Here is a 140,646-nt window from a genome sequence, read left to right as displayed (position 1 = left end):
TATTATTAACATAGGCTTATGAAGTACGGTATTTACTTTTTCAAAATTTGACAGACGCAAATCACGCCAAGAAATACATGTGTATTCTTCAATGCATGCGTCTTTCTAAAACGTGGAGGACTTTACTGTTTTGAAACTGTCCAGTCCTAAGACCTTGACCTTAGCAGGCTGCTAATGTAATGGAACAGGCGATGCAACTGTGTATCTATTTCTCACATCCGTGTGTGTCACTCAACGTTTTCCATAACAACAAAATAGACCCAACAATTCATGTAACATCGTGACACGAAACTCTAAACGGATTCCCAAGCTTAACAAAGTTACACACAATTGAACACGTTGTCTTTTTGCTGTTAAAAAAATTGTCCCTCTTGAAAAGCAATAGGACTCAAAAAGGTAATAACATGCACGAGAACAGGTGGCTTTTTCATTGCAGTGCATAACCGGCAATTTAACTTGGCATAAACCGAAGTTAACATGTTGTATTAGATTATTTAATGTTGTATAAGCCATTCAATTTGATTTTTGACTCGCAAAATTCAGGGTAAAGTTAATTTATTTTGTACTTCCTACGTCAGTTTAGAACTTCTAACTGCAGCTTGAAATAAACGCGTCTAACACAGAGTGAACAAAGGCTGTGTGTTGCCAGTGTATCCCTGTATCGCTGAGTTGCCTGGCCGGAAATAAAGACAGAAATTCTTTTGTTGTCATGTGAGGCATCTGCTAAGTTTATGTTACCACATTCTGGCAGTATATTTATAAATCCTTAGTTATAAAACATTACGTCATTTTTCTTCTTCTGTACTCTTTCTTCTCTGTGGGCTATCCCATAGTTCACATTATTAACGTTTTTCATGTATTGCAACAGAACTAAGTAGAGTAGCTGGCTGCAATAACTTCAGCAAATCCTAATGTACCATACTCATTATGATGAACGCTGTTTAAATAATTTAAAAAGAGTTTCAGACCATGGGAACATCATATGCCCTTGAGCAGTTATTGTTTAATGATCACTCCCAGTGCTACAGCTGTTAGGCCCTCACATGGTAATCAGTTTCATATACCGGTATGTAATACTATACCCTGCTTAGTGCTACCATCCTTTCTTGTGTACTCAGCTTCCACTTTTGCCCTCTAGTCCTCCTGTCTGTACCTTGGGTTAATCTTCTCTGCACCATTGCCTATTATTGTCAGTGTCACCACTGCGTGGTCATGCGTGTTTGTTTAATATGACAGATCTGTCCCAAAGGTTACTCTGCTCCTGATGATATGTTGACAAACTTTGTTGTTTAGATCCTACTGGAGGCTAAACAGCAGGTGATGCTTGCTTTTATTCACAGTTGTAAATCATTCATAAATGAGGTAGATTGGTGGGTTCCATCTGTTTCCAATCAACACATTGTCAATAATGGCAGTGGTGTGTAGTGCGTCATACATTTTCTGTTTAGTTTTTGAGTAACATATTTAACTGTTACTTTAAAAGCCCATCTGAAAGTAATGTCGTTAGGTGTTTCTTGTCAAATGTTAATAGTACCACAAACCCCCCATATGGAGGAGATGACCTTTTCCATTTACCGGTATTTACATCTTGGCTGTACTCACTTGAGTTACAGCAGTAAAAGCATCAAGCCTGTGTTGTTCACAGATTGACAGAGCATCACAGGAAAATGTGTGTCTGCAGCTGCGAATATCTTTATGAGGGGGGTGATGCTGGGACGCCAGAATCACCGTCGAGCCCTCTTGGGGTCATGAGCTAGTCGACGAAACACAGGATGGAAGGTGCCCACTTGAAGACCCCAGAGATGTACCCTACTTAGCCCAATCCAGACGGTTGTCATGCTGATGCGCTGGGGAGACCACACTGTGGTTGATCCCCGGAGCCAGCATCACAGCCATTGTGTGTGCTGATGCACTGGGGAGGCGAAATAAGATGATCCCTGGAGCCAGCATTACACTTCAGCCATCAACACCAGGCAGAAGGATATCTACATCATCATATGGAAGGAAACGCAAATGCATGGAGACGCAGATGGATCACATTAGTTTACTGTAAAGCTACGTCTTAGTTGGTGCTTATCTTGGCGAGAGCCGAGTTCAAATCAGCATGAAGTTTTAACATCTACTCTCATGTAATGGAAATCATTATGGAAAGCCAACAAATTGGTAGAACAAGCAGAATGGAAACTATGGAATAGTGTTGTCCACTGATGTCTTAAAGAGCCATACAACAAAACATGTATTACTAATAGAAGTTTACTTTACTGTTCAAAGGCAATGGTACTGTTTCATAATAACATTTTTTGTAAAATTAAAGTGTCATGAAATGACTATGCCACTTTAAGGTGACAGCTTAAATGGATGTTTTTCACAACTTTATAGATGTGATCTGGAGCTCCAGGCAATTGCCTCGTTGCTAGCCCCTAAAACTGGCTCTGAATATGCTCTGTTAGAATCTAATTATGTAAACAGCTAAGATGTTGTATTTAAAATATGTAGTACTGTTGCTGATGATGTCACAACATACTGTACGATTATTAATTTGCCTCTTTGTAAATTAATCCAGAGATTAACAATGTGAAAGGTCATTGCGCTGTTACTGTGGATATAAATAACATTTATTTAGCATTACAAAGGTGAGTCATAAACAGTATTTTGCAGTCAAGGTGGCCTATTACTGTATATTGATATAAATGGTGGTGAATCTTCATGCCACAGCCGTTTAAATCATTAATAAAGATCCATCCTGGAATTTTACATATACACTGAGACGTTTTATCTTCTAAACTTTGGTACACAAAGGCCCCTTTAATCCTAATACCGTCACTGTTAAGATCAATAGAATAGACCCAGAATGTTACTTGTGCTACGATGGACATATCTATTATGAATGAGAAAGTCTGGAATAAGTGGCTTGTGTTTTTGAAAACCGAGGTAATGCAAAACACTATCCCAAGCAGAGTACACAGTTGAAAATGGTATGTTCTGTTGCCGCCTTAGTTGAACTATTGATTGTTTTGTTGAAGCCTCGCTGTAGTGCAGTGCTTCAGTGAGGCCAGACTGTGAGTGGAAAAGCGGCAGTAACACTGAACAGTTAGATGCCCTGGGTGCTGGGAACAGTGTCAGGGGTGAGGGTACTTCAGCATCCTGAGTGGACAACCAGGCTGGGAAAATCCTTCATTTAGGTTACTTTAGATTATTTAAAGCACCTGGCCGTTATGCCCCTCTTCACTATTATGACCGACTCTCTTTATCTAATATTGAGCCAAAGCTTACCGGGGGACCATCTCCAGAAAAGCCAATGAAAATTGCCAGCCCCTCTACCCAAAATACGTTAACAGATACAGTCAAATCTATAGCTGCAAATTTTAATCTGCCCATATGCATCATCCTCAGGTTGGCAGCCACTGATTTAGATGAAATATGATCTTAAAACTAATATTTTTCTCGAAGGGAAGCTTGATGTCAGAGATAACTGTTATCTACAGCTGTGTGCTCATAACAGGTTGCACATGTCTGCCTGTTACCATTGTATTACAACAGGCTACTGAAAGTGTTTCCTGTTATATGGTTAGCTCCTGTAGCAAATAGTCCTGTCTATCTGTATGTACACTGAAGAGGACCATAGCCATGAGAACATCTTAGAGAAATAAATGAGGCAACACTAGCTTTTCTAGGGTTTTTTAAACACATCCTTCTTTTATTTTTTCTATACAAATGATCTACTAAAATCATTACATTATCAGAAATCAGGGATCAGAAGTGCTGTTAAAAATGACAAATAATATATACCAGGTTTTTTTTTATTATTTTTTTTTATTTTTGGGGCGCACACACATAGCTACAATTTATTATTATTTTTTAAAATCAAATATAACATTACATCTTTATACAACTGATTCCTTAAATCTAAAATGTCTGTTTTGTACATTTCTTTCAAAAAAGTTTGCAAATATTACACAGATTCATTGTAACAGATTAAGTACAATGCAAATATATTAAATATCAATATGACAAACAAAAAAATCCACATGTTAACATACTGCACTTATTTATTATAGCTGAGTTGTGCAAAGTGTAAAGAAAGGGTTATGCGTTGCAATTACAAATATGTATACCAGAGCCTCTAAGAGAAACAACATATTGGGTATGAGATTAATCATACATCATACAAACAAGTATTTAATTTTCGCTAAGTATTTCAATACAAACATATGACTATAGAGTAGTTTAAAATAAATACTGTGGTAGCATGTGAGCCACCTTTAATTATAGTGCAAATGGGTTATTCTCATCATGACACGGCATTACACTTTGTTTTGTTAACTCATACAGTACCTGTCTCATTCATTCTTTTGCACAGTAGAAGAGTGCATCATTCCTGAAAGTGGACCACAAACGTACATCACTACTTGCTTCTGATTGGAGACTGTCTATTATGGATTGATTCTACTGCTAATCACATATCACCGGGAATGCTAGAAATGTAAAGCCTTCGAAATAACACTGAAAGCCCTGTAAGTGGTATAGCAGAGGTTCTTCTAGTCGAAATGTATGCAGTTTGCCAAATATGTTTCTTTCAGTATTTCTAGGTTTACCGCTATTGAGTGTTTAATAGTTGTAATGAGAATCTCTTCCATACTTGCTGAATCAGACAAGAGAACATACATGAACAAATCTTTCAAAATATGGCATTTCTCATAATCAAATATACCACTTGAACAAATTAATGTTTTTAAACAATACCAGTTTAACAGAAAAATAAGCAACAACCTACAGCCCTATTTAACTAAAAACTGACAAATTAAAAAAATGTGACATTTTGAAATCTAACATGAAATACTGTACTACTGTTATGGCATCCAGTAGACTTTGCGCTATAATGTTGTAGTTTCTTTGATCACATGATGTTAAATAAAATATCTAAATTATTTTCATATAGTTTTTTTTAATGATGTATCAATCCTAAATTTCTAGGTGATGCTAAACTTTTTGGCCATAGCTGTACAATAAACCATTAGTCCACCGAGTCCTGAGAAATTCCATGAGTGATGACTACATTTGTGGCCCCAAGATAATGTGTCATTCAGAAGAACATAAGTAACTTGTGTTGCAAAGCAACTCCCTACTACTGTACAACTGAGTTATGGCCTGTAGAAATCTATCAAAACAACTAATCATTTTATCAGCCTTGTGGTTTATGCTTGATGAACTCATATCTCTCTCTCTCTCTCTCTCTCTCTCTCTCTCTCTCTCTCTCTCTCTCTCTCTCTCTCTCTCTCTCTCTCTCAGTCAACTTTTGTTACAGCCTTTTAAAGGAATACCTCATAGTTCCGAAATATTTATTGATATGAATTGGCAAGCATGTGCATGTTTGACTCAGTTGCATAAAAACAAGCAGGTATTAGTCCAAAATGATCGCGATATATTGAGTATCACAATATTACTGGTCCGATTTTGAAGTAATTGCAAAGTTTTCCCCCAATTTTTTTCTGAAATATTATCAATATTATCAATATTATGAGACTATTAAGAAGCAAATGTGTTGCAGGTTGAAGCAATTGGATTATTCTTTTGAGCTGTTCCTTACTCTTTTTACAATCTTAAAATGGTTTTATTCTTTTCAGTAAAATGAGGGCAAACTTTGCACTCGCTTCAAACTAGGGCCCTTAGTGTTTTTAATAAATGAATATCTCTATAAAAACAAACACCTTTTATGGAAATCAGGACTGCCTCAAAATAAAAGCAAGCAGTTCTACTGATATCAGGCATACAAAAATAGGAAACAGAATCATCAATTTGGGTCCGTTTAATTGTTTAAAAAATATACCCACAATTTTATTTTTAAAGTTTATGCTACTAAAATGCCCAAACTAATGTCTTATTCAGCTATTGACAAAGCATCATACGTACAGTACCTACATAGGCCTTAATACCTTTTGTTATTATTATTATTATTATTATTATTATTATTATTATTATTATTATTATTATTATTATTATTATTATTTGACATCACCTGCGAGTGTGTCAGCAGGACTGTTTACCTGTGGGTATTTCTGTGGTCCTGTCTACCATTGCTGGTATTCAGGCCACGGACAACAGCACCCTCTGCGGGCTAAAACAAGCACTTAAATAAAAAACAAACCAAAAGTAATAAACTGGGCACCTGTGCGGTGTTTCAAGTACACCCTTCTGTCTCCCGTGTCAGTGAATACCCACACCCTTCCACAACCCCCCACAAATTAACAAAACAAATATGATATACAGTATTGCTCAGCTGTGCATTGTCTGATCCTTGTGCACCTGAATATTTAAACATTATAGCAAAATAAAATAACCAGTATATTTTGTAGCTATCTGACAGGTTGCTTGCAAAGCCACATAAAGCTTTAAAATGCAAAACAAAAAGAAATCGTAATAGTCTTTCACTCCCATTGGAAGATGCAGTTCCCACTGTTGGATGTATTTTCATTTTTTGCAGCAATTTTTTTTTTTGCAGATTCAGCACACTGGAAAGCAATCCTCATCGCACTCTTTTTGAAGCCAAAAAACGTCCACACTGATTATTTAGTTTTTGTTGCTGGTGTAAATAACTGAGTCTTATCATCCAAATGTGATTCTTGTGCACAGATTGCCAAATTAACAGGCTGGCATTTTTTTGTATTACTTTAGATTTGATTTATTTTGCAGCACTTCTTTGACGTTGCTTTTTCAGGTGTGCTTTTCCATGTGCATCACGTTTCATATCTACACTACATAGGCACGCACGCTTCCACAACGTTCAAATCACGGCCAACAATATGCATTGATGAGGTAAAGTAAAATATTAGCAGTTCAGTCCAAAAATGTATATTTTATTCAAATTTCAAACATTTAGTCATTTAGCTTCAAACATTTTTTTTTCTTTGTTTTTACAGCTGCCCCTGTATTATTATTTTTAAAATCGTCCAAGCAGTGGTGGCTTCGGATATTTTAGTAAATTACATTATTTCACTTGAGTCTAGCAACTGAATTAAGGGCTAATTTTGCAGCTTTTAAATTTCTTTTTAGACCCATTTCAGACTATTCCATGGACAGCGGTTTTATGGCAGTGTAAATCCATAATACAGGTTAAGTTAGAAAACAGCGTGAGTTATAAAATTGAACAGAGCATAATACATACTGTATCTGGTGGAGTTGAGATGCTGCAGATTGCTTAAATCATTATACTGATACCAGCCAAAGCCACAAAGCGAAACTCTATAATTTAAAAAAAAATGACTTTTTTAGTTTTATTTAAACAGTTGTATTTGTTCTAATAAAAAATGTGTGTAAATTATGTTAAAACAATTGTTTCTTTCCCTTATTACTAGTCAAGCCACCTAGCAGTGCAATACGGGTGAATTCTATGTTATTATTATTATTATTATTTATTTCTTAGCAGACGCCCTTATCCAGGGCGACTTACAATCGTAAGCAAAAACATTTCAAGCGTTACAATACAAGTAATACAATAAGAGCAAGAAATACAATAACTTTAGTTCAAGTAAAGTACAAGTTTGACAAACCACAATTCAATAATACAGCAGGTAATAGTGATAGTTACATCAGGATATGATTAAATAGTGATAGTTACATCAGGATGTGATTAAATACAAAGTACTACAGGTTAAAAACTTGGCAGATTACAGTATTCTGAAGTACAGGATTAAATGCAGTAAAATAGGGGCTGATAAGAGCAAAATAAAGCACATTTACATGAAGGGTGATAGTGTCCCAGGATACAAACAGAGGAGTTCTACAGGTGCTCTTTGAAGAGGTGAGTCTTAAGGAGGCGCCGGAATGTGGTCAGGGACTGGGCAGTCCTGACATCTGTAGGAAGGTCATTCCACCACTGCGGAGCAAGGGTGGAGAAGGAGCGGGCTTTGGAGGCAGGGGAGCGTAGCGGTGGTAGAGCTAGTCTTCTAGTGCAGGCGGAGCGGAGAGGTCGAGTGGGGGTGTAGGGAGAGATGAGGGTCTGGAGGTAGCTGGGTGCAGACTGGTCAAGGCATCTGTAGGCTAGTACAAGAGTCTTGAACTGGATGCGAGCGGTGATCGGGAGCCAGTGGAGCGAGCGGAGTAGTGGAGTAGCGTGGGCGAAGCGAGGCAGAGAGAACACTAGGCGGGCAGCAGAGTTCTGGATGAGCTGGAGCGGACGGGTGGCGGACGCAGGGAGGCCAGCCAGGAGGGAGTTGCAGTAGTCTAGGCGGGAGAGTACCAGGGCCTGGACCAGGAGCTGGGTAGCATAGTTGGTGAGGAAGGGTCGGATTCTTCGGATGTTGCTCAGGAAGAATCTGCAAGTGCGTGCCAGAGTGGAGATGTGCTGGGAATAAGAGAGGCAGGGGTCCAGGGTGACTCCAAGGTTCTTAGCTGAGGAAGAGGGAGAGAGTGTGGTAGATTCCAGAGGAACAGAGATGGAGAGATCAGAGGAGGGGGAGGAGGAGGGAAAGAAAAGGAGGTCAGATTTAGAGAGGTTGAGTTTGAGGTGATGCGAGTGCATCCAGGAGGAAATAGCAGACAGACAGGTAGAGATACAGGAGGAGATGGTGGAGTCAGAGGTGGGGAAGGAGAGGAAAATCTGAGCATCATCAGCATAGAAATGGTATGAGAAACCATAGGATGCGATGAGGGGGCCCAGGGAGCGGGTGTAGAGAGAGAACAGGAGAGGACCCAAGACTGACCCTTGGGGGACTCCAGTTAAGAGAGGGTGAGGTGTGGAGGTTGCTCCACGCCAGGTTACCTGGTAAGTGCGGTTGGAGAGGTAGGAGGAGAACCAGGCCAGAGCAGTGCCAGAGATCCCCAGGTCAGCAAGAGAAGATAGTAGAATAGAGTGATCAACAGTGTCAAAGGCAGCAGAGAGGTCGAGGATAATTAGTCTTAGTCTGCCTTATTTACAATACCGTGATCCCACGGTAATCATGATAATATTATTTGCTGTGGTATTAATACCGCGGTGAGTTAATATCGCGGTATACCATCATACTGTGACACCCCTAGAGACAATCAACAAGGCCTTTTACTGACTTGGCGGATCTAAGAGAATGCAAAGTTCATCTGTTTAGACTTTGTGAATGTGAATGAGATACAAAAGAAGAGGTGCACAATCAAGCTTGGTAAATGAAAGTAGCAGCAGAGCTGTTTTCAGTATTAGGGGAAGAGTTCATCCCCCCAAGATGGCATTGCCAGCCTGAATAATCACAGCAAGGCAGTCAGAGGTCAGCGTGGTCGGTAGAGAGAGCAAGGGAACTCCAGTCAGAACATGCCCTTTAGATTTAAAGGCTCGTTTTTATGTTGCACTTGTAAAGCTTGATAAAATGGTCCAAATGTGTAAACACAAAACAAAACAAAACATGCCTTTAGACATGCCGTCACATTCTGAAAAGAATAACACCGTTTTCTATGTATACGCAGGGCAATCACTCAGTAACTGGGAGATCAGTTTGTTACAACAATAGACAGTTGTTTCACCATTAGTCTCGGTCACTAACTTCCCATTAAGCACACTTATCTACTTATATATTTCCAAGGCAGTTCCTAACAAGGGCTTTATTGTCAGTCGTTCTGCTCAATTAATTTACATTTTTGCACAAGTTTGGCTTTCCTCGTACATTCTTATAACGAAGCCCATGGGAGTCCACTGCTGAAGACTGTACATTTGAAATATACATATTATGTACATTAGCCAGAAATACACAACACAATAAAAAGCAATACAACATTTTAAAAAACAGTGAGCAATACTTATAAGAAACAGGGTTTCCCAGTTCCTGATTAGTCATTCCATGTGTGGGGTCTTGGGACCGAGCTGTCGTGTATGGTGATGTCACGGACCAGGAACTAACAGAAACAATGAATGGGTGGGTGAAGCTGAACGCAACGGCGCTCAGCGTTTTATTAAATAAATAAACCAAAAGATTTAAACAAACAACACAGAAACAAAAGGACACGTTGGCTAAACAAATAAACAATAACGAAACAAGTATAGTTTCTATATAGCCTTTCTTTCTTTCTTTCTTTCTTTCTTTCTTTCTTTCTTTCTTTCTTTCGTACTCTCTTCCGTACTCTCCTCTATACACTCTCCCCCTGAGCGCGGACAGCTGGAGGCTTTTATATTCTGGCCGAGGGGTTAACTTGCTGTTAATTATCTTATTTCCCCTCGGCCACCGTCTGCACGAGTTTAGTAATGATGCGTGACTGTCAGCTAGTTAAATAATCAGTAGCTGATCAGTCATGCATACTCACAGGGTTTTTGACAAACTAAGTGGCGCTTCACTGTAATATAAACATAAATCATAATATAAATAAATAATAAACAAAGGGCGGGACACTCCGCCACAGGTCTTCACACCCCTTCACAAGAAATAAGCAAATAGATCATTATTAATTAACAGCCAGTGTTATTGTACAAGTGAAATGTTTTTGAACAGATATAATATACAGCGTGAAGGATTTCTGGTATCTCTCAAAGTTCTGATTATTGGTTACAGGGCATCAAATAATAAGCTGTGTTGAATGTCCCAATTCCACCATAAAGAAATGGGAAATTATTTTTTTCTTCAGTCTGGTGGAATAAAGTTGTTGTTTTCAGTTCTGAAAGATAGAGCCTTTGTTAGACTGTGATCATCGTGTGTTTTTAACCAACCCATCAACACAACAAGACCATGTTTGTTTTCTGCATGCTTGAAATAATATTGTTTCTTCATTAAAAAACATGCCTGTATACTGGGATTACAATGAATGTTGTACCAGTCTTGCCAATTGCCATGCTAGAAACTTATTTTTGAGGTTAAATGAAGCACAAAAATCTCATTAAAATCATTTGTAAAAATGGCAGAAGGGTTTGGTTCTCGGGAGAGAGAGAAGCCAAAAGAGTTTGTTAAATCCAGTAGTACACTTGAAAGAGGGACATCATTAACCAGCGAGGCTCATTGTTTTGGAGGCGTGGGTCACGGCTGACAGTGACTAAATAAATACCTGTAAATGATAAACTGTGAATTCAAGAACTGCAATCTCTGTCTCTGTCTGTCTTCATTCTCACAAAACATTACCCTGGTGTTAGCTGTGGGATTATGGAGCGCACACCTGTGAGAGTGAAGGCAGAGGGGGGCATTTCGTCTGCGGCAGGGACTGGAACAACTTGTTACTGAGCTGAAAAATGTAACCAAGTGATGTGCAAGAGCTGGGCCCAAGATGGTACAAGGGGGAGGAGAGTCAGCGATTCACAAGACCAGATGAGATCAGAGAAGGTGACGTCAACACACAAGGCGGGGTGACATGAGGACGCGGAGGACGCAGAGGACGGTGCGACCGAGGCTGTGACTTCAGTGCAATGTGCGGAAAGACCTGGAAATGTAAACAGTAATGGCGGCACCCATATCCCAACATCAAAACAACCTTGTAAGCCCCAATCGCAGGAGGGTAGAACAGCTAGTGGGAGGTGAAGAGGCTGTGAGGAGGACTAGAACGACAACACGGCCCAGTGATGTGAAGATTCCGGGGTTTGATGGGACAGGCCGTTGGGAGGCCTTTGCCATGCAGCTTACAATATTGGCACAGTTGCATGGCTGGACCGACAGCGAGAAGGTCAGCCGGCTGCGCTGAGGGGTGCGGTGCAGCTTGTCCTCCTGAACCTCTCCCCTGACTGCCTGGGAAGCTGCCAGGCCCTGACTGAAGCACTGGCGAGACAGTTCGACAAGTTATCCGACCCCGAGGGCCTGAAACTCTGATTAGGGCGACTTGTGCCGGAAGGGAGAAAGCCTGGCTAGGTTGGCCTCAGAGCTCGAGAGGGAGCCTACACGTTCTCCACACTTGCTGAACAGGAAGAGCAGGCACGCCTACAATTTGTGGAAGCACTGAGGCCAAGGGAGCTGAAGAAACATCTGAGGCCACTGCGACCCCTGACTCTGCAGGCCGCACTCCGCTTGGCCCAAGCGTGGGAGAAAGTGACGGCTGATGAGGGAGCAGGGGGTACCCTGACCCCAATAATGCCTTGCCCAGCCCCGTGAGGAGGAGACTGAGGCCAGCCAGCTCATCTCTGCCTGGCTCCCAGAGATAGTAGCCCTCATCCAGGCCACGTCAGCACCGTCCCCCCGTGCACCTCAGGCCCGTGCATGCCTGTGTTGGAACTGTGGTCAGCCAGGCCACTTACAGCTGCAGTGCCCCATCACCTCAGCCATCAGGAAATGGAAAAGAGAGAGCGTGGGCCCCCCACTGAGTCTCCAACACCGATACCAACCCGGTTGCGCCGCCAGCCAGAGAAGCCCAACAGCACAACCGGGGGTCCGATCCCACCAGAAGCAGCTGACTCCACCCCACGAGGGCTGGTGTCGTTGTCGGGAGGACCTCGGTTGGGAATTCTGCCACATTCCAGAAAGGACTGAAGGGGTCCCATGCACAGCATTGGTCGACACTGGGTCTACCGTGACACTGGTGCGTCCTAATGTGGTTCCAGAGTGGGTTTGACTGGAGCCCATGTCCGTCCAACTCCGTACAGTTACGTGGGAACTGACGCCCATGAAGGGGAGGGGGACAATGGCAATTCAGGTGGCGGGCCAGATAGTACACCACTCCGCCTGGGTAGCAACAGTCCAGGACCCCTGCAATCTTGGCCTGGACTTCCTGCGCTACACAGGCAGTCAGCTGGATATCCAAACAGGGACATTACACTTACAAGGGGACCTGGCCCTGGTGTTAGCCTACTCCGAGAGGTCTACCCCCGTGACAGCTGGTCCGCAATCAGGACTCCTTCGCTCACCGCATGCAAACAGCCAGTGACGGGGCACCCCTGTAACAATAGCCAATGCTCCTCCTCTGGGGCCAGCGTACTCCAGCACAGAGGCCATTACCTGCACAGCTGTCCTGGGGAAACTCAGCCTTCCCCTGGGGCCAGCGTGCTCTAGCACAGAGGCCATTACCTGCACAGCTGTCCCAGGGAAACTCAGCCCTCCCCTGGGGCCAGCATGCTCTAGCACAGAGGCCATTACCTGCACAGCTGTCCCGGGAAAACTCAGCCCTCCCCTGGGGCCAGCGTGCTCTAGCACAGAGGCCATTACCTGCACAGCTGTCCCTGGGAAACTCAGCCCTCCCCTGGGGCCAGCGTGCACTAGCACAGAGGCCATTACCTGCACAGCTGTCCCGGGGAAACTCAACCCTCCCCTGGGGCCAGCGTGCTCTAGCACGGAGACTGCCACCCCCTAACACAGCCGTCCCGGGTAATCCTAGTGGACATCACCAGTGGTGATGGTGCCCAAGAAAAATGGTGAGTGGAGATTCTGTGTGAACTACATGCAGCTGAACGAGGTAACCAAGAAGGATGAGTCGCTGGACCTGGTAGCCGGATCCACCTGGTTCTCCTCTGGATCTCAAGAGTGGTTACTGTGTTTTTAACAGTAGGCTAAAATATAAAAAATTCTTATTACACAACAGGCTCCTTTATTCACCTCACCTAAATACAGAACATTTCAAAGTAGTAGTCATCCACATCGGTACAAACAGCATTGGAAAGGACAGACCTAGATCTCTGCAAAACAAATTCAGAGAGCTTGGAAGGAAATTAAAAGACAAGACCAAAACTGTGGTATTTTCTGGGATACTGCCAGCACCTTGCAAAGGACCATGCAGACAGCTGGAAATAAATAATCCAAATGCATGGCTGAAATCGTGGTACACACAGGAAGGCTTCACCTTCCTTGAACACTGAACCACATTCTACAACAAGGACTATCTATATAGGCAGGATGGACTGCACTTAAATAAAAAGGGAACCAATCTACTTGGACAAAGGATCCTCAAGGAGGTTCAGAAACATTTAAACTAGAAAGGAAGGGGGGTCAAATCAACAAAAAAACAGAAAGGAAATTACATCAAAACAAGGGCAACAACTCAGGTAAGACAGCCATTAAATGTATTTATCTAAATGCTAGAAGTCTCAAAAACAAAATGTTAGAACTTGAAGCTACTGCACTAACAAGTAACTATGATGTAATAGGTGTTACATAAACTTGGTTATCCAAGAGTGATGGAGACAAATATAATATTAGTGGGTACACACTGTATAGGAAAGACAGGCAGGACAGAAGAGGCGGAGGGGCATTCTTGAAGTCCAGGTGTTAAATTTTGAAGAAAAAAAACAACGCAGAATGGGTCAGAATAATGGACAAAAATTCAAAGGGCATAATAATAGGGGCATGCTATAGACCACCAAATTCAGATACCAAGCAAAATAATCTATTATACAATGACATTAAAAATACGTGTAGCAAAGGAGAAGCCATACTAATGGGGGATTTCAACCTCCCCCATATAAAATGGGAAAACCCGGTGGGGAGTACGACAGTCGAATGACAAGAAATGACAAATGACTGCTTCCTAACGCAATTTGTCAAGGCACCAACTAGAGTAGGGGGGCATGCTTTGATTTAGTCTTTTCAAATAACAAAGACAGAATAACCAAAACAGAGGTCAGAGAACCATTGGCAAGCAAACTCAGATCACAACATGGTCTCATTTGAAGTGCTTTTTAAAACCAAAAAAGTAACAACTAAACCTAAGGTTTACAATTTTAAAAAGGCAAACTATAAAGGAATGAAACAGAGACTAACAGAAGTAGATTGGAGTAAAACAGAAAATATCCACAGAGAAAGGATGGCTATTTTTAAAAAATGTAGTACTACAGGCGTAAAACAAATACATGCCAAAAGTAGACAAATCTAAATCTAAAACAAAATGGCCAAAATGGTTTCATAAATCAATTAAAAAAAATATTCAGAGAAAAAAGGCACTTTACAGAGTGTTTAAAAGGGACCAAGAACAAAGTACACAGAGAGAGTACTTGAAACTGCAAGCGCAAGTCAAAAAGGAAGTTAGAAAGGCCAAGAGAGAGATAGAAATGAACATTGCTAAGGGGGCTAAAACCAATTCCAAAACGTTTTTTCCAATATTATAACAGCAAAAGAACATTGAAGGAGGAAGTAAAATGTCTAAGAGATACAAATAGCAACATCATAGATGAAGAGAAAAAAAATAGCAAATATATTAAATGATTACTTTTCACAAATTTTTACAAAGGAGGATATGGACAACATGCCCCACATGTCGACCTGTTACTATCCAGTTTTAAATAACTTTAGCATAACAGAGGCAGAAGTGTTAAAGGGACTAGGAGCTCTTAAAATAAGCAAATCCCCTGGGCCGGATGAGATCATCCCAATAGTACTCAAAGAAATGAAATAAGTTATTTACAAACTGCTAACCAAGATCATGCAACAAATGACTTTACTTCCAGATAATGCACTAAAGCTATTTTGGTTTAAACCCCTGTGCTTTGTAGGTAGATAAAGAAGCCTGTTGTGTAATACGTTTTTTTAAATATTTTAGCCTAGTGGTAAAAAAAAAAACAGCACTCGTCGGAAAAGTTAACTATCTAGCTATCTATTTTTTATTTTCTTTTTTACCTGATAATAAAAACATCACACAATTATTACATGTTAATACTGTACTAAAATGCATTTGTTGCCTGTCTCCAGTGTTGCCAGATCCTCCCCAAAAAAAACTTTAGATGAAGGCAAGAAAACCTTTAGAGGGCTGAAGGTCTTGTTTTTCTAATTGTGAACACAAACAATTTGGCTGGTGAAGTGTTCAATATCTACTGTATTGAGACACACATTGATAGATGAAATGGGAGACGTATCAGTCCAGAGATGATAGACAAATACAAAGACATGTGATACCTTTTATTGGACTAACTAACAATACTGTATCACAAGCTTGTAAATGTAAATTTGTAAACATCAATCTCTCTTTCGAACTTTCACCTGGAGAAGAGACCTATGAGGTGTTGAAAGCGTGATTCATTTTTGTTTAGTTGGTCCAATAAAAGGTATCACGTCTCCTTCTCTTTGTCTAAAACACTGAAATCCAGCTTTAAATAATTCCAGCAGCACATCATGTTGTCATATTACATTAGATTCTTGTTAAGTATTATTATTATTATTATTTATTTCTTAGCAGATGCCCTTATCCAGGGCGACTTACAATCGTAAGCAAATACATTAAGTGTTACAATACAAGTAATACAATAAGAGCAAGAAATACAATAACTTTTGTTCACGCAAAGTACAAGTGTGACAAACCACAATTCAATAATACAGCAGATAATAGTGATAGTTACATCAGGATATGATTAAATACAAAATACTACAGGTTAAACACTTGGCAGATTACAGTATTCTGAATTACAGGATTAAATGCAGTAAAATACGGGGCAGATAAGAGCAAAATAAAGCACATTTAAATGAAGGGTGATAGTGTCCCAGGATACAAACAGAGGAGTTCTACAGGTGCTGTTTGAAGAGGTGAGTCTTAAGGAGGCACCGGAATGTGGTCAGGGACTGGGCAGTTCTGACATCTGTAGGAAGGTCATTCCACCACTGCGGAGCAAGGGTGGAGAAGGAGCGGGCTCTGGAGGCAGGGGAGCGTAGCGGAGCTCATGTGCCTAATGTAACTGTTTTATGCAATTATCAGTAGCGTATACAGTGTAATACATTTAATTGTTTACCTGATAATTGCATACAATTGTGAAGTACATTTCTTTTGAAAATGCATGCTCCTTATTCTGGTTAAATGAAAATGCATTTGTCTGGCACGTCAACTACCTTATATCGCCCAAGTCCGTCCTGAAATTGGCTGCTGCTCATGCATAATCATGAGCACACTGCCTTGGAGGCGTGGCTTGCTTGTCAAGGGGTGGATGAGATATAATAACGTGATGATGAGACAAGAAATTTGGAGAGGAGAGTAGAGTTCAGTGAGATTACAGATTAGTGATTAGAGTGATAGCGAATTGTTATATTATTAGGCTAGATATAATTTAATCATGTTATATTGTAATTTAATCATGTTATACTGTCACCATCACGATATTCCACTATGTAGATTAAAATCTGAACATGATTTTTTTGGTGTGTGTGTCAAATGAAAACAATGTTTTTGGCTAGGCCTATATATATATATATATATATATATATATATATATATATATATATATATATATATATATATATATATATATAAGAATTATGTAAACCTAACAATATTAGTAATGCACAAATAGGGTGTCCCCTCAAAATAACTCAGTAATTTATAGATATACAAACCAATTTGAAATAACCCTAGCATTAAACTTACATAATATGACAAATATTAAGAAATTAAGACACAGAATAATATAAAATATTCAAATAATCCTTCAGTAATAATAGGAAAATATTGAAAATACAGAGATCTCATCCACCCCTTGACAAGCAAGCCACGCCTCCAAGGCAGTGTGCTCATGATTATGCATGAGCAGCAGCCAATTTCAGGACGGACTTGGGCGATATAAAGTAGTTGACGGGAAAGACAAATGATTTCATCGTATTAATAGTGATATGTAAGTGTCAAGCAGGGGTGTCTCTCTATGAATCAAGTTGAGTCGTGTAAAATATGAAGTCATTTTATCGTGAGACTGCTCAGACTGAGGCAAGCAGCAAGCTTTCACATTCTGTAGCTTGGAAAAACTGCTCTCCGGAACTCCTTATTTCCCACAACCCCGCGCGAGCGAGGACGGAACTACCAATGTTAAAATAGCCGAGTTTACTATCTCGTTCTCTTAATATAACTGGCGATACAGCCAACGATAATGGGTGCGCTCACCGATATAAATTCTGTGCAGAATCTGACCAGCCTAGCCAATGATCTTCTAAGAATGATCTCGGTGAACGCACCCATAATATAATGATGCTGCTTCCGCCCCTTGCGTTCTTCATTTCCAGGTGATCCAGTGTCTGTATTACTGAAAGCTGCTGCTAGGCAAGCGGGTGCTGTTTGGAGTGCTCGTGTCAAGCGACAGTAAAGCAAGTGTTGAGGAGCGTTCACCAGTGTGAAAAGGCAACATGGGCGAAAACAGCCCTAACACTGGCGAAGAAAAGCTGGATCAGGCAATCAAGCAATGGTTGAAACACGATAAGGTGAGCCAAGGCAGGGCTGTCATCATCACACGAGTAACGCGAGCACGATCAAACAAATATAGAACCGTTTGTATTTAATAATAATAATAATAATAATAATAATAATAATAATAATAATAATAATAATAATAATAATAGTAATAATAGTTGTTGTTATAGTTCAGTTTGTACATTTACTCAAAAACGTTGGTCCTTGCTGATGAAGAATTTATCAGAACAATGATTGAGAATTGGGGTTACACTTACACCTGTGTCTTAAAGGCAGCATTACAGAGATGGGATAATACTGCCCATGTCAAATGTGCATATCTTGGTATTTAATGTTAACATTTCCAAAATTGTAATTTATTGAAATCCATATCTATAGTGCATATCAAAGTAGACACAACTGAACCTAGCACCCCTAATTTAGTTTTCATTTTCCTTTTAAGACACGCTTTTTAAACAATTTTTTGCTGCTCAAAACAGCCTGCGTCTTAAATTCAAGTACAGTATAGTGTTGCCAAATTAAAGTTGCCATCAAAAGAATACAAACAGCAATGTGACTGACTGCCAAGAGAACAGAAACGTTACTGCCCGATCTGAATCATCGGTGATGACATACAGCCATTTTCAAAGAAGCGTCATTAGCGTCCTGAGGAATTCAAAGAGAAACTTTTACAATTTCAGCGTTTCTAACAAACAGTACCAGCTTGGACAGATTGGAAATGCAGATCCGACCTCTGTATTTTTCGATATGTCAAATAATACCCCAGTTGACAAACTGGGAGAAAAACAGGTGTGAATAATCACTACTGGAAATGAGAAGCAGCGCATAACTGTACTGCTCTGTCATGGATAGCATACTATCTACTAACTTAATTGAGGTTGTATCTTTGTAAATGTATATTTATTAGATGTTTTATTTTTTTCCTCAAATTGATGGTGGGAAATTTGGGCTGCGTCTTAAGTTCGATGGCTTCTTAAATTCGAAGGAATACGTTTTTATTTTATTTATTTATTTATTTATTCATTTTAAAGAGAGGCATTAAGTATGCCAGTTGTTATTTTGTGATCTACAGTGTAATCTGGTTAAATACATAACACAAAGGTCATTAAATGCTGTACAGCTTTGAAATGAGCATGGAAACTTAGTGCCTGACGTTGCCTGAGCAAGGAATCATTGATCACATCAAGGTCTCTCCAGCGTTGGTGTTGTCTGGCAAGGTGAACCCATACCTGTTCTTTGGAGTTCATGCTTTCTGGAGACCACATTTTCAGAGCCCAAATGTTAAACCCCTTGATGTGTTTGAACTCTGCTCAACAGGTAACTGTCATAAACCAAGGTGTCACACTTAAAACTGCAGGTCAGTACATGGTTCCTTTGGTTGTGTGCAGTCAAGTATACATTTTGTGTAATAAAAATGGAATGTTGACTTTGGCAGTGGCCATATAACTTTTTGGTTTCATTCACTGCCTTCAAATTTGATACACTGATGTATTCTGTGACTGTGTCTGTCTTTGTCATGTTTGACACACAGGTGTATTCTGTGACTGATTTTCTTTGTCATATTTGACACACGGGTGTATTCAGTGACTTTGTCTCTCTTTATCATATTTGACACACAGGTGTATTCTGTTACTGTCTCTTTGTTATGTTTGACACACAGGTGTATTCTGTGACAGATTTTCTTTGTCGTATTTGATACACGGGTGTATTCTGTGACTGTCTCTCTTTGTCATATTTGATACACGGGTGTATTCTGTGACTGACTCGTATTTGTCAATCACTCAGTAAAAGCTGCTGTTGGACATTAAACACCTAAAATCTCAGTACTCATTTGTATGTATTTTAGTGAATTTCTATGTTTTAACACATGATGATGTTCTTTTCGGTGTATTTTTGTATTTCTTCACAAAAACGCCTCATATTTTCTGTTCTGTTGTTGCAGAACCCCAAAACGTCTGAGACAGTTCAGCAGCTGGTGGCTGAGGGCAATGTGGAGGAGCTTCGAGTTTCCTTCGGCTCCCGGATGGAGTTCGGAACTGCAGGCCTCAGGGCAGCCATGGGTGCAGGAACATCCCGAATGAACGACCTGACCATCATCCAGACAACACAGGTACAGTCAGCCTCTTTTTGCTGTTCATGTGGCCCTCGGACATCATTTGTGCTTTGTGATGTCACATTGCGGGTCACTAGAATTTAACAAATTTGGTGATTCTTCAGCTAAGGTTTTTGGATATATATGTACTACAAATTAAAGAAAAACTTTTTTTTTTTAATATGTTAATAGTAGGTTGGTTTTTTGCAACTTGTAAAATATGCCGTTCTTCTTGTAGGGCTTTTGCAGTTACTTGGAGAAGAATTTCCCAGACCTGGAGGAAAGAGGAGTCGTTATTGGATTTGATGCTCGAGCCCACCCTCCAAGTGGAAGCAGCAGCATTAGGTATTTCATTGTTCTTTTACTACCTGACTTATACGCTGGTTTAACAGCATACAATAGAATTACATTGATGGATTCCAAACCACACTTCTGTCTCCCTGAATCATAAATGTAGATTTGTAGTATGCTGTAGCCATTTTTGTATTAACAACACTAAACTTAACTAATTTAACTTAACAAACAGTAAACTTACTTCTTATCCTGTCAATGGTTGAATGTGAAGGCATAATGATAAACTGTTTAGGTTACCAGTTCTGGCTTGGGACACAAGGTGGTTTTAAATTGTCTCCATCCCCAAACCACCACCTCCTTCGCAGTCTAAATATAAAGAGAGGCAAGGTTTGGATGGGCATTGAGACTGGACTGCTTGGGGAGTAAACCACCTCACCTAATCTGAAGGAGTCAGTTTGCACTCCAAGAACAATCAATGTTATTTTTGGCTTGGGTACTGAGGGTTAACATGCTGTGTTGTGCATTGCTTCTCCAGGTTTGCAAAGTTAGCTGCAGCTGTTTTCATCAGCCATGGAGTTCCAGTGTATCTCTTCTCAGACATCACTCCAACTCCATTTGTGGTACTGTATTTGTTTTATTTTACCCTTTGAATGTGTAATTGATGCTTGCCTTTCATTATATAACCAATGTACTCTCATGCAGAGGGTCTTTATAATCGCAAGCCATTTGCAATCAAAGCGCACAGAAAATATGCCAGTATAGTTTTTGAAACCATAAAACACTGGCTTTCTCCTCCAGAATCACATTCCATATCCTCTGGTCCACAACCTGCCTCCCTACACACACATACACACCAACCTGAAGTTCAGAATTGCAGTTAGAAACTGAAATATTTCCTTAATATCTAATGCATGTTGAATACTGGTTAAACATGCGTTAGATATCGTGCTGCTTCTGCTACAGTGTGTGGACTCTGATTCAGACTACATTCCAGTATAAGGTGACCATTGGCAGTAAATAATAATACAGTGGTACCTCATTAGTGATATTAGGTTAAAATATATATACAATTAACAGTTAAGAGAAAATTGGTGACAATTCTGAGTTCTTATTTTCACTCTGTAGAGTGTGACAGACAGATTGACAAGCTCCGTGTATAGTGGTCTACATTCTCTTCAACCACCTCCCTTTAACACCCAGCCACCTGCAGTCAGAACAGAGACTTTTGCATGCATTCTTGCCTCTTGGCTAATGAACGCTGCATCTTTAGAATTGCTTGCTTAAATTTGATTAGCGTTTTCATGAAAAGTTGTTGCAACATGTTATTCTCCATGCTAACTATTTAGTTTACCATGACTCAGAAGACTACACCTTGCAAACTGCTTGGCCAAATTTGTGCTTTGTATGAGCATTTCTTAAAACTAGGTATACCGCTTACTGTGTATGTAGCTCCATGATCACTGGTATTTTTTCACAGTACTAACAGTTGATTGGCTGATCCATGGGAACTCCTGTTGCATTTTACAATGGTACCACAGATTCACTATGGTTGTACAATGGACTGTATGGTTCAATCCTGACAGTGTAATAGCATGCTGTTCCTTTCTTTTAGCCATATACAGTGACTCATCTGAGTCTGTGTGCTGGGATTATGGTGACGGCTTCTCACAATCCAAAACAGGACAATGGCTACAAGGTATTTCTTCTGATGAAAATAACTGGAATACATAGTTGTGAGTCAAACAAACCTCGGTTTCTGTTTGTGCAATATGGTTGATCCATGCCAAGTGGCCATTGAATCTGAAATTCAATCAATCCATTGACTGAAATGTCACACATGTATGATGTTTAAATGAAATTAAAGCTACTATTCAAGACCTCATTGATTTAGAGCTCTCAATCATTCAAGTAAAGGCACTGCCTTTAGTTCACCTGTCATGCTGTGACTTGTTACTTATTATCCAGCACGGTGCCCTCCCGTGGTGAAAGTCATTGTGCATTCTTCTTGCTGCCTTCAAGGTTTATTGGGCCAATGGAGCTCAGATCATCTCTCCACATGACAAAGGGATTGCCAGTGCCATTGAAGAGAACGTGGAGCCCTGGCCTCAGTCCTGGGATGAAACTATCATTAAAGACAGCCCTCTTTTAAAGGATCCTTATGCGGACATCAACAGGGATTATTTTCAGGATATACAGAAACACTGCTTTCACAGGTATGTTTAAATGGATGTGCAGCCCTGCTGTTCTTGATAAAGATGGTGTCAGTGCCTCTTCTATTACCGCAGAGTTTTCAAGCTACCTTACAATCAAGCATGTGATCTGTCCCAGCAGCTGAAAGCAGTTTATGAAGAGTGCTTTCATAAACTGAAACCATAAAATGGTACTTAACGGAATACATGTTTAAATGAAACCTTGGATTCTCTGGAACAAGACATTTTAGTAGTATCTTAGTTCTTTAATATCTGTTTTCTTTTTTATAACTTTGTACTCAAGTGATTTGCACTAGAATTGTACAATGCACAAAATGTTGAGATAGATAGTTGTATTTTAATTAAATATATATTGAATGCATTTAATTTGGGTGAAACACCAACATGTCAAAATAGAATGGAATGATACAAAATGTTCAATTCAAAATACAGTTGAGTATTCACAAAAATGTTCTAGACTGCTGTAGACGGCGTGACTTTTTAAATTTACAATGTTTGCATATTTTGTACTTGCAGGGAAATTAACAAGGCGTCTGAAGTTAAATTTGTCCACACATCTGTGCATGGAGTAGGACACACATTTGTTCAGTCAGCTTTCAAGGCATTTGACTTTGCCCCACCATTGGCAGTTGCAGAGCAGAAAGATCCAGATCCAGAGTTCTCAACTGTGAAGTACCCTAACCCTGAGGAAGGCAAAGACGTGCTGGTAGATTCTACCTTATTCTTCTCTATTGTAGATTCATGGGGCTTAGCCAACAAACGAATACCAGCCAGAGTCTAATTCAAAACATGTACAGTATGTTAGCAAATTCAACAACAGAATTAGTCAGACTGTTCTAAGTGATGCTGCTTTTATATCAAGTATTTCCCTGAATTAAGTGTAGACATACTTTATTTTCCATATATTGTACTTGGTATAGAAGCAGAATACTACATAACATCTTCCATTGAATTAAAAAAAAAAAAAAAACTTTTTTTTTTGTGTGCAGACGTTGTCTTTTGCGTTGGCGGACAAAGAAGGAGCTAAAATTGTTCTGGCAAATGACCCTGATGCTGATCGCCTTGCAGTAGCTGAGAAACAAGACTGGTAACCCTGAATGACTTTCCTGGTTACTACATAACATTGGTGGCACCTGCAGTACAGTACTAGTCAGGGTTGGGTTCAATTCCTGTTTTTCAGTTCCAGTTCCTTTTTAAAATCAATTTCCTTTGAAAGAATTAGAATTGATATTTTAGAGACATAATTGTTGTTATTCTCCCAACTGCTTTCATTTGAAGCCAATTTAACTGACTAACAGTGACTTCAATTAAAGCAATTTGTTGCCATTGTGAGAAGCTCATTTTAACAGAATACTGCTAATTCCAGTTTTGATCAATGATGTGTTGGAATTCATTAAAGTGGAATGGAATTTTAAACAGGAATTAGTCATGGAATTTGGAATTGAAAAACAGGAATGTACCCCAACCCTGGTACTAGTACTTCGTGTGATATCATTGTCACATTCTCAAGTATGTATAATTACTGTATAATTTCTTTGTTATGTATTTAAAGTGGAGAGTGGAAAGTGTTCTCAGGAAATGAGTTAGGTACCTTGTTAGGCTGGTGGATCTTCACCTGTTGGAAAGAGCAGAACACAGACCCTTGTGCTTTAAAGGACGTCTACATGCTGGCCAGCACAGTGTCTTCAAAAATCCTCAGAGCCATTGCGCTGAAAGAGGGATTCCACTTTGAGGTACTGGAGTTCAGCCATTTTCACATATTTACCCTCAAACAAGCTTGTTTAAACAATATTAGAAATGTTGCATTCACTTCCCTTAGCTAACGACTGATATTATTTATTGTGTTTAATTAGGAAACATTGACAGGGTTTAAGTGGATGGGAAACCGAGCGAAGCAGCTCTTGGACCAGAGGAAGACTGTTCTCTTTGCTTTTGAAGAGGCTATAGGTAGTGCAATTCAGTACTTTTTCCTAAAAAGACCATGTGCTACCCTTGTGAAACCTGGCATATTTTAACAGCATTTTGTGCTTTTCTGCTTTTGTGTTCCTACAGGATATATGTGCAGCCCTTCTGTTCTTGATAAAGATGGTGTCAGTGCCGCTGCTGTAACTGCAGAGCTGTCCAGCTATCTTGCAAACAGGAATGTGACCCTGTCCCAGCAGCTGAAAGCAATCTACGAAGAGTAAGTCTTAGTCACACTGCGTGCTTTAAAAACAAGAAGTGTATGTTGCACAATTTAAGCTGCGGTACTTCTCAGAATAGAATTGCTTTATTGTGTGTTAGGGTGGGTTGAAATTGGCACAGTTAATGCAACTAACAACCTTTGAGGTGGTCAGCATTTCGCTGCCTCAGTGCTGAAAGGTTAAAGACTAAGCTTTTAAATCATTCTGATGGGAATTTAAATCCAGGCATAGTCCGGCTGAGGTAATATGGCAAATAATCCCTCCTTGGAAATATTTATACTGCTGTAGTTATTGTTGTTGTCGTCTTGGTAATAATGACAGTTGAGGCTGGGATTGGTCACAGATTTTTGTTGAATTTTGTTGGTGTACGTGATTTGACTCCATCTCAACCAAAATAAAACAAACACTTTTTTCACGGTTGCCCTAATGATGTTGAACTAGCTACGTTGTCTTACTTTGTCTTAATTTAGCCGTTCACACTAATCAATACTTTGCCACATTGCAGAACATTTAAAAAATGAACAAAACAGCAAAGTGTTGACACAGAAAGATCGTTTTCTGCATACAAAAATGTACTCGAGGATGACCGGCCCTCCATAAAGGCATCAAACCTCTCAACGTACAACGTGCTGTATCAGAATAGTACGTAAACAAAGCAACATGTAAAACCTTAAGGTATTTTTAAACTTAAGGTATTACGTTTTTTGTAAATTAGCAAATGTGATATTGCTTTTCTTAATACACCTGACCTGACATTTAAATGCAGCAATCCAGTAAAATAAAAAAAAAATAATAAAACACAATAGTTGCCAAGGTATTATCGGATTAGAAAAAATCGTGTTGTGTAATTTATAACACTTTGTGGTCAAGCGTGTTCTTGTTGTCTTTCGATTTTAGGGTTGCTAACCTATAGGTGTAGTTGTGCAGAAAAATGCACAGACTCTTGTTAATTGTGTCTCAACAGAGTAGTTTTTATTCAGTAGAAATCTTCATAGCTTCAAGAACACTCTGCTATGCAAGTAGCTAATATGCACTCAATAGAATGTTTAAGAACACTACTATACACGTTGAAAAACACACCCCAAGTTCCAGCCCCGAGCAAACTAAACCAATTTCAACTGTCAGTGGAATTGTACCCAGTATACATTGTGTAGCTGACCCGTATACATAACGCATGAGAAGGTGGCTGGCATTGCACATCTTCAGCAATTAAATTAATACAGTAAGTATTATTCCCAATAAAACTTATATCATTATATCTGTGTTTTACTGGCTCAGTTAAATGAAGGCACTCAATGTGTTTGGTTAGTAGCATACTTCCATCCACATCTTTTGATATAATTTGAATCTATTATCTAGACACATACAGTAATTACAGTTTGCCCCATACTACATCCTAGTTTGCTATTTACCATATTTACATATAGTTTTAGATTAAAACACTATATATATATATATATATATATATATATATATATATATAATCATTTATTTCCGTACGTTTCGGACAAAAGCCCATCAGGTGTGTAGGAAGAAAAGTAAACACAGTGCAGTAAACTTGTTATTTTTTTTAAGAATTCTGTGTGTGTGTGTGTATATATATAATTAAAGACAATCTTTTCCCCCTTATCTCTAACAGGTACGGCTACCATATTACCAAGGCCTCCTACTTCATCTGCCACGATTCAAAGACTATCAAACAATTATTTGAAAGGCTGCGAAATTTTGAAGGAGAAAACACATACCCCAGAACATGTGGAGGCTTTGAAGTATGCGGAGTAAGAGATTTAACAACTGGCTATGACAGCAGTCAAGCCAACAAGAAAGCAGTAAGTGCAGTGTTTTGACAGTACTCTACCGTGCAGCATTTAACGAAAACTTTGGCAAGCTGCTCTTTCTTTTCTGCTATCATCTTTCTTGCATTGTGGTTGAAGACCTTCTGTGGTATAATGGATGACTCAAGTTTGTTTCATAAACTTCAGGTATAACACCATTGATCAATGTGTTGGGTGCCCTTGGCCCTGACCTTTAATTAAAAATGGTTAGAAGTAGAATTTATGTATGTTACGATAAGCATCTACGATACAGTCAGGTTAATTATTACATTAGAGCATTGCTTCAAACAACCATTAGTTTGCCTTCATGTACTATGAGGCCGCGTGTTCACAAAAAACATTTTTCTTCTTAAAATGGCATTTGTCAAAGAAGAAAATAGTTTTCTAGTTTGTTATTCCTATGTTTAGTACTGAGCAAACAGAAAATTGAGGTGCCAGTCCAATAAACAGTAATGTGAAGCTTTTCTTTGTCCTAAAATGGATAGTGCTTATGGTCCTTGCATAATCCATTTTCCAATAAAGGACTGTTTTACAAAATTGGATTATTGCTGAATGGAGCTAGACTTAATAGAAAAGAAGTTTGGCATGCCTACCAGAACACGATTTCATTTGGCAGGCAGTGACTTTCAGCGCTTATTTTTATGAGGTGACTGATCCAATTTGCTGCACCAACTTTCACTGACAGTTGAAGACAAATCTTCTCTGTCAAATATGGTTTCATGCCTGTGTAAAATTAAACAAAAACCAAGCAGTTTTTCCAGATTACAGCAACAGTTGTTTAGTTCAGGGGCCAAAAGGGTTAACATTTCCAGAAACTATTGTCAAGTTAATAAAAATACACGCATCAAATTGACTTGGTTTAAATCAGTAATCCCTGTTCCTTTTTTTTTTTTTTTTTTTTAATATATACAGTGGTTTGCAGAAGTATTCACCCCCCTGCAAAGTTTTCACATTTTGTTGGCACCTGAGCGTACTCCACGATGCTTTCAAATTTACATGTAGAATCTACACAAACTACTCCACATTGATAAAGTTAAAAAATGCATATAGAATATAAATAAGATTTACAGAGAAAAACAGATTCATCTCAGTAGCATAAGTATTCAGCCCCTTTGCTACTGCAGCCCTAAATCAGCTCAGGTGCAAATGATTTGTTTGAAAGGTGACAAAATTAGTGAAATGGTTTCAGCCTGTGTGTACTCAAAGTGGTTTAACTTGTAGACAATTTCCCTCAGGTATGTAAAGACTTTCAGGCTGCAACTCATAGTGATCCAACAAAGCAACCATGAAGACCAAGGAGCTTTTGAAATAAGTCAGGTCAGGGATAAAGTGGTAGAGAGGCACAGAGCAGGAGAAGGGTACAAGAATTTCAAAGGCGCTGATTATCCCTCTCAGCACAGTTAAGTCCATCATTAAGAAGTGGAAGATGCATCATACCACCCAGACACTACCCAGATCAGGTCACCCTCCCAAACTGAGCAGCTGGGCAAGCAGGAAACTGGTTCGGGATGTCACTCTGAAGCCAACAATGACCTTGAGAGATCTGCAAAGTTCTGTGTCTGAGATGGGCGTCAGTGTTCATACATCAACAATAAGCCGGTCCCTACACAAAGCTGGCCTATATGGACAGGTGGCAAGAAAGAAGCAATTATTCAAAAAGCCTCATCTTAAAGCACGTATGGAGTTTGCAAAAAAGCATGTAGATGATACTGCAGACATGTGGAAAAAGGTTTTGTGGTCAGACGAGACAAAAATTTAACTTTTCGAAATTCCAAGCGTTACGTCTGGCCTAAGCCCAACACTGCACATCACCCAGTCATCACCATCCCAACTGTCAAGCATGGTGGTGGCAGCATCATGTTATGGGGATGATTCTCTTCAGTAGGGACTGGGAAGCTTGTCAGGACAGAGGGGAGAATGGATGGTGCAAAGTACAGGCGAATCCTTGAGGAAAACCTATTTGAGTCAGCAAAGACTCAGAAACTGGGGTGGAAATTCTCATTTCAGCCGGGCAATGACCCGAAGAACAAAGCCAAACCACACTGGAGAACAAGAAGAGAATTAATGTTCTTGAGTGGCCCAGTCAAAGTCCTGACTTGAATCCAATCAAACATTTATGGCAAGACTTGAAGATTGCAGTCCATCGACTATCCCCAACAAACTTATCAGAACTGGAGCAATTTTCCCATGAAGAATGGGCAAAAATGTATGTGCAAAGCTAGTAGAGACCTATCCAAAAAGACTCATAGCAGTAATTGCTGCAAAAGGTGCTTCTACCAAGTACTGACTTCAGGGGCTGAATACTTAAGCAACCAGTAAATTTCATTTTGTACATTTTCTTTGCAAGTTTTGCTGACATTTAACCTCCTCCTCATATAACAGTGTTCAGTTTAACCACGACAGCTTTGAATAAAAAAAAGTTTGTTTGAAAACTGTGCATACACCACTGTATTATAATAATAATAATAATAATAATAATAATAATAATAATAATAATAATAATATAAACATTGACAGTATTTACTATGAATACCTGAATAGACTTAACTTAATAAATATGTATGCTTTGTTAAATACTACATGAATATGGTGTTGTGCACATGTGTTAATGAGCATGTGTCCTGCATTGTACAGGTGCTCCCTTCCAGTAAGAGCAGTCAGATGATAACATTTACCTTCTCTAATGGTGGAGTAGCTACAATGAGGACCAGTGGAACAGAACCCAAAATCAAGTACTACACTGAGCTCTGTGCACCACCCGGGAACAGGTTAGCCCATAAAACCCATCCCTCGGGACAATGTGTTAGCGTTGAATTATTATAATGTACAGTAAAAGCAGATTGAGTGCTGTAGCCTCGCTCGGCAGTGAAGGGTTAAAGCGTTGATACTTGATAGTAGAGTATTACGGTACATTTGGTATGTCTTTCATGTTAATGTAATTGAATGGCATGCAGCCTGTTTGGAATTAACAAGATAGCTTGTAATGCCACTTTATCAAACATGGACTCACCTTAAACAAATCACAGTCATTATAAGAGGTAGTTCTGAAGGTATTCCATTTTGGAAAAACTGTCAATCAGCATTTTAGCAGAGCTCTGAAGATTCGTTAACTGGTCCTTCTAGGAGCAGGTTCCAGGGTTAGCGTTTGGCTGTTTTGAGAGTTCTCAGGATTGTATTCTTACAAGATGGCTTTCCGTTCTCGTTTAAAGGCCACACTATTGATGGTACACAAGCAGAGATATCCTGATTCCCCCGGGGAAGTGCCTGTCTGTATTCTTTTTTAAATTACTGTACAGTAGTAGTGCTGTCAAGATCCCTAGATGGCGCTAATCTTCAACTAAGAAGGGCAAGATATACAGCTGTGGCCAAATGTTTTGCATCCCCCTATAGATTTAAGCAATTTTGCTTCATAAAGTACAATGAAACCTGTTGAATAATGTTACATTAACATAATGATTTACATAACGCTTTCTAGTATTCCATATACTTAACGAAAATGAAAAATTATGTTCATATGTTTTTTTTATATTTGTATGTCTCAATCCTAAAATTCTAGGTGATGCAAACTTCTGGCCGTAGCTGTACAGTACCATAGCATGTATTCCTGTGCAGCACTTGCACCATGTTTGTCTAAAAGGAAAAACAAACTGGTAATGTAAAATAAGCCAGATATAAAAATGTCTACATAGGCATCCTTGAATGAATACATTTAGGTACTTAGTGGTGTATGTGCAGCACCGGATGTACTATACAGCTGTGCACGTTTGTTCCTACTGTGTAACAAATAGGTTCAATTCATTCCATCAGCATACAATTCAATGATTAACACATATCTCATTTTTGTTTTTATTCACAGTGACCCCGAGCAGCTAAAAGTAGAACTGAACAGCTTGGTGGATGCAATTGTGGAACATTTCTTTCAACCACAAAAGAATAATCTTAAAGCGCAGCCACAGTAGAGTACTGTAATTCTACAGAGAAACGGAGAGCCTTAAACCATTGAGCGTGTAACTGAGAAGTGTAGTATGGCATATATACACAGTAGAGGGCATTTTAAACTTTGAATGCACATTTCAACAGCCTAGAACAAATTGATATACCATAAATATTGTATAATACTGGCACATTTGAGTTGCTGAAGTAACATTTTTGAATTTTTTAACCAGGTATAGATCTTTGAACACAGAACACAAGCAAACGGAAGTCTCCAGGGCAGTTTAAACTTCTGTATGATGTCCTCCAGTCTTTCTCTTTTATGGCAAATCATTATTTTAGCAAACAAGGTATGATAATGAAGTCTTTCAAATCGATTTCTTCCAGCGTATTAGCATGAGCATCTTAAGCAGTGCCTCTCCCTCTCATTGTGATCAAAATCTTTAGGTTATTTTTTACTTTTTCAAGTTAAAACAGATACTGCACTGCTGCCGTTTACATTAAGCACTAACAATGTAGTTGTGAACCTTGGCTCTTCCCAATTTTTGATTTATGTTATTTAACTCGTTTTAATATTATATAATTAATATTATATATTAGTTTGTTTTTTTTTTTAAATGTACTGTACATATTTTTGGTAACAGCATTAGCTTTATGAAAGGTGCAGCTGTTAATATATATACAGTTTACAAATATATATAAACCTTGGATAGCAGGGACAGTCATTTCTGTTCTCAAAACTTGCCTTAATCAGCTTTCTTCATTCCACTTCATTGAACATGACAGAGGTGTCCTGTTCTGAAAAGTTGTAGGTGCAGTATACAGATATTGCCTCGTCGTAATTTATGTACCACTGTCTCACCTAAAGTGTGTTGTTGCTAACATGATTTCACTCTCGTCACAAAAATAAAAAAAGGGTGAAACATGCTTTTTAAGACGTTTTAATTTAAACAGTGTGCTATGTGCTTATACTGGTTAAGTCCAAGTTGTCTCACATGGAAGCCACTGCTAAAAATAAACCCTGTTGAATTTAATCATATTTTTTGCGTCTTTTTTTTGTTTTTCAAACTATGCCTGTATAATCTTTTTCAAAGAATAGAAAACAATTGTAATTTACTGGATGGGTGGATCTGTGTACCTCGTTTTTTCTGTTAAACTTGCTGAAAAGCATAGGCTAATCATTCTTAAACCTTACAAATGTATTTCAATAAAGAGATGGCTTAAACATTACATGACAGTGTTTATCTATTATGTTTTTGAACTAGGCATACATATACCTGCCCACTTGAATGGGGATACACTACAGCTACTTCTAATGATTGTTTGTTAATAATCAAATTTTAGTACCATGCTACAATCGTGGCAAAATATATCATTAACAGCACAGACAATGTTTTCATGTTGAAAAATTATGTTTTATTGACAAATATAAAATAACCACAAGCTTAACATTGTCTAAATGGATTAATAAAAAATAAATAAAAAATATTTCATTAGATTGTGGGGCGAGGTGGTCACCCTGTCAGTATGTGATGCTAAAATAAAAGCTTTCCCTAAATCAGGGCTGCACAACTCCATCCTGGGAGGGACCTATAAAACCTGCTGGGCTGTAGCCCTTCAGGATCTGAGTTGTGCAGCCCTGCCCTAATATCAAGAAATAGTCGTATTTACAATAGAACATGTATGCCCTGTCCAAAAATGTACAGGACCTTCACCTTTGACCTCAGCAAATGTTTGACCGCTTATATCTCCTTACAGACTGCAAATACTCATATTTACTCATATTTGAAAATGTATAGGAAACCAACTAAGACCTTTCCAAACATGTCTTGGATTTGGACCTTTGACCTCTTGTTCATGGTCAAACTGGGCAATACACTGTTTTGATTGTATATATCTCCTTACACAGTGAAGATAGACTCATATTTACTATAGAGCATGTATATGAAACCAACTAAGACCTTTGTAAAAATCTCCTGGAAGGACGGACTGTGGTTTACACCTTAAAACGTATTACTTCGTGCACTTAGATTAATTCTGCACTATGTAAGGTCTTTGCACTGTCACAACAACTTCTACCACACTGTTAATGTGCAAAAGTTACACATTTCACCAACGTATACAAGGGCACTGTACAACGCAGACTAAGTTTCACCTGAAACTTCCATTCTAGTTAAGGTTGTCCAGGGAAGGGTTGCATTTTCTTGTTTACAAAGCATTTTTTTAAATGCATCCTCATCATGTCCTGCTTCCAGCGAGGTATGGTGCCTTTGGTGTAACACAGGGCTGTTGCAGTTGCTGCAGCAAATAAGCCACAGTCACTGCCGCCAACGTTTCGCTGCATTTTAACCCACGCGATGGTCACTGGTCCTCGGTGTTTGCCCATTTTAACAATGTACTTTAAAGAAGCATGCATCTGTAGAAAAAGAAAAAAAAACTAATTTTTAAAGAAATGAGTTGCATTCATAATGTGTAGGGAGGGTACGAATCACACATTTATTAATAATTGCTTTGCATTAAAATTACACTCTTTAAACTGCAATCTGGTGATACAGAACAATCCACCTGTTACAGTAATGAACTAGTTAGTTAGTCAGTGTGCTGTAGCGTAAATCTCCAAGTGAAAAGAAAGACTCATTGAGAACAAATCTCCTTAGTTGAGTTGTTTTTAAAAATACAAAAACAACTAATGAAACTTGCTTTCTTTTCTCCTGGAGAATTACGCAACAGCACACTGACTGACTAACTAGTTAAATACTCTAACAGGTGCATTGTTCTGTATCGCCAGATTGCAGTTTAAAGACGCCTGCATTGTATGCTACAATGCTCACAGATTAAATTAGAATTACCTCCCCGGGACATGTTAAGGCTGTCATACACACTTACCACTCCTAGTTGGCACCCAATGTTTGATGTGCAGACCCAGTGCTGGTTTCTGACATTCAGGACAGCCTGTTCCCCCGTCTTGTAGGCCCTAGGTCATTAGGCTGGTGCATGATATCCCTTTTGCGGGGCACCTCAGAGCTGGTAAACAAGGGAACGCATATTGGCTCGGTTTTATGGGGTAATAATGAAGTGTCGAAATATGTAGCCACATGCCCAGACTGCCAATGAGTAGCGCCAGGTCGAGTGTGCCCCGCCCCTTTGGTTCCACTGCCGATTATTTCCACCCCCTTTGAACGCATTTCAATGGACATAGTCGGCCCTTTGCTACCTTCTGATTCTGGGTATACGCATATATTAGTGGTTGTAGATTATGCGATACCCAGAAGCATTTTCATTGAGGTCCACCAGTGCAGCTGCAATAGCCAAAGAACTAGTGCTGATTATGTCGAGAATAGCAATCATGGAACTAACTTTCTGTCTCAAACGTTATAGCAGGTGTACAAAATATTAAAAATACGTTCCATCCGGACATCTGTTTATCATCCACAGGTTTGGTGGAACGTTTTAATCAAACATTAAAGCAGATACTGAGACGATTTGTGAATCAAGAGCAGAAACATTGGGCAACGCTCCTTCCCTACCTCCTTTTTGCAGTGAGAGGTGCTGCAGAGTTCGACAGGGTTCTCCCCCTTCGAGCTCTTGTACGGCCGACAGCCTCGCGGCATCCTCGATCTGTTGAGAGAGGGGTGGGAAGAGCACAAAGGCTCGTCCAAAAATGTAGTGCAGCATGTGCTCCTACTCCGTGATCGCCTGGATTTGGTCAGCATTTTGGCCCAGGACAATCTAAAATCGGCTCAGCACCAGCAACTGCAGCATTACAACAACATTGCACGTATTCTGACCTTTCGACCAGGAGACAAGGTAATGCTGCTTCTTCCCACATCGGAATCCAAACTGTTTGCTAAATGGCAGGGGCCATATGAGGTACCACAGTTCGAGAGAGACCTTACCAGATCACGGAAAGTCGACGAAGTGGCGTTAGCAAAGAGGTGCAGGCGATGCTCGAACTTGGCGTGATTGAGCCTTCCAGGAGCAAGTGGTGCAGTTCGATTGTAATAGTCGCCAAAAAGGACGACATCAACTGCTTCTGCATTGATTTCAGCAAGGTAAACGCTATTGCCAAGTTCAATGCCTACCCTATGCCTCGGGTCGACGAGCTTCTCAACGGGCTGGGAACAGCAAAGTTCATCTCGACTTTGGATTTGACGAAGGGATACTGGTAGATCCTCTTAACCAGCAGATCACGTGAGAACTGCATTTTCTACCCCTGATGGTCTGTTTCATTTCACAACCATGCCGTTTGGGCTACATAGTGCGCCCGCTACCTTTCAGAGACTAATGGACCAGGTCTTACGCCCACACCGTGAGTATGCGGCAGTGTAGTGATGACTTTCTGCATGAGGTATTAATTATGTTATTAATTATAAGTTTTACATTATGTGTGTGTTTTTCTTTTATAGTTAAGTTATTTTTAATCATTATGTTTAAATTGTGTATGATTGTGTTTTGTTTTTTTATAGTCGTTTTAATGTGCTTACTGATTCAGTTGTTTTAATATGCAGTGTTGTGTAAGTTTCGAGTTCTTTCATTTCCCATTGGCAAGACCAGCTACATGCAGTTTTGCATAGCCTAACACGACTGAAAGTCACAGATAAGTGTCTGAGCTAAACGCCAAAATGCAGGATATTAGCAGAGATAGTGTGAGATGGGGGAGGGGAACTGAAAGACAAGATGGATGCACCCTGCTTGGTACCATGTGGTATGCAACCCCCCTTTTCCCCTGCAGCGGGAATGTGCAATGATAGAGTGGAAACCCCTATCATTGGACAGAAGTAAGACAAATGGGAGGGGAGTCAACAATTGTTTACAAAGGTATAAATATCAAACATTGAAAAGTTTTGTCAGTCTTCATCTATTTCGAATTGACTCTATGGATATCCGTGCTTTCTAATACAAACATATGCACTGAGCTGTACTGAGGCCTTGTCCAAAGTCAGTTTATATCTTGTGCTTATATGATTGTGTTGGAGGTATACCTTTCTTGTATATACAGTGTTTTTTAATCAAAAACCATTTGTCAGCTTAATTTTTTTTTTTCACTACAAGGTCTCTCTTGGGGTTGGCCGGTTATTAAAGCCGATTCACCCCCGAGTACGCTACAGTGGTCAAACCTCTAGTGAACCTCACTAAAAAGAGTGCACCAAATTTAATTACATGGACAGGGGAATGTCAGTGGGAGTTTGATACTATAGCAAAGACTCTGCCAAGCCCTCACCCTTATCACACCAGATTTTGATAAGGAATTCATCCTCCACATCAACGCTTCAGATGTTGGTCTGGGGGCAGTCTTGTCCTAGCAGGTCGACAGAGTAGAACGCCCCATCCTCTATATAAGTAAAAAGATGCTCCCTCGGGAGTGTAACTATTCCGTCATAGAGAAGGAATGTCTGGCCAGTAAATGGGCCACTCAGACCTTACGCTACTACATATTGGGACATTCATTCAATCTTGTCACTGACCATGCCCCACTCAGATGGTTAAGCACGATGAAGGATAGCAACGCCCGGATAACTCAGTGGTATCTGGCGCTGCAACCCTTCATGTATTTTATGACACACCGTGCAGGGAAAGATCATCAAAATGCAGAGGGGGGTGTAATGGGGAAAGTAGATTCAGCTGAGTGTTCCTTCGGATCCTCTCTGAGCAGTGGGATATGTGACTGAGAGCGAATGAATCCTAGTCAACAATCTCCCTCCCGATCTGTGAGGGCGCTGTCTAACAGGAACAGAGTGCCTCGTAAGGGTTGGTCTGGCAGTTCATTCCAGGGTCAGTCGGAAGCCAGCCAGCCAGGAAGGGGGCGGAGTCACAATGCCCGACGTCATCACCATAAAGCGGTACGTGATGTGTCAATCATGGATTGGAGGAGACGTGACTGAACTAGCTATCGCAGGGGGCGTGACTAAGAGTATAACTGGGGATGGGACGATGTAATCTGTTCCTTTTGATGTGGTTATGAGAATGACCGAGAAAGGAAATGGACTATGATAAGCAAATCATGAGTGTTAAGTGTTTTGTTTGTTTGTGAAACTAACTGTCTGTGTTTGTCACTGTTAGACGGCTAACATGAACCAGGAGCTGTCGCTACAGGCCAGCATCAAGCCTGGACTACACTTCACGACTGTCACTATAATTGCCTTGCACTGCACCTGCACTCAGAGGACTCACTGTCGGGAGACGTGATCGTGTCTGTGTTGTGTGTTGTTCTTTGTATTATTATTTCGGGACTGAACCCTGTTGTTTATACCCTGGCAATACATATCGTGTAGAGCCAGCATTACTATTGAATGGTCTCAAGCAGACAAAGAGAAAATAAAGAACTGTTTGAACCGTGAACTTTGTGTCTGTCATTGTTGGAGCGCCTGCATCACCTGTACACCTGAGCACTACAAACCACTTTGCCACAGTGTTAGTGTCTGCACTTGAAGTTATTACGAGGTAAGCTGCATGAAACTGTGAATTTATAAAAATCTTTTCCATAGTCACCTTGTGCAGTGTGCAGGGATAAGCAATCTTCCTACACACTAAAGATTAATTAAGGAAGAAATCAAACCTTTAAATTTGCACACAAAAAAGTCCCCCATTGGCAGAGTTTATATATATATACAAATTTTGGTTTAAATGTATTTTCTAAATGTTTTTATTTAATTTTGTTTTGTTGGTGTTATTTTGAAGAAACATGAAAACCAGACACATTTCTATAATTTTTTAGAGACTAAAACAGCTTCCTGAATATAAAACTCACTGTATTTAAGTAGATTGGGGGGATGGGGGGAACCTTTAGAGCTCTGAGTTGAAGTTAATAGGACCCATTAAATGAGGCCAGATAATTCTCTTGTTACGAAAATTGTCTTTGCTGTGGGCAACCATTTTGTCTACCAAATACGACTTTGATGCACTGTCAGTGTATTGTAATCCTGCAAAACAGCATCAACAAACAAAGAAAACTGCTCTGAAGAGTATACATGGGTTAGAGTCAGCACTGGAATATTTAGTTATTTAATGAACCAAAAATAGTACAGTTTTGACTAGGCATCCAACATCTTTCCAACCCATACAAAAGCATTTGCATCATTGTTTGGCACTAATGTTACATACAGTAGGTGTTTTCTAGTGTCACTACCCTGTGTCCTAATACTTTGTGTAAAAACCCTGCTATGTCCCATTATTGCTGTAGAATGGATTGCAGAGATTTATATTGTCATGTTCACTGCTCTGACGCTCGGAGTTTTCCGTGTATCCCTGGCTAGGAATATATTCACAGGTTTATCTGGATCTCTAAATAAAGGGGATTGTAAAAGAATCCAACAATATGTTCGTCTGTATGTTGTGTAAGTACGTGTACTGTGGAGTTACATTTACAGTAGTAGACATTTCTTGGTCCCTTTGCTCCTTTAGAAGCCCCTAACTTTCTGTGTGGTTAGTGAGACAGGAGACAGCAGGTACTCAGGACTGTATTTATAGAAGCGCATTTGCTTCCTGCACGCAGTGTGTGTTGCTGACTTGTCAGCGTGTGGGGGAGGATTGTGCTGTTTGTGGCATTCAGCTCTGAGTGTCTCAGGGAGGTGACATTCAACACATTGTACTGGCTTTGCAGAGAATCAACCCACAAGATGCTGCATGGAGGCTTTCTCCTGAAATCTTTGGTGTTCAGTACAGAATAAATCGAAGTGCAGAAAAAAAAACGGTGACTTGCTGATGTGGAACATGACCATTCAGTAAATACAAACCACTGTTCCAGATACCTCTTGTTTTACTTTTTTTACATCAGCAGGTGAATTTGGGTTTCATTTCATTTACGGTAAGTACATGATTTCATTGATTTTTGCGTTATGTAATTTTATACGTGTTAAATATTTTTTGTATATTATTTAACATACAACTGCTGCACATACTGCATTTGAAGCACTTCAGCCTTTTATATACACAACTGTTGCACTTTAACCTTCAGTTGCTATGGCAGTGCTTAATGGCTCCATTGTGGAATTAATAACATCTGGTCAATGTTATTTCTTAGCTGGATAATCAGATGTCCTGCACCCAGTCATTTTACTATACCTTGAACTAAAACAATCAGGTGCCGACATTGTGAACAAGCACTTAACATCTGATCTGAATTGACCAGACCATAACAGAACTTAAATTGGTAATTAAGACAGTAATGGACTAATTGAAAACAAAGGCAATCAAGCTGAACATTTCCTTTAACCTAGTATAGTAAACAATATATTTTTACATGTGCTTCTTTTAAACCTGCTTATTTGAAATCTCATTAGCGAGGGAAAGTGTAGGCAAGGTAATATTTATGGAATTATGTTGTTAGCTACTTTAATCTCAAAAGCAATAGGGAAAACATAAATAGCATCGTAACAGTATGGAATCGCTTCCCTATACCCTTTACTATTGTCTGCACAGCTTATACCCTTTCCTTACACCAAGCACTGGGGCTCTCATGGTGTCTCAATACTGTGTTAACACTATGTTGACCCAATACTTGTAAGATTGTGCACATTTCCGCCCAGAGCTTGTAGCAATAGAAGAACACATTTCAAAATGTCTTTAACAACTAACCAGTTGAGGTTGCTATCTGAGGTACAAGCACTGCTAAAGACCCTCTGTAATTCTCAGGAACATCTGCTAGAAGGATCTCCACCAAGATGGATACAGGGGGCTTATCCTTCGAAGCGAGGCAGAGGACAGAGCCATCATCACTGGCAGAACTGAGCTCTGCACATCCCGAGAAAAACTCTCTGTACTACAGGCTGCAGCTGGTGGGCTTCTTACCTGTGCACACCCTGACCACCTTGCCCATGCTGCCTTGGATTGTAGCAGAGATACGGCGCCACAGCAGCCAGGGAGTCAGGTCTGCATTGATACCCCGCTGGGTTAAGCTGTACATCTCCCAGGCAGCGGTGTGCTGTGAAATGGACGCCGGACACAGTCAGCAGTGGGATCCCTTACACTACAATATCATCTTTGAACATCAGCCCCAGCGTGTCTACAAACTCATTCACAACAGCAATGACCCGAGCTACTTTGCCTGTCTCATTAGGGAGCCGGGGCCTGGCCTTCCAGGCAATAAGAGCACCTGTTATGTATTCCGGTCTGCTGATCAAGCCAAGGTAAGTAAAGCATGACACGCACTCTAAAGGTCATTGCCTTTTATCTCTTCCCTGACTCATCTACAAAGGTAAAAGAGCTCTGAATGTTCTAACTGTAGTAGTCTGCACAGACAGGCACCTTGCTGGGTTTAGCTACAGTTTACAGTATTGACAGCTACCTAGATAACCACCTCTTTAGAAAGTATTGTGCAATTATAATCAAAATCCAATTGATGGCCTGGATGCATTGGCAATCTGGTAAAGGGACATACAGTACTGGGTACTGTTAGTCAGGCGTCCAAAACTGACTAGTGTCTAGAGGAATGTTTGCTGATAATTCACGTTTGTTTTCGGGCTGTTTTCTTAAGTCCCTTACAGTAACCCCCTCACTCCCATTCAGATGCAAAACTATGGACAAATAATAGACCCCTAGAAAAACAAAGATTAATTTCAGTTTAGACTATTTTAAGATATTGTAAATTAACACCTCTGTTGCTCTATAATCGTCCATTAGTTTTGTGGAACTGGTGACACGCAACATCACAAGCTATCCACATCTATGATATATGATCCTGGCATCTGGCATCCTGTGTATATAAGGCTGTTCATACACATACACACAACCACTCAAACTAAAGCATTTCTATATAAATGATTTATCTGTCAGTTAGGAGCACATCTGTCATTTATCATTCAAACAGAAATCAAGTAAAACTGGTGTTAAATAGCACCTGTCATAGCCTTCACAATGAATGCAGTCCTATTCTAGGTTGAAAGTAAGATTGTCAACTATAATTATAGCATTTATAAAAATAATACACTTGTAATACACTTGTAAAAATAATATACGTTTTTTTACACACTAATAAAAACACAATTGCTTAAAACATGTTAAAATGTTTCCAGATCAGAAAGACAGAACTATCTGTAACTCGCATACATCAGAATGCCACAACCATGGACACTGTATAGCCACAGCAGACGTGTCAAGAAGCTAATGTGCCCCAAACTAACATGGATTATTGCAGCTGCATACCAGAAAAGCTTACAAGCTGACCTGTCTTAGCTGCTCAGCTATAAAAAGACGAGTTGATCAATGGCCTCATAAGTATTTGTTTTGATATTTAAACAGTTGTGATGCACAGTGATACTCTGCTTGGCATTTATTTTTGGACAAGAGAGGGCATGGTAACCACCGAGGTCAAGAGTAACTCAGCTGCACAAACACGCTTGTATTAGTCTACGGCAGAGAGTTCCTAGAAATTGTTAGTGTGTGTCAAAGGCCAGTGTATTATAATGTGACTGCAGCGAGTCACAAGTTAATTGATAAGGATTTTAAAATGTAAGATGTTATTGTCACAAGTAATGAAGCTATTGCCACAGGCCACTGTGAAGTATTCTAAATACTGCATAATTTTGGTAATTCAAGACAAATATGCAACATTCTTAACAAAATCAAGTGCTGATATATGTAGTTCTGTTTCTGGTTATATATTATAAAAGACCAGGAATAACCTAAACAGAATTTAGATTCATGGACAGTCTGATAATTGTCAAGTCGGCATTTGGAGGGTTGAAGATTGCAGATATATTGAAGAGCAGTAAACCAGAAGACAAGCTGCAGTGCACTATGTAGAGTAAGGGATGCAGCAGAGCATGCCGTGCAGATCTATCACATCTTTCTAAAGTGTTTGGGAAGTAGCGGGAGCTGAAGAGAAAGAGCACACTACTGCAAATAGATTTCCAGGGAGAGGCGAATAACGAATGATTAGCTGTAGCATGAAAGGACATAGAACAACAGATACGTTTCAATGTAGTGCACAGTACTGTATATATTTTAACATCAAGTTATGTTGTGGTCGGTAAGTTTACTTGTTTTGTTTATTGTTCACATACAGACTTTAAATGCTGATATGTGCATCACTTTGCCTAAAGGGTTCCTTGTTTTCATTTGAATTGACGTTGTTAAAGTATTAAAAATAATTACTAACAGTAAGTATAATCTTAAAACTCAATCTTAAATGTGCAATAATATGTATTAACTGAGTGCCTTCATTCACAATGAAGTCATATGAAGGACCAGTTCAGATTATTTCAACAACTTTCAGTTATTAATCAAGAAACAGAACAGAACACATATCCTGATTCTCCATTGTTTGTGGTTGGATGTTTGTTTCAGACCAGCTTTATAAAATAACCTTTATACAGGAAGTGCTGCTTGGTTGCCATGCCAATAGTTTCCTGTGGCTGGTGACATGCAGCTTATGTCAGTAGAGAACTTGTTGGTTATCAGTCAGCATTTCTGTGCATGACTTAATCAAGCATTGTAATATCAAGTACGTAAACAGTGGATTACAATTCTAAATGTCCCATATCCCATAGCAAAATTGGCCAATGTTCTTAACTGCACTACAAGCAATCACTGCAATACTATGCATTACTAATACAATTGATAAATATACCACAAGCCTTAATTAATGATACGTTCCAAACGTAGGCATTGCTGTCCAACTCATATGGTAGCAAACATGGTAAATGTATAAAGACATTTTTAAAATGTTTGAAGTTTCTATATTGGACTAGATCGCTTTGCTAAGGTTGCTGGGAATGTATGTTACAGTTCAAAGTGATTCAAAAGGCATCTACCCATGGGACAATAACTGCTTTCAGGTGTATAATGCTCATTACTTCATATGAATCCAATATGGATCCTGAGCAAGGCACTTAACTTCCTTGTGCTCCATCCATCTGACGAGACAAAACAAACAAGGTCCTATTGGAAGTGCCTCTGTTGTTGATGAAGCATAGTTCACCCGCTAGTCTCTGTAAGTCACTTTGGATAAAAGTGTCTGCTAAATGGCTAATAATAATAATAATAATAATAATAATAATAATAATAATAATAATAATAATAATAATAATAATAATTCAATAGATAACTGACAGGTTAAAAACAACCAATACCATTGGGAAATACTTGATATGTGTGAATGGATGAGGTGGAGAAAATCAAATTGTGTTTAATATTGTGCCATGGCACCGCAGTGGATACTTGCTGTATTCCCAAGGCAGCTGCAGCCCTTTCACCCACCAGTAATAATCTATAACTGCTGCATACTTGAGCTATAGCTGCACATCTACTACTTACTGCAGGAACTTGCATTGTGCTGGACTGTTGTGGCATGCTTGGTACAATGCCATTGATTACTGTATTTGGTTATGTGATGACATTCAGCTGTTGGTGGCTAGGTTGGGTGGTGTAAATATTATTTTCATATTAAAATAGGTCAGGATTTTTAATCGTTGCATTTGGGAGCTGGCAGGTTATTCCTCTTAATTGCAATGTGCAGGTGGTGCATTTCAGAACTGACTCCTTTGAAATAAAACAGTTGGTCGATAACATGCAGCGCAAGAAAAAATAAACCTGTCCAGGTAGATAGTTGAGTTTAACCTTCCATGATGTTAGATAGAAAAGGGGAAACTACGTCGACTCAAACTTTGCTGCAGATTTCAAATCTTGGGTTCTTGCAGGCTCTATTGAGAAATGGTCATGCATCCCTCTCTCTTCATCAAACCAATGCTATCTTAAATTAATCCTCTAGTTTTTTTGCTGATGCAAATGCATGTACTAATCCCTAATCTCATTAATAACTTCTGTGTATTTAACCATGCTTAAGCACTGAAGGACAGTTTAAGAAGTGGACAGATTCAGAGCGTTTACCACAGTGCTTTGCAAAAAAAACAACTACTAATAAATTACTTACAAGGTGGTTTTTGTTTGGAGATTTTTACATGAACACTTAGAAAAATGATATCCCCAGAGCATTTCTTTTGTAAAGAGAAGAAACGGTAGCCATAGTTAATCAATGATTAACGAAATACAGTTAGATACTAAAGTAATTCAAAACAGTGAATATCAAATATCTGACTTCACTTACATCATCAAAACAGACTTTAAAAATATGTTTACAAAAAAGGGATAAACCTTTGTGAATCGGGACAACTGTTTTTCTGTTTTCTTGATTTCATGGTTTTCAATATACAGTGCAAGATACATTCACACAATCATTTTGCAGTTTACAATGCTTTATCATGGTTAACCATCTATTTATCTTTACAATAATGTATGATTTTGCTTACCTGGACTTTAGCACATTTTACTATGCTTTTATGTGGCTTTATCATACCTTGCTATGCTTTTAGCGTGGTATACCACGATAATTTAAGAATTTACTACTTCATTGAACCATTATCAAATTAATACAGTCAATATTTTTAAGTTTTCAAGCTTAAATCAGTCCTCCCCCATAAGAAGCCAATAAGGTATTTGAATAATATAGGGCAGGATCTTTATTCTTACTGATATTTTTAAGCACTTACTGCTGATACTGAATTAATTAACTGTGTTAATTAATTCCAAATCCGAAGTGCCTCAGAAGTACTATATTATGGGCTTATTAACCCCATTGTGCCTCCTATATAATGCAACCCACATGTAAAGCCTTTCTGTAGGCACACTTCTAAAGGATGTATGAACTGTTTCAGCAAGATTTAATATGAAAGGAAATAACAGGAAGTGGTAGAAATGGGAATGGAAATCTCAGCTGTATTAGTCATCTGGACATCCTTTTTCATCTAACGTCATTTTGAACATACCACAGACATTTGAAACATGTTATCGACACAACTGCAAAATAAGACTAAAATATTATCTTTAAAAAAAAAACTGACGAAAAGCTGCAACGAACATAAACCGTTATTCAAATTTGAGGACGATGCTCTTTTTTTCTTGTTGAAAAGTTCTGCCTGGAGATCAGATATTGAAAAAACAGGTCCCTTCTGCTGAGTTGCAGTGTATGTGTCTTTATTAGTTAATGTGCCCAGCAGGCAATGGGTGTGTATTAATAGTGTATATTTAACACTGATATTAAAATAGTAACTAGCTTTTTAGTGTCATTTCAATTGCTTTTTTGAACTTTTTGTTTTAAGAACATTTTTATTTTACATGTATTACTTTACGTTACGTTTTTTGTAATTGCTCTTATTTGAATTCGTTCTTATCCACTTATTATACTTACTACGTGTGCTCTTAGTCGAATTTACTCTTAAATGTAATTATTTACTGTAGTCTTTATTTTGCTCTTATTTGTATTTGATCTTACTATCTACTGATTTTATTGTACTTTATAACTGCTCTTAACTGTAATATGGTATTTTGCAATGTGATACTGTGTATTGTGATATTTTGTAACAACTGTAAGTCGCCCTAGATAAGGGCATCTGCTAAGAAATAAATAACAATAATATATAATAATAAAAATCTTAGCAGCATTGTAAAACACTGGGTACCAGTGCCCTCTGGAAATCAAACATTGTATTATATTTGAGAATAATATTTATATGACAACCATAACAAGGCCGTAGCCAGCTATGAGGCACAGGCCTCAGTTTAAAGTCATACTAATAATGAATTATTTAAGCCTTTTGCATGTTGCTTTGCCACAAAATAAAATGCATTTGATCCCTCATTGTGTGCATATAGCACTCAGAAATAAAACCCGAAAACCCGAAACCTTAAATATATGTTCTTGAGAAGCATTTCCCTTTTGCATTTGAAATAAGTGGGATACTTGAAGGTTTATTTCAGACAGTGTGTGATTGATAGTGGTAGTTGAGTTGAGGGTTGTGTCGAGTTCATAGGACTGCGGTTTGCAAAGAGCCTCACAGCTGGCCAATCACATTAATAGAAGCCAAATGCATATTCATGAGTATTAGTCAGAACACAGCCAAACAGCCTATCAAAGTTTGAGCTGTAACCCTCATTGGTTATGATGTTACAACTCATGCAGCTAAACTCTCTCTCCGTCTTGTCAACCCGCGTAAGCTCATTGTATTGTTGAATGTGATTTTGGAATTAATATCACACAAAACCTTATGCATGCAGGCACTTATCTTCTTGGTATTTGGATAATGACATCACTGTTAAAATTCACGTTTGATAGATTAGGATTTAAAGCTAAGTATAGTGTCTACAACAAATATTCTGGCATTGCTACATTTCATATTTTCTTTTATATTGAATATGAATGCTGTAAAGAAAAAGCGACTTATTTGCTCCATACAAAACCACACAGGTCCTGCAAATTTAAAACCTCAGGTGCTCAACATTCTATAATAGTATGTCCTCATATCTTTTTTTCCAATGCTGACTACGGCCCTGAGTTACTTTTCCCAAATGTCTCAAAGGAGTATGTTTGCAACCGCTAATGATACACCTTGAAGATAGCTCATAAAAATATATCATACAAGGTGCTCCGAATGGCAGTGCATAGCACTTTCCGTTACGTTAGCTTCAGCTTTTTATTCAACTCAAATGCAACACAATGGCCTCTCGGTCACACGTAGCTGCCCTTGTGTTACCATTGCCCCCAGGCGTTTCAGCATTCAGGCTGTATAGTGTCTGAGTGAAGCACTCAGAATACTGGATAAAGATGAGTCTGGGTGGAGGAATCCACATCTGAAATGTACTTGTTTTAATACATTAGATATTTCAAATGTAATGCAACCATTTAGTGGCTGCTGCTTGGTACCGCATTGAATGTTAATCCTATTTCACCTGCATTGTGTTTTAATGCCTTTTAACTGTGGTGATGAAAGTGTGTGCATTGGTAAACAACCCATTCTCTACCACTACCTGATTTCATTATGCAGTGGACAGGAATCATTACGATGATACATTAAAACATAAAGTTAATCGCCACGACACCCCATAGTGCTACCCAATACCATTGTCTACAAAATAGTGCATTGTGGAGTAGATGTAAGTATAGGCGCAGTGCAAATAATTCAAATTGCATTGCGACCAGGCAATTATTTTGCACTGCACCCTAGGGCAGCAGTGTGGAGTAGTAGTTAGGGCTCTGGACCCTTGACTGGAGGGTTGTGGGTGCAATCCCTGGTTGGGGACACTGCCGCTGTACCCTTGAGCAAGGTACTTTACCTAGATTGATCCAGTAAAAACCCAGCTGTATAAATGGGTAATTGTATGTAAAAAATAATGTAACTGTATGTAAAATAATGTTATATCTTGTAACAATTGTAAGTCGCCCTGGATAAGGGCGTCTGCTAAGAAATAAATAATAATAATAATGATAATGAGGCTCTCAATGAGCGCAGCGGTCTATTTAGCGGCCCAGAGGTGACAGAGTTAGGAGTACAGAGAGCAGTAGGTGCTGTATGAGATTTGTGGAGCACGACAATACGAACCAAAAATATCTCAGAGGAAGGGCAGCAAAGGGAAAATAAAATAAAAAAAGTTTTCCGAGAAGCTGAGAGTCCTTACTGCTGAGGTCACTCAGCGTGAAACAGAGTTGTTTGGAAAAGCCTCAGCCAACATCAGTTATGCTAGTATCCTTAGGAAATGACATGTATTGGCCTGCCCTTTTCAGCAAGACATCCACAAATTTGCCTAGCACTAGAAAGAGTGAATTGGGCTATCCCTCCAGACACTCCAGCTGTGGTCTGAGAGGAACCAGAGGCTAAGTAGTGCAGAGAACACAGCACTTTCACATGTGCAGGGATAGCGGTCCCTAGATTGAAGCTGGGGTCTAGCTCATCCCAAAAATCAAAAACAGAAGTTCTCTAAATTCAATTATGTTTTAGGAATACATTCATGAAATAGTGGATATGTGGATCTATTTGTAATTAGATTTCATCTGTGCTAATGTGGTAATCCTATCAAAATATACATTGTTCCACATCTGCTTGGTTAATTTTTTTAATTGTTATTTTTCTAAAATGTTAGCTACATTTTAACCAAATTTGGCTCAAAGATAACAATCTCTATGCACCCATAGCCATGGTCTCTCAAAAATCTCCAGGCAAAGAGATGGGTTGTATTTCTTTACTGTGCCTTTTGATTCAGTAACACATTGCATACTTGTCTATTAAAGTCCTACTGTGCTGTGCCGTGTAGAGTTGGAAAACAATTACAAGACAATCTGCTGGCAGTCAACATGTTTGGTAACATGCACTGTACGTTACACATTACAATCATATGCAGAAAAGGGAAAAACCCATATTAAAGTTTTGGTTGTATAAATCATACACAAACAAAGCACATTTCATTAATACATATCTAAATGCTGAAGTAAATGACAACCTGCTGTCCCTTCTACTAGGAACGAAACCTTTGAACTCACTGAACTCATTCATGAGAACTTGTGACAACCCCCCTGGAAAAAAACAAAACATGACAGTATACTTTAGAATTTAGTAAATGTAAAGAAATAACACAACACATTTTTAGAACTTCCTAAAAACTATTAAAGCTGTCTTACAGGTTATTAACAGCATGTTTCAATTTGTGCCATTACATTGAAACAGCCTGGCGGTAAATGGTTCATAATTGCCCATAACATGTTAGAGGGACACTGATTTCACTATGTGATTAAACGCAATCTTCCCAGGAACAAAATATTCTCTAGAGGAAAACACGCTCTGCAGAGTATGTCCCACGGTTTTATTTTTAAAGTGAAGATTAGCAAGGGTCAAAAGGGTTTCTGTTGCTATTGCTTTAACCAACGAGTTTCGAGGCCCGAGGAGAAACCTTTCTGATGCACAAAAAACCTTGCAAATGTCTAGATCTCTGCAAAGTGTGAGGCAGTGTCATGAAGGCAAGACTGCAGAAACTGTTTTCTGAAACTAGATAGAAAACATACTGGTAACATAAGTGTGTGTGTGTGTGTGTGTTTTAAATACACTATATTGTGGAGTTAATTATGTTATTAATTGCAACGTAATTGCGTTTGAAATCCGATATCGTTGATTTTCAGACCTGAACCAATTGGTACTTTTTGTTCTTCAGCGCGAGATTGATATTTTTCATACTATCATATTTACGTTACATGTTTCCGATTTTAAAATGAATATGGAAAAAAGTTACCATAAACATTTGACTTTATTCGGATATTTATCTCACAAAGGCTTATTGAAGTAATCTACAGTTACAAAGTAAAAGTCGCATTGTAGCCAATATAAACTTTCTACACATGAAAATGTCAGTGAAAATAAACAGCACTATGTAACAATTACAGCACAGATGTGCATATTTCTAAAACTATGTGCGTCAGTAGCGCAGTATACTAAAGGGGGCGTTTATTTTCTCAAAGATCTAAAAATAGGTATAGGCATGTTTTATTTGTTTCAGTGCTAGAAGTTAAAGCAGTCTGTGTTTTTATATAACTTTCAGCTTTTAAAATGAAATAAAATTCAGTGTATCAAGTGACATAAGTGTTAGACTTGGCACATGCTTTTAATGTTGTTTTTTTAAATTCTGTTGTTCAGTTACTGGAACCTTTTGATGCAAAGCTGATTTAGTTCAGCAGTAAACGCACACAGTCGCGTCATTGTCCTTGTTGCTGTTAGTATAGACCTGTTTAATCCCTTTAATATGATGGATATATATTGTAATGTGCATGGGGGCTCATACACCACAATACAAGCTGAGAGTGCCTTGTTAGGCCTGCTCTGAGGGGCAATCACCACTCTGCATGTCGATTGATGGGTCCCCATAGGGCTCTATGGGAAGTGATGAGTGGAGACACAGGAATGCTGCTGGTGGTTGGTCAGAGAGACTCGGGGGGGGGGGGGGGGGATTTAGCGGGTGTGGTAGGACTGGGGGGTGGCCATGTTTGGAGTGGCAAGTAGAGTGGCGTGTAGGGACAGACTGTAAAGGGGCCCCGTGTGTTTTTGGAGATAATAAAAGATTAGTTATGCCATGGTTGTGGCCAACAGCAAAGGTGCAATTGTTGTTAAAGGACATAGCTGTTTATTAATGTTTGGTACATTCCGTGCTTTTGTCAGTGCCAATAAACTTGTTCAACCCTGTTTAGCCTCCTTGTCACTGTGATTTCTGAGTACGTTACAACATATACATATATATATATATATATATATATATATATATATATATATATATATATACAGTGGATCTCAAAAGTATTCCCCCCTCTTGGACTTTTCCACAATTTATTGTGTTACAACATGGAATCAAAATGGAATTAATTAGTTTTTGCCACTGATCGACACAAAAAAAGTCCATAATGTCAAAGTGAAAAATAAAATCTACAAATTGTTCTAAATTACATATATTTTGTATTACCATACAATTTGTATTATTATTTATTTCTTACAGACGCCCTTATCCAGGGCAACTTACAATTGTTACAAGATATCACATTATTTTTACATACAATTACCCATTTATACAGTTGGGTTTTTACTGGAGCAATCTAGGTAAAGTACCTTGCTCAAGGGTACAGCAGCAGTGTCCCCCACTGGGGATTGAACCCATGACTCTCCGGTCAAGAGTCCAGAGCCCTAACCACTACTCCACACTGCTGCCCACATTTGTACCCTTATGAAAATAACCGGCTATACGTTGCCTATAGAAGACCTATAGGCTATTGTATTGAACCTATAGGTTTTCATAGAGAATTGGGACAGTTGGCCTATAGGCTATAGAAACCTATAGGTTATTTTCGTAAGGGTAACTGGGCTAAATTACGTAATTTATTACACTGACGTATAATTAGCTATATATTGTATGAATTTTGAAACTTGTAAACCGTGTAACTTATGTACTACGATGTCTTGGGTGTCAAATTAATAAATAAATGTATGGAAATTTATTCAGACGTTATTATTAATTAATCTTCATTAAAAACACTTCAACTGAAAACAATGCGGCGCTAGTGGTAAAGTGTGACAAACAAGTGACAATACAAAATAATTATGTTATAAAAATAAAATAAACCATACACTTAAATTATAGTGAACCCCATTTCATGTAGCTACTAACGTTGATTTTGATTTTGATTTTTTAAAAGACTTTGAATAAACGTCGCCATCAATACAATGCGTGTACCTACCCTGACTAATGGAGCTTTTGGAGTTCATAATTCTCTAATTCATACCGCATCTTCTTAAATGCAAAAAACAACAACAATGTAACTGTTTTAATCACTAGATGGCGCACTCGAGAATCACGGAGATTGCGTTTTTCACATACAATGACTTAATAAAGTCCTTAATGAGTGTATGTTCATAACATAATGACCAATTGGATGTGTTCACTGGCCTGATTCAGATAGTTCACGTTTTCAAAAAAGAAAAAGTTTTATACATCAGTTCCATTCATATATGACCCATGTGAGATATTTAATGAACACGTGTTATATAACACACACACACACACACACACACACACACACATATATATTCACCTAATATGTAAACTTCTGATCATGTTTTTAGAAAAAAGTGGTGTGTTTGGCAGGGCAATTAGGTGTGGAATCCAGAGGAGTCATGTTTACAGGTATGTTTATTTCTTAGTGAAAACAGAGGTTTACTTTACAAGGCTCATTGGTTTAAAAGTCTGTCTTAATAAGAGTAAGCTTGCTAAGAACTCTTCCCCCAATTATATATATAAATTATAAATAAATTTGTGAATGTTCCTTAGATCCAATTACCCAACATGGTACATTGTCAATAGATGTTCATTACAAACTACAAACTATTAAATATAATGTTAATGTACTCCACTGCAACCATTACAACTCATAGGCCCCAAATGCACCCATTTGGTTATTTAATATACAAAATTGTGTATTGCTTATTTTTTACACAGACACAGAAATACAAGCCAAATTGAAGAGCATGCAGACTATATACAGAAGGGAACACAGGAAAGCAAAGGACAGGATGAAATCTGGAAGTGGAAATGATGGCTATACACCTAAGTGTTGCTACTATAAAAGCAAATGTGTATGTACCCAGAGTTAGCCAAGAGCTAGGTCTTAGTAATGAACAAGAGGATGTCTATGAAGACCCTTAGTAATGAACAAGGGAATGTCTATGGGGCCTCTTCTCAGACAGCATCATCTCTGGCACCCACTCCCAAAAAAACAAAGAAAAAGACCTGAAGACCTCATTGGTGCAGCTCTTGCTGCTTTAGAAACAGTGAATACCTCAGTGGTGGCACTGGCAAGGTCCCAGTGTGAGGCCTTTGGCAACTTTGTTGCAAGCTCTCTGGCTGAAATGCCAAGAGTCTGTACGAAAGAGAAAAATAAGGCAAATAACTGAAATCTGTACAGATTTATTTTGTGAAGAGTAATTTAAATTATGCTAAATTGTACATTGTTCATATTTACTTGTTCTTTACAGTTTTAAATTAAATAGATATCACCCCCTCTTAAAATGTATTTTATATAATGTTTTAAAATTTGAAAAGAAAAATGACTATAAATGTATAATACACTACATATTGATTTGTGTTTCTACTCAGTTCAGATGGCATTTAGCTGCCAACTAACAGATCCAGTAGGAGAATTGAAGAACTTCTTATCTTCTTCCTGGACCTCCTTGGCAGGATCAGCAGCATGGTTGCAGTGAGTTCTGCTAAGAGAGTGCATTGATTCAAGGACTGGGTCATTCCTCCAGCAACCAGGGATGATTTGGCCAGTCTTAAGGTCATCACAGTCAATGCTAAATCGTGGAGTGTATAGGCTTCTTGCAGCTGGGGTACTTCTTAGGAAATTATGTAAAGCACATGCTGCTAAGGTAATGTGTTCAACTTTTTCAGGAGCGAGGGCAATGGCTTTCCTGAACACACACCATCGTGCTACTAATATCCAAATGCATTCTCGACACATCGACGAGCTCTTGAAAGTCTGTCATTTAATATCCGTGACTCTTGGCCTAGTTGCCCACTGGGAAATGGCTTCATTAGGTATGGTTTCAACCCAAAAGCTTCATCTGCCACTATAACGTACGGTGCCTTGGCCTCTCCCAGGTAGAAGTTGTGCGGATGGGATGTGCAGCACACAGTTCTCTAAAGCAGAACACAGTCCACATTTCCCCCACACACCTCCATCGCTCATGCATTTGTGCCCCCATCCACATATATAAAGTTAAGGTCAGCATCCACAAGAGCCATTAACACCACTGAATGACTACTCTTATAATTATAAAAAAAATGACCCTGAATTTGGAGGCGGTTCTATCACAATGTGCTTGCCGTCAAGCGCACCAATGCATTGCGGACACTGCCACAGTTCAGTAAACCTTGTGCTGATGGTTTTCCAGTCCTCTTCAGCTTCAGGAACTTTCAGGAATCCTCTGTGACAAAGAACATGATAAATTGCTTTGCAAGTTTCAGTCACTATGTTTGAAATGGTCTTACGGCTAACCCTAAAAGAAAATTCCAAAGACCGGAAAGTCTCACCAGTCGCCAGAAACCGCGATGTGATTGTGAGACAGCTTTGCGCGTCGTTCACCCGGTGAGACGGCTTTGCGCATCGTTCACCCAGTGAGACGACTTTGCGCATCGTTCACCCGGTGAGACGGCTTCACGCATCGTTCACCCGGTGAGACGGCTTCACGCATTGTTCACCCGGTGAGACGGCTTTGCGCATCGTTCACCCAGTGAGACGACTTTGCGCATCGTTCACCCGGTGAGATGGCTTCAAGCATCGTTCACCTGGTGAGACGGCTTCGTGCATCGTTCCCCCGGTGAGATGGCTTCGCGCATCGTTCACCTGGTGAGACGGCTTTGCGCATCGTTCATCCGGTGAGACGGCTTCACGCATCGTTCACCCGGTGAGACGGCTTCACGCATCGTTCCCCCGGTGAGATGGCTTCGCGCATCGTTCACCTGGTGAGACGGCTTTGCGCATCGTTCATCCGGTGAGACGGCTTCACGCATCGTTCCCCCGGTGAGACGGCTTTGCGCATCGTTCACCCAGTGAGACGACTTTGCGCATCGTTCACCCGGTGAGATGGCTTCGCGCATCGTTCACCTGGTGAGACGGCTTCACGCATCGTTCACCTGGTGAGACGGCTTCACGCATCGTTCCCCCGGTGAGACGGCTTCAAGCATCGTTCACCTGGTGAGACGGCTTCGTGCATCGTTCCCCCGGTGAGATGGCTTCGCGCATCGTTCACCTGGTGAGACGGCTTTGCGCATCGTTCATCCGGTGAGACGGCTTCACGCATCGTTCCCCCGGTGAGATGGCTTCGCGCATCGTTCACCTGGTGAGATGGCTTCACGCATCGTTCCCCCGGTGAGATGGCTTCACGCATCGTTCCCCCGGTGAGATGGCTTCGCGCATCGTTCACCCGGTGAGATGGCTTCGCGCATCGTTCACCTGGTGAGACGGCTTCACGCATCGTTCACCTGGTGAGATGGCTTCGCGCATCGTTCCCCCGGTGAGACGGCTTCAAGCATCGTTCACCTGGTGAGACGGCTTCAAGCATCGTTCACCCGGTGAGATGGCTTCGCGCATCGTTCCCCCGGTGAGACGGCTTCAAGCATCGTTCCCCCGGTGAGACGGCTTCACGCATCGTTCCCCCGGTGAGATGGCTTCGCGCATCGTTCCCCCGGTGAGACGGCTTCAAGCATCGTTCCCCCGGTGAGACGGCTTCACGCATCGTTCCCCCGGTGAGATGGCTTCACGCATCGTTCACCCGGTGAGACGGCATCAAGCATCGTTCACCTGGTGAGACGGCTTCAAGCATCGTTCACCTGGTGAGACGGCTTCACGCATCGTTCACCCGGTGAGATGGCTTCGCGCATCGTTCCCCCGGTGAGACGGCTTCAAGCATCGTTCCCCCGGTGAGACGGCTTCGCGTATCATTCCCCCGGTGAGATGGCTTCACGCATCGTTCACCCGGTGAGATGGCTTCACGCATCGTTCACCCGGTGAGACGGCTTCGCGCATCGTTCACCTGGTGAGACGGCTTCAAGCATCGTTCACCTGGTGAGACGGCTTCAAGCATCGTTCACCTGGTGAGACGGCTTCACGCATCGTTCACCTGGTGAGACGGCTTCAAGCATCGTTCACCCGGTGAGACGGCTTCGCGCATCGTTCACCTGGTGAGACGGCTTCAAGCATCGTTCCCCCGGTGAGATGGCTTCACGCATCGTTCACCCGGTGAGACGGCTTCGCGCATCGTTCCCCCGGTGAGATGGCTTCAAGCATCGTTCACCTGGTGAGACGGCTTCACGCATCGTTCACCTGGTGAGACGGCTTCAAGCATCGTTCCCCCGGTGAGATGGCTTCACGCATCGTTCACCCGGTGAGACGGCTTCGCGCATCGTTCCCCCGGTGAGATGGCTTCACGCATCGTTCACCTGGTGAGACGGCTTCACGCATCGTTCACCCGGTGAGATGGCTTCGCGCATCGTTCCCCCGGTGAGACGGCTTCAAGCATCGTTCCCCCGGTGAGACGGCTTCGCGTATCATTCCCCCGGTGAGATGGCTTCAAGCATCGTTCACCTGGTGAGACGGCTTCACGCATCGTTCACCTGGTGAGACGGCTTCACGCATCGTTCACCTGGTGAGATGGCTTCAAGCATCGTTCACCTGGTGAGACGGCTTCACGCATCGTTCACCCGGTGAGACGGCTTCACGCATCGTTCCCCCGGTGAGACGGCTTCGCGTATCATTCCCCCGGTGAGATGGCTTCAAGCATCGTTCACCTGGTGAGACGGCTTCAAGCATCGTTCCCCCGGTGAGACGGCTTCAAGCATCGTTCACCTGGTGAGATGGCTTCAAGCATCGTTCACCTGGTGAGACGGCTTCACGCATCGTTCACCTGGTGAGACGGCTTCGCGCATCGTTCACCCGGTGAGATGGCTTCGCGCATCGTTCACCCGGTGAGACGGCTTCACGCATCGTTCCCCCGGTGAGACGGCTTCGCGTATCATTCCCCCGGTGAGATGGCTTCAAGCATCGTTCACCTGGTGAGACGGCTTCAAGCATCGTTCACCTGGTGAGACGGCTTCAAGCATCGTTCCCCCGGTGAGACGGCTTCAAGCATCGTTCACCTGGTGAGACGGCTTCAAGCATCGCTCACCTGGTGAGACGGCTTCACGCATCGTTCCCCCGGTGAGACGGCTTCGCGTATCATTCCCCCGGTGAGATGGCTTCAAGCATCGTTCACCTGGTGAGACGGCTTCAAGCATCGTTCCCCCGGTGAGACGGCTTCAAGCATCGTTCACCTGGTGAGACGGCTTCAAGCATCGTTCACCTGGTGAGACGGCTTCACGCATCGTTCCCCCGGTGAGACGGCTTCGCGTATCATTCCCCCGGTGAGATGGCTTCAAGCATCGTTCACCTGGTGAGATGGCTTCAAGCATCGTTCACCTGGTGAGACGGCTTCAAGCATCGTTCACCTGGTGAGACGGCTTCGCGCATCGTTCACCCGGTGAGACGGCTTCGCGTATCATTCCCCCGGTGAGATGGCTTCAAGCATCGTTCACCTGGTGAGACGGCTTCGCGTATCATTCCCCCGGTGAGATGGCTTCAAGCATCGTTCACCTGGTGAGACGGCTTCAAGCATCGTTCCCCCGGTGAGACGGCTTCAAGCATCGTTCCCCCGGTGAGACGGCTTCGCGTATCATTCCCCCGGTGAGATGGCTTCAAGCATCGTTCACCTGGTGAGATGGCTTCAAGCATCGTTCACCTGGTGAGACGGCTTCAAGCATCGTTCCCCCGGTGAGACGGCTTCGCGTATCATTCCCCCGGTGAGATGGCTTCAAGCATCGTTCACCTGGTGAGATGGCTTCACGCATCGTTCACCTGGTGAGACGGCTTCACGCATCGTTCACCCGGTGAGACGGCTTCACGCATCGTTCACCTGGTGAGACGGCTTCAAGCATCGTTCACCTGGTGAGACGGCTTCACGCATCGTTCACCCGGTGAGACGGCTTCGCGCATCGTTCACCCGGTGAGACGGCTTCAAGCATCGTTCACCTGGTGAGACGGCTTCAAGCATCGTTCACCTGGTGAGACGGCTTCAAGCATCGTTCACCTGGTGAGACGGCTTCAAGCATCGTTCACCTGGTGAGACGGCTTCACGCATCGTTCACCCGGTGAGACGGCTTCACGCATCGTTCACCTGGTGAGACGGCTTCGCGCATCGTTCACCCGGTGAGACGGCTTCGCGTATCATTCCCCCGGTGAGATGGCTTCAAGCATCGTTCACCTGGTGAGACGGCTTCACGCATCGTTCACCCGGTGAGACGGCTTCAAGCATCGTTCACCTGGTGAGACGGCTTCACGCATCGTTCCCCCGGTGAGACGGCTTCGCGTATCATTCCCCCGGTGAGATGGCTTCAAGCATCGTTCACCTGGTGAGACGGCTTCAAGCATCGTTCCCCCGGTGAGACGGCTTCAAGCATCGTTCACCTGGTGAGACGGCTTCAAGCATCGTTCACCTGGTGAGACGGCTTCACGCATCGTTCACCTGGTGAGACGGCTTCAAGCATCGTTCACCTGGTGAGACGGCTTCAAGCATCGTTCACCTGGTGAGACGGCTTCAAGCATCGTTCACCTGGTGAGACGGCTTCAAGCATCGTTCACCTGGTGAGATGGCTTCGCGCATCGTTCACCTGGTGAGACGGCTTCAAGCATCGTTCACCTGGTGAGACGGCTTCAAGCATCGTTCACCTGGTGAGACGGCTTCAAGCATCGTTCACCTGGTGAGACGGCTTCAAGCATCGTTCACCTGGTGAGACGGCTTCAAGCATCGTTCACCTGGTGAGATGGCTTCGCGCATCGTTCACCTGGTGAGACGGCTTCACGCATCGTTCACCTGGTGAGACGGCTTCACGCATCGTTCACCTGGTGAGACGGCTTCACGCATCGTTCACCTGGTGAGACGGCTTCACGCATCGTTCACCTGGTGAGACGGCTTCAAGCATCGTTCACCTGGTGAGACGGCTTCAAGCATCGTTCACCTGGTGAGACGGCTTCAAGCATCGTTCACCTGGTGAGACGGCTTCAAGCATCGTTCACCTGGTGAGACGGCTTCAAGCATCGTTCACCTGGTGAGATGGCTTCGCGCATCGTTCACCTGGTGAGACGGCTTCACGCATCGTTCACCTGGTGAGACGGCTTCACGCATCGTTCACCTGGTGAGACGGCTTCACGCATCGTTCACCCGGTGAGACGGCTTCGCTTTTCTGTGCAATAGCCACTGTCTTGGCCATTTTCTCCTTTTATTTTTTTATGTTGGAGCAGTGCTGCAGCAATAAGGAAAACGAAAGAAATTACTACTGCACTTGGTTTCTTTTAACTGACTTTTTTTATTATCGAATCAAATTACATGTCTTGCCTTTTAAAAACCGTCTTGTGATTGGTTGGAATGTCACCACAAGTCTCCACAGGTGTGCCACGCTGTGGCTTGAACCACGCTGTGGTTTCTTTGCACAATTGTCTGCATCTTTCTGTTGGTAGTGTGGTAAGTGAGAACCAGAGGGATTCTATCATCTGTGTGTTGTATATTGTTATTATATAAAGTATTTTTTTCTATTTCTGTTTGAAATGCAGAATTTAGCTTTAGTGGAAAGCCGGAAAGCCTTACTTTTGGCAAAGAAATTTTGATCGTTGCTGCAAATATGTCAGAGTCTTAACAGTTGTGAATAGTCTTAACAGTCTGTGTGATCAATCAGTGGTATGGAACAAATGTTGCTCGGAAACAAAAGGAATGAGAGTTTATCTTCAAACTGGGAACTTTGGAACCTCTGGGAATGAACATTCTATTCTAATAATCATGACATCATCCACAGAATTTTTGTATAATTACAAATCTTGAATAATAACAAGTTTACTGCACTGTGTTTACTTTTCTTTTTAAACAGTTGAAGAAGGGCTTTTGCCCGAAACGTCCTGAATACGTCCATTTGTGTACATTTTTTAAAAAACTTTTCTTTCATATGCCTTCAATTTTGTAAACTGCCGTTTTATCTATCTATCTATCTATCTATCTATCTATCTATCTATCTATCTATCTATCTATCTATATATATATATATATATATATATATATATATATATATATATATATATATATATTCTTTTTACAGTTTTGTTGGCCAGTATTGTCCTTTTATTGCAAATAAATGCCCTCTTATTATCAACCCATTAAGTACCAAATACATTTTTCATTGAAAAAAGCAGAACACAAACTTTATTTATGTAATCTGATACTTTCTAAATCGATATTTTTTCACAAGCAAAATACTGAAATCCTTTGTTTTAGCTACAAACTGCTGCGTCCTATTTTGAGGACAGTCAAGTTAGACATGCCTGTAATCAAAGCAGTGAAATTTCACACCGGCTATGAAGCTCAACATATCCTCACTGTGGGTAGGAAGACCCCAAGAAATGTATCATTTTTAGGCTTCAGTTTCTTATTTTCTATTGAGGGATCTTAAAAGCATCTGAAGGGCTATTTTTGTAGAAATAACAGTTACATTTAGACTTAACTTTTGCGGTAAACAAAATTAGAGTAAGTTATCATAACAATATAGTTCAGGAGAAAATTAAAATAACAGGTAGAGGATGCCAGTTAAAAATGTTCCAAAAAATTATAAAGTAGCCTCTCCTCAAATGAGGACAATGGCACTTAATGGGCTAAGAGTTTGTCATGTCAGGAATCTGTTCTACTGAGTTGTACAGTGTGCACAAGGTAGGGCTATATTAAATATTTCTAAAGCACAGTAATACTGCTATATAAATTAGCTGTCATAGTTGTCCAAAGTGCATTTCAATTATTAAGGATCGCAACTGTAATCATTACTAATGCTCTCTCATTCTCATCATGTTTTTGCTAGGCTGTTGTCAACATTAATGCTGTCATATTGAGCCATCCTTTACAATTATAAATTCATGCATTTTAATTGTGTCCAAGTCTACACATTGTAAACCAATGACTCTGGTGCCTTCTCTTTGCAGCTTTTAAACCCAAAGAACAATTGCATTACATACAGTAGATGAACATAACAGAAAATTGGGCCTTAAAACATCCAGGAACTAGTTATTGCAGTCTAACTGCTTCTGTACCTGGTTTAAACCCTATGATCCAGACAGCAAGCTGAGCTAAATGCACCTCCTCTCCATACTTAACTGGATTGTGGGTTCGTGAAACCTTGTCTTTAAAGCAGTTTATTTTGATTATTCATATTACAACTAAAAATGCAATTATCCAAAACATGCATTGAAACCTTTTGAAATGCAAGCAGAGAAGCCTGCATCTCCCCTTTGCAATACAGTTCCCATCTCAATGGGCAAGACCAGACTTCAGAGGGCTAATAATAGCTGCTTGCTTGGCAGGTGCTTCCATATTCAGAGCACTGGTGCTTTACCATAGAAGTGATAACAGCTTGGCAAACATGATGACTCAGCACAGCAGTGGTCAAAAGAGCATCATAGTTCATCGCGTGCACATGCTCGAGACTCACTGTCACAAAAATAGGAAGACAACTGCAGACAATGTGTTGAACGTCGTCTGATGTTTGACACCATCCTTGAAATTCCCTAAGGGTTTGAAAAGCGGGGGGGGGAGGGGATGGCTTACTGTTTGAACTAAAACTATAATTCTGTGGACAGCATTTTATGAAATGGTAGAACACGTCTTATTTTATAGAGCATAATTCAATTATTATACCAAATATAACGGGAGATTCTGATATTAAATATTTAGTTGAAAATAAATATTTAAAATGCATGGATATATGAATGTCAAAGTATGTTAGAATAGACTGCAATGATAAAATGCTGATTGAAGAAAAAAATGATATCTGAGTCTTTAGAACCTCTTACAGTTGTTTAGCATTTATTTATTTATTTATTTATTAGCAGACAGTTATCCAGGGCGACTTACCATTGTTACAAAGTATCACTGTACAGAGTATTGCATTATAAAATATCACATTACAGAATATCATAATACAGATAAGAGCAGTTATGAAAGTACAATAACATCAAATTCAAGTAAGAGCAATAATGTGAGTATAATGTGATATCTTGTAACAATTGTAAGTCGCCCTGCTAATAAATTAATATATATATATATATATATATATATATATATATATATATATATATATATATATATATATATATAACAAACCTTCCATTGGACCTCACTAATTTCACTGCAGATGTGTTGTACACATGTCCCTCTCTCATATATCAAGTATGATGTAACTTTACTGTAGCTTTTATTATTTACAGTAAGCCCAACATCAGTCCTAGAAGCATCCAAATATATATATAGATAGATAGATAGATACCAAAAAGAGTAAAATCAAGGTTCTGGAATGGCCTAGTCAAAGTCCTGATCTAAAACCGACTGAGAATCTTTGGTATGAGGAATGAACTGGAACAATTTTGCATTGAAGAATGGTCAAAAATCATTAAAGAATCATGCCAAAAGCTCATTGACAAATATCCTAATCGTTTGAAAGAGGTTATTATTGCTAAAGGTGCCTCAACTAACTATTAATTTCATTTTCCTTTTCAGGATATGAATACAATTGTATGTATATATATATATATATATATATATATATATATATATATATATATATATATATATATATATATATACTGTATAAATGGGTAATTGTATGAAAAAAAATGTGATGTGTATAATGTGATATTATTAAAAAAAAAAAAAAAAAGTCTTACTTTTTTTTTTTTTAATTGGACGCTTCTCGCGAATTTCACTGCTTGAAACAGGGAAACTATACAAGTTAATCGTCTGATTGCGAGATAAGTGTCTGATAACTTGACCGGCATTTCAAAACTGGCTGATGGCTTTCAAAACGGTCTGATAGCTTGACCGCAGTGAACATGTACAGTAAGTATGATAAATGCATGAGAATGATTTCAAATAAGAGCAAATACAAAAAAATATGAGTACGGTTACCTGCTGCTTTGTCGGTGCAGCCTTTATATTGCACTTGTTATGCCATTTGCTAGCAGGCTAGCTTTCTTTTTTTTTTTTTTTTTTAATTATGCCAGCCCAATCGTGTTTACACAAGGCTATTGAGCGAGAGATATTTACACAAGCTAGTTTCGCAAGCTTCCTGGCTAATCCACGCTGCCACTTGTGTTGGTATGTCTTTTCTGAATGGGAGGGGCTATACTAAAAGCTGCCTCAGCATTCTCTCCCCTCTGAACTATGGATAGGGCTCAGACTGAAACTAAAGGCTGTCTGTGAAATAGCGAGGACGAGGGAGGGAGCTAGGAAGAGAAGCTGATGACATCATAGCCTCTCTGGAAGCTGGAAAGTGAACATACTGCTTGGAAGGATGGGGCGGACTGCTTTTAAGTTGGTTTTGGAGAAAAGTAAACTTTGTCTGCATTCCTTCATGGCTGCTGTTTAAGCTGAAGGGGGTATTTTGAAAAGAAGTTAGGTGTGAGACTCTGGGAGTGCAATCTGGAAGAGAATACTACAAAGAGGGAACAAAAGTTTTACCCAAGCTGGGAAATGTCACCGTTGTTCAGCTGGGTGGCCAAGGTAAGAATTTCTTGCTCACATCCTTCCTTAATGTTGCTAGAAACTGTGGCAATGTGCGCCAATTAAATGGCGAAATGAAATCCAACTGCTATTCCAAAACTAGTAACAAGCAACGTACAATTTAAATTACTATCTCACTAACTTTGTAAAAGTTTCCTTTCACAAAAACGTCAGCAAGGGAGTAAACACTGGAACTTCGATGGAAAGTGTTTTTTGTCAGTATTTTGTCCAAACAGTTGATGGATATGTTTGTATATTATTCTGAACCAAGAGTATATAGGCAGACCTAGAGAGTTATTAGACCACTTCAAATACTTGTAAGTGAACATTTTTGAGAATGAACACAAGTGGAATGCAAGCAACATCCATTGTGGTTCAAATAAATCCCTGCAAGTCACAGACTGCGTGTCCTAATGCAAGAAAACAAAACAAAACATGGTGATGCATCACATCAAGATTTAAGGACCACCGGCTTCTTTGTAGTTTAGGTAAACACCTATTGGTCTGCTGGTTACTGTAACTAAAAGTTTCATAAAAGTGTAGTCTGGGTGAAGAGATCTAATTAGTAACACCTTTCACATCTCCCGCTGGCCCATTTTAAAAAGTGTGCACCGAATATGTTGCCTTTCGTTTATTGTTGTAATGGTTGATGATTTGGATTGCAACCTGACTGGCACAGTTTGTCTAGTCTAAACCTCTGTGTTTCTGGTACAGTAGGTGGTTGTCTCAGGAATTAGGATACAGTTTGCAAGGGGGACCTTTTTATCTGACTGCTAGATTTGTGATTCCAAGGTGGTACAGTAAAGGCAATTTGTGCAATCTGTTTGTTCATTGAGAAATACAAAAACAACCTGTAATAAATTCAATGACAAACGTTTTCGACTAGAAGTCTTTCTCAGTGTCTTCAATTGTGTTTTTTTTTTTATTTTATACCCGGGTTTCGTGGATTTGTATTTGACTAGACACATTCAGGTCAAGGTACCTGTAAAGAATAACGGAGAGCAAATTTATATACATCTAGTAAACCTCCCTGTAACAATAGTGCATGATCTGTAATTAAATAAAGTCAGTTAGCCACATACTCAATAGTAACTTCTGTTACGAAAAGGATCTAGCATAGCATTATCTCATTTCCTATACTGCTGATATGGGAGGGAAATTGACTCATTCATTTTGAGGCCTTTCATTCCCTCTCACAGAGGTCTCAGTTTGTCATCACTAACCAATCACAGTGCCACATTTTCTTTGGATAGAGGTACTAATGGAGACTTTACACAGTTAAATACTCACATTACAGAACTGTATAACTTGGTGGAAAGTGGATGACATCATTAGCCCATTGGCCAAGGAACACTTCGGCAACATTCTTACAAGACTGAAAAGGTTGAAAGACAAAAGCAAGTAACGATTATGTAATGTGTTCTGGACATAGAAAAAGTATAAAGCACTGCTGACATTGCTGTAAACTCTTAGAGCAATAAATATACTGAGCATCAAAAGAAACTTATCACTTATATTTGAGCACCAAAAGAAACGTATCACTTATTTGAATAAAATTCACTAGATGTGATCGAAAAATGACAAACTGTTTTAGAGCAGGTGCAGTGACTTTTTATTGTGCTGATTAACAATTGACATCACGAAGGTGCTGCAAAATGATCTGTCGATCTTGGGCAGGTGTTGTGACTTGGTCTCCCAGTTCGTGGCCTGTCATTGACAGAGTCTCGCCAGGTTTGAAACTGCTGGCTGTGAGCACCCAAGATGGCGAGCCACAGTACGCTGCCCTAGTCCAGCTCCAACATGCCGATTGTACGAAGGCGCTGCTCTTGACAGACGTTGCTTATTGCTTTTATTCAAGCTTGCAATTCAACAGCTGAAATCACTCCATATCCAGTGTCCAATCAACTGTCTCACTAATTAGGCGATTAAGTGCATATGCTTCAGTCATAGTCACTCAAGCGTGTCATGTTCAAGGATGAATGATCGAGTGATTAAAAAGAAACCAAAAAGATTTAGTCAATGTCATAGTGATACATTTCTTTTGATGCTCGGTATACAAAGTAGTTTCAGGGTCCAATGTGTAGGGGATTGGAATCTAGGGCCCAGCATTTAATAGGGGGAAGTATATTAAGAATAGAAGGCTCTGGCATTTCTCACCCTGCGAATGGCGTCCCTGATAAGAAAGAGTATGTGCTGTACTAGCAGCCACAAACTGACTTGACATAGTGTTTTGGAATAACAACTGAAGATTTTGCTGATTAAACAGGATGTTGAGTAGCATGGTTTCTTCATAAGTTCATTTTTAAACACGTTAAACTAACAATGCCTTCAATTTGATGTACAGTAACCTATCATTCCATTTGAGTTGCATACATTACCATGACTCAGAAGGACAGTTTGGTCATTTTTGTATTGGCTCTCAGTAGAAGTTGTGATTAGATGGTGAATTGGCATGTTAGGGTTAAGTCCATCACCTCGCGTCCCTATAGAAATGAAATGTTACCCATGCATAATGTCTGCCAGCCAGAGCGCGAGACCTTTGACAATTTGACTGCCTGTGAAAAGGATTGACCGTACAGCTACACCGATGGCTGAAGCAAGACTGCTGACTATTTCATTTTATGATTTTACTGGAACATTATTCAAGGGCATAGCGTATTGTAAAACATTCTCTTGGTGACAGACCAGCAGCCTATTTGCTGTTTTGTTGTATCATTCGGGGAGCCATGAGAAAATGTACCAACACTTTGTTTTGAGGTTATTTGGTTATTTTGATCTTTTCCTGTTGGCACGTCATGCATTCTTAATATAACATTAAACACACAGCCAAATGCAGCCCACACATCTTAGGGTGAGCAAGCAGTGACCCTTGCATGCATGCTTCACTGGCCTTCTAAGGAGATCTTTCAGCACCCTTGGCTTTGAAAGAGCCCTGTATGTAGTTAACCCAAGGTTAGACAACACAACTAAACTGCATCACAAGTTTTAATTTCAATAAAATAATACTTTAGTATACAAATTAACTATCTAACCAAAGTTTAAAAATGAAAGCTATTATTCTATAGTGAGTTATTATTATTATTATTATTATTATTATTATTATTATTATTATTATTATTATATAGTGAATTATTAATTTTATATAATTTGAAGTGGTATGGGAGAGTGTTTTTTTGTTGAAGTTAAAATTTGATGTGAATAAATGTGTAAATATTCATAAAGGGTTTAGTCTATCAAACAGGATTTCCAAATGAACTGAGCTAACACCCAGACCCAGAGTATGTAGTAAGAATCCTTTATTTGCTGTGTGTTTTAAGCTTATTAACCATACAAATGTTTGGATCAGCTTTAAAACCTCCTGAATCAAGGCCTCAACAACAACCTGCCCACTCTTCATTTCGGGAAGGTGAAAAGGGTGTCTCCATTAGCATAGCTGGAAGATGTGTTTTTCTGCTGACCTTCTAGATAGGAACACGTGGTTTAAACACAACAGTTCTTTATACAGCATGGGTCCTTCCACTCCTGGTCTTTGTTCCAACCCAGTTCTCAATTGTTTAATTGAACCAATGAAACCTCCATCCAGACCCTGAAGTAGTTCATCATATAATGTAAACCTGGAGTGGAATAGCCCTGCCGGACTGTGATTGGACACCCCTGATATTCAAGCTGGGATTAGTTGAAAAAGTGTTGATGTTGCAGTTTCCCAGCATTGGAGGTCATTTAATTTTGTACCAATAGTGCGGATGACTTCTGTCAGAGGCTGCACATAATGGATTTGGATTGCGGGCTCTAGATCGCAGAGCACTGTTTTAATTAAAGAAAGTCGATTTTAAAATGCTGTGGATCAGGTTCAATGTACTGCGCTTTGTCTCTCTCCTTGCTCTGGAAGAACACTTAGCTTCACTGTTGATCATTCAGTCCTTTCGCTATGTATTTTATCACAAACTAAACAGCTGCACCCCGCACTGTCTACGAGAAAAGAAAAAAGAACAGTTGGAATCAACTAACTTGGTGTCAGATATTTTTAAAAAAATGTCATACTGTAGCTGAAAGATTAAGTCTTCTGGGTAGCTGGAAACTGTGATGGTACAGCAGTTCAGTATATAGAAAGTCTTCTGCAGACTAGTAATGTTTTTTGGTGAGGCTAAAATGTGTGCTCAAGAAAAGCGATTACATAATGGACGTCTTGTTATAACAACAAGCTTTTAGGACACCAGTATTATCAGCTGAAGAGCTTCGTGTGTTCTGGTTGCTTCAGGCCTAACTATCAATGCAGGGAACACATTTATAGGTACACAGATGTAAAGCCATGTATAGGGTGACGTTTTTACTTTGTTACACTGGACAGGATAGACCCATCACCATCATTGGTTAGACATATCAATGTTGCTCTCAATGGAATGGCCCTATACCATTTTCTTTCCAGAGTTGTAGTCACATACATATAGTGCATACAATAATGGCACAGGAAACACAGAAGACATGTAATGTTATAGAAATGTTCATATTAAATAGAATATCTGAACTTGCCTGACGAGCCATGCATGTTACATGATGTTGTAAGTTATTATTGATACAGCTTGCCACTGTTTTATTTGTCCTATTGTACTGAATTACATACCACTTTGTAGTTTTCTATGTACTTCATGAGAAAATGACAAAAACTGAAAAATGTGACATTTCAGAATCTAACATGAAATACTGTACTACTATTATGGCTTCCGGTAGACTTTTGCAATATCATTTTGTGGTTTCTTTGATTACACAATGTTAAATAAAAGATCTAAATGATGTTCATATAGCGTTTTTAATTGATTAATTTATTTTTTAATTTAAGTTGATGCAAAACCTTTGGCCATAGCTGTACAGTACTGAACTAGTTCTAATGCGTTTGGGGGGGAGGGGGAACCCAATAGATGCATCCTGTAAAGACACAGTGCCAATGTATTGAATAACTGTCGGTTGAATTGTGCTATTGTGAGATCGAATGTGGGATTATCATAGACCTGAAAACAATCTGAGGAACTGGGTTTTTGGATAGAGTAAGCTTCTGAACAAATCTGAGAGTGAAGCAATTTAACAACAACCTGACACCGCACACAAATCCTCCTACTTGAAGGTAATGCTATTTTGAGAGTGTAGGTGTTGCTGTATTAAAACAGGCTATAACAAGTCTCTCATTCTAATCGCCTTCCAGCAAGAAATAGGACAGGTAATACAGTGCTTGTTGGTGCATAGTTAGGGCTGCAAAGGGGTGGAAACTTTCCAGGAATTTTGGAAACTTTCCAGGGAAAGTTTCGAGAATTTTAAATGGGTCAGAAATTTTGGGAATTTGGGTAATTTTCAATTTTAGGTTGTTATAAACTTTAATAAAGATATAGCATACCCACACACTACATAAACTCCAAAATAAATCATTTTATTTTTCAAAACATCACGCCAACAGGTCAGAAACATTGATCTGGCCTGTTGGCATGGTGTTTTGAAAAATAAAACGATTTATTTTGGAGCTTATGTAGTGTGCAGGTATGCTATATCTTTATTCATGTTTGGACTACTTCGTACCCTGCACCTTTTTCGATTCATTGATGTGCGTATAAACAACTTTGATTCCTTATTATAAACTTAAATATATATTTTCATCAGTTAACAACATCATTTTACCAATTTAAGGTCACAGAGAACAGCACACCTTCCAGGCAGCAGATGCCAGCATTTCAAAAGGCTGATTGAATGATGATAGACAGGTCTAATCATAGCTAAACACACTGCGGACTGGTAAATAAAAATAATTAAGTAGAATACAGTGCTTTGTATAATAAAAATACATGTGTTTTCTATGTGGCTGCAGGGCTTCTAGGTAATATAACGGCCATGAAAAACGGTAGGTCCTGTGAAATCTGGTATGCATCCTGAAATGCGGTCTATTGTATAATCATAAAAACATTGCATCAGAAACTGACTGCACGGTACCTGTGCTACAGTTTTAGCTTGTCAGGTGGATAACCCTATACACTCATGCTATATTGTATTGGGCCAGCCGATGGGCCCGACATTCTCACGTCAATATCTCAGGCATCGTAATAGTAATATTCCTGGTTATAAAATAGGTGTTCAAATCGTTTGAAACCAATGTTTAAAAGTGTTTAGAGCATGTTTTTAATTTCTTCTGAAACAATTGAGTTACCCTGAGCACCCTGATCCAAGATCACTTATCTGTTCAATATTACAAAATGAAAATTCCCAAAGTTCCCTAATATTTCTGAAAATGCCCAGTATTCCCACAAAATTCCTGGGAATGTTGCAACCCTATGCATAGTGTACTGTAATATTTGTTTTATATCTGATGCATCGTGTTGTACCACCCAATTAACTATTGTCAGTTTAGCAATAGGACAGTAACATGTTGCAACACATATTTTGTGCAATTAGCAGCCATTAAGATTAAATAGCAGCTGTGGAACAAATAACATTGGCAACCTTTAGGAATTATTCAGGTGAGCGTCCCCACAGTGGTTTTTGACGTCTCCATCCAGATTAAATGATATGCTATTTGTATTCGCTGCATTTGTATTTGCTGTCCAATATATGTGAACTGAGCTTTCATTACAGCATGTTGAAATGAAAAAGCTGACATTTGCACAAATTTAATTCACATTTGAGGCCGTGACATTCCAGCTGGTATCTGCTGTCTGATAGAAGCACGCTAGAGCTGGAAGATGATGGTACTGAATTGTTTTCTAATTTGCAGTTCGCCAGCCAGAGAAAGGGGTAACGTCCTCTATCTGATTACAGAGAAGTTAGTTAAAGTAATCAGGAACTGCAGAGAAATTGATTAGAAGTTAAGGGTTACACGTTTATTGACTTAAACTTTTGGGTTGTACAGACACTTGGAATTATTCAGAAAATTGGAGTATAGCAACCGGTCCAACAAAAAGTTAATGTTTCTTGGTAACTGCGTTGAGAGCATCACCTCTTTAGAGAAAAGTCTTTACAAGTATACATGCCAACAGGTTCAGCATGTCCTTTAGAATATAGTGTGGGGCTATCTTGTGATAAGGGTACTGTTTACTGAAAGGGTAGACTTATCGCAACAGTAAGACACATTATGAATTTGTTTATCTAGTCTGAAACCTTTCTTGGAAACGCTTACAATCACACAATAATCCACACAAGGTCTGGACTGACGGCTGTATGCTTCTGCCAAGGACAAAGATTAATTCAAGAAGTGAACATGAATGTGCACTTGTTTGTAAACTGAGAAGGGTCAGAGTTTGCTTTTACTTTTTTCTGTCTGCCATGAATGAAGAGATTTGCATATATTTTCAGCAGTTAACTTTGACTTTGATTGAGTCTAATTGAAGAGCTGGTCCCAGTCCAATGCTTGCTTGTGTAAATATTTTTGCAGAAACTTTATTTAGCAAGGTGTATGGCCATAAATTATATTGGTTCATAAATGTCATAATGTGGAGCATGACATGTTTAATTGCATTTTATTAGATTTTTGGACCCAAAAGGATGCTATCTTACTTTGATGTGTGTCTGAGGAAGTGTTGGTCAGTTAAATAAATAAATATTTGAGTTCTACACTGTATATATGATTTTTTTTTTTTTTTTTTAAGCAAGTTGTTCATTTCTTATTTTTTATTGCTGCAACAGTATTTTGTTTACTTTTTTATATTTATATTGTATATGGTCTTAAGAATTTTAGAAATACAGGTTTATGCATTGGCAATAGCACAGTGAGTTTTATATTCAGTTAAACGGGGCTCAACCACAAAGCTTTGACTAGATAGAAGTTTCAGATGCTCCAGCCTTTGAAATAATGTTTGGCACACCAGAGGTAAGCTATACTCTACTGAGAGACATGGAACAGTTTGTTTTGATATGATATTTGTACTGGTTGTAAACCATCATGAGGAGCCTACATAGGATTTAAATAAATTAGCATTGCATTACACATGTACTACAGTACTTAACAATAAAGTGGAATGTATTGTTCTGTTCCCTGTTTCAACAGTTAAACAAACTATCTAGAGAGAGATCAGTGACGTCCATGGCTTAAAACCATTCCTCATTGTAATCTGAAAGTACACCATCCTCCCTGGGTTTGTTGTTTAATTAATGCCCAATGTATGCTGTAACACAGTCACCCCTCCCTAGTTGTTTTTTTAGAACAGTAATATCGAGAGTGGCTGTTTTACGCAACTCGTTTTCAATATTCCTTGTTTCACTGGAGTTTTTTGGTCCCCGCACAGTAGTTTTGACACTGGATCCCCCTTGTGTGCATCATATAATGGGCTACTGGAAATCCTGAAACCAATGGTAATGTCTATATCTGACAATATTCCTGACAATGGCTTTGCAGTAAAGTCCTAAACATTGAATACTAAACTAATGTTTTTCACTTGGTACTTGTTGTACTGAATCAGGAAGAAACACATACTATTTGTTTTAATGGTGTTATCGAGTAGGCTGCCTGGTGTTTGGGCACGTGCTGCTGTTTCTAATTTAAAATAGTATCAGTTGAAGGATTCGTGTTGCTCAGGCTAATGGAACCCAAGGAAAAGTTCTGGTGGTTCAAGGGGCCTTTCATCCCTAGTCCTGACTAGATTTTTTTCTTCATTTACTTTCAGGTCCCTGAAATCATCAGCACTATCCGGCAAGCGGGAAAGACAGCCCGTCAGGAAGAGGACCATTCTCGTTATCACGACCCAGATGACGCCTTCTCCAAAAAGTTTGAGGTTTTGTTCTGTGGACGAGTGATTGTAGCACATAAAAAAGCCCCCCCAGCACTGATTGATGAATGTATAGAGAAGTTCAATCACGTCAGCGCAAAGAAAAAGGATGGAGAGACTACCTCTGACCAAGACGTTTCCTTGGATCAGCCACAAGGCTTTTCGGCAGCAAACGGCAAGCATGCGTTATTCTTCCAAGCAGCAGCCAATGGGATAGACTGCAGCAAGTCTGGGAACTTTAGCACTGCCAGTCCCAATTGCCAAAAGACTGTGTTTTTGAAAAGAGACTCAAGTCTCCCATCTTTCGCTGCTATTGGTGGAAATGGTGTTTCTCCAGAGATACGGAGGCGTAACATCAGTGAGCCTTGTGGAGTCCAACCAACAGATATCCAAGCAAACAGGACGATGTTGTTTACGGTAAAATTTCAATTAATTCTATTTTCTCTTTACTACCATGGCAATAGCTGAAAGTATAATACTACTGTTATTTATTTCTTTTTTTTAACTGGGGTTGATGCCTCTGTTTTGTTTGCTCCTTTGGAAGATATATACAGGCTTGTTCTCATAGCAGCAAGAACAACAACAACAAAAAAAAAAGGCGCACAGAGAAACTACTGCCAGGCAACCTGAGACCCCTCTGGAGGAGCACACCATGCATACCAGCTCCCAATCAGGAAATGTCTTGCACTTTGTTATTATCACTGTTAATATTAGTGAAACACAGGGGAAAGTGAGCTATAGCCTTGTACTGTAAACAAGAAACCTGTTTGTGAAGTGTAAAATAAACAAAATGTTGGCTTCCTTTAACACACTTACCAATTCAGCTGCACCTGTAATGCTAAGACACACATTGTGTACCCAAGCAAAGAAATTATTTGATGTCATGAAAAGTGTTTGTAAATGTAACCACATTAAAGGGATACAATAGTACCTTCATCATCATTACTGAAACTGACTGAAATAAATTACTAATTATTATTTTGTTCATTGCAGATCGGGCAGTCTCAGATTTACCTCATTAGTCCAGACACAAAGAAAGTTGCCATTGAGAAAAGCTTTCGAGAAATCTCCTTCTGTTCTCAGGTTAGTAAATCACAATTTGAATATGCGTTCTAGTGCTGCTGTTAGTCTGTGCCTATGCAGAGTGCTGTGACCTCAATCATAATAACTGGGATCCTTCAAAAAGCTGCTTGATGAGATTCTGGGATCAATAAGCTACTAACAACCAAACGAGCCAGATGGGCTGAATGGCCTCCTCTCGTTTGTAAACTTTATGTTCTTAACCATGTGTTTGATGTATTCTGGTAAGTCGGACCGTGGTTTTAATAATCTTTCAAACTGGCTTTGGAATTGAGAGGTTTGTGTTCTTGAAACACATGGGCACAGAATAAGATACAGTTTATCTAACACAGTGGCATTGGTTGATTTTAGTTTTTTTTAGGTTACTTGAATGATGCTTTCTTAGCTGTGTGGTCAAGTGGTTAAAGAAAAGGGCTTGTAACCAGGAGGTCCCCGGTTCAAACCCCACCTCAGCCACTGACTCATTGTGTGACCCTGAGCAAGTCACTTAACCTCCTTGTGCTCCATCTTTCGGGTGAGACGTAGTTGTAAGTGACTCTGCAGCTGATGCATAGTTCACACACCCTAGTCTCTGTAAGTTGCCTTGGATAAAGGCGTCTGTTAAATAAACAAATAATAAATAATAGTTCTCACATAAAAAAAAAACCTTTTTGTCTGTGAATGCTCTTTTATGGAGACAGCTGGAAGATAAGAGGTGGTTTGAGTTCATATTGATAAGCTCACACGGGTCAGCACTGAGTATGCATACCAGACTAATCAGCATTTAAGCAATGATTCCCGAAGGCATTACAATTCTCCATCTGAATTGATGTTTTTTTCATCGCTCAAAGGATTTGATCACCTCTTTAGCTTTTAGGTAAGATTATTGGTTAACGGGTTTGTTTAATCAGTGGGAGTAACTGTTGTTTTCTTCTTCTCAGGGAATTCGTCATGTGGATCACTTTGGCTTTATCTGCAGAGAGTCTTCAGAGAATGGAAACTGCCATTTTGTCTGTTTTGTGTTTCAGTGTACAAACGAAGCACTGGTAAGAGTTTGCATTGTGGACAGACATTATTGAAACAAGTGGTTTTAAAGTACGTTTATTACAAATTAAGGCACACAAACAAAATGGTAATGATGTGATTGATAACTGAATCTGATAGACCATTATGTTACTTTGATAGTCAAAAGCTGAATTTAGCCATTAAAAAATGGTCCATTTGAGTGAGAATTCAGCTAAAACTCCCTCAAACCCTTTATACTGTGCATGATGATTTCAAATGTCTTTCTTTTTTGTACAGTATACTTTATCTCACAAAGGTTACATGTACGTTGTGGTTGTTTTTGCCTTGCATGTAAGGAATAACGTGAGGCTATACAAATACCTTTTGGATTTTGTTTCAAATGTGTGTTGGTTTATGTCGTGATCAATATGAGGAAGATGTCCCCCCCCCCCCCACCCTCCCACTATGGTTCATTTTATACTCTGTAATTTCAGGTTGATGAAATCATGATGACCCTGAAGCAGGCTTTCAGTGTCGCTGCTGTGCATCACAATTCAAGAACGCAGGCACTGCAGTGTGAGAGCTGCCCAATGCAGCATCTACACAAGCTCTGTGAAAGAATTGAAGGTACTACAACCAGCGCAGCATATTAAATGACAATTGGAAGTGTTTCATTGAAGTGGATGATAGTTTATGATTCATTTATGCCATAGAAGCCTTTTCGCTAAAATGAAAAGTCAATAGAGGCTGTGCGGTCCAGTGGTTAAAGAAAAGGGCTTGTAACCAGGAGGTCCCCGGTTCAAACTCCACCTCAGCCACTGACTCATTGTGTGACCCTGAGCAAGTCACTTAACCTCCTTGTGCTCCGTCTCTCGGGTGAGACGTAATTGTAAGTGACTCTGCAGCTGATGCATAGTTCACACACCCTAGTCTCTGTAAGTCGCCTTGGATAAAGGCGTCTGCTAAATAAAATAATAATAATAATAATAATAATAATAATAATAATAATAATAATAATAATAATAATAATAATAATAGTGAAGCCAGAAGCCAGTATGTGTAGCTTGAAAATTGAGTATTTCAATGAAATCTTTTATTACTAGCTTAGTCCGTATAGGAACACAGTTTTCTCGCCCATGCATGTTTTTTCCTAATTAAAAAAAACAAAAACAAACAGAAAAACACCCTTCGGGCCAGTCATCTTAGAAAATATCATTTTAGTAATTCAGGGATAAGGGTTCTGGCTATTGGTGTGTAAAAGTTATTTATATGTAAACCTGTGTGCAATACAGTACAATATGGAAATCCAAAATGCTGAAATAAACCTATACAACTATCGCAGTAAGCATTTGGTTTCTAAAACTCAATGCATTGGGGTTACAGAAAGAAGTGGACTGTGTTTTTGTATGTTTCTTTAGGTCTGCATCCATCAAAAGCAAAGCTTGAAATTCAGAAGCATCTAGCAACTCTAAACAACAAAGAAACGGCAGCAGTGTTTGAGGAGGTCCAGGTACGGTTTTATTTTAAATCATTTATTTTTGTCATTTTTCTATTTATGTAATTAAAAATAAATACCAAGGCATTTAGTAGAGGATTTACTGTACTGAACATCTAGGCATTTTAGTTAAGAAGCATGATGCCAATGACACATTTGATTTAGTTGTCTGCACCCATCAATAACTAATGGAAAGTGAATTGATAGATACTTTCTCTGTGTTTTATGGACTATTTGGACGCATTCTGGGCCTGTAAATGAATACCCATGTTTTGGGGTCTTTGAAAGTTGTAGCTCAGAATGCTGCTCCCCAGGTTCTTATAGTTGTCAAAGGAGGCTCACACAAGGTAGTCAAGCACTCCACCTAGTGGTCATTATTGAAAACAACCTAATTCTTGTATTGTTCAAACTGCATGGATTTTAAAATGTATTTTTAAAATACTGTTTTTGTTTTGTCTATTGGTGCTTTTATTTAGCTTTTGTGCTTTGTCTTATCTGCTGTTTTTCTGTTTTTACAAAGCATACATTTTATCACTGGACAAAGTGGAATCATTTTATAATTATATTTCACAGCCAGGCGATGTGATTTCAGACACACTAGTAAGAATTCACTCTATAGTTGTATGGAGCTTCAATCTTCAAATAAAGTGCTTGCATGCAACCATGCCCTCTAATGTACAGTGCATTCAATATACAGTATTGTTCATATTACTACAGTATGTGGTAAAGTTTGCATGTAGTATTAAGAGATAACTGTGATGGGATAACTGTTATACTTTATAACTAAATATTTACTAGGCACAATGGATTTCACTCATTGTGTGAATAAAAAGATGAATAGTAAAAACACAATTTTAATATTTAATAGATCATATTTATTGTTTTATGTTTTTCTCAGAAAGTGAGACCAAAATGTGAAGATGAAGAAAATGAACTGGTTATTTCCAGCTTGAGGAGCCTCTATGAGGAGAAACAGAAGAACCACTCCCATAGTTACAATAGGGAGGTGAAGCAGGTAGACTGGACCTCAACTTGAGTGTATGTCTGTGCAATATAATGACAGCACATGCATTATATGAAATTAAACATGTAAGAAATTAACCCTTTTTCAAGCGCATCGATGTCTTAGATGTGATTAAAGGGTTAATCGATTACCTTTATTTTGTCCAACTCAGGGAAACAGGAGTAATCCTTCTTCAGAGGATTACTCCTGTATGTTTCTGACTTGCGAAATTTACTAAAAATATACACATTTCTCATACCACAATTACAGCTCCTGCTTACTGGCAGAATACATTGTTGAGAGTTGCAGGAGAGCTGAGGGAGATACAGAAATGGTGTATCGCTTCTAAAATGAATTTATCCATACATATGTATTTGTTTAGCCAATAGTCCTTTTCATGCAGCTGTGCATCCGTGTCTGTAATATACAAGTTCCTAGCACTGTGTTACAGTATCGTGCTTATTACCTGCTACAGTACAGCATTGAAAAAATAGGATTTAAAAAATAAATACAACTCTGTCTTCAGGGAATTGCAAACAAGTATGTCTTTCATATGCTGTAGGCTACCAAGCCCAGCTCCTGTTTACTTGCAGAGTGCCGAGAGTTGCAGGGGAGCTGGGATGGGTTTAGAAAAGGTGTATCAATTATATAATTATTGATTTACCCCACCATATTAATTTTTTAGCCCTTTGCTCTTAGAATGAGCATTTACAGCATGTGTTTATAATAATATATTCATTTCCAGCACTGCATTCTTTACAGTACCCTGCTTATTGCCTCCTGAAGAATGGATCAACATTAAGAAAATGTAGATGGTGTCACTTTAAAAAATCGAACTAAATGATGGGAAGGGGAGATGGTTCTAAATGTAAGGACAGTAACCCTTAGTTACTAATCCTTTAATGAGCAGTGAATTGTTATTTTGATTCCAGAAAAAAACTTGCTGTTTGCTGATAATTATGGGGACTTTCTGTGCCTTAATGTCTTATACAAATATTTAATGAAGTAACACATGGTGCACACTAATTATGAGGCTCGTTTTAAGCCCTCGCAGAACTGCTCAGAAGATGTGCCAAATGAGTTGCAGATGAGTGCTGGGCGGTTACGACTGGAAATGTTGAAAACACGAGCCAAAAGATCTCTCACTGAGTCTCTGGAAGGTATTTTGTCCAGGGTAAGAAGACTTTATAAGATTCTTTGTATTCCTCTGAGAGACTGGTTGTTCTGATTTAAGTGCAGATTTGAACAGGACAGTATGTTGGTTTTATACAAACTGAGAATGAAGTTGACAAACATTAGCCCAAATGTTTGTCAACTTGTAGTTTTACTTAAGGATTTATGGTTGTACGTTTTAAAATTATAGATCAGCTGTGCAATATCCAACTCGCTCCTTTTATTTTACAACTAAAACATGCTGGATGGTCGTAAACAACACGCTTACAGTAGTTATGTCCATTGAAGGCTGAATGCAGGGTCCTTGTGAATGAAATCTGTCTGGTCATCTTCCTAGGGGGGCAACAAACCTAGGCATCAGAAGGAAAGCTTTGAAAGTGTGGATACAGACAACTCCTCTTCCAACACAACCCTTCACAGTATAAACAAGGTAAGTCTATTGAATGCATGTTACAAGTCAGTGAAATGCATTTGGGCATCTTTTTGTCCAGTAGTAGTAATAGTTCAGCCACATGGTAATGAAATTGGGGCTTCTGTATATTTCTAATATCTATAACCCAAAAGTAGCTTGAGGGTTCAAACCTCTGTGTTTGGTGGTGTGGGTTTCAAATCAAGTAAAGCCATCAAAAGTAAATGTTCTCATCAAATAACTTGAACATTTTTTTTTGGCTATCTTAAAAATGAGATCATCAATAGACAACTTATGGCTTTTGCTATTATTCTGTACATGGAGTTAAGAAATATCTAATTTGAAACTATTCTACCTATTCCTACACACCGTGAACAATCTACGTTCATGTATGTGACATTTACATTACCTATATCTTGAGAAGTGGTTATCCAGTACCTTATGTTTATACTAACACCTGTACTCTTTTATTATATCCTAGAAAAGAGACATGTATGTCCCACATTGTTTAAAGTAGGCTGTGTAATTTGCTGCAAAGAGGACTCTGTATAAAGCTCAGACTTAACCAAGAATGACTGCAGCTGAAATGCTTTCTTGGTGGTGTTGTTCCCTCAGGAGCCTACCATTACCGATGCTCTCGCACAGCCACTCACTGTAAGCTCTGTGAAGGCACACAGGTCCACAGGGGACCTGCAGGGGCTGGACAACCCTTCCCATAAGTCTCCTCGGCATGGATTCAGACATAGGTCTAAAACTCTGAGTCACCTGCCTATTCACAGCCAGCAGCCCCTGCAGCCAGTGGAGGAGTCGCCAAGCATCCCCAAACCCAGGCTCATGAGGCATTACTCAGTGGGCACGGAGACGCCACATGAATGCAGGTGAGAGCTTTAAATCACAACTGCTGTACGAGGAGCTTGTGTGCCATTTTTTATAAAACAATGCTTAGAAAGTTTAACGACATATGTGAATCGCTGTCTCACACTCACACAGAAAAATAAACGTAATTCTGCGGTCTTTGTTCCCCTACCTTGTTTTAGATCTATTTATCTTGATAGTTTGCTGTCTTTATATATTTCAATCTATCTATAAGCCTTTCCAGACATGGATTAAACTATCTATTATATCTCTGTCTGTAGGCAACAAACTAATCGTGCTTCATTTGTTTCACCTTTTTATTTTTTGATTCTAACTTCACTTAAGAACTTCCTCTGTTTTTCTCTGCACTGCTTCTGGGGTAGCTTGAATGAGCTCGACTCTGATGACAAGAGCCCTGCTGCTCCCCTGTCTGCTCCCACGCCTCCGGCTCGTCTCATGGCACCCTCTGCTTCCTCTCCAAACTTTTTTAAATCTATAAAGCAAAATTCAGGTGGAGAACAAAGTGGGTGCATGTTGAAGAGGAGGTGAGATTGCACAGAAGATAGCGTAGCTCTTAACCAACCCCTTACAAACTGCCGTTCTGCAGCTGCAGCTCTCCATGAAATAGGATCTTATTTAAGATTCACAGCACCGTTATTGTGAAGCTGACATATACTGCTGGGTGGGTTGGCTGTATTTCTGGAATCTGGGAGTACAGTGTCTCATATCAACAATCCAGCTGCTGCTGGTGCACATGCAAGCCACTGTTGTCTTGTCAAATTGATTACCACCACAGTGCAGGCAGGGAGGCTCTTGCAGCTCAATGTTTAATTCCTAGTACATCTGAATTGTGCTAAAGACACTGGGGAATATACAACCAATCTAAATAAAAGGGTCTAATATCAGGAAAATCAAACATCCAATATTGCATGTTAGCCTCTATATATGTCTGTAAATATATATATATACACCATTAGTCACAATCACAAAGAAAGTGATTTCTATAATTTCTAATTGTTCTATTGAAAGATATAAATTAAAGTAGAGATTCAGCTTTATAATGAAACAACAAATTAGTTTCAGTCCAGACGGTTGTCATGCTGATGCACTGGGGAGGCCGCACTGTGGTTGATCCCTGGAGCCAGCATTGCAGCCGTTGTGTGTGCTGATGCTCCAGGGAGGCAAACTAGGCTGTCTGCATCATCAGATGGAAGGAAACGCAGATGGATCACATTAGTTTACAGTAAAAAAAGCTATGTTTTAGTTGGTGCTTATCTTGGCAGAGCTGAGTCCAATATCAGTATGAAAAATAACATGCAAAAACTAATTTTATACTTTGACAAAAGTATTTGGGCAATCAGCATATTTCATATGAAACCCATTCCTTGGTAATTATTGACAATTATTATGATTGAAAACCAACACCTGGTGATAATTAGAATAAATAAATACATAGTCATCAAGTGCTGAAAATAAATTTTTCAACGATCTCAAAATGGCAGTGATACAACTAAACGAAAAAGGAGACACTACCAGAAAAATAGCAGAAAGACTCGGTTTACCGAAAAGCACTGTGTGAACTATTACTGAGAAACACAGGAGAACAGGAACTACTGCAACTAGCTCCAGGTGTGGAAGACCAAGAAAGATTTCTGCAAAATCTGGAAGAAGAATCGTTCAAGCAGCCCGGCAAAATCCTCGGATTACTGCAAAAGATTTGACACAAGAATTGAGAGAAGATGGTCAAGAAATTCACAAGCGAACAATTCAACGATACCTCAACAAGATGAATGTCCATGAGCAAAAACCAAGATTCAAACCTTAAAAACAATACACAAAAGAAAGCGATTGGAGTTTTCCATTGAATACTTGAAGAAGCCTAATGATATCTTCAACCAAATGTTATGGTTAGACAAATCCAAAATATAACTTTTTTCGTCAAGAAAGCAACAATATGTTTGGAGGAAGAGAGGAGAACAATTTAAAGAAAAGTTAATCATGCCCAGTGTTAAACATGGTGGAGGTTGTGTGATGGGATGGGCTTGTTTTTCTTCCTCAGGCACTGGCGACCTCTGTATTGTAGAAGGATCAATGAATGCTGCAAAAAAATATCAAGACATTTTGCACTCTCATTTGTTACCCAGTGCTAGAAGGCTTATTGGACAGAAGTTTGTATTCCAGCAGGATAATGACCCTAAGCATTCTGCAAAGTCTACAAAGGAATTTCTGAAAGAAAGAAGATTACAGTTATGGATTGGCCATCTCAGTCCCCAGACTTGAATCCCACCAAGATGTTGTGGATTGACTTGAAGGCTGCTTTTGCAAAAAAAGAAACCAAAGTCAATTGCAGAACTCAAAGTTGTATGTGTTGAAGAATGGGCACAAATATCTCCGGAAAGATGCCAGGAACTGGTTTCAAAATACAAAAAAAAAAGACTGCAAGCTGTAAAGGAAGAAAAGGGTGGGCACATAAAATACTAATGTAAGGGTGCCCAAATACTTTTGTCAATAGTATGAAATTAGTTTTAGCATGTTATTTTTCTTTTAAGCATGTTATGTAATAATTTGTTGTTTTTATTATACAGCTGAATCTCTACTTTTAATTGATATCTTTCAATAGAACAATTACAAATTATAGAGATCACTTTCTTTGTGGTTTTTCTCCTTTTTTTTAACTGCCCAAATACTGTTGTCTTTGACTGTATATAAAACAGTATTTTTACCCACCGTTCTTTAGATGAATAGACCCCTCTCTCCTGGAGTTAAGCCTATTTAAGAATTGTATCGCTTGTTTGCAACCAAAGTGTATGTATTCAAGGAAATGGTTCAGTTTGTAGTGCATTGGCTAGCTAGCTGCTGAACACATATAGGTCCAAACATCAGTTTGGCTCTTTATCTTGTAGTAGAACATGCAAAGGAGAGGCTTCTCTGCAACTACTCCATCATCAAAGCACAACCGGAAATGTACAAAGATCATTATAGAACAACGGGTTGCCACAAGCGCTTCTTTATTAGCTCTGGGAACATTACTTCCAATTATGAAGATGTATCTATTTACAAAAGGATTAATAAAAGAAAGGCATAAACTGTAAACCTTATCAATGAACAGACAGCTTATGTGTATAGTTCTGCCCAAACGTTTTGCATCACCCTATAGAATGAACTAATTTTGCTTCATAAAGTCGAATGAAACCTACTAAATAATGTTACATAGTGCTTTGTAGTTTTCCATATAGTTAATGAAAAACGAACAAATTGATGAAAAATTATTTGATTTACATGATGTAAAATAAAAGATCTAAATGGTGTTCATAACTTTTTTTTAAAATTATTTTTTACTAGATCTCAATCTTAATTTAAAGTATTCTAAAATTCTAGGTGACTTTTGGCAATAGCTGTAGAGTTAAGAATGAAAGTACTCTATACATCATATATGTTATTTAAAATATAGAATAAAAGGCATGCATTATTTATACATACAGCATGTAACAGTGTAGTAAGCCTTTCTAGAACCCCTGGGGCACCTGCTTTGTGGATTCCTAGAACCCTCTACACCTGGAAGTCTTCTACAGTAGCAATGCTGTGCCTGTTGACCCTTAATAATCACCACAAGATGTAGAAAAGGACAGGACAGTTCATTGCTGAGCTTGCTTGGAAAGGGCTTTCCAGACTAAATGTCTGACAGAGCCAAACCTACTTATTTAGCAGTTCATGCGCACACTGTGTTTCTAAGAATGTTATATACATGTTTTTCTTTTAGTTTTAATAAAAATGAACTAAAATCCAAACACAGTTTTGGGCACCAGCACCTATTTCTGACACTAAAATACCTTAATAAATGTAACTATGTACATATTACCAGTACTTTTCACATCTTTACTGTATCTATATACCGGTATTTCAATTTTGTAACATCGAGTTACAAAATCAAACTTAAGGGATGAAAATGAACTGTACAACTGAGTTTGACTGTTCTGCTGTCTGAGCTGATGCATGCATGTCCTTCCTTTTTATTCCTGTCTCTTCTAAACTGCACTTCTTTTCAATAGCACCCTGAGCACCTCTCACCTTAGCGGCCTACGTGCAAGGCTTCACTCTTCTTCTTCTGTCCCCAATTTTCTGAAATTTCTGGCTCCAGTAGCTGAAAACAGTGCCGTTGACTTTAAGAAAAGGTACGAGTAATTTGTCAAATGTTCCTTGTTCGTTCCTTATTAACCCCTTCCTGCTTCCAGGAGGAAGTAGACGGCTAGTGGAAAAACAAGTGTTTTATTGTGTTTGAGCGCTGTTTTGTTTTGCTGTTATTTTCAAAGTGACTTTGCTGCCCTGTGTGCAAGAGCTGAAGCATTAGGACCAGTTCCCACAGAAACGTCATAAAGCCTGTTTTGTTCCTGAAGAAACTACATTGTCACGTGTCACAATATCTAACTGCTTTTAAGCTGAATTTATGGCCACTGCAGTAGTAGTTACAGCACAGAACATGGTCAGATACTTCAAACACGCTTTCTTGTTTTAAAAAAAAAAAAAAAGGAGTGGCGTTTCTTCAGAACTTCATTTATTGATGCTTTGAAAGATATCATTTGAAATGATTCAAATAGTTCTAAACCAAATGTGACTGGATATTTCTAAAACGTACCTGCCTTCTACTATGTAGATCTTTCCAGTAAATATCCTCAGTGTAACCAAGTGAAGAAGAAAAGAATTCAAAGAATTTAATTTTACAGTTTACAAGTGTTTTGAAATTGTCCATTGGAATGACTAGATTTCTCATTTAATTGACTTGAGGCACAGGTCCAGTCCTGGAGGCAATGACTGTGACAGTCCTGTGAGGAGTCGTCGGCATTCGTGGCGCCAGCAGATCTTCCTCCGAGTAGCAACACCACAGAAAGGCTGTGACTTGCCCAGCAGATATGAAGGTAGGGATGTTCTAGAAACTCAGTCATGTTTCACAATTGCATAACAAGAAGATACAGTATATGTCAAATGAAGCAAGGCATGTCAACATATTTTGATTTGTGGCTATTATTCTTGTGTAAGCTACTGCCTGGTACTGTATTTTAGTAAGAGTTAACAAGCTAAACAAAACAAATAGTTCAAAATCAATTGCTGGTAAAAAAGGATGTGAGACGAGCCGGGTCATTGACATTTTAATAAAACATTTCATGACAAGCGGTGGCTACAGAACATAGCTAAATTATTTGGATTTGATGGTACATTTTTACTTTTAGCCACTGAATGGCACTGTTGTTCATCACAACATTTTTAAACATAAACACCACTGTATACTGTAACAGCAGCCCAAACGTCCCTACTGTGTTCTCTTCCAGTGTGTATAAGCAACGTGATGTGTTCAGCACCCTAATGTGTTCATCTATAGGATATCATCTTTAAGTACGTCAATTGCTTGGACTTTTGTTAGGAGTGGCTGGCTGTTGACAGATATTTGCTATAGTATGTGCCATAATTTTTCTTTGTCTGTGTTTATGCATGTAGTATCAGGTTACAATGCAGCTTAATATTGTTCAAACACACTGTACACATGCTTGTTTATCAGTACACTGTAGCTTATTAATACTAATGTACTGTAAAGCAGTATTGTTAAACTTAATTAAGTACCAGGGTGACCAAAGCTGTGCAGGAAAAGTGCACACTATTAAAACAAAACAGTTTTAACATGATCATATTTTAATATTGTTCTACATTTACACAGACCTAGCACCCACTAGTAAAATGTGTTTGTATTAACCCCAACAAATCCCCTTTTCTGAACAGAATGCGGTTTTGTTTAAAGAATAATTTGTTTGGGAGTGGAAATAATATAGAAATACCTGTTGTGTGACCACTCTCAGTTTTGTGGTTACACCGCAGGTATTTTTGTGGGAGATACTGAAATTGAAGAAGGGAACTATGAAAAAGACCTAGTTTTTGTAGGAGTTTATGTTGACTCAGAAATGTCTTCATCTAGAGAATGTGGGGAAGCTATAAAAAAAGGCCAACAAGATGCTCGGATATATTGAGAAGTGCTGAATTTAAGTCAAGGGAAGTAATGTTAAAACTTTACAATGCATTAGTAAGACCTCACCTAGAATATTGGGACATTAATAGTGCGTCCCCACTTCAATTTTCCACATATATACATATATATTATTAATAGAGAGGACAAAGCGAGCACAGGGAAGTTTACAGCACACTACAATTCTCCAGAACCATTCATTAAATTATCATATATATCTATCTTTTTTTTTTTAAGTAGCTTACCCACGATATTCTGCTTATTTGTTTGCTTTGTTTCCGTTGCCATGAAAACGATCTGTTGATTGACAGGTTTGAAAGTTGTACTCGCACGATCCCTTTGGCTGTGTGAAAGGGTTAGGACGGTATTACACCGACATAGATTGCGCAATTTCGTGCTGCGTGAATGGGTATTTTAAATAATTTTTTAAACGTCTCTGAGACAGCACGGTGGCAGTATTTGTGTGTGAAAGTGGTACAATAGTGGCCTCTTAACACAGGTGGTCTATTGAGAGGGCCCATAACTTATGAATTCTCTATTTGTCTCTGACATGCTTTCCTGTAATTATGTATGTCTTACATACACTGTAAAAGCCAGAAGATATAGTATGAACCAAAGGAAGTATATAATTTAACAACATTCATTTATTCAATTATTTTGTGAAAGTAATGAATGCTTGCCTGTCTCAGGTCACACAAAATGTTTTAAATCCTTTGCAAATTTCAATGCCTGTGTCTGCCTTTCAGGTACATGTTGACTCCTTGCATCCTGAAACCAATGCCAGCATAAACATAAGATATTTTTAGATTACCGCGCACATTGTTTTCATACTCTTAGAAGTATGGCTTGAATTTTTCGGTGTTTATTTTCCTTTTAACGGTTTGCCTTTAAGTCTTAAGCCGCTACATCCTAATTATGAGAACATTCTGTTAAATTAGTGGGAAAAAACAACACAACACAAAACAGACACACTGGAACCTATCTAGTTTCCAGGCAGGTGCGAGAACGAAATGCAAGTTAAAGTAGCATCTGGGGGAAATGATTAATGTCACTGCTTGCTTTAATAACTTGTTTAATAACTTTAATTCTGTCATCTAGGGAGGACCTTTTGTTTCTCCACATTTTCTCTCTTCCTTTACAAGAGAGCGCTGTTGTTTTATTGATTACGGATAAAAGACAGCTAAAATGTATTCCTTTGAATTTAGGATGTACCATTTAAAACCACATGCACCAGCCCTGTGTAAGGGTGCTTAATACAGGTCTGAGTCCGTTGCTGGGTAAGAGAATTGTGGTCGCTGGTCGCGTTAGACAGGTGGTCGCTTAATACAGTTAATAAAAGCATTGGTAGGAATTTAAAGTGGTCACTTAGACCAGGTGGTCGCTAAATAAAGGTGGTCGCATGAGCAGGTTTGACTGTATGTGTGTTTGTGTATATATATGTATATGTATATATATAGTGAAAGATTTCACCAATTTTAAGGTTCGTAGCCCCTTTAAAATAGACCCAGACACAAGATTTAAATTGTTTTAAAGCACTTGTGTGCCAATTTTAATATTTACAATAATAAAATAAAACAAAAACAAAACAAACACCTAACTCCCACTCGGAGTACTTAATAAACTTTTCGGGTAAATCCCTAACTATAAAACCGGATGGCAACACCATTTACTGGTAGAACAGAACATATTTCACACACAGACTGGAGACTGCCCAGAACAAACATTTTCACTAGTTAAATACCTGCCTGCTAATTGCAGGCAGGTGATATCCATTATCATTTAGAGCCAGGTGAATCCCATCCTGGCTCCCTCTTGTGGCATTCTGGGATATGTAGTCTTTTGGAACCCCTCCTGGACTACTTTTCTCTCTCTCTCTCTCTCTCTCTCTCTCTCTCTCTCTCTCTCTCTCTCTCTCTCTCTCTCTCTCTCTCTCTCTCTCTCTCCCACCTGTGCCACTATCTCTCTCTCTCTCTCTCTCTCTCTCTCTCTCTCTCCCACCTGTGCCACTATCTCTCTCTCTCTCTCTCTCTCTCTCTCTCTCTCTCTCTCTCTCTCTCTCTCTCTCTCTATATATATATATATATATATATATATATATATATATATATATATATATATATATCTATATATCTATATATCTATATATATATATATATATATCTATCTATATATATCTATACAGTATATATATACCGTGCCTTATCGGAAATTGTACTCCATCCGGAAACAAACCTGCTCATATGGGCTGCAGGCAGACAGACACAGCAGAGACGCCCAGCGAGTTCTGCAGTAAAGCTTTCCACTGAAAGCTTTTTTTGTATACGGGGTTGTGGCAAAGCGCCCCGCCCCTGTGTGCATTTGTGTTATGTGTTGTATGTTGCGTGTGTAAATGTTGGTGTATAGATTGGTACACGGGATATAAACGGGTCTGTGTTTCACGTGTATTTAAAAAGTGTAGATTTGTATTTAGGCACGAGGATGGCACATCACTTCACGTGCTGGTTAAATGTATATGTGAGCACGGGGTTGCACAGAATTAATTCACGTGCTGGGATTCAAGTGAATAATTAATTAGTAATTGAATCCCAGCACAACAGTATATATAGAGACACATTTTCACTCACTGGTGGTTAGGTGTTCGGAAGAGGAGAACGGGTGAGAGAGAGAGAGGAGAGTTAAAATCATTAAACGTAATAATAGTTGTTTGTACTCACCGTGTTCGTCTGTCTGTCCTGCACCGTCTGTTTAGTGTTTAGTCGTTTTGTATGTCTGTTTATTTTGGCTATAGTGCCGTGTCCTGTTTTGTGTACCGTTTAAAACCTTTTTATTTGTTAATAAACGCTGAGTGCAGCCATTGCACTCAGCTCATCACAACCACTGTCTCTGTATTGCTTCCTGCTTCCGGTCTGACGCCACCCACTCTGGCCGTCTTTGTGACAGGGGTGAAAGCCCTTCCTTCAGTTAAGTCTAGCATTAGCGTTACAACATGAAAACTGTGTGAGAGATTTGTGTTCAGTTACCTTGGAATTTTTTTGACAGTCACCATGGATGTGTCCAGCCTGGGCTGGGGCACTGGAATGGTAGGGGGTGTGGAACCCCCATGGCAGGGTCTCCACATAAATGTTTTAGAGCTGCAGGCAGTTTACCTCGCCTTGCAGCATTTTTTGTAGAAGGTTCGAGGGAGCCATGTGCTTGTCCGTACAGACAACACAACAGTGGTGGCTTACAGAGACGCAGGAACGAATTTCAAACTGGGGGTGCTGAAAATGAAAGGGAGGGAGAAGGCACCTTTGGGCAATTTTTAAATAGATACAAAATCGTCATTTTTAGTGTATTTCACCATCAAAATATGCACAGACCAAGTGAATTTTATAAGGAATAAGACACAGCGGCATAAAATGAAAAAATCAGAAACACGAGTCACCTGCGAATCGGGACAGTTCTGCCTTCTACACCACAATCACTAGATTCGTTCTGTAGACGCATCGGGAAGCAACAATTTTAAAGGCTAGAACGAAAGCGGTGCACTACTAGAGGCATTTGATAGCAACTGTTACTTATTAATATAGGGTTGGTAGATTGACATTAATTTATGTTATCTCTACCTGTCTTTAAAGCTGTAATTAGCATTGTTAAACCATGGGTTGAATTAAATCAAGCTCAAAAATGTTGTAGCTCTGCACTCCTTAATGAAAACTGGTGGCTTTCCTCTCACTGTAAGGAGGACGTAGTCACTGCACTACACAGCGCTGATTTCGTAGGCCTACAGATATTCTGTCTGGATACACACAGCTTGTTAAACTTAACAAATAGGAAAAATGTAGAATTAGCAAAGAAACGACTTGAAGTATTAATTAGCATATGTGCTTGCATTAAAAGGGGTGTTATTTAAATTGCAATCCAGTGATAAGAGCAATAACACTGTTAGAGCGATGAGCTAGTTAGTCAACATGTTAGAACAATAACCTTGTTAGAGCGATGAGCTAGTTAGTCAACGCGTTAGAACAATAACCCTGTTAGAGCGATGAGCTAGTTAGTCAACGCGTTAGAACAATAACCTTGTTAGAGCGATGAGCTAGTTAGTCAACGCGTTAGAACAATAACCCTGTTAGAGCGATGAGCTAGTTAGTCAATGCGTTAGAACAATAAACAATAAAAATGTAACAATCAACAATGGTCAATGGGAAAACTATTTACTATTGGAGGCTAAAAATGAAAAGGGCAGTTTTCAAAAACACAGTTATACATCCATTAAAACAGATGTAAGCTTACCTTGTTAATCTGCCTTAATTAACAATGAACATCGTTTCTTGAGTTCTTACCAAAAACATCAAATGTCAGTGCTTGGTGCTGATACTATCAGGTTGAAATAATGAACGCCCACCCTCGCATAGCAGTGCTAAATGCCAGTACTGACACGGCAATACTAATTGGTTGAAACGGTTGTTTCATGACTTTCTTGGAGGCAGTGCAAATGCTCATTCATAAACTAAAGTTAACCAGAAATGTTGCCGGTACGACTGCACCGCGACCTCACCCCTCCCTCAGAATGTGAGGGTGCGGCTGCACCCCCAACACCCCCACTTCCCGCGTCCCTGGTGGCTTACATCAACCACCAGGGTGTCCTCAGGTCGTCCAGTCTCCATTGCATGACCCTGGGCACGGGAGTATCCTTTAACTGCGGGTAGTTCATCCACTGTCCCCGCTAGTTCTCCATAGAAGGAGGCGTGCACCTGCAGGTGGTAGATGCCTCGGCACACCAGAGGCCTAGGCAACTGTGATATGCCTTTCCACTGCTCGCCATGCGCCGCAGTGTCTGGAGAAAATCAGGCAGGACCGGGCCAAGGTGCTCCTAGTAGCCCCTTATTGGCCCAAGAGACTGTTTTTAAGCCCTGATGCAGCTCCTGAGCAGCCATCCGTGGAGACTGCTCAAGCGCTGTAACCTGCTCAGTCACGGGGGTCCTTATGGAATACTGACCCATCGAGCCTGTAGCTCTGGGTCTGGGCCCTGAATGGCTGTATGTGAGCCGTCTGGGTCTGTCCTATAGGGTTTACCATGTCAAAATTGACTGTCACCCCAGGAGCTCTGCTTCCTGGCAGGATAATTTTTGAAAGGGGTTTGGCGGCTTCGGCCGCCTATGAAGGACATTGTTCCTCGCTGGAGGTTAAACATGGCGCTTAATGCACTTTTATGGAGCCCAGGACAAAGGTTACACTCCGTACCAATCCTGTTTTTTGCCAAAGACAATCTTGGCATTGTGTGTGAACCAGTCAGTGGAATAGGAGGCTTTCCATCCACCTCCTTTCCAGTCTGACAGGGAGCGACAGCTCCATACTCTCTGCCCAGTTCAGGCCCTGGTGTGCTATGTTAACAGGATGGAAAGTTGGAGGCAGTCCGAACAATGTTTTTGTCTGCTCTGGGATGACGTTCCATGGTTAAACCCTGTCTAAGCAGAGGCTGTCCAAGTGGATAGCAGACACAGTCAGGACTGCCTATGAGCTGGCCAACTCCAGAAAGCTCACTGCCCTTTCCTCGTGTTTGCATTATTCATACACTCCAATCAGGTACTGTGTTAACAGCGTAGCTGGTTCTAAGAACATAGTTCTTGAGTGAAGGTTAGAAGAATATAATCTTAGCAAGGTCTCCTAAACTTGGATTCTTCAAGAATTCTGTATCTCTATGAAGTGGAAGGGGGATTAGGAAAACCTGCCTGAATTTGTTATAAACATACTGTACCAAAAGTTTAAATTTGCATAACCTAATGTAATATTTTGTGGATTGAATAGATGTTTTCGGAACTGTTTGCAAATCTGGGATGGTTAGAACAAGCCTTTTTGCCCTGCCCAGTTTTTCAACTTCTGCCTTTTAAAGGGACTCGCCTTTCCTGTTTGAACAGGGAGTGGATCGCCACAAGCAGCTTTCCTGTATAGCAAGAACCACTTAGACAATGTTCAGCTAAATAATACCCTCTAGGTTTAATGATATATTCAAATTCAAAGAGGTTAGTTAAAGGGACAAGGTCTCAATGAAAAAATGCATTCTCTTCAGCCTTGTTTTTGCATTTACAATAATAATAATACAATTAAATTATAATTTAAGCAGATTATGTACATTTTGATGTTATTCCAAAATAATTACCAGCTATTCTTATTGAATTAATTATGACAATTTCACTTGAACCAACCAAGCAAGTCGTCTTTTTTTTTTTTTTTTTTTTAATTTTCACATAACAATAATCCAGTTAGACCCTGGTATGCAAGATCAGATGAGGCACACTGAGAGGGTTGGAGATAACAAACAAAAAAACTCCAATCTGTCAAGCATTTGTTAATAAAGGTTAGAATTAATAATGTTAATAAATCCTTGCAGGTTCATTCTGAACCTAGTCATGCTGTTTTGTTGTTATAAACTAATACTACAGCTAGTTTCACAGATCCTCTGGCAACGTAGGTTAGTGCTAATTATGGTCTGTGAAACTGCTTATTGAAGAAAATGTAGATACAATCAATCAATCAATCAATCAGTCTTTATTTTATATAGCACCTTTCATAGTGGTGCACTTTTGCTTGGGGATAACAAGCAGGCCAGAGTCAGAGGACCTTAGCTTGCGGGCGGGGACGTAGCGGTCAGCAGGTTGAGGAGGTACTCGGGACCTGTGTGATGAAGGGCATTGTAGGTGAGCAGGAGAGTTTTGAAAATAATCCTCAACTTTACAGCTAGCCACTGCAGCTGGGCAAGACGGGGGGTGATGTGATTTTGTTTTTTGCATCTGGCAAGGATCCTGGCAGCGAAATTCTGAACTAGCTGCAGTCGGTTTATGGTGCAAGCCGGGAGACCACCATATAGAAAGTTGCAGTAGTCGAGTTGAGAGGAGACAAATGCATGACAGAGTGTCTCCGCATCCGGGAGGGAAAGGTAGGGACGGACTTTGGAGATGTTTCGAATATGGTAGAAGGAAGATTTGACTACGGAGGAGATGTGGGCATCAAAGAAGTACACCGAGGCTTCATACTGTGGGGAAAGGCAGCAGCAGACAGTTTCCGAGGTTCAGGGCAGCTATATTTAGATTCTTAAGTAGAGTTTTAGATCCTACCAGAAGGAGGTCAGATTTGCTAGTGTTCAGCTGAAGAAAATTGGCAGACATCCAGGCCTCGATGTCTTGAATGCAAGCAGAGAGCCGGACCATGGCAGAGGGGCTTCCAGGGTTGAGTTTTAAGTAGAGCTGGGTGTCGTCAGCATAGGAGTGAAACATGAGGCTGTGTTGGCGGATTAGGTGACCCAAGGGACAGATCCTTGGGGGACACCACAAGTGACTGGGTTTGTAACACCACTGCTTCCATCATAGAAGACAGACTGCTTGCATCCAGATAGGTAAGAGGACATCCAGGAGAGACAGGTTCCAGAGATCCCAGCATACTTCTGAAGGCAGTCAAGAAGAATGCCATGATTTTATGGTGTCAAAAGCAGCTGTTAGGTCAAGGAGGACAAGCATAGAGGGAGCACCAACATCAGCATGAGAAGGAGATCATTCACAATCCGGAGCAGAGCAGTTACACTTGAATAATAATTCAGGATTTCACCCATACATACATTAGAATACTTAATTTTGAAACAATTATTTTTTTACATTTTATTTTTGTAATTTAGTCAAGCATTTAGAACAGCCACACTAGAAAAAGTTCATAATTACTAGATTGGGACATAAACCCTAATTACATCCTGTGAACAGTCTGGCTTGTGTGGTGATGTCAGGACAGGAAGGATTAGCACACACAGACAGCACTGAGGTAAATGAAAGCACTGCTTGCCCATTTTAATTATAAATGAAAAGATTTAACAAAACAAAACACTGCACACAAAAGAAAACGGCGTGTGAGCCAAAACAGACAGACAAACAGACACAGAACACACAAGTACGTGCTGGTTTATACCAGCGCCAAATAGCAATGTAATGATTAGATTAAGCTTTTTAGTTTCTCTTTCACTCGCGTCTCGTTCCACCTCTGAACACACTAGCCATGTTCAGCCAAAGCTGCAGGGTTTTATATTGTGGCAGAGGGATTAACTGGCTATTCATTTACCTAGTCTATCCCTCGACCACATTTGGCACAGGGTTTCTCATATGCGTGGTCAACAACCAGTTTGTCAATAATCACTTGCTGTTGACCACGCATTCTCGCGATTTTATCTGGATGGGGCATTTTAACCCCATCCAGGCTGTCAAACAATAACGGCGTGTTTTTACACACAAACAATCAATTTTAAATAATAATAATAATAATAATAATAATAATACAAATACAAAATAATACATATGCACACAGGGGTGGGGTGTACCCCCTCACACATCCCTTTTTAATTTGAATTGCCCTGCCCAAGAGCTGTGTTCAGACCCACAGAATAGAATCCTCCTTTAAACGCAGATTTAGGCTAACCATGTTACAACATGTGCCTACAAAACAACGGAAATGGGAACTCAAACAACTGACTTTAAATAGGTACTTTCTTCTTGAGTAAGTTTACCTAGTTTTATACTAAATAAAGTCAAGAAATTCCTACAAGGGATTTCCCCAAAAAATGAAAGACTTGTTCCCTCTTATTCACAATTTCCATTTTCTTTGTTTAACCCTGTACAGGTTCTGCTTAATCGCTGGGTTTGTTTTCAGGTGCTGTTGGCCTCAATGTTTGTTTTGCTTTTATCTTATTCGCAGCAGCACCTTTCATAAATAAAAAAGGCTTCTGTCAAGCACACATTAGCTGGTCCCAGTTGCACTTGCTTGTGACAAGTCTGATCAGACAGGTGGCAGGTGGCAGCACACACGACTGCAGGGTGGGGTGGAGGGAAGGGAATGTGATTCTGCCTGTAGAGGACATGTTGAATAAGCATGGAGCTCCATTTAGAGGTGCAGTCAGAGAGTGTGAGAGTAAAACTTTATTTATTATCCTTTTGTAGAATTGCATTTTCCCAGGAAGAGGGATATGGTGGAGGCAGGTTTATGTATGTACCTGTATGTCACTCGTTCTGCATACATCTAGAGAAATAGCTTTAAGTATGTATTTATACAGTAGTTGTGGCAGGAAATAAACCTCTCTATCAGTTGGTGGGTGTTTTATTTTATTTTTTTTTTAAACTGCAAATGTATAATGTTCCCTTTCCCCCTGCATTTATACAGAAAGCTATTACCCTAAAGAATATATTTTCGGCTGCTTTCTCTGTTAGAAATGCAACTTGTCAGATTCCACATACTCCTTTTATTGCTCTGAGCCCACTCTTAAACAGAGACCTTTAAGGCAGACACAGATATTTTGGACTCCTGTAGTGGATTGTTTGTGTATCCAGAAAACTTTTAAATAATCAAGAAAATCACACAAACTCATTCAATTTGAAGTTTTAAAGAATCAGTAATAAACAAATCATTCGGTTTATTAAGAACATAAAGTTTCCAAACGAGAGGAGGCCATCTTGCTCGTTTGGTCGTTATTAGCTTATTGATCACAGAATCTCATCAAGCAGCTTCTTGAAGGATCCCAGGGTGTCAGCTTCAACATTACTGGGGAGTTGGTTCCAGACTCCCACAATTCTCTGTGTAAAAAAGTGCCTCCTATTTTCTGTTCTGAATGCCCCTTTTATCTAATCTTCATTTGTGACCACTGGTCCTTGTTTCTTTTTTTCAGGTCGAAAAAGTCCCCTGGGTCAACATTGTCAATACCTTTTAGGATTTTGAATGCTTGAATCAGATCACCATGTAGTCTTCTTGTTCACGACTGAATAGATTCAATTAATTTAGCCTGTCTGCATATGACATGCCTTTTAAACCCGGGATAATTCTGGTCACTCTTCTTCGCACTTTTTCTAGAGCAGCAATATCCTTTTTGTAGCGAGGTGACCAGAACTGAACCAGAATATTCTAGATGAGGTCTTCCTAATGCATTGTACAGTTTTAACATTACTTCCCTTGATTTAAATTCAACACTTTTCACTATATATCCGAGCATTTTGTTGGCCTTTTTTTTTATAGCTTCCCCACATTGTCTAGATGAAGACATTTCTAAGTCAACATAAACTCCTAGATCTTTTTCATAGGTTCCTTCTTCAATTTCAGTATCTCCCATATGGTATTTATAAAGGACATTTTTATTGCCTGTGTGCAGTACCTTACACTTTTCTATATTAAATGCTTTGCAATTATCCATTGTCAATGTTGCATCCTCAAAAAAATCAAGCAGGGGGCTCCCAAGTGGTGAATCCGGTAAAGGCACTCCGTGTGGTCCAGGCTATTCCACTGCTGACCGTGGACGGGAGCTCCCAGGGGTGGCGCACAATTGGCCGAGCACTGCCTGGGGAGGAGGGCTTAGGTCTGCCAGGGTGTCCTCGGCTCATTGTGCACCAGCGACCCCTGTAGACTGACCGGGGGCCTGCAGGCTTGCCTGTAAGCTGCCCAGAGCTGTGTCCTCCGAAGCTGTAGCTCTGGGCTGGCTGAATGGCGGGCCTGCAGAGTGAAAAGAAACGGTCGGCTGACGGCACACGCTTTGGGGTAAAAATTACTTGGCGACTACTAAAAAAAAAAAAAAAAAAAAAAATCAGGCAGGTTAGTTAGACACAATCTCCCTTTCCTAAAACTATGCTGACTGTCTCCCAGGATACTGTTACCATATAGGTAATTTTCCATTTTTGATCTTATTATAGTTTCCATAAGTTTACATATAATAGAAGTCAGGCGTATTGGTCTACAGTTACCTGGTTCGGTTTTGTCTCCCTTTTTGTGGATCGGTGTTACATTTTCAATTTTCCAGTCTGTCGGTACAACCCCTGTCTCAGGATACTGTTGCATGATCTTGGTTAGCGATTTGTAAATGTCTTCTTTCATTTCTTTGAGTACTATTGGGAGGATCTCATCCAGCCCAGGGGATTTGTTTATTTTAAGAGCTCCTAGCCCCTTTAACACTTCTGCCTCTGTTATACTAAAGTTATTTAAAACTGGATAGGAACAGGTCGACATGTGGGGCATGTTGTCCATATATTCCTTTGTAAAAACTTGTGAAAAGTAATCATTTAATATATTTGCTATTTTTTTTTTTCTTCATCTATGATTTTGCAATTTGTATCTCTTAGACATTTTACTTCCTCCTTCAATGTTCTTGGTTGTATTAAGTGCTTAATAGTGGCTCATGTGGTTTCAGGCAATCTGGGAAGTCCAGTGCCTTCACAGGTATAACAGCATTAACACTTCAATACATTTATGGTTATAACATGTTTTGTCCTTCGGCCATGCATGCAAAAAGCTAAAAAACGCCCCCCAACTAAATTCTAGAGCATCCAATATATCACTCTCCAAAGCTAAAATATAGTTCCTATACCTTATAGCAATGCATCAATATAAATTAGCTATAAATTCAAAATTATTCTTACCTTCCACTATATGGAAGTGTAGTTGTAGAATACAACATAAAATCAAGAGCTATCTTTAAAGGCAGACTTCTGAATACGACCAAACAGCAACCAGCTTTTTCAGAGATCCTCAGAGCATGGATCACACAACTTGTAGTTAGCAAGTCGAGTGACACTGACTGGGGTTTTGCCTGGACTTTTTATAGAACTTTTTCTCCATTTAATACATCAGAAGTCTCAATTAAATCCAAACATTAATCTGCCTTGACAGCTTTTCCTTTTAAGTGAACAATATATTCCAAAAAAGTACCGGTAACTCCTTTTCTAAAATTAATTGGTTATGATCTCATGTTCCATCCCTTTCTTATTTCCAAAACATGTGAGGTGAATTTTTGAACTGATGTTATATTTTTCAGTACCATGGAATTCCTTAATACAGCATGTATGTAGGTAGATAGATTACATATAGAGAGGTGTTTTTTAATTATTCCATCCTGGGTTTAAATATATATTTCCCTCTTACATCAAAAACATTCTTTTCAGTAGGTTGGATTTGTTTCATGTATAGATGTGTGTTAACAAAATAATATTGGATAAGGATTGTTTAGAGAGTTCATGACAAACTTCTGGATCTATAGTTGTGGACCCAGTTGTTTTCATTTAAATCCAGGCTATTGAAAACAGTTCAATCTAACAGTTTTTTATATTGGCTTTTTCAATTCTTAAACTAAGTTTGACCCCTCTCTCTGTTTCTAAAAATCCCCTATTCACCAGGTTTCAGACACCCCGTTTACCTGCCAAGGTTAGTTTTTAATTAATATGAAATTCTACTGTAAGCATTTTCCAAATTCACCGCATGAAGTCATATTTTGGCCGGATTCAAGAGACGGCTCGGACAGGCATCTCTACAGATAAGAGGTCCACATCTCAATTTCAAGCAACTACCAAGCGCTCGTTAATTTTATAACACAATGAGGTAATGAACATTAACTTTGTTTTTCTTGTACTTCTCGTTTAGTTAATTTTAAAAAAACACTCATTATAGAGACCTTGGATTCAAACTACTGACGACCAGTGAGTCTCGCTTCGGTTGCCAAGACTGATTTTTTTCCTGGTCTTAGCCATGCCTGTAGCTACAAGCAGGTAAAGACGAGGTTACAAAAGTATTTTTCTTCAGTAGGTCCACTTATTAACTACCCAGCTACTTATCCTGCAATTTCCACATGAAGCGCATGCAAGTTCAAATTTGTCACTCCTGTGAGAATAGCGTGCAGGCGCTTATATGTGCATCTGCAAAGTTTAACACATCTTTTTAACGTGCTTCAATGAAAAAATAATAACACTGTATTGTAAAAGTGATGCAGTTTTATTTTTTACTGGCAGATGGCAGTAGTCCCTACGAAATGTGCTTGACAGACCGGGTCATCTGTATATACACAGCTGAGAGTGAAAAATGGATGCCTGTGTATCTACAGAGAATAAAACGAGGCGATTTCTTTATTTATTTGTTGGTGTTACAGGTGGTAAGGAAGCCTAGTCAGGTTTGATACTGATCAAAACAACCTATTTATTTATTGTACCTACACTTCAGATAATAATTAATATAACAGCGTTATACACCCATGCCTGAAACTGGGGAAGATATTGTATATGACGTGATTGAAAATTTGCGAGCATTGATGAGGGTTTGAAGTGCGCCTGCTTTAAATCTATCAAACAAAAAATAATTTCTAAAAAGTGATATGCCTGCACAAGTATTATAATGTTATTATAATGCTGCCATTGTAAAACAATTGTTATTTATACTTATATAATGCTGCCATTGGAAAAAAAAAATGTTATGTTGTGATCTGTATTGTTGTAACACGTTGTTATTTTGTTATTTAAGTTCTGTTGAAATACTGTATTTCCATTTTATCATAATCACAATAAAAAAGTGTGTATTTAAAAAAATAGTCTTAGCTTACTTGAGGGCTAAGAATGAACAATCTGCAAAAAAAAGAGCATTTTTAACATGGGAGTTGACAAAATAAATGGGCAGCTGGGTGGTTAAATCCAGTTTACACTATATGGTCTTATACTGAAACTTAACAGTTCTACTGTTTTTATCACAGTAAAAACTTTTCACTTATACTAGATTAAATACACATGTTTAGCTTAGAAACTACCTCAGAATCAACCCTACCTATTGTCCTAAGTAATAAACTTTACTATGAATATACTCTCAACAAATTAGATAATAATTTTCATTCATTACAGTTTTTCTTGTTGCAATAAAACTCAAATAGGTGCAGCACTTCTGTAATTCTGTCCAACAGCTGCTTTTTCGTTTGTAATACAAAAGACTCTGTGTTTTAGTTTTAAAAACTATGAACTCATTTTCAGTTAATTAAATGAGGTGCTTGTTTCTGCCAAGGTTACAGGCTTCCATGCCTGATGGCTCTCATTAATTCAAAGATAGAGGAGGCCCTATGTTTAAGTCTGAAAGATGCTTTTGCCTGATAAGGGAGGTTTGGAACTTTCAGTAAGTCAGCCTTTTTTCAGACCTTACACAGATTCACTGATAATATTTTTCTAATATTTTTTACACAGACTATTCAAAAGAATACAGAATCCTACAATATTGTCATAGACTAATGCAGAGGACATCATAAAAAAATTTCTGAACAGTGTGCTTAACAATTTATTTAATATGTCTGCTGGCTTTGTATTCTTTAAAACACAGTACAGTTATTACACCATTTTAAGACTGTTGCAGTTTCACAAATGTTCAATTTGTATCCCAAAGATCAGGCAGCTTTTTCAGAGATCCAGTAGCGGTGACAGTCTTGGGTCAGTTTCTGCTCTCGGTGAGTCTGTCAAAGTCACCACAGGTGTGGGTCACAGTCTCTAAGAGCCTGAAACCTGCAAAAAACTGAAATCTTGTTAGCTGGGCTCCCATCTTTACATTCTCATTCCCATCATCAGTGGGAAAACTTCAAAGAAATTAAGCTGGTTGTATCTTTCATTATTATTATTATTTATTTCTTAGTTGACGCCCTTATCCAGGGCGACTTACAATTGTTACAAGATATTACATTATTTTTACATACAATTACCCATTTATACAGTTGGGTTTTTACTGGAGCAATCTAGGTAAAGTACCTTGCTCAAGGGTACAGCAGCAGTGTCCCCACCGGGGATTGAACCCACGACCCTCCGGTCAAGAGTCCAGAGCCCTAACCGCTACTCCATAAGAGCCATACATCTCTGCCGCATACACCTTTCACTCAAAAAGGTGCTCGCACCTTGTACAAGGGAAGGGTTTTAGGGTCACTCATGACAAACTGTTCAGAACAGAGCGTGCATGCAAAGCTCCCAGGTAATGGGATAGATGCCTTGTCAAAGTTAAAGCCTTTTCTGTTGATCCAGCGCCTTATCTTGGGCAGGGAACAAAAGCATGCCATGCTGTTTAGCACGACTGTTGAGTCACCATATTCTGGCAAATAAAACTTGTTTGGTATAGATTTCAAACTGCACTTGAAATTTGAAGAATTCTATTTACAGATAAACATAAATCTGGTTTTTTGAACGTGTGTGCTTGAATCTATTTATAAAGCTCTGTGTCTTTTTTTGTAGCATACTGTAGCCTTACCATTGGAATGTTACTCCTGGTTTATAATGTATAGGGAGTAATCTTGGGTGAGGTGTAGCATTTTATTTATTCATTTATTTTAATTTGAAGATGGATATTCTAAAAAAAAATGTATACCTTGCTTGGGATGTGTATAGTTGCTGAGTTTTTCCTATGTGTTTATCCAATTGTGACCTAGCTTGGTTATGGCATTCTTTACCACAGTTTACTGAATGTTTAAGAACTGGGGATATACTGTACGGTGGAATCTGTCCTCCAGTCTCTTAGTATAGGTGAAGTTGTAGGTCGTGATGACTTTCGATACTTTTGTTGAAATCTATTTTATTCTTGATCAGCATGAGCTGCTTGGCAGATTTTCATTGCAGATACAAAAATAAAGTGGGAAACTGACATCTTAATGAACATAACATCTTTTATATCACCTGATTTTATTTTTATTTTTTATTTGTATTTTTTATAAAGCCGCCCTTACACGTACGCACACTTTCATACAAAAAGAAAGCTTTTAAATATTCTTATTTTGTGGTCTGTGACAAGTAGTTCTACTTTTCTGCAACATTACGTTATTAAAACAGCAATCTGGCAAATACACTTTCAGAAACTACTACTACAAAATCAGAAACACAGCACGCATAACCATGGCAATATATAGCTGTGCAATATATGCCTTTAAGCAAGGGAGTGGTTTCTATTGAGGTTTTTACATATGTATATGTACTGATACCATAGCACCTCTGGTAGGGTGGATACAGTTCCTACTTAATCAACAGTTATTGTACTCTTTGGAAAACGCCTCTAAACAGCTGGGCAGAGAGACAGTAATGTTCGGTCTTCGGGCTTGCTAAACCTTTCCCTCACAGTAACTTGTTTACTGAGACACTTGAAGTCCAAGAGGATCTTTCATCTTTAGAACTCCCTGATGATTCTGGTCCTCAGAGTTCCCCAATGTGAGGTAACATTTAGACAAAGCCACAGTCCGCACAGTGTAAACCCATTTGTAAGACAGCAGTACAATTCTAATAAATTCAAGGAGACCATGTGAGTAGTTGTACAAGAATGTTTAAAAAGAAATGCCAAAATGATGCTGGGCCATTTACATCTAACTTCACAGTGGAAAGTACCAAGACAAAATCTCTGCATTCTGGGCATGGTTACCCTCCCTTTGTATGGAAGGGTAAAAGTCCAGGTTACTAAAGCTCTTTGCAACTTGAGTCATATCGGTAGAAGTTTGATATTTAATTTGCCTGCTTGTTTATTTTATTGGATTGGACTGCCAGCAAATACGATCACGTAAAGAACTTGCATTGTTTTCTGCAGACAGTACATTGCGCCCTGTTTCTCTTTCTCTCCAGAATGGGCAGATGTAGCTGAACTGCCCTCAAGAGTGTCTCTGGCTCCGGTGTGTGGAGATGGTCTCCCGGGTCCAGTGGTACAAGAGAGAAAAAAGACTGAGCATGAGCTCCGGGAGCTGTGGAAGAAAACCATCCTGCAGCAGATACTTCTCCTGAGGATGGAGAAAGAAAACCAGAAACTGCAAGGTGAGCTGCAATCTGTAAGGGACTGGTTTTATATCCAGGAGAACAGTATTATTTTAGTTTTTACACTTTTTAAATTTATTAAGAAGGCCTGGTGGCAGCAAAAAATATTATTTCACAAACACATTGAAACATTTAAAATGACATACATTACCAGTACAAAAAACATGAACACAACTTGAAATTCCTTTCCAAGTTCAGAAACAGGATGATTCCTGGCAATTGATTGGATAGATCGAAAACTAAGAGGCAACATTGCTTAAAGCTAGGGTAATAGCTTAGGCACCTACTGTAGTTCATGCTAATTATGAAACTTATACTGTGTAGAGCTGTTTCCCAAACATATTCTATCACTAAATTATATTTTGGGTTACACATTTATAACATTACCTGGTTTATCCTGGTAATTTTACATTAAGCAGCAGTTTAGCTTTGAACAGCCATTCCTGTAATCTATTAAAAGCATAGGAAACAGGATGTAGACTCAAATATTTATATATAAAAAAAAAAAAATCAGCTTTGAACAATTAGGGATCATTTAAAGAAAAAATTATCCACATACATGAGTTTAATGTCAAACTAAAACTCCCACATGCAGTATTACATTTAAATATCTGATTTGATTTCTTTATTTTTTAATTTGAAGTGAAAATGTTTTTCCTAAACTGCAATGACACTGAGGTACTTTTACCTGCACTCCCTCCGAGTCTCTGCCTGTGTGCATGGATGTTGGCTAGCCCCTGCTAGTTGACATGTGGTCGCTTTATACTGTACATGCCTTTATATTATCCCAGAAAATAATTTGCTGATGTACAAAAGATCAGCAGTGCACCTGACTGTAGGTTAGAACAGCGCTTCTCAAACTGGGGCGCGCCGACAGTATTCTGGGGGGAGTGTTAGAAGGTTCAGGGTTTTTTTTTCTTAATTTTTGTTTTTTGGTTTTTTTATTACAGCGCACATTTTAACCTAGGCTATACCGTATAATGGGTGGATACTTTGTTTGGGCTTTATTGTCTATTTTGATTGGACCGCCAATAATACTTCCACCAATCAGAGGGTTGCATACAGTACATGTAGCGATCCCGCCCTCTGTCAGACTGGTATACCGATCAGATTAAAGGAGCACTGGACAAGATAAATAATGTGTCAGATATCAAAGTGGATATGAGAATGGCAGTGATGAAGCCAGTTTGCTTGAAAACATTAAAAGTCAACTCGACATTTCCTTCAATGGATTTAAAAAATGTGGAATTGATGATGCGATCAGAAACCCAGAGGCAGTATAAACTGTGCCTGCTACTGTAGTAGGACTGTTCTTTTTTATGTTAAGCATTTTTGTGTTCTTTTTTTAGAAGGGTTTACTTAACAGCCAAAATTGTTTGTGTCAGACATGTTGAAAGTTTGTAACAAAATGGTTGATTGTTATTGTTTAAAGATTTCACACGTGGCAATACTGTGCTATGTTGCGAACCATAGTTTTAAAACTGAGAGACAGCAAATGCTTATCATAAAAGTTTACTGGTTCTTAAAATGAAGGGCCATATAAGAACGATAAATACTGTAACTGATTAGAAGGCCTTCTTTGTTGTTCTCCAAGTTGCTGCTACTGTCTGTTGAGATACTGTTTTAGCAGACATATTTAATTAAGTAAACCATTTATTTAAATGTTTTTGGAATTAAAAGTATAAATGCAAAACTGTGACTTTTTTTGTGAATGTGCTGTGAAAAAAAAATTCCTCATAGTATAAATCTGCCGAATTTAATAAAAGACAAAATGTTCTGTTATACGGTATTGTGATAGGATGGCTGTAGGGGCGTGTGGGTGGTGACGTCAGGCCAGAAAGGAGTACACAGACAGACAGTAGTGGTGAGTGAAACTGAGAAGCGGCAGCGCTCAGTGAGTTTATTGTAAAATAAAAGGTTTAAACAGAAAACAGGACACGGCACTTGCGGCCAAAATAAACAGACAAACAAAACGAACAAACACTAACAAACAGGGCATGAATACTAAACACAAAACAAGTACCGTGCTGGTGCTTCCAGCACTCCTAGCAGTTGTTTACTTTTAATATTATTATTATTATTATTATTATTATTATTATTATTATTATTATTATTATTATTATTATCACGTTTACCCTCTCTCTCTCTCTCTCTCTCTCTCTCTCTCTCTCTCTCTCTCTCTCTCCCTCCCCCATTCTTTCGCCCTGAACACACAACCCCGGGTGAATGAGATGTGCATCTATATATACAATTGTGCTGGGATTCAATTACCAATTAATTATTCACTTGAATCCCAGCACGTGAACTAATCTGTGAAAACCCTGTGCTCACATATTATGAAGTACTTTAAAAGCACGTGAAGTGAAGTGTAATCCCCGTGCCTAAATACAATTATACATTTAAATAACTTGTGCTACACACACCCATTTATATCCCGTGCAGCAATTACAATACACCAACATTAACACATAAAACACACAAATGCACACAGGGGTGGGGCATATTGCCACAGGTATATATTAACTTAAAACAAATCTTTATGCTGACACCTCCAGGCATGTCATCTGACTGGTGCCTTTTAAGCTTGCTTATTTTTGGATGAAGTCTGCTCCCATCTGGTAATGTACATTGTTTATCAGCTTACTATGTAGTAAGTGTTGGTCACAATCGGTAAACTGTAATTTTCAGTGTTAAGTTTGCTTTTATTACAATGGATCGGTTGTGTGCAAAAAACCAAAACAGCAGTGACATACAGAGAAGACGCAGGCATGTTGGATTTTTTTTTTTTTTTACCAGTATATATGTGTGTGTGTGTGTGTGTGTGTGTGTGTGTGCGTGTGTTTTGGGGGGGGGGGGGGGGGGGACGTCAAGTACCACAGACAACAGGAAGGGGGGCGCGGCCCAAAAAGTTTGAGAACCTCTGGGTTAGAAGATGACAGATGTGCAGTCTGGGGCAGGGCAGGGCAGGGCAGGGAAGGAAGGGTGCGACTGTGAAACAATAATCACAGGGTGTGAAAAGAAGGAAACTTTAAAAATAGTTTCTCAGGCAAAAGTGATGCAACGCAAATGCATAGGAGGTTGACATTTCGGTATGTGTTTTATTTGAATTTTATTTTAGGTTAACATTTCAGAAGTTCCCTTTTTTATTATTTTTTTTAAATCCCTTTTGGATAATCATGTTTTTCTCTACCCCCAAACCATTGGAAGGCTTTCAGGTTATCTATTACCAGAAGCTATGATTGCAATTACAACATCTTTGTTCTACAATATGGGTAGATTAAGAAAATAAAATTAAATGACAGCTATTGTTATGCCCTTGTGTTTTATGATGCTATTCAATCCAATTTCGAAACATAGGAGGGCACCCCATGAACTACATTAGCAGGATCGTCAAACAATGTGTGTTTTAGTACAATAAAAACATATATTAAGGGATATCAGAAACTGTAGCTTCTGTTTTGTTCAGTCTTTTCCAAAATAGTGCTGTAATATCTTGATTGCTTACAAATACCTCTATGTACTGTAGTATATCATATTTTGCTATACACAGTGGCACTGACTGCCCCACTTATTTCTGTAGGGATCAGTATATGCCATGATAAATACAAATAGAATTGGTATATCCTGCGTTAAAACCAATGTCATAAAGGCTTTGTTTTACCCTTTTCACTTTCAAAGTTTTGCATTTCCATTTCAACCCTAATTTGTTTAATCTTATTTCATATTGTACTTTAGTATAATTTGCACTTACTATAAACTATACTGTATTTAAATATTGACCTTGCACTGTAACCATGTACTGCCCTGTAACACAGGAAAGTCACCTTAGATAAAGGCATCTTCCAAATAATAATAGTAATAATAATAATAATAATAATAATAATAATAATAATAATAATAAACCTGCTACTGCTTTGCTGAATTAAGTCAAACATCTCATGATATTTTCAGACCAACAAGAATTAATGACCTAGAATTTTCATGACCTAAAAAAAACAATGTTGTTTTTGTTTACTTCTTGCCATGAGGTCTGAAAGGGAGGGACATGTTTGTTAACTCTTTCAGTATACAGTACATGTAATTGTGGCTTTTAGAGAACATTGGAATGTATGCCCCAGTGCTAGCTAGTAATGCAAGCACAATTTTATTTGAATACGAGAAGTGAGCTTAACAATATGATATGGGATATCTATCTATCTATCTATCTATCTATCTATCTATCTATCTATCTATCTATCTATCTTGCCTAGTCAGATGAACTCCACACACTGAGTGAACTCATCTTGGTGCTTGGGTCAGGAGAAAAAAAAAAATCAGATCTCTTTCCCAGAGATCCTGGAAATAGTCCCACCAGGTGCCAATTAGATGACCTTCCTTTATAAAGTTCCCCCTACATTTAGGGTCATTGTCCAGTTTTTCTCCTGCGTAGCTTGGGTAGGGACTCCAGTATATTTTGCTTCACTCGCTTCGTGGCGTTACTTGTTTTGTTTTTCAAACATACATATGCATATTTTTTTCTTCTCTTCTCTTCTTTCCTGTCCCCACTAGCATTGCTAGTTTCCTCCCTGTCTGTCTTTCTTTCCACACACATGCCCTCAGTGTGTTCTTCGTGTGGTTCTCCCTTTTCCCTGTCCTGCGTTAGTGACTGATGTCTTATGTGTTCAGACATGTCGGGCACATCGACATTAAGCAGTACGGCTCCTTTACCTCTACTTTCACATTCAGGCAAAAGCCACGCTGCATCATCAACTTCTACTGTTCATAAGAGATCAAGCAGTTCCAGAGAACAGCGGGGCGCCACCATGTCTCCCCCGAGGAAAAGAACCATAAAATCAGCACATTCCCGCAGCAGCAGGCAGGGGGAAACATCAGAAAAAAAACACTACGGCCATTTCCAATACTACATCGGAGATGCACCATAAAGCTCCCACTCAGGTAATGTTATGGCCTATGATGAAGGATCTGTTTTTTCAGTGGATGCAGGAGTTTGAGAAATCCAGACAAACCCTACATCTTCAGACCACAGCTCCGAGTCTAGTTCCTGAGACAGCAACATTACGAAGCACACGGGACAAACACTTCTTCCTGGCAGAGACTCAGAGTGTGGAGGGTGATGATGTCATCAACTCTGCTCCCGAAGATGACGCTTCAGTCGAGGCTGGCCGTACTGCAACCGTACATACAAATGCAGAAGCGGCCTTAAGAAGGATAGCCTCCTTTCTTATTGCTAATACCCAGACTAATACTGAGCAGGATGATTTCCTGAACATCATTGATGCAAAGGATAAAAAAAAAAGCCTTGGGGAGGGTTTTCCCCTCCATGAGGCAGTCTGGAGGCCCGCTGAGGCTATTTGGGAGAACCCTGCATCTACGGTCAAAGTCCTACCTAGAGTGGACACACTTTACAGAGTACCAGCAAATCATAAGGATTACCTGTTAAAACAGCCTGAGATAGACACTATAGGTACCTGACCGTGCAGACAAAAAGATTGACAACTTCCTAAAGAAGGATTATTCTGCTGCCACTGCCAGCATGCGTATCAACAACTATCAAATACATGCGGCTAAATACCAGCATATACTGCGGAGCCAGCTGTCTGATGCACATGGAGATGGCTATGCAGCTGGCAGAAGCAAAAATCAGCTAGATACAACTACAAGCCACAAGCGACAACATCGACACTAATGCTAGAGCAGTGGCTAATGTTATCTCTGCAAGAAGATGTCTGCAGATGAAATCTTCCTCTCTCACTGCTAACACGCAGTCCAAGGTGCTTGAGCTCCCTTTTCAGGGTGAGCTATTGTTCAACACGGGTCTCAGGGTTTCGCTGGCACACATGAAGGAGGCTAGACAAGCAATACGATATTGCTCAACACTGACTAGAGGGTCAGCTTTTAGCAGACCCTATCCTAACAGACAAGCATTTATTTTTCGTCACCAACCAACTCAATCCTTCTCGGGTGGGCAGGACCGTTTCCAACGTGTCTATAGCAGAGGAAGAGGTAAACCTACTTCATCCTCCTGACATTCCCCATATATATGTCCCTCCGACCACTTATCTCTGCCTGTAAGGGGAAGGATATCACATTTCTTGACAAGCTGGCAGAAAATAACACAAGATCAGTAGACCCTGGAGCTCATACAAAACAGATACAAGATACCATTCCGACACCTGCCACCACCAACAGAAAACGTCCGCACTTCACTGGACTGGTCAAGCCCACAAGGGATCTTCTTAATAGAAGAAATAGGGGCTATGCTCCTTTCCCTTGCCATATAACAGGTCCCTACATCTTCTCAAGAGCAGGGCCACTACTCCAGGGATTTTTTGACTCCCAAAAAGAACGGGAAGCTCAGACCCATTTAGACCTCAGGGGTCTAAACAGATACATTCTTACAACGAAATTCAAGATGGTATCACTGGGCAATTCAACCAGGGGATTGGCTGATATCCATAGACCTCAAGGACGCATATTTTCTTATCCCCATTCACAAGGATTACAGGGAATACCTCCGATTCACCATCAGGGGAGGTCAGTATCAATTAAAAGTACTACCATTTGGAATATCCACTGTGCTCAGGATGTTCACCAAGGTGATGGCCGAAGTGACTGCACACCTGAGAAGCTTAGGCATCCACTTATACCCCTATATAGATGATTGATTGATACGGGCTCCATCCAAAGGTGCAATAGTGCACAGAAACAAAACTATTTACCTATTCCAGGAGCTGTGTCTCCTAGTGAACAAAGAAAAGTCAGCTCTCATTCCAACACATTTCTTGGTTTTCCTGGGTGCACAGTTCAACACTATCCTAGGAACAGAGTGCCTAACCGAAGAGAGAATAGCCCTCATTCGTCATCTTGCAGGTCTTTTCATTGTAGGAGCAAGGCTCTCCGTAAAATTATTCCAGCAATTCCTAGGTCACATAGCAGCAGAGGTCTACCTGGTAAGAGACACAAGACTTCACATGAGACACTTACAACAGTGTCTCCTATCTTCCTGGAATATAACCCTTCCAGATTCTCATCGCATCAAGGTCTCTCTGGGAGCAGCAAGAGAAGCAAGATGATGGAAATTCTCACCTTGAGTAGTAATGGGGCTGAAATGATCTCAACAACCCCCAAAGCTCTGCCTGTATACCGATGCCTCCCTTCAGGGGTGGGGAGCACACTTATCAGAAGCACAGGTTCAAGGCAATTGGTCACCACAGCAAAAACAACTACACAGAAACCATCTAGAACTGCTAGCTGTTTTCCTGGCATTAAAACACTTTGCACCGATCTTAATACAAAGAGAGGTATTGATTCTTACAGACAAACAACTCCACAGCAGTAAAGTACATAAATCATCAAGGGGGTACAAGATCGTGAGGCTTATGTCATCTAACCATAAAAATTTGGGACTGGTGCAAAACCAAAGACATCACCATCCAGGCAACCTACTTACCAGGACTGGACAACAACCTTGCAGACTGGCTGAGCAGAGAAAGATCGCCTCATGAATGGAGAATCAATGGATTTTCCACAAACTGGGTCCCCCAGACATAGGCCTATTTGCTTCATCAGAAAGCACACAGCTACCAAGTTTCTGCTGCCGGTATCATCAAGAAGCAGCCATAGCAACAGACGGGTTGTCCATTCCCTGGCCAGATACCCTGATGTATGGATATCCTCCCCTGCCATTGATTCCGGCTTTACTCAGGAAGGTAAAAAGAGACAGATCCCGTCTCATTTTAGTGGCACCCTACTGGACCAAGAGGTTCTGGTTCTCCAAGATCGTGGAACTAGCAGAAACGAGGCCCCTACACTTACAGATGAGTCACGATTTACTATCTCAGGAACAGGGGAGATGTTGCACTACGATCCAGCATGGCTGAAACTAGCTGCATGGGGATTGAACGACAACAACTGTTAAATCAAAGGCTAATTGAACAGGTAGTTAACATTATGCTTGCTTCTAAGAAGCAATCCACTTTCCAGACCTATACAGATCAATGGAGAGAATTTGTCGCATGCTGCAACTCAAAATCTTTGCAGCCCACAGATATCACCTTTACCAATGTTTCTGCCTTACCTGTCTTATTCATTAAAGGTCTCGCATTATCCTCTGTAAAGGTTCACATCGCTGCAATATGTAATATTTTACATGAATGGGAGGGTCATCAAGCAGGCTTGATGTAAGAAGAGCTTTACATTTCTATATGCATAGAACTATCAGAAGAAGGCCACCAGGACAGCTATTCGTGTCGTTTGGATCAGGGCAAACAGGGCAATCAGATCAGAGCAAACTGGTTTCTAACAAACAATTGCTGTATGGATCACTTTGAAAATTGGTGCTAAACTGTTTTGAAAGTTTAGCACCAGAGAGCCTGCTGGTGCTAAATTATCACCCCGCCCCCCCTCCCTCCCTCAATTCGTTTTTTAGTGTTTTGTGTTACAGTAAATATTTTTAACAAAATGCACCCCTGTGGCAATGTGCCCCGCCCCTGTGTGCATTTGTGTGTTCTGTGTATGTATGTTGCGTGCGTGTGTTAATGTTGGTGTATTGGTACACGGGATATAAACAGGTCTGTGTTTCACGTGTGTTTAAATTGTATATTTGTATTTAGGCACGGGATTGCACATCACGCACGTGCATTTAAAATATAATATGCGAGCACGGGGTTGCACAGAATTAATTCACGTGCTGGGATTCAAGGGAATAATTAATTAGTAATTGAATCCCAGCACAACAGTATATATAGATGCACGTTTCATTCAGTCAGGGTTGGTGTTCGGTGAGTGGAGAACGGGAGAGAGAGGAGAAACTAAAAAGTGAAAGAAAGAACGTAAATATTGCTTTACTCACCGTGTTTGTTCGTCCCTGTTTGTTAGTGTGTGTTCGTTTTTGTTTGTCTCTTTATTTTGGCGCAAGTGCCGTGTCCAGTGTTTTTGTCTGTTCCAACCTTTTTATTTTCACTTTTTTTTTTTTTTGAAACCAGTCCTGTGGTTTTTTTTTTTTTTTTTTAACACAAAACCCCCTCTCCTGGTCTGACGCTTGGAGGCGCTGTTATCCCACGATGACACCACGTGTCACAAAGACGGCCGGAGTGGGTGGCGTCAGACCAGAAACAGGAACACAAACGACAGAGAGATGGGGTTTTGGTGAGGCTGAACGCGTGATCGCGTTCAGCATTTAATAAACAGAACAGAAAATAAAAAGGTTGAACAGACAAAAACACTGGACACGGCACTTGCGCCAAAATAAAGAGACAAACAAAAACGAACACACACTAACAAACAGGGACGAACAAACACGGTGAGTAAAGCAATATTTACGTTCTTTCTTTCTTTCACTTTTTAGTTTCTCCTCTCTCTCCCGTTCTCCACTCACCGAACACCAACCCTGACTGAATGAAACGTGCATCTATATATACTGTTGTGCTGGGATTCAATTACTAATTAATTATTCCCTTGAATCCCAGCACGTGAATTAATTCTGTGCAACCCCGTGCTCGCATATTATATTTTAAATGCACGTGCGTGATGTGCAATCCCGTGCCTAAATACAAATATACAATTTAAACACACGTGAAACACAGACCTGTTTATATCCCGTGTACCAATCTATACACCAACATTAACACACGCACGCAACATACATACACAGAACACACAAATGCACACAGGGGCGGGGCACTTTGCCACAACCCCATATATAATTACACCATATTTGTCATATTTTGCAAAAAGGAAATCTGTCGTCCATGGCAAGACTCATAGCAGCCTGTAATATTATTTAATTTTTTTCTTACAAGAAAAATGATTTGTAAACAAACATGCAAACATGTAAAATATGGTATTTTAGATGTGGGTAGATGTAGATTAATTGTCATTATTATTCCATTCAGAAATAGGGTATTTTACTGGGTAAAAAAAAAAAAATCTAATGCACAAAATGATGAATGGTATTAGAAACCATTAAGAAACCTAAGACGGCAGATCTGAGCAGCCCAAATGTTCAACATATGACTCTATTCAATTGTATTAATGGATTCGATTTACATTAGCTGCAACAACTGATTTTGTTTTAACAAAAATCTGTGATTATATGCAACAAACCAAAGCATGAGTTTTAATCAACAACATGTGTTTCTAAACAAGCAAAGATTAAATTTTGCGGTGAATAAGAGGCTTGCGAACAAAAAACATTATTTTACAGTGTATTGTTACCTGTTAAGTCCACTTTTGCCCACATACCTTTTTGACTTGCTGAACAAAGATTTAACTGATAACTGTATAAAAAAGTGTGCTGCAACATGTTTGCTACCACTTTCCCACACGACACTCAAGAACCTTCTCTCCTGTTTATGTGGATGAGTGTGGGCGGGTCATGCGAGTCCAGACCCATGAGAAACTATCGTCCTCTATGGTTGCTAAGGAATAAAAAAAAAAAATAATAAAATAAATAAATAAATAAAGTCTACTGGCGCAGGTAACTAACACATTAAATCTCACGGCAGTCCGGTTGAGCGTGGGGCCCCCTAAACGGTGAAGGCCCTAGGCGGCCGCCTCACTCACCTTGCCCTAAGGCCTGCCCTGCTGCCAGGCCCCCATTGTTGGATTGTTAGCTTTAAAAAATAGACACACTCTATGTAGCAGTCCGGGAACTTTGACAGAAGCATTTTGAATGTATTGACTTCAGAGGGCTGTACATAGTTGAAAGACAGCTATATTGCACCACTGAAACCAGGTGGGGTTACAAAGCCCTGTATTTTATGCAACAGTTACCGAGAGGAGGTTTTAAGCACTGTGTTATGTGAGTGGTTGAGTCTATGGGGTTTCCCTGATCTTACAATGCTATACAGGATGTATGTCTGCCTAAATCTGTATTCAACGGGCAGTCTTTTGTGACTTTATTTTTATTTATCTTGCAATGAATTTTAAGTTTCTGGAATTAATGTTTCAAGGATGAATGGCTCAGAATAGGAGGTGCCCTATTTTAAAGACAGAGGACGTAAATGTAAGAATTATTTTACTTCTTTTTTTTCTCAACTCTCAACAGCTCAGGATAATTGAAGGCCAGTGGTTGTTCTCCGATCCCACTGCCAAACCATTGCCTCTACACCTAGAGTGGGCAAAGGTCAGACCTGCAGGTGTTTGCTCATGTTCACTAAACACCTGGCCAGTAACAGCTTCTGAAGATTTTACCACTCTAGTTAGAGTGAATCTGCGCTTGCCTGACTAATTGCAAAAATAATAAAGAGTTTAAAACTATAAAGACACTGCTCAGGTCAAATTAATATTGGTCTTTTCTTCTTGCTAGTTATACACAAAGTTAGTTGTTCCTGTCAGAAAATTGGTCTGAATTGGCATCAAACAGGGACCAATGTCCCTTTACAACAGTCATGTCAGTATTTCCTGTTATCATAAAAAGTATAAATCAAGTTGCTTACGATAGCTGACATTTCTTTCACAGCACAGAAATGCTGAAAGATAATCTTGATTCACTCCCAGGAACATATTGTTGCACTCAGCGACTGATCGGATGGAAGTAGGTCTCTAGAAGGGGAATGTTGTACAGGAGAAGTGTGTATGAAAGTTCATGTCCCTGGAATTGCAAATGTAGCATATTTGAATCCAGTAAGCACAAGAAAAAGATGTATGTGATAAAATCATACCGGAAATACTGACTAGTGAAGCTCATGGGAGCAGGGCAAGGCATGCAAAAAAAAAAGTGCAAAAACAAGGCTATGGTGAATGCATCGAATCATGGGGAAACCATTAGAAAACGTGTATTATAAAACGTGGACCTTTTACTGTGTTAGACTTTAATAAGGGAAAGGGAATGCAGATGTAGCACCTATGATTTTTTGGCAGACGGGTGTTGCGTTCACAACATGCCAGTATTTTGTTTTTTATTTGAATTCTTGATGAAACCCATGTAAATTGTTTCTGGAAGAATTCCAACCAGGCGTTTTAACAATGCCAATTTGTGCGGTTTAGCAGTAGGGATAAACTGTAATCATAGTTGTGATTATTTTCAAAAGAGCAGCAGTGTATGACACACACCGTGAACACACCACTCCCAAGGTTAAAGAAGTTCATTCTTCATGCCCATTTCATCACTGGCCTCTGTTTTGAAAAAAAAATTAAGCTGACAAATGTTTTTTGATTCAAAAACACTTTATATACAAGAAAGGTATACCTCCAATACAATCATATAAGCACAAGATTCAAACTGACTTTGGACAAGGTCTCAGTACAGCTCAGTGCATATGTTTGTATTAGAAAGCACGGATATCCATGGAGTCAATTCGAAAGAGATGAAAAGACTGACAAAACTTTACAATGTCTGATATTTATACCTTTGTAAACAATTGTTGACTTCCCATCAACCCGACTGGTTTCTGTCCAATAATTGAGGTCGTCATCACACACAGCGAGCCTACCACATACTTCCTCTGTGGGAAAGGGGGCAGCTCTGACCTTATGGTCCGCCATGTACTACACTGAGCAGGGCGCATCCATTTTGTCTTTTAATGCACCTCTCCCCCCCCCCCCCCCCCCCGCCCCCCCCGTCTCAGGGTCAGCCACGTGTAATGAGAGTATTCTAAGCTTTGACAGTACTGCATTAAAACGACTGTTACAGCACCTTCACACACAATTTAAAGATAATGATTATAAACAACTTAACTATAAATGACACACATAATGTAAAACGTATCATTAATAATATAATTAATACCTCATGCAGAGAGACTGCAGAGGTGCTCTCTGCCCAGTGTTGTAAAACGTCTACTTAGGGCTAAGTTGAGACCACCAAACTCTTTTCACTTGAGTCCTGCAGTAAGCCACATTTGAACCCAGGCCTTTAAAGGTGAAATGCTAGCGCCTTCTCCATATTTCTTTGCTTCTTAGCCAATATAGGTTGCACACATCATCCCCATTTATATCTGGTGATACTGTACTACTAGTGCTGATGTCTCTAGCATTTAGAGTGTTCGCTGTACTAGCACACACAATACAATTTTGAGCTTTAGAACACCTACCCATTTTTCCAACCTTCTATTGTAGTGGCTTTTACTCTAACATGGGTGGAGTAGCATTCACCACACAATTAGTCCTCATTTAATCATTGTATCTTTTGAAAACACTATTTACAGATATTTTGAATTATGTAAGCAGCTTGTTTGAATAAAGTCAAAATACTTACCCTACTTTATTTATTTGACAGCTATAAATTTATATGAGTAGAATTATATCCACATTGAAGTTTTTAGTTTTGTTCATGGTCATCCTTTTTTTAAAATTATTTTTGGATATTTTCCACATCTTTTAAATTGTGGTACTATTATTATTATTATGATGATGATGATGATGACAGTAAGACACTGTGAAGGTGACGTTCTTCCAAGATTGTATTGGTAATGGTGATATGTTTTATAAAATGTGGGTAGATGTGTGGTGTTTTTGTGTGTATAGTAATATTTATATTGCCATCATGCACATGGTCAGGACAAAAAGTGCCTGACTCAGATCTATCAATCGCTAGTTTAACTACTTAAAAATATATTTAAATTGTTATTTCTCTTTGAGGCTGTACCACATGCAAATACATTGTTCTAATGAGCTTCTTTGGTTGGTTGCACAGCTTCAGAGAGCGACCTTCAGAATAAACGGATTAAACTCGATTATGAAGAAATCACGCCGTGTCTGAAGGAGGTGACTCTCATCTGGGAGAAGATGCTGAACATGCCAGGAAGACCGAAGATCAAATTTGACATGGAAAAGATACATGTTGCTATGGGCCAAGGTAATGTTCACTTGGGATTATGTTTACTTTTCGGTAAATGGGTCGAAAACGTTCCTTTGTGGCTATCTTTAATTACTCCACACACACACAGTTTCAGCTCAGTAACTTCTTTTTACTGGTTTATTTTTTGTGATTACTGTGCTTGTATTTTAGTGTGAAAATAAAAACAAGATGAAGTAATCCTAGTGAGAAAAACATTGCTTTTAACTGCAAAATGTGCTTGTCCTGTGCCCTGTATTTCAACGGATGTCCCATGAGAATAGGCCATACTTAATATCTACTGTTAGCATGCAACATTATCTTGAGTTTATTTTGCAGCTGTTTATTTTCTGGTTACTATAATTTCCAGGTATAAGCCTGTACCTTGGAAGAAAATAAAGTGATGAGTGATTCCTCTCAGACAAGGAGCCAAGCCGAATCCTGTGCCAACTATAGGAAGAATTATATCAGAAATGCAGTTTTCCCTTGTGGAAATTTGGGCAAACGTCAATGATACTTGGATCCTCTATGTTATAATTAATGAAGCAATGTGGTCCCTTGGGCATGTTGCACACTGCATAAACCTACTGTTTCCATAGGGGTGCCAAAAATGAATGTGTGAATATAAAACATAAAATGGGGAGAGTCAGGCCCTCCCGTTTTCTAAATGAGTGGTTCCCATCCTTTTCTCTGCTGCGGTACACCTTCATATATCATTTGTTTTTGAGGCACACCACCCTATTTTCTCCAACTGAACTCGCCCTCTAATAAAAGCCTATGTTTAAACCTCCTGAAAACAATTCAAGCTGTCCTCAAAGTAATTTATCAGTTTAAGACGTTTAAAGTGAAAGCCTTTCAATGCCACAGGCTACAAGTCGGAGAAATAGGTAATATTTTGCCTTGATACCTGTGTAATACAATTTTCAAATGTATCTTGCATGTAGATTTTAAATGTTTCGAAATCCAATGGCCCAGTGTTTCAGATTTTGAATTATAAATTGCAGGCTGCAAAAAAGCTAATTCTATAACAGCTTGCATTTCTCATGTAAAATATTCATAAAAAACAAGTTTAGAACTGGTGAAAACAGTAAGATTAATTCTGAGGATTCGCTAGTAAAAGCAGAGACGGCAGAGCAAAACACAAGAGAGTAATAATGTGCAACAATTTACCATTAATTTGAACCCAGGTCTGCCTGAGTGGCTGAGTTGCTTGATCCCAGGTGGAACTGAAGATAAGGCAACTCTTAGGTCCTGATTCGCTCACAGGCGCGCCCTTCTGTTGTTCTTTACATAGGTCAGTGTTGAAAAGCCCAACTCTCACAAGTAGGTTGTGGGAAAAGATAATACAATTGAGATAGCACTACCTGATAGATGGATATTCTTTTTCTGCAAGCAACTAAAATGTGTCCTGCAAAATTCATTTTTAATGTGCGATCCATCCTTAGCTCTTGCAAATTCTTCTTGCGCCTTCAGTGGCAACTTCTTTGAAGATTCCAAATAAGTTAAATTAAGCGGGTCACTTACCCAATCAAAATCTTCCATACTTGGAAAGTAGCATTCGAAAACTGTCTTGCAGTGTTTTAAGATGTGCAAAGATTAGATTTAACAAACTGTTACGGACAGGGTCCGCAGATGCTAAAGGGAACATTTCAATTGAGCGACTCGCTACTTTTTCCTGCCAGAGGGCTAGTTTTGATCTGAATCCTTCCAGTTTGTCTGTGGCTGTTAGGATGTTCTCATTTCTTCCTTGCATTTTTTTTGGCTGAATATATCTGCAAGATAGGCCAGCTTGGCACGCCAAGAATTATCGGAGACCAGATCTTTGTAGGGCAATTCCTGCGAAGTTGAAAATGTTTTAAGCTCCTTCTGAGAGACAACCATCTAACCTTAGCAGGAGTAAGCTTTTGGTGCTCTGCATCCATCTCTTCACATAAAACAGAAAACAGACGAGACTTTAAAGACTGTGATTTGATATAATTCACCATTTTCACGGTTTGGTCTAGTACTGCATTTAACTCTGGTGGTATTATTTTAGCGACAAGAGCTTCATGGTGCAGGACGCAGTGGCTGGCCAGGATCTCAGAATTCTGTTCTCTCACCTTGCTCACAAATCCTTTAACTTTACCCGTCATTGAAGCTGCTCCGTCAGTGCAGATACTATAACAATTTGTCCACTGAAGATGACTTTCCTCGGTAAGGTAAGCATTTGTGACGTGAAAGATTTCCTCTCCAGATGTGTGATCTGGCACTTCTTTACAGAAGAAGAAATTCTCCTTGATTGAATCTTCATCAACATACTTAATATTGGCTAGGAGTTGGCAGTGTCCGCTAATATCTGTAGAATCGCCAATCAGCAGGGCAAACATTTATTTTTAATTTCTCTTGAAGCACCAACTCGATACCAGCTGACATGTCATCAATACGCCGGCAGATTATGTTATCTGAGAGAGGAACCTTGGCTATTTCTTTGGCTGGATCAGCTCCTAACAATGTCTTTGCAAGTGGGCAGAATTAGGGTCTTGGCAATGTTATGTGGCTTATTTGATTTTGCAACGAGCTCAGCAACTAAGTAACTTGCTTCCTGCGCCTTATCTGAGACTTTCACAGAGGCCATAATTCATTTATTTTGCTTCAAGTTCAGTTCTTTCATGCGCTTGAAGTAATGTATGTCTTTGCCAGCGAGTGACGCGTGTTTGGTCGTGAAATGGCGCTTTAAAATTACTTGGCACCATACTATTGTTCGACAGCTTCTCCCTACAAATAAAACATTCTGGCAGAGCGCAAGAGGCATCACCAGTCCACAAAAATCCATATAACAAGTAGCTGTCACTGTACTGGCTGTTTACCAGCTTCGGTTTCTTCTGTTGAGTTTTCGTTAATTGAGCTGCATTTGAAGCAGAGGTAGATTTTTCATGGTCTCTTTTCTTCAGAAATGTATCCATATTTATAGAGTATTTGTATAAATCCTTTGTTCTTTACATGTATACGTCTTAGTAGAACACAGTTGCCTACCTGTCAGGTGCTTAGTGAGCTCAGGCGGACACCTGCAGGGCTGGCCTTTGTCTTTCAGAAGCTGGTAGCTTGCTGACATCCGCTCTCGAGTTTCTGGGTGTGAAAGAGGAAATGAGCTTGGTCGTGTGATTGGAGGACCCACTGATCCTTCAGTTCTTCTGAACTGTGTAGGAAATTCCTGCTGTGGGGAACAAATTATTGGACATTCTAAATTGGGGGAAAAACCTATTATTCTATGTTTACGGTTCAAAATGTAAGATGCCAGGAGTCCAACATTGATAATAAAAAAAACACACACGCAATAAAACGCCCCTACACGAACAGTGGTTTGACCCGTAGTCCACACTGCACTATTTACAGTAGCTAAAGTTAGCTGCGGTGTAACTCAACAAAAACATATATTTTATATATAATAAGAAATGTATGATACTTTTTCCCAGCATCATTCTTGATTTAAATAGAATATAATAAAAATATATTATCAAGATATTTTATACATTTTTAATACACCAAAATGGGCCCATTTTCTAGATGTATGAAAAATATGAGATATATGGTAAACATATGTTTTATGTATTTAAAATATATAAATGTGTATATATGTTAAATATATCGTTAATGCTTTTAAAATATAAATATATTGAGAAATATAAAATTCTTATGAGAAATGCATTATGTATACATTTGAAATATGACATTTAATATACAGTATGTATATTACCAGAGGTGTTATTTGGCAGAGATTGCCAACAGCAGTGACTCACCACTCACTAACACAAGCGCACACACGCACACACACACACACACACGCACACACACACAGGTACCTCCCCACACTTGTGGACGCTCACACCTTTCGACCGATTTAAGGTGGTTTTCACTGATTTAATAACAAGTCCCAGAAATACTCCCATATTAACCAGTAACATGTAAAACGGTAATCAAATATTTACAATAATCAACAAATAATTGCAGTCTCCACACAAAATTCTCAACTCCCTACATCCTTTGCAAGCAACTAATTTACATGAGTCTGCTCCGGCAATATCCATATATGACAAATACATATATAAAACATAAATACATATATAAAACATAAATACATACATAAAACATAAATACATATATAAAACATAAATACATACATAAAACATAAATACATATATAAAACATAAATACATACATAAAACATAAATACATACATAAAACATAAATACATACATAAAACATAAATACATATATAAAACGAGCAAGATGGGCTGAATGGCCTCCTCGTTTGTAACCTTTCTTATGTTCTTATGTTCTAATGCTTTATATAATAAATATATTGATTAATATTAAATTTAAAAAAAAGGTAAATACATGTTTCAATACAATTAAATATATAATGCATGTATGGTATATATATTTAGTTAATGTTTAATCAGTGTCTATGGTCAACATCACATATTAGTGTCATTATACATTTCAGGGAAACTTTTTATTCAGTTCCAGAATATTTACACCAATTTGTTGCTAATTATATTTAATATATTTAAATAATGTTTTTAAAATGTATGACAAATGTAAGGCAAAATGTATAGTAAGTTTGTTGCAAATATATATTGATAACAATATATTGTAAAATATATTTTAATTTTAATGAATTAGTAATGTATAAACAATACATAAAAAATATCTGAATATAATTTAATCTGTAAGCCATATATTTATTTTATATGTTGAAAATATATGGTAAGGTCATAAGTATATTATTCATATATTTAACATGTTTCCCATTCATAAAAATATATATGAAATGTATTTTCTTTCCTTATGGGCAGTTTGTGAAGACTACAAAAAATGATTAATTAAATATAGGCTAGGTAGTAGTTAGTTTAGTTTGTTTTCATTCTCTATTAATTCAGTTATATCCATATAAAAAAGGGAAGAGACTTTTTCACATTTTCTTTTAATTAGGAAGTTAGTCGGTTCATGTTGCTGTGGGGCCATGAATGGGTTTAAGTTCAACACTTTAGTGAAGTAGGCTAGAATGTTGTTTTTTCATTAAAAGCTTGTCATTGTTCTTTATTGAAATTAATTATCAGCTTAAGTTTCATATTGAAGCTTGTTGTGTACCACTCATTCAATCAAGCCAAGTAGGAATTTGCTTAAGACGTTTTTCAGGTCAATTAAGCTTATTTGTGTATAAAAAACAACAATCGAGTTGCAGTCCTTCTTTCACAGCCAGTGTCATCTTAAGGCGCGTACTGACCCTGAAATCGTAAGGTAATTTAAACATTCTTGCTTATACTGTCCCCGTCGTTCGGCTCACTGGCGGCCCTTGTTAAATATATAAAATAAGTAAATTATTTTTACAGTTGGTTCTTGTCACATGGCTGGCTGAGTGGTGTCGTCAGATCCAGGAAATGAATAACACACAGACAGATGAAATGAAATGATGAAGGCGTTTGCTTGCGCCGGTTTATTATAAATAAAAAGGTTTTAAACAGAAAACAGGACACGGCACTTGAGGCCAAAATAAAGAGACAAACAAAACAGATTAACACTTAACAAACGGTGCACGGACAGACAAACACGGTGAGTTTAAACAAACAAGTATCATGCTGGTCCTACCAATAGTAATTGTTATCTTTTTATTTAACTAGTTCTCCTCCTCTCTCTCCCGTTCACTACTCACCGAACACCCAACCCCGTGTGAGTGAAACGTGCACCTATATATACTGTTGTGCTGGGATTCAGTTACTAATTAATTATTCACTTGAATCCCAGCACGTGAATTAATTCTGTGCAACCTCGTGCTCACATATTATATACTTTAAATGCACGTGAAGTGATGTGCAATCCCGTGCCTAAATACAATTATACATTTTAAATCACACGTGAAACACAGACCCATTTATATCCTGTGTACCAATGCCTATACACCAACATTAACACAGCACACGCAACATACAACACAGAAATGCACACAGGGGCGGAGCACATTGCCACAGTTGTAAATTATCAACATTGAAAATTGTCAAACTCCTTAAATTAGGTCTTTGAAAATTGTCAATGGTCCTTAAAAGTCCTTGAAATGTGTATCAGAAAAACTGTATGAACCCTGTATTTACAACATCTGATTGAGTTAAGCAGAGGTTGTATATGTTTTTTGCAGCTGAGGTTTTGTAAAACTAATATTATGTGAAACGGGCATAAGTGTAAAAGGTTTGATGAGTAACATTTCAAAAGCTATGTTTGTTACCTAGCCCCGTGAGATTTATCAGGTTGATCCATCTGGTAAAATGACAAGTTGTAAGAAGTACTTTCTCAATTTCTTTTTTCTACAAAGTCAGGTTCAAATTTGCTTCTGAAAGTGCTCAACAATGGCTGAGAGCCTGTACAACCCCAGAGCTCCGGGGGCCTAGACGGTCTCCTGGCCAAAAGATTTCAGTCAAAATGAGCAATCAAATTTACTGTATCACAGCATGTATTGTATGTTTTAAATAATTGTGGGACACAGATTTAAGTATGTAGCACTGTTTTGTGATCAAGCATATTTATCATGATGTCTGTATACTATGTTTTAAAAATCCAGTATTATTTTAGTAGTATTATTATTTTCATCTCACAAGATTATGAGGTGGCGTAAGCATAACCAGTGAGTGTCAAGCTTCTCCTGCCTGCTTTGTTTACAGGTGTACCTCGACAGCACCGTGGGGAAATCTGGAAGTTCCTAGCTGAGCAATACCAGCTTCATCACCCATTACCGAGCAAACACCAAGCAAAAGACACGCCATATAAAGAACTGTTAAAACAGCTCACCTCTCAGCAGCATGCCATACTTATTGATTTAGGTAAGGAAACGTATTGAGACTTTTCAACATTACTCTCTCTCTCTCTCTCTCTCTCTCTCTCTCTCTCTCTCTCTCTCTCTCTCTCTCTCTCTCTCTCTCTCTCTCTCTCTCTCTCTCTCTCTCTCCTTTATATCAATCAAAAAGTATATCAAAGCGCTGTACAGGACAAAACAGAGGAAAATCAAAATACAATTAATGTGCATCAAAATGAAAGAAAAACAGAGTTTAGATTTCAGTTTAAAAAGGCTAATCCTAAAAAATAAGTTTTCAATTTTGACTTCCAAGTCATCAACTGATGTAGCACTTCTGATATGAGGTGGCAGTGCATTCCACAGTCTGTTTGTGTTCACCTGTGGGAAGCACAGAAGGCCTGCATCAGCTGATCTCAAATCACGAGAAGGTATATATGTGACGAGAGAGAGAGAGAGAGAGAGAGACAGAGAGATTAGTGTTTTGTGATAGAATATGCAGTAAAACTGGAGGTCAGTTTAACCCCATTTAGATCCCTTAGTTCAAATTCAAAATCAAATTCAAAAATTCAAAAAATGCTTTATTGGCATGACAAAATGAAATTAAGTTTTGCCAATGAACATTATCACAAAACAGTCCAGACAATACAATACAAAAACAACCCTCCCATTTCCCTCCCTCCCTCCCTCCCTCTCTGTCCCCGTGCTCCAGTGTCTACACCAGGGTCTGTCTCTCTGTCTCTCTGTCTCTCTGGGTGTGGCAGGCAGCTACATACTGGGCAGCTAGCTCTGCTGTCTGCTGCTCCTCTCCTAGCAGAACTGGCAGTTTTTTTAAGTCAGAGAGCAGCTGGAATGTTGTGGCCTGATTGGCCAGTTTGGGGAAGTACGTGTCCCTGATTTGTTTATACTGGGGACAGTGTAACAGGAAGTGCATTTCTGTCTCTACCTCTCCCAGATCACAGTGACAGCACAGCCTTTTTTCTTTGGCAATCCAGGTTTTTTTGTGCCGGCCAGTTTCGATTGCCAGGCTGTGGTCACTGAGTCTGTACTTGGTCAGGATCTGTCTATGTTTTGTGTTTTTGACCCTGATCAGATATTCTGGCAGGGTAAATTGTTTTTTTAGGGCCAGATAGCATTGTAATTTATTGTGTGATTCAATTTCGTTATTCCAATGTACTTTATAATTGTTTGCCAGATTTAAATTAATTTATTTCATTTTTCTGTGCTGGGAGTTTTTTGTTGGTGGTGTTCTGAAGCTCGCTGGTGTTAATTTGGCTCAGGTGGCTGAGCTTCAGGTACCATTCTACTGAGGGGATTCTCTTGTGGGGGCTGTGTGCAGCTCCGCAGTGCAGTGTGGTGGTAGGACTGCGGATCAGCCTGCTGTAGATGGACCCAGTAGTTGAGCGCTCGTTTCTGTATGGAGTGGAGTAAGGGGAACCGGCCCAATTCAGTAAATATCTAGGTCTCCCTAAATGGGCAACCACCTCTTCAAATACATGCACCAGATTGTACAGAGGCAGTCATCTAACAAATGCTGTGGTTATAGTATATATTCTTATATTACTGTCTTAAGCATGTTGTAGTCTGCCACGAAAGACTGACTTACAGTAAAGGTTCTAGAAGCCAGGAGGTTTTAAGTGGGTATTATATTCCTTTTAAAAAGGAAAGTTGAATTGATCATAATTCATAGGTATACTATGGATAAGGACAAAGACGGTTGGTGGTGTTTGGCAGTGTAAAATTTAGATTTTATTTAGACTTTAACCCTCCACAGCTCTTTACTGTAAGTATTTTTTTTTTATTGGGCAATGTTAGAATTCAAGCCTAATTTGAATTGCTGTCTGAAACAGTTAATGCTAATTAACCATGGACTGTTCCCCAACTGACATTTGGAAATCTTTCAACAATCATATTTCTTTCTGCCCTGATTTTTTTTATTTTTTATCTACATATCGTATGTTCCCACTAGCCAATCAAAATAACTGTGTTTTATGTGGTGAGAGATATATACTCAAGATAATTTAGCTTGAAATGTAAGTTTCAAAATATATCGACATAAAATCGGGAAAGAAAAAAAACATAGTACAAAACGATCTTAGCAGAAACAACAATGGAAAAGACTTCAAGCATGTATAATAGGATTTTAAACATGTAAGAAACTAATATCTGAAATATGTTTAAGGTATAAAACATTTATTTCACCCCAGATAATCAAACAAGGAATCTGTCCTTGTGGTACGCTTCACATACATTCCAAAAACAACAATCCTCTTCAAGTGAATTTCAGTGCTGTTACTGATAAAGCTCACATCCTGCTGTTCACATATTCTCACACAAGAATCCACTTTCAGCATTTGTCAAAAAAGCCTAGACTATGGGGCATATTTGAAAACTGTGTTAAAATCTTTTTAGTGTTGTTGTTGTTGTTGTTGTTGTTGGTGTTTGTTTGTTTTTTTATATGTAAGTGTTAAGTTCTCGGTGAGCCAAGACACATGATTCACACGCATATCAGTTAGTGTTGCCATCCTTGAATTACAGGGAAAAAAGCCAGTAAGTTTAGAACATAAGAAATTCTAGAATGAGAAAAGGCCATTCGGCCAACATCTGCTCGCTTGCTTTGATGCAAGTGTGGTCCGTTAGCACTCAGGAAAGGAAAAACAAAAAAAAAACCTAACCAAGTTAGTAGGGGAAATGAAACCTCTGAGAATCCGTGGCTAAACAGACCACCCTTCCTCCAGGTGACTAGCTAAAGGTCTTATTATGGTCACATAGGGTTATACAGTATTGTTCATGACAGCATCCAGTCACCCTTTCTGTGAAAAAGCTCCTTCTCCCCTCGGTTCTGAATATGCCCGTTTTCAGCTTCCACTCATGGCCCCTGGTTCTGTTCTCTGTGACCTGTGAAAAATAATTCTCAGCAGTTACTTTGTTAAATCCCTTAACAATTTTAAACACCTCTATTAAGTTGCCTCTGGCTCGCATTAAATTTCATCTGCCATGTGTCAACCCAAGCTTGAATCTTGTCTAAATCTTTTTGTATTATTAAAGTTGCTGACTGGGAGTTGGCTACCCCTCCCAGTTTTGTGTCGCCTGCATAGTTTACTGATTATATCTTGGTCCAAGTCATATTATATAGATAGATATATTATATATATAGATGAAGAATAGCAATGGTCCCAATACTGATCCCTGTGGTACCCCACTTGTTACGTTACTCCAGTTTGATTCCTGGCCTCTAATTATAACTCTCTGCTTCGTATCTTGTAACCGGTTATGAATCCATGCTGCTATACCATTTATTCCTACTGATTTAATCTTTAGATATAGTCTTTCGTGCGGTACTTTGTCAAATGCTTTTTGAAAATCTAAGTAGATGATGTCATACGCACTATCCACTCTAGTAGTCACCTCCTGAAAGAAATCTAGTAAATGAGTTAAACAAGATCTACCCTTCCTAAAGCCACGCTGGCTGTCACCTATAATATTGTTCTTATCCATTCCTCCATTTTGGTCCTTATCACAGTTTCCATGATTTTACATATGATTGATGTTAAACTTGTAGGTCTGTAGTTCCCAGGGTCAAATTTGTCTCCCTTTTTAAATGCAGGAACAACATTGCCAATTTTCCAGTCCGATGGGATTGCTCCATTATTTATAGATTTATTGAATATATAACATATCGGTTAAAGAATCTGTTCTCTAGTTTCCCTGAGGACTCCTGGACAGATTCCATCGGGCCCTGAGGATTTGTTTATTTGAAGTGCTGCTAGCTCCCTTAGTACTTCATTCTCTTCTATAACAAGCTCTGGTAATGATGTTTGTGTACATTCTGTTAACTTTGGTATGTTGTATAAATCCTCCTTTGTAAATACTTGTACAAAGTATTGATTTAAGTACATCTGTGATTTGGTAGTCTTTAGTCACCAATATTACAGAATATTATTATTATTATTTGTTTATTTAGCAGACGCCTTTATCCAAGGCCACTTACAGACTAGGGTGTGTGAACTATGCATCAGCTGTAGAGTCACTTGCAATTACATCTCACCTGAAAGACGGAGCACGAGGTTAAGTGACTTGCTCAGGGTCACACAATGAGTCAGTGGCTGAGGTGGGATTTGAACCGGGGACCTCCTGGTTACAAGCCCTTCTCTTTAACCACTGGACCACACAGCCTCCTCAATATGCATTATACTGTACACTAGTTAGCGAGGGCTTGTGGATTGTCTATGGCCGTTCTCATGAGTGAAATAACCACAGCTCTCCATGAATGTTAACAAGTAAAAAGTATGGAAAAGGAAAGCATGTTTAAACCTACATTTAAACTAGGGATGTGCACGACAAATATTTTGACTATCGATAATTCCACAGCTGTTGAGGTCGACTAATCGAATAGTCGCCCCCCCCCCCCCCTCCCATTCAAAATGAGACGTACATTAAATGCGAAATAATGCAAAGTGACAATTATTGCAATTGCAATAAATTCTGAACTTTATTTTAAAATACTTAGCTAACTTTGTTAAATAAACATTAGGCTATGTAAAAAATACCTTCCTATTAGGAAACATACAGAAATGCCATAACAGCAGCAATAACATAAGCATACCGTCAACTCTCGTGTGAGACTCTCGTATTTTGCAAGCAAGTGTTATTTTTTTTACCGATATTGTCACAAGCTTTTCCGTTAATTACAATTTCAAATGAACTATAAAGGTTGTGACAATTAAAAAAAAAAAAAGTATAATTTTTATTCAATTATTAATTTAATTTTCATTCAATAATAGTTTAGCAATGTGAGCTGCGAGGCAAACGCCTTAACATTAGCATCCTTGTGGCAATAATGTTTTCCGGTCATAACAGCGAAATACAAAATGCATTAGACTATCTAGCTAGCTAATTTATACAATCCACTTAACTAAACGATTTACTTTTCCTACGTTTTCAAACCACACACAACATGCAGACTACCGGTCTACGTTAAACCAGATCGGAAACATACCTGTGCGTTCGAGTTCCAGTGAATAAAAAATAAATAGCCTGTATAGGCAACAGCTTGCTATGTATGTAGCTAGCTTAATAATATTAATAAATAAATGAATTAACAAAAAGGCCTGAGTGGCATTAACGCACTAGCCTTCCATGGAAGCAAAAAAAAAATCCTAACTAAAACTTTAGGAATAGTTAGGCTAGCAATGTCCATTATTATCATCATGTTCACTTATTCTTGTTTAAAAAAATCAGCATGTCCATCAGGTCCGGCAATACTGCAGCAGACGGTGCTCAGGCAGAGTTGTTTGTTTTTGTTTCCACTTCAGAGCCTCAGTAGCTATTGCACTGTGATGAAAATGCGACACAAGACGGCTGGCCGCACCGACTACATTATGTATGGCACCAAGTTTAAAGCCATCGTTGATGGCGAGCTGCAGAGTGTGTGCAAAGCACAAATTCGAGACCCATTCAACAAACTCCGAAGATGATGTTGCTGGCATTGTCGTGAACACAGGCAGTGATTTCCCCCCTAGTTAAACCCGAATGGTCTACAGCGGTGTTTAACACATTTGCGAGATTCTCTGCTGTATGCCTCTCTGGCGTGGCGCGAGTCTGTAGAACTACGTTTTTCATTTCCCAGTCCTCAATGAAATGACAGGTTATTATGACGTACGACTCGGTATTCAGTGCAGTCCACGCATCTGTAGTAATCACCACCTTCTCAGCCTTTGACAAGTTTCTGCTGACAGACGCTGCTGAATCGGCATGCATTTTTTTCGAGTCGAGTGGTAATTGTTTTAGTGCAGGATTTTTCGTGCATGGATTGTGTATTCAGGTTCCACAAATTTCATCAACTCCCGAAATCCCTCACCTTCAACAAAACGTATGGGAAGCATGTCCTTTGCCACCATATTAGCAATAAGGGCTGATGTTTTTCAGCACGTACGACGTTGTCACACTGACGAGGCCTCACCGCAAAGGATGCAATGGCGGTTTGTTGCGGTCCTCTTTTCTTTTCTGTCGTTGCTAGCGTCACAGAACGGTGTTTGTCTTTTAGGTGGGTTAACATACCAGTTGTAGATTTGTGGTAGTTTAATTGCACTGCACATATTTTACACTTAACAGTGTTTTCATTTACTTTGTCAGAGTATTTCCATGCTGAACTTTTCTGTGAGTAAGCCATCGTTAGCCGAGGTACGTTCTAGTTTAGCCAATCACAGACAAGAAATAACAAATCCCACCCTCCAGTCAATCTTCATTACCGCTACATAGAGAGCCAATCAGCAGTACAGCCTTTAAAATAAAATCAATATATACATTTTTTTTTTTTTTTTAGCTTTCGAATGTTGGATTCACTTGTCGATAGGTGCCATCGTTATCGAATAGTCGAATGTTCGACTATTCGGTCTCACCCCTAATTTAAACAGCTACTTTCAGAGAATGACAAGCTTTTACAGTGATGCTGTCAGTGGATTTGAATGAATAGAAGATATATTCCAAAATGAGATATAAATAAATACTGTGCAGTATTGAATATGAATCAATCACCAATCAATCAATCTTAATTTCATATAGCACCTTTCATAGTGAACCACCATCACAAAGCGCTTTACAAGATACAGTAAAAAAAAAAAAAAAAAAAAAGCTTTTCAATGCTAGGTCTCAATACATGTTGTATACATACAATGCTCTGATTCAAGTGGATATTATTACAACTTAGGGAATGTGGATGTGTGTACTACATATGAAAAAAAGCGTCATAATCTATTTTAACTTTTGAAAAGTATTTATTAGAAATTATTTTCTTTGATTTCTTGCTACTATTGGTTATAGGAAAATACGGCTGCACACTTTATAAAGTAGTGAGAAGAATGGTCATAAACAGTACAAAGATCAACATACAAACTTCATCAAACAGACTCAATTGGACCATTTTGAATTGAAAACATTATCAGTACTTTTAGGCACCGCTGCATAAATATTTTCTTTTCCTTCACTCTGTTCTAACATACATCCCTTATTGCAGGCCGCACATTCCCAACACATCCCTATTTCTCTGCTCAGCTGGGAGCAGGGCAGTTATCCCTCTATAACTTGCTGAAGGCATACTCTCTGCTGGATCCAGAAGTTGGCTATTGTCAAGGCTTGAGCTTTGTTGCCGGAGTCTTGCTGCTTCATATGAGTGAGGAGGATGCTTTTGAAATGCTGAAGTTTCTCATGTACGATGTGGGCTTGAGAAAACAGTACAGGCCCGACATGATTATCTTGCAGGTATGTGTCAAACACTGGACATCCCAATACTGTACTCCAAGTGTTATTCATAATATCTGGTTTCCAATTTTCCAATTCTGTGTTTTTTTGTTGTTGTTTTTTTTTTAATAAGTACATAAACATTAGAAAATGTAAGCTCACCACGATTCATAGCCACACGTGTTTCAGCTAGTGCCTTTTTGAAAGTGCTGTGAGAGATGTTTGAATATTTGCTTCTTCTTGGGATGCTATAAGTACTATAGCTCATCTGTAACTTTAAAACACTCCATCAGTTTTATAAGGTGAAACTATTAGAAAATAAGTGAGCTTGAATTTAGATTAAGCATTTTGAAACTGACGGATGATATATCAAAACTGAAAAATGCTTTTTTTTTAAATTTATTTTTTAATAATTTGTAACGCAATTACTTTGAGACATGTCCTACAGATTCACTTTTTCACATCTTCTAATACTGTACATAAAAAATGATCTCCATGTACCTGTGGTGTCTACTGTGGTTATAATTGATTTCAGACACAACTGAATGTTCATTTTAAGAATATAATCAATTTACTACATTTATTAATGCGAATTGCTAAATGCATTGGTAAATTACTTGAGCATTTCAGAATCAAATTAAACATTTGTCAGCAAATAAAAGCAACACAGAGAATTCTACATTGAAATAACTGCGAATAATGCTTTTATAAAAAGCACTCTGGTCTGGCGAATGCGCAAGGCAATAGCATGACTCCCAAATAGATGACCACTGAGGCATAATCTTGTCAGGGGTCATTATTTATTTCTTAACAGACGCCCTTATCCAGGGCAACTTACAGTTGTTACAAGATATCACATTATTTTTACATACAATTACCAATTTATACAGTTGGGTTTTTACTGAAGCAATCTAGGACCTTCCGTCAGGAGTCTAGAGCCCTAACCACTACTCTACACTGCCACGTTATTGGCAAGTTGCGTGGCCCTTTACGGTTCCTTCTATTGCACAACAATACATTGTAAACTGTGAATGTATTATTTGGGATGAAACTGTCTGGACTGTGATTATAAGAGCAGTCTACATAACAAGTAACCCAACATGCCAACGCTAGATCTTATCTTGCGGTTTAAATTCCATGGAAGGCGTGGATTCGAGTTCATATTCAAATCCTACAGTACGTTCCAATAATTGCAGTGATTCAGGTTATTCAGTTCACAGGTGGATAACCCAACTGTTCTGCTTCATTAATTCATATAAAAACAGGCATCAACATATGAAAAAAAATAAAAAACTAAGTACAATTTGTAATAATGTTTTCTCTATTTTTACAGATCCAAATGTACCAGCTGTCTCGCTTGCTCCATGACTACCACCGAGATCTGTATAACCACCTGGAGGAGTATGAGATCGGCCCCAGCCTCTATGCTGCACCATGGTTTCTAACAATATTTGCCTCTCAGTTTCCTCTGGGTTTTGTTGCCAGAGTCTTTGGTAAAAAGTTTTTTTTTTTTTTCTGAATATATAATAACATCATATCACGAAGTCTGCGTTCATAGAAGTAATTTATGCACTACACTATCCATGCACATAAATGCATTCTGAATCACACATTCGGGACTTTTTTGTATTTTACTTTTGCATACATTTTCTGGTTCTATTTTTTTAAACCTCAGCTTTAGCTATTCCACCGTAAATGGTTACATTATGTTCAATCAGTAACTGTCATGCAAGTCTCAATAATAAGTTGACCAGTTAAGATTTTTGTTTTAGTTAAGTGAATATTTATTTGTCATGTGTTCTTTCCATGTACTTTAGCTTTTATTGGCAATGGCCAAGTCTAACCATACTATATATGTAGGATGTGTCAAGTTCATTAATGATTTGGTAAATTGATGCAAGTGTCAATTACAGCCAAAAAGCATCTTATAGTTTGCCAAGCTCTTAGAATATCTGCCAATTATTTAAAACAAAATACTTTTAACAATTGTTTTAATAATATGACACTATTGCCATTAGAGATGTAAATATATTTTTTAAAAAAGTACCCATTTTAAACACTTCCAAATATATCAGTTAATTGTTTAAACTTTTAATAATACGTTCACAATCTATAAATCTACTTCACCTTCTCTGCTGTGCAAAAGTCTTAAGACATGTTGCATTTCTCTACTCTAATGCATTATGTGCATCAATAATTTACTCAAAGCCTCCACTAGTGTTTTCTGCTATTGGAAAAACCTTGATTTGCATAAAGAAGGAAACACTTTGAGTGAAATAGCTTGCATCACTCGATTTTCAAGGTGTGGTATCCAAAGCATAATCAACAAGTACAGAGAATCATCATCTGTAATTGACAAACCCAGGACTGGAAGACCCAAAAAGCTGTCTAACAAGGATGAGCAATACTTGAAGATAATATCCTTAAAGAATAGAAAGAAGACAAATGTTTAATTGACAACAGAACTGGCAGAAGGCACAGGTGTCGTTGTCCATCCATCAACAGTCCAAAGCAACTTTGACCATTGTTCCATAGTCCAATTTCTGTGTGTGTGTGCATATTTTAGCCTTTTAGTCGTATTCCCCTTTCTTAACAGAGGTATTCTTACTGCAACACATCCTTTAAGTCCTGATTTTATAGAGTGACCTTCGTACTGTTGATTTGATGGACAACGACACCTAACCTGTCAGTTCTGTTGTTAATTCAACGCTTGTCTTCTTTCTATTTCTTAAGGATATTATCTGCGTATCTGGATATTACCTGAGTATTGCTCATCCTTGTTAGACAGCTTTTTGGGACTTCCAGTCCAGGGTTTGTCAATTACAGATGATGTTTCTCTGTACTTGTTGATTATGATTCAGATACCACACCTTGAAAACCAAGTGATGCAAGCTATTTCACTCCATGTTTTTCCTTCTTTATGCAAGTCAAGATTGTGTATATATATACTGTGTATATATACTGTGTGTGTGTGTGTGTGTATATGTGTATATATATATATATATATATATATATATATATATATATATATAGTCTTTGTCATGTATTCCATTATCTTTACCAACAATAAAAACAGACAGGCCTAACTGTAAACCCACTTTTTCAGTGCATTGCAACCTCCTTACATCGAAAATATTGATACATTCCTTTCATCTTTATTAAGAATTTAAACCATTGTACTCACCAAAGATAAACATCTATCGCCAAACCCGCAACTTTATACATAAGATTGTCATTTATTTATTTATTTATTTATTTATTTTACACGTTCTGCCTTCCAAAAATCAAAAGAAACAAGTCACATTTCAAAGTCCCTTTGAGGTTAAACAAGCAGCAAAAAATAACATAAAATTAGCTGCATCAACTCCACTGATGATTTGATGAACATCCACCGCCAAACCCGCAGGAACAACAAACTACAGCAACTCTGTACATAAGATCCTTATTTAGTTTTATTTTTTAAAACTTTGTGCCTTCCAAAAAATAAAAAAATCAGATTAGAAAAAGTCATGTTTCAAAGTCCCTTTTGAGGTTAAACAAGCAAAAACAAACAAACAAACCAAAAAAAATTGGCTGCATCAACTCCACTGATGATTTGTATTAAGAAAAAAGACGTGCTGTGGTGTACAGTAAGTCCGGCAGCTCCCGGAGTAATTCTTTGCACGTTTTTTTCAAGCCTTGGAAAGCATTGTGCATTGGAAAGCGTTGTGCATTGGAAAGCGTTGTGCATTGACCTTCCAGCACTCCAATGGACTGCACTCTAATGAAGGGCAAGGCTCCCTAAAGTAATTCTCTAGTTCTTTTTCTACTGCAGTCTTGTCGTTTTTTGTAGCGTAATCTTCACCTAAAAGCATCATGATAGCACTCTTCTCCATTTCACACGTTTTTCTTTCGCTGCTGGCTCAGCCGATTCAGCCAGTCCAGCCACAGCACTCAGAGCAGCTTCACTTTCCAACAAGTTCCACAAGCTTTGATTTAGCAGCAACTTGGATATCAGGCAAAAGAAACCCCAGGTGCTTGTGGCGTGGATCCAAAATGGATGCCACAAGTGCAGGTTTGGTAGCTATGGTAGGATCACTGTGATTCTCCAGAGAATGTCGAACAGCAGACTTAAAATCAACTATTTTCCCACTTTCGACAGCAGCTTGATTTTTCAGGTGAGTTTTGAGAAGGCTGTTGCAAATTGGAAAGATATTTGAAATGGAAGCTGACTGTTCATCAGACATGGCTGTTGTAGCGCATTGTAAAGTAGAAAGGACAGGTAAGATATCCTATTAATTGCCAGTGCTCACCGTGCAGCTCAAGCGTTTGAGCATCAGATAGTTTTGTAACTGAGCGGTCTAACAGCACTGCGGTTATAGCACACCTTTGCTCACTGAGCCTCTCAAACATTTCAATACTGAATTCCAGCGAGTATCACAAAACGATGTTGCTTAACCTGGAGCTGCGTTTGTTTTCTTTCAAGTGCTTTAGTGGCAACTAGCCTTCTGGCAGCCGCAACAACACGATCTACACTGCCAGCAAATCCATAATTTATGGCTAGCTGCAAAGTATGTGCAAAACAATTTACAGGTTCCTCGGCGTGCTGACGAGCACAATGCTGCTTGCGTTATCGTGCACGCAGGCTATGACACGGCCTGCCAGACCCCATCTCTCTACTGCAGCCTTTAACTTTTCAGCAAGGTTATCTGCCGTATGTCGTTCTGGCATACTTTCCCTTTGTAGAACAGCGGATCGAAGATCCCAGTTTTCAATGTAATGACAAGTGACTGTCATGTAGCTTTCAGTACTTAATGCTGTCCAACAGTCAGTGGTAAAGGCGACTTTGTCTGCTTTTTCCAATTTTTCCCTGAGAGAGTTCACGGAGTCTTCGTGGCACTTCTCTATTTGTGAGGTTATCGTTTGTCTCGCAGGCACATGGTATTCAGGTTCCACAAAGCCCTTAATGCATGAAAACCCACACCCTCAATGACATAGGCAGCAAGTCTTCAGTTATCATAGCGCATAACAGAAACACATGCCGCAATTTACACACTGTTTACACACTTAAGCTCTGTATTACAAATCTTGCATTTAATAGTGTCTTTTACTTTTGTAAAATAATTCCACGCATAACTTCTTTTCGACCGCTGCTAAGCGGTAATTCAATCAATGTGACGTTGTTTGAAAAAGTGGTACAATTAACTTCCACCATGTGAACCTCAAAAAATTGTACATTTATTGTGAATTTGTTTTCACATATACATGTTTCCCACAATGGGTCATCTGTTTGAAATGCTCTCGTTTGTAAACTTTCTTATGTTCTTCTTGTGTTCTTATGTCCAGCAGTCATACCCACAAACCAGTCGTAAAAAAAAATGGGGAGGCAGAAACAAGGCTTTGCTTGGGGGTCCCATTTATGCCCCCAGCAGCAGTAGAATTTTATTATTGTGTTCGGACTGACAATATTTTTCATATTTTTTTATTATTATTGTTATTTATTTGGCAGACGCCTTTATCCAAGGGAACCTTACAGTCTTGCAAGGCAGTACAGGGTTACAATGCACTATTCATATTTAAATAGTGTTGTTTACAGTGAGTGCAAATAATACTACTGAAATACAATATGACATAGGATGCAACAAGCTAGGATTACAACAAGTTATATCTACAATGACATAAAAGTAGTGCAATAGTGCAAGGATAGTGCATTAGCTGAGGATCCAGTAACGTGGTGCTTAGCTCAGGGAAGTCCAGTGCATAGTAGGAAGGGCAGATCAAGAGATCTACAAGTGCGGTCTAGACTAGAGAAAAGAAAACAGTAGCCCATCATAGTTCATTCTAATATGCTTAACTGTTACACACTGGCAGCGTATGTTTAGTAATGCACTGTATACAACATTAATATAGCATTTCGATTTCAAGACCACGTCACTAACTTACTTTGCATACAATATTTTCTAAACAAAGTTGTTACGGCAGGAGAAAGGTAGACACAAATCAAGCACATCTTATATACTTCATTTGCTAAACTTAAATGACTGACAAAATAATGATATGCCGTACAGGTGAAAAGAAAGTGAAAGAGTTTATCTGCGCCGGGGAAAATAAAATAATAGTACTGGTGAAGGGCTAAAATAATATCAATATTACTTCCAACAAACACTAACACAGAAAAAACAACACCAACAACTAGATTTGTTCCCAGAGAAAGGAAGTGTTATCTATAATATGAAACTTTGTCACAATGCAGTTGGCATATGGGTGTGCAGTGTCTTCTGGGAATAGTAGTTTATCTGGTACACGCTGAAAGGTGTTTCCAATCAGCAGAAATGCAGAGAAAAACTACAACTCCCGTCATCCACTCATGTCAACAACATGCTGGTATGTGGTTTGGTATATAACTGTCAAGATGTTTTGAAAATGTTCCTACCCTTGTGATGGACATGTTTTATTTTTCTGGTCATGTTTTAAAATCTCCTTCAGAAAATTGAATGCGAAACTGAATGGCGCAATTTCCATTATTCAACGATTCACTCATAATCAAGCACACTCACAAGCAGTGCTTCAGCAGGGGGTGGGAGGTTTGAGTTGCTCCTCCAGTTAAAACCAGGGATCAGACTACTATATATATATATATACAGTAAATGCCAGTTATTAACAACCCTGATCAAGACAACTTTCGGTTATTAACAACATTTTCCAAGGACCAATCCCATCCCATAGATTGTAATTCTGATATTAGCAACTGCACGCCACTTATTGACAGCTTTATTACTAGTTGCCAGTGCTACAGCGCGCACTTGCATGATTTATGTGCGTACTTCATGCAGCTTTTATAACACACGGACTTCGCAGCTGCGTATTTCTGGCAGACTGAGGTATCGCTGAGTTCTGACAGCAGATGATATCACTGATCCACTGCTTGAGGCAGTCGGAGCTGCTAAGCACCCACAGGTTGAAGAGCCACAGGATACTGCATCAGACGAGGAACCCGAAGAGCCTTCACTCCAAGAACAGTTATGTGCTGTGAACATTTTCCACACAATACACCAGAATCGTGGCTTTGAAACTGGCTACGAAGCTGCACGCAAAATTGAGATAGGCAGGAGGTGGTACATCGTAAAAAGCAGACAACATTGGACAATTTCATATTTTAAAATTGTGTTCTTTAGAATTGATTGTAAGTACAACCTATTTTTGTATGTTTGCTTTACTCATTATAAGGACAATTGTAGTACATTGTTGTGTAGTACTATTTGTATAAGCCTACACCTTTTTTTTGTTTGTTTTACACATAAGTGAAGTAAACAGTTCTATGTTTGGGTAGTTTGTGTTTCTCATGTTAATTTAACATTGTAACATTTAAAACACGTGTATTTCAGTGCCATATTTGTACAATTACAGTATGTATCGTTGTTCCATATAAATACACTTGAAAACGGGCTTTTCGCTTATTGGCAATTTTCGGTTAATGACACCTTTTTGCTGGGAACCAAGAGGTTGTTAATAAGCAGCATCTACTGTATATATAAAATTTATTTTACCACATATGTTAGCGCTGATGCCCACAGAAAACACATTGGCAACCATCCTGAACCCTGAGAGTCTGCTTTGAGGAGCTTTTAATTATACTGTACAATAGAGCCTTGCTGACTACATTCCGTCTGAACATGTAAGGGTATGTATTCTGAAAAATAAATCAGAAATGACAACAGCGATCACTAACCGCACATTTGTTTTTCTAAGTATGACCGCATGGAATACTGTTACTTGATGAGTTGTCCGTGGTCACTTAAAATCCGCATAGGAAATGAATGAATTGTTTCAATCTTACATTGTGTGTACTGTCATTCCTTATGTACTGTAACTGTAAGCTGCAAAGCAGAACAAATCATGCATGCATCATTTAGAAGCGACAGGGGTACAGCGGTAGGAACCATTTCAATTGCTTAACCATTGGGAGCTTTTTGTTCTTTTAGAAGAAATTTGCATCTTCATGGTTATCCAGGATCAAACAGTATATGTTGTCTGTTTAACAGGCCTTAATGACTGCCTTTGTGAAAGCCATTCAGGCAGAAGTGGTTGGTAAGAAAAAATAAATAAATACCAAAAAATAATAATAATAATTCAGTGTGGCAGGGTGCCCCTCCCTTGTGTGTACTTTGTGTTATATGTTGTATGTGGCGTGTTAATGTTGTCTGTTACATGTATTATTGTAGTGGTGCACGTGGGAAATGCACAATCACTCCACGTGCAGATTGGGTATTAGTATGGAAGCACAGGGAGCACAATTAGTTCACATGCAGATGTATCGAGATTCCAACTGAATGATTGATTAGCAATCGAGTCTCAGTACAGCTGCATAAAAAGAGTCTGTTTCACTCACTTGGGGTTGAGTGTTCGTAAGTGGAGAACAGGAGCGCGAGAGAGGAGATAAAATCAAAATAACAATTGCTACGCATGCTGGAAGACCAGCACGATACTTGTTTGTTTCGTGTTCGTCCACCGTTTGTTTTGGCCAACGCACCATTTTGTTTTGTGTGCAGAGTTTTGTTTTCTGTTTTTAAAGCTTTTATTTTTAATAAATACGCAGTCAGCGCAGTTAGCATTTCATTCACTCGCCACTCCTTGCATTTCCTGGTCTGCCCTCACCCTTTCAGCCATCGTTGTCACATTCAGGTCCAAATGAAGGCAAGGAATTTAAGTCCTTGTCTTTTGGAGTGACCCTATAGTATCTTGTTTGAACTACAGTAGGAAGCAATTCAAAGGTCTACATGCACTACATAGTGTGCTGGTAGTGCACTAGATTAATGGAATGCTTTTATTACATTTGAGGTGTTTTTGATTACTTTCTCAGCTAAGTAATCTTTCTCAACCAGTACTTACTTTCATACCCACTATGACTAGATAACAAATCTTGAACAGGGTTTCAAAAGCCCAACTGCTGTATACTTTATTTTAACTTTAGTAGCTGAGCCTTTTTTACAAGGTTGTCCTGGGGTAACTAATTACTTAATTGTTTTGCAGATATGATCTTTCTTCAGGGTGCTGAAGTCATCTTTAAAGTGGCTTTGAGTCTGCTGGGAAGCCACAAGCCCTTGATACTTCAGCATGATAACCTGGAAACTATTGTTGATTTTATTAAAACCACCCTGCCAAACCTTGGCTTGGTACAGATGGAGAAAACCATTATCCAGGTACTGCTTGTCCTGTCTACTGTGCCTTTTTCAGAAAAGTTACTGGTCAGTTTGAATGGGCCTGTTTCACACGGATGGATATGGTCTAGGGAAGCTGCCAGGAATCCATTTCTTCATCGTTAAGTGGGCACACCTGTTTAGCACATCAACTGTTGTGATTTAGGGTTTCCAAACTATTTCCCTCATACTAAAACATGCTTTCAGCTTTTTCCTCATTGATCAGTAAAAACAACCGCATGGTATGTTGTTTAGAAAAACAGGTGTCAATTATTTGCAGCGACGCAAAAAAGCATTCAACCAGCCATGCTGGTTTGTATTGCTTGAGGGTTGAACTTTTGTCACCCCAATCATAGTTACTACTGTAAATATGATTGGCATCCCTGAATGGATCATTGTCCCTTCAGTAATTTTGAATCAAAACATGATAAGAAGTTATGGCTGTCAAGCTAAAAAAAAAAAAAAAAGTATCTTTGTTAATCTCGGTTTTAATCGCATATTAAATTGATAGAATTACTACATCATTTTAATTAAAAATTTGTTTTATTATTGATGCTGTTATTATTATTATCCTTAATGGTAAACAAAATCATTTAAAATGTATTTATTTATGTAGGCTTATTTATTTAACCAGGAATCCTGAATTTCTGTCGAAACTGGTGGGTTTAATTTGTTGTTGTCTGTAGCAGAAGAGCTGCTCGTGTATTTTGAGTAGTGAAGGCATGTCTAGATGTACTCGTATGTGATACTGGAACTCACTTTGACAGTAGTCAAGTAAGCGTCTTTCTGTGCAGTGAGCCGTCAGAATGTGCTTTGCTCCATTACGCGGTTCAGTGACTAGCTTTCTATTTAAACAATAACTGCACTCAGACACTTAATCCAAGTACGGTGTGCCGAAAGGCTTAAGAGAGAGCAATGCGATTAATGCACGTTTAAAAAAATTAAATTAAAAGTTAACTGTGATTTAATTGACAGTCCTAATCTAAATCTAATAAAAGTATATGTATTTTGAGTAAACTATTTTCGGCTGTATACAAATTAACTTTCAGTAGTAAAAATGTATATTTTTAAATTTGATCACCAACCTCTTTAAAAAAAAATAAATGAATGTTGTTCTTCTCCTGTTTTATGTTAAAATGAATTCTTTATAATAAGACGCTCACTAGATATGTGCAAGTCATCCAGAGATAATGGGTGTGTCATTGGATTACAACAGTAATCCTTTCCTGCAGCCTGTACGTGTTCACAGTCAATATTGAGGCAACATTTTGTCCTTTTTAAAAGGGGACTGTGGATTATCAAGCTTTGCCAGGACACCACTAACACTTTTGAGCTTTTCCGTGTACCCCATATTTCCATGAAAGTGCGTTCATGCCAGACAGCTTTGACTTTCCTACTGTGTGTTTCATAACTTGCTATGTTTTTAATATGATTTAAAGATTTATTTTTTAGTTTCAGCTCTCCTATTTTTAAGAAGTTGCATGAGAAATTCCATTTCGGTCCATGAGATGTTTTTCTGGATGATAGTATAGGAATCTGTCACTTGCATCTCTGTGGCTTTGTCTGCAGGTGTTCGAGATGGACATCTCAAAGCAGTTGCAGGCCTATGAAGTTGAATACCACGTGCTTCAGGATGAACTGATGGACTCCGTCTTGCCTTTAAGTGACAACGAAAAGATGGAAAAGCTAGAGAAGGCCAATAGCAGCCTGCGTCAACAGAACATTGACCTTCTGGAGGAGATACAGGTTTGTTAAGCTTTGTGATCTGCAGTCAGACTTGTCTTTTCAATGCTGCATTCTTTGGTTGTCAGTGTTTACAAAGGCTACTTTCTTATTCAATATATTTTTACAATACATTTTGAAACAAATGTGTATTATGATGCATATAACAAGGTTCCAAATGTGTGCTGCATATTAATCTGGAAGAGCCCAAGACAAACTTCAGTCCCATCATTTTATCATCACTTCAACAGCATAGCACATTAACTTTAGCAATACAGTTTTAATCAGGTCACAAGGGAGTTAGTTTGGTAGGCACAAAACCACAACCATCATTTAACATCTGAAACCTCCATATTCTGTAGCTCATGTTTGAACCATGCATAAACTGTACTTTCTTGATAAGCTAAACCTGTCAAAATCACCAGTGATACTTTCATGTAATTACATAAACTATGTCATTGAAAATGCTTTAATTTCATTTGTTGCTTGTTATTGACATTTAATGCAATTTCCTTCTTTATTTATTTATTTTTCTAAAGGCTGCTCATGCAAAAATTCACTATCTAGAATTGAATATCGAGAATTTTGTCAGAAATGAGGGAAATTTAAAACAGGCCATCCGCACATTAGAACTAGAGAGATTGGCGCTGCTGAACACAGTGGAAGAACTACAGGGATGTATGCAAACTCAGGACTTCACTGAAGATAAGACTGTGCTGGAGCAGCCCTGACCTTATCACATTCACTGGATTTTAATTTAGACGACAATTTGCGTAGTTGTCCTACAACAGACCATTTTTTCTGGAAAATAGTCAGTATATTTTGAGAACTCAAGCAGAACACTCCATACGACACTTTTGTAAAATGGCTTTCTTAGTGGGTTTTTTCTGTAACTTTAAAATTGTTGCTTTTGTAATATTATGTGTATACTGTTATTTAAATGGTCTGACTGTGGCAGTTTTATGTGTGACATGCTATACAAATGTATTGTGTTTTGTTCTTTTTTTCTGCTATGTACTGTACAGTGCTTGGCATTGTATAAAAAGCACTATATAAATGCAATAAATAAATAAATGTCAAATAAATAAACACAGCCAACACCCTCAAAATGTAACCATTTGTTTCATTGAGCAAAACCAAGCATGGCAATGCTTTTTAAAGTGTTCTGAGTCCTGAGAACAGGAGAAATGTGGAGACCTTTCTCAGGACTTGTTTTCTCTTAAAGAATGGCAGCTGAATAGCTTGTTTTAAAGTGAAACTGCTCTTTTAACTGCATCTATTGTTTTATACATGTCATATTGATTGAGTGAAATTACAGTAAATCATTGTTGTTTTATGACCATTGTCCTGTTTTTGTTGGATTCCTTTTAGATTTAGATTTTGATATCGTTTTTATTTTATATTTTAGGGTTGTTTACTGCACTTTGTTTTGACAATCATGGATATGATGTTTGCGGTTCACTGACTTTTAACTAATCATATTGACAGCACACACACACATACAGTGTGTGTGTGTGTGTGTGTGTGTATATATATATATATATATATATATATATGTGTATGTAT

At 39.1% G+C, this 140,646-nt stretch overlaps 2 protein-coding genes across 11 annotated transcripts; both read left to right on the top strand.

The window, feature by feature from the left end:
• The first annotated feature begins 17,346 nt into the window (after positions 1-17,346).
• Positions 17,347-31,789, top strand: LOC117409595 (phosphopentomutase-like). Of its 3 annotated transcripts, XM_034015869.3 has the most exons (15): positions 17,428-17,446; positions 17,829-18,023; positions 19,955-20,122; positions 20,343-20,449; positions 20,934-21,018; positions 22,011-22,094; positions 22,418-22,611; positions 23,125-23,314; positions 23,598-23,695; positions 24,161-24,341; positions 24,462-24,555; positions 24,661-24,790; positions 26,431-26,620; positions 29,261-29,394; positions 30,483-31,789. In XM_034015869.3, exons 2-15 carry the CDS (start codon positions 17,949-17,951, stop codon positions 30,583-30,585), a joined length of 1,833 nt encoding a protein of 610 aa, XP_033871760.3. In that variant the 5' UTR covers positions 17,428-17,446; positions 17,829-17,948; the 3' UTR covers positions 30,586-31,789. The 3 variants fall into 3 exon arrangements, with proteins under 3 accessions (XP_033871761.3, XP_033871760.3, XP_058862462.1); XM_034015870.3 differs by lacking the exon at positions 17,829-18,023 and having other exon boundaries at positions 17,347-17,446; XM_059006479.1 differs by lacking the exon at positions 17,428-17,446 and having other exon boundaries at positions 17,536-18,023.
• A 6,317-nt stretch (positions 31,790-38,106) lies between these two features.
• On the top strand, positions 38,107-140,194 carry LOC117409086 (TBC1 domain family member 1-like). 8 transcript variants are annotated; one of them, XM_059006473.1, is made up of 22 exons: positions 38,107-38,363; positions 39,191-39,684; positions 70,674-71,192; positions 71,769-71,858; positions 72,776-72,880; positions 73,334-73,466; positions 74,258-74,349; positions 75,233-75,349; positions 76,392-76,511; positions 76,848-76,940; positions 77,535-77,797; positions 78,158-78,319; positions 81,824-81,946; positions 82,557-82,687; positions 100,161-100,346; positions 113,983-114,144; positions 120,816-120,974; positions 127,959-128,203; positions 129,516-129,675; positions 137,192-137,361; positions 138,928-139,104; positions 139,620-140,194. In XM_059006473.1, the coding sequence occupies exons 2-22, from the start codon at positions 39,220-39,222 to the stop codon at positions 139,809-139,811; spliced, it is 3,864 nt and encodes a 1,287-aa protein (XP_058862456.1). In that variant the 5' UTR covers positions 38,107-38,363; positions 39,191-39,219; the 3' UTR covers positions 139,812-140,194. The 8 variants fall into 8 exon arrangements, with proteins under 8 accessions (XP_058862456.1, XP_058862455.1, XP_058862454.1 ...); XM_059006472.1 differs by having other exon boundaries at positions 76,383-76,511; positions 82,563-82,687; XM_059006471.1 differs by having other exon boundaries at positions 76,383-76,511.
• Positions 140,195-140,646: the final 452 nt, after the last annotated feature.

The sequence above is a fragment of the Acipenser ruthenus genome, chromosome 2 (assembly GCF_902713425.1).
Source record: "Acipenser ruthenus chromosome 2, fAciRut3.2 maternal haplotype, whole genome shotgun sequence".
Taxonomy (NCBI): domain Eukaryota; kingdom Metazoa; phylum Chordata; class Actinopteri; order Acipenseriformes; family Acipenseridae; genus Acipenser; species Acipenser ruthenus.
This window is presented reverse-complemented; position numbering and strand designations above follow the sequence as displayed.

What these genes read in the sequence shown, in the direction of transcription:
- LOC117409595 (XM_034015869.3), top strand. Translation starts at nt 17,949, where the DNA reads ATGGGCGAAAACAGCCCTAACACTGGCGAAGAAAAGCTGGATCAGGCA. An exon ending in TCACTCCAACTCCATTTGTG is followed by an intron (nt 21,019 to 22,010) that starts GTACTGTATTTG and finishes CCTTTCTTTTAG; the next exon opens with CCATATACAGTGACTCATCT. An exon ending in AGGAAGGCAAAGACGTGCTG is followed by an intron (nt 23,315 to 23,597) that starts GTAGATTCTACC and finishes TTTTGTGTGCAG; the next exon opens with ACGTTGTCTTTTGCGTTGGC.
- LOC117409086 (XM_059006471.1), top strand. Translation starts at nt 39,220, where the DNA reads ATGGATACAGGGGGCTTATCCTTCGAAGCGAGGCAGAGGACAGAGCCA. An exon ending in AGTGTACAAACGAAGCACTG is followed by an intron (nt 72,881 to 73,333) that starts GTAAGAGTTTGC and finishes CTGTAATTTCAG; the next exon opens with GTTGATGAAATCATGATGAC. An exon ending in GGGTGCATGTTGAAGAGGAG is followed by an intron (nt 78,320 to 81,823) that starts GTGAGATTGCAC and finishes TCTTTTCAATAG; the next exon opens with CACCCTGAGCACCTCTCACC.